This window comes from Chinchilla lanigera, unplaced genomic scaffold, assembly GCF_000276665.1.
Source record: "Chinchilla lanigera isolate Chin_1 unplaced genomic scaffold, ChiLan1.0 scaffold00004, whole genome shotgun sequence".
Lineage (NCBI taxonomy): Eukaryota > Metazoa > Chordata > Mammalia > Rodentia > Chinchillidae > Chinchilla > Chinchilla lanigera.
The window spans coordinates 12,745,326-12,889,504 of NW_004955405.1; positions in this window are offsets into that span (position 1 = coordinate 12,745,326).

Consider the following 144,179-nt stretch of genomic DNA (forward strand, 5'->3'; position numbering starts at 1 on the left):
TAGAGACAATTTACAAGTAATGTTTAAACTAGTCTGCCTCTGAACTTTCCTTGCAATTATTCTCCATCATCTCTGAGTCTATTTTTTTGCATTTATATTCTAACTCTATTTTCTAATAACAGTTTCTCCTGTTATTTTTCATTATACTTATGTTTATTAATATACATCAAATCTTTGAAATTTAAGAATAATATTTCAGTCATTCATTCATTCAACAAATATTCATGATAGATCTCCTTGTGTTTCTAGATGCATAGTGTTGAAATAAAAACAAAATCACACCTTTCTACAGCATATATTCCAGTAGGGATGCATAGACAATACATGGGGCAGTGCAAGAAAGTAATTTCATAGAAAAAACAGATCAGAAAGGACAAACATAGACTAAGCCTTCCTTGATTAGGTTGTGCTTAAGCAGAAATCTCACAGAGGTAGTGATAAAATCTGTAGGGTATCTGGGGAAGAGCTCTCAGGTAGAGGAAATAACAGACACCAAGGGCTATATTGTCAACAAAGAACATTTGTTGAAGGATTTGCCAGCTTCCGGCTGTACATTGAATTTGTTCAGGAGTCAGTAATTAATGACAGATGGAAAAGGTGAGAGGGTGGAGGACAAAAGGAAGGTTTTTGAATTATTCCCAGTATGGAGGATCTCACCTTTTCCTCATTGCATTGACCTAGAGCTTAGTGTACGACCATATCTAAATGCATGGAAGCTGATAGATATCATCTGGCTTGGTGCTCATGTGACAAAAGATTAATGACTTGAGAAGCAGGTGAGTAATTTATGTCTTAACATAATATATACTTAAATCTTCACATTACTTTTAGCATCTGATGCATAGAACCTTTATAATATTTTTGACTACACTATTAGAATATCACATTATTGTCATAAACAAAGAATGCTTTTTCATATAAGCAGTGAATTGATGGAATTATGATTTCCCTGGAGTGCAAACTGTCCAAATGGCAGCCAAGTTTCATGATACTTGGGGTGTTATTCACATGTCTACCTGGATTTTCTCTCAGTGGTAAAAGAAAGCCAACTCCATGCACTCCTTTGACTCCCATAAAAGGGAATGAGAATAATATCTTTCTCATAGGGCTGTTATAGATATAGAGTTAATATCTCCCAAGTACCTGGACCATCTGGAACACAGGAAGTGCTATGTTATGCCTTGTGTCTAGATGGCCCACCAAAGCTTCATGCAGTCATGGAGTAGGGTTCTTTTCAGAGATAGCTTCAGCTAGTGCTGAGTTCAAAGGTGTGTGATTACTGCATTGGTCCACTAATTCGTTGGCATAGTTCTGACTAGAATTAAAGGTGTGAGTGCTACACTTGCCCTATGGCAGGTAGTTGGCATAAAATATAAGGGACAGAAAGAGGGTGAGTGTGCTCTCGCCTGCCTGCTTGCCTTGGATTATTTCTCCACTGTGATGCACCTCTGCCATGCCGCCCTGCTTTGGAGACAGCTGACTATGGACTGAAACCTCTACAAACTGTGAGTCAAAGTAAACCTTTCCTCTTTTAACTATGAGTGTATGAAAAAGCTGACTAAGACACTCTATGCTTAAACTGTTCCTGTTAATGCTTAATTTTTCCAAACATTTCTGGTAATGAACCATAAAACTTCAAGGCAAAGATCATGCTTTATCCTTGTGTGAGTCAAGTCTTTTGTTAGTTTGTCATATAACTTATATTTAATAAGGAAGGCAAGGCGGTGTTTCAAAACATGACATAGGTATTAGTGTTCATGTGCTTCAATTATCTATCATTCATATTGTCAGGGGAAATATAACAGGAAAAATCTTAATGGGAGAAAATAACATTATGCTACACAACTTGCCATTACATACGTCCCAACAATTTGGCTGCTGGTTATATATCTAAGAAATAGACAAAAGCATTCATAATAACACCATATAAAAACAAACACCAAAACCATCTAAACATAAGGTGAAAGAAATGTGGATAAACTGAGTTGTATATGGAGCAAAGTAGAGGGGAATATAGATTGTAGTAATAATAGTCCCAAATATCCTGTCTTTAATCTGCACCCATAGTCAGAACATTTTCATCTGAACTGGAGCAGGACCATGTGGTTTGGCTAGTGGGATAATAGTAAGCTTTTAAAAAAGTGACTGTTGATCACGGGAGCTTTGAATCTGCCATTTTGGATAAACCCAGGTCAACCTGCTTGGAAACAAGTTCCTTTTAGCAGTATTATCCTGAGCTGACAACCTTCACATCCCAACAGACAGTGTATATCACTGAACATGTAAAGGACTATCATTGTTAAATAACGTACGCCACAAAAAATCTGTAAGCTGATAAGGGCTGCAAGCGTATGCAGTGAAACCAGCATAGGTGCTGCCCCTTAGGGTTTGGCCTAAATGTTTGACCCACAGAATTGTGACCTATTAAGTAGTCTTTTAAGCCACTAAACTTTAGGGTGGTTTGTTATGCCAAAAAAAGTACCCAATAAAATTAACTAAATTTTCAAAATATGAACATGACAATCTTGGACTTTTTTTCTTTTTGAGAGAGGGTCTTGCTTGGTAGATGAGGGTGGCCTTGAACTGACCATGTAGCCCAAGCTGAATTCAAACTCATTATGATCCTCCTGAATACTGGAATTACAGGAATGCACCACCTCGCCCACCCTGGAACATTTTCATATTTCCAACTATCTATTTCTTCTATACATGCAAATGTATATAACAGAAAACATAGTTGAATAATAAGTACACATTTGTATACCTAGATTTACTTATATTACATGTCATTAAATTCTCCAAAAATATACTTAAAGACTGATAACAATCCATAATATCAGATAATGTATTTCATTGGTCTCTTCTGTTTATATTTATGTATAGTTTTTATCACTGACAATTATAAATGAGCAAATTCCTATAAGGTTGTCTAAGCCCTTGAGTCACCTTACCCTTAAAATTTAATAAAAATATTGTAAATATATTTAAAAGTTGTAAACATCTTTTTATTAATTATATTTCAAATGAGACAAAAAATTAAATTAAACTAGAAATCTGTGCAAGTACTATTTTTGTTGAATATTTGCAAGCCCTCGGTATTAATGTATTCATAATTTTTGACAAGTTGATAGGTAAAAATAACATGTCACTCTTATTTTAATTGTTATGTTTCCTTCTGAACCTGTGACTTTATTCATTAATCATTTGTATTTTCATATCTTTGAATTATTTATTCATGTATTTTCCGCTAAGTACTTTCTTTCTCTTGACAGTTTATAATACAGTTGATTGGGTTCTACCTTACTTAATTACAATCATATTCTAGTACTGACTGAAGAGATTGTACTATCATCACCTTGATTGTACTTCAGTTTTTTGTAGCTCAGTCCTACAGCTAATAATGATATTTTACTGGTGGTTAACCTCTTTGGAGTATCTGAAAATTCATGTATTTGTATAGTGAATTTTAGTCCCTTACGTATTCAGGAACACCTTGAGATGATTCGTTCTGAGTTGACTCTTAATAATTATGTAGCATATTTATTCCCACAATTAAGGGTTATCTTACATTATTTCTTCCCATATTCCATTTTTATATCCTACTAAAGCATACAAATTTGATAAACTTTTTTAGAGAAAAGAGCTCCAAAATAAAATTGGTAATATTTTTTTCTTATATAAAGTCCATCATTTGACCTAAAAATTTGCTGATTATCAAATCTGATTAATCACAAAATATATGTGATTAATGAGAATATTAAATGAATTAAATGAATGTTATCACAAAATCAAGCTAAAACTGTATCTTTATAAACTACTATTGTCCAAACATGTATAAGATCTGTCATTTGCTTTGCAAGCTAAAGAAACTACTAAAGGTGAAATGCTAAATAGTGTAACTCAGAGCTCTTCTGTTGGGTTCTTTGCCTCTTGTTTTTTCACAAAGCCCTGTTAAATGATGCAATTATTTGCGGGAGGTGAGGAGGTAGTTTTCTAATGCCTGGGTAGGAAGAAATGAAAAATATATGGAATCAGGCATAAAAGATGGATTAAAGAAGAACTAATAAAAATGGAAATAACACCAAAAGGTGAGAATGTAAGGAAATTATACACTGAGTCTTTTGAAAAGTAAAGACATAGAATGCAATACATGCAAAAATATTTCTAGTGTGGCAGCAGTTTTCCGTGAGTTTATTCTGAAATTTAACTTTTAAAAATCATCTTTGCTGTTTCTTCTATGTAAAAACTTCTAGATACATTCATATTTTTCTCTGTTGACATTGCAAAGATGTAATCAAGGGGAAGGACGAGACACACATAGAAATGTTCGGGTGAGGGGCCTAGAGCTCCTCCCTATAGGTGGTCATTCATTCGGTTGAGGATGCCACAACCAGCACTCTTAAAACAGCACCTTTCTTTTTGAAACTCAGTCTAAACCTTTAGGCAACCAAGTGTTCACGAAAAGCAAAATATTTTCACCTTTTAGAAAGAGCAACAAATTAGTGCTAGGAAACCTCTGTCTTCATAGGGATACATGTTCCAAAACATTATCCCTAAAGATTTTATTTAGGACAATATTTTGACTTTCTAGACTATTATGCCATTATTCCCAGAGTACTGATATGTAGAAATGGTATTAAAATGGATGTAGATAATCAAGAAAAAGCCTCTACATATTAGAATAGTTCTTAAAGATATTAACGATATCAACTTGACATGTGAGAAACTGTTATAAGAGCTCTGCACAGTAGCATAATTAAATACAATTTAGACTTGTCCTGAATCTGTCTATCAAAACTATTTGTTTGAAAATCAGGCTCTTTATATCTCTCTGAATATGCAGCAAGTTCTTTTCAATCAGTAATACAATAGATGATTATTGTACTACTCAGAGAAACCTTTGGCATTCATTAGGATTTCATTATGGAGTTAAGGAGGAAATGGAGAAACGGAATTGCCTTCTGTCAAAAGAATTCACCGTGTACTTTGCTTCAACAGGCTGATTGCTATAGAGAAAAGGGGAAGATAATATGATTTGTTAATGATAACCAAACAATATTGTGGACAACCTCATCATCAGTGTCTTTCATTAAAGTGTCATTATTTAATGCTAAGAATACTTTGCATTTTCATTGTTATACTCTCAGAGTCTGACATACTTCATTCCTGCAACCCTTCTGTCTTTCATGTGAAACAACCACTTCTTGGGATTAAGCAGCTGCAATTAAAATAAAATGGGAAGAGTAAATATTTGTTTAAAAGCATGCATGCATAGCAAAATTTTTCTTCTGAAAACCTGTGCTGCTTGGGACAGCTGTGAGTAATTGTCAGTTTGATCTGGGAGATAAGATGCAAAAATCAGCGTGTCATCGTTTTCTATTTTGAAAGGTTTATAATTTTATGCTTTTGTTTTTATAGGCAAAGGTGTACTCATATATCTATGGATACAATTTGGATAGAAAATTGCATTAGCTCAAAGAAATGCTTCATAAAAATAAAATGTGGTCTTTTGAGTTTGTTGGAATTACAGCCCAGAACAGTATACTTCAAAGCTATATGATCTTAAGAATCTTCCAAATATTCATTAAAAACACAAATGTTAGATTGACATAGACTATATAACTGCCCTCTACCCTAGTCTTCAATAAGTTCTAGCTTCATTCATTCTTCCAGTCTCTGTATTTTGATTGATGAATTTAAGTCATTCACATTGAAATTAATTACTGATAAGAAGGGAGTTGTAATCATTTTGCTACTTGTTCTCAATGGCCTTAGATTTTATCATTCAAATACTACATTGATATTTTTATGTACTTAGGGCATTTTTATTAAAATATTTACATTTATTTCTCATTTACTTTTCTATATGTCTTCTAGGTATATTCTTTAAGATTTTTATGAAATTATACTCAACATTGTAAAGTTATAATAATGTTTTAAATTTATAGCAGACTAACTTCAATGACATATAATATTGCTCTTTTAGCAATTCTATCCCTATCTTTGTAATTGTATATGTCACAAAATTAGATTTTTAGACACTGTATGGCTTAAAGCATGAAAGTAAGAGTTAGATGTGTTAGTCTCTTAATTTGTACAGAAAACAAGTAGGTAGTCACAAACTAAAACCATAATCATACAACCCTCTAGTAATTTTTTTAAATGAGTAGTTTCATGTTGTATAGAAGGAAAAACAGGGAGTGGAGCTGCAAATATTGTTATAATTGCACTAGTCACTTGTGTGTTTACGTTTATTGGGATCTTTACTTCTTCCACTTACTGTCCAGTGCCTTTTCATTTCACCCGCAGGACTTCCTGGAACATTTTTCTCAGGGCATATCTAGCGATAAAGAAATGCTTCTAGTTTTGTATTTCCAGAAATTCCTTAATTGCTCCCTTGCTTTTGCAAGATGGTTTCTTCAGATGTTGAATTCTTATTTGGGATATGTGCTGGGAAAAGGGAATGGAGGTGTTAACAAATTGTTTATTATGAAACTTATAATTGGAACAAGCAGCGTGTTTTTCTATCTTGCTTCCACCTTTCATCATTTCATAGCTGTATTAATGTTCATTTTGAATGCTGGGCTAAGCTTTGTGTTCCAGTTCTAGAACATGGTGTTTTTGTACTGGTTAAACATTTCACTGAGTAGTGGAGGACTACATCATATTGGTTTTGGGTCATTATTCCACTTTTTGTTTGTTCCTAAAAGATCTGCTCTTTGAATATGCTTTAAGTACTGGGAAATATACTACCATAATGTAAACTATTGTGCTTTCTTTAAATTAAACCTCATTCAGATAACATCCTTAAATTATAAGGATAAATTCTTTGTACAGCTTTAATTAACATTGCATTACTAATACAGAATAAGGAATTTATATTGAATTTATTTGAAGAGAAAGAGTCTATTTTTTTATTTTATGAAACTCTTAGATATTACAAATGGTAGTTGTAGGAAGGAAGTCATTCAAATCTTTGCTCTTTTTTATTTTTACTTTTATTTATTTATTTTTTTTTGGTACTGGGAATTGAACTCAGGACCTTGTACTTGCTAGACAGGTGCTTGTGCCACTGAGCTATATTCCCAGGCCCTTATATTTTACTTGTAAGATGTTCTCTCTACAGAATCTAACCTAATTAATTCTTAAGTGTGGGCATGGCTCTTTTACCAAAATATAAATGTAAAAGTGTATTTTAAATATTTTGTGAGCCATTACTTCTATAACTCATGAGCCTTCACAAATTAACTGGTATAATTAATTAGTGCTACTAGAATAAAAAAAATTTTTTTTTGATTCTTTTTCTGGTACCAGGAATTGAATTCATAACCTTGAGCTTGCCGGGCAGGCGCTGTGCTGCTGAGCTAAATCCCCAGCCCCCTAGAATAAAATTCTAAAAATACATACTATCAATGTTACAAGCAAGATTTGAGTAAAATTTATTCAAATTTTGTGAAAATAAAAATATTATACGTAAAAAATACTTAGCCATGTAGCTTAAATATGGCTATCCCAATATTTTAAGAAAAATTGAGTAAAATAATTCTGAAAATAAATATGTATAATATATTTAAAAGTTTAATAAAAATTTAATGCATCTATCATTGGGTTTTGAAGTTGCTATTTCATAAAAGTAAAATGATCATAAAAAACAAATTTGAGAAATGATCAAAATACTAAATAACATTCATAACTGTGCAAATCTGCCATTCAGGTTTATTCTATATATAACCTAATAAATAATTCCAATTCTTACTTTGAAATTATACTGTATATTTAAAGTTTGATTTTTTAAAAATTTCATCAAATATGATGCTGTAAGTGTTTCTGTGACTTTGCAGAGTTGTCAGAAGGGAAGGAAAGTCTAAAATGCCAGTCTCAATTTCCATTCCATGAAACCCTGGTGAAAATTTTGTTCCATTAAGAATTAATATCTAGGAACAACAGAACTCAGGTTTACACAAATGAAAACCTGGATGTTTTCATTTGTGTAAACAGATCTAATGGTGAGAGGAGCCACTCCATCTTCCAATTTTTTGTTCCAAGATCTATATATTCTGCTTACGGGAGCAATTACATCACCTATTTGCTGATTAATCTCAACATGCATTGCATGCAATAGGGCAGAACTCCAATTTTGCAGAGTATTTCCTCCTAGGTGGCACTGTCACTGAGTTTTCCAAAATTTATTCCACTATATTGCAGGTCAATTATCTACACTGAGGTATTTGGTAAGATCAATAAATTTTATAGACATAAATCATTTTGCTGCATTTATTATGCAGACAAAATATTTGTGTAGTATGCTGGGATGGTAAGTGATGCATTCAGAAATCCAGGAGTGATGATAATGACTTACAAATAGAAGATAGCACAGACAAATCTGTACTCCAAATAAGTTCCAAGAAGGACTTGTTACTGCTCCCCACCATGAAACAGATTTCTGAGGTCGACAAGCTGCCGTCAGGAAGTCGGCCACTTCTCCAAGGAGATGATGTCTTTACGTTGTAGGTGTGTTGACCTCTGCTTTCTGCAGGCTGCACATTCAACAGCAGTGAAATATAAATTAACTTTGACTAGATGTACAAGTTATTGGATTCCTCATAGAATCTTTTTTGCTGCAGTGCCATTTTCTATATGGCCCATTGAGCAACCAGCAGGGTGACTGGAGAATAGGGCTGACTGATATTTATAGGATGTCTACTTATTAAGTGCCCCCCTCAGTAGTGGATATTGTGTAGTGAGCAAATGTCTATGAATAGGTATATCTAAATTTTGACATTTTTCTTTCCAGGCAAAAAAGACATACAAATTTACTGCTCAATAATCTGCCTATCAAGGGGTTTCTCTTCACTGTTATCTTTCTAGATTATCCCTGAATTGGGATACAAGTCAGCAGTGTGCCATTTTAGGTTAATGACACTTTATATTGCAAAGGCATTTGTAAACAGACATTTTTTCCTCTCACTGGTCACAGGGAACTCAGGAGATCACCTATGTGTGTTGGAGGGTGTCAGCACTGCGATAGGAGTACACATGACAGACGTCCAGGGCACCTACTCATGCCAACTGGTGGTACCTTTCAGGCCAGCACAGCGCCCATCCCATACATAGCATGTTCTATTTTGCTAGGTTGTGGCTACACAAGATTAGATGTACAGATAAATGAATTGAACAACTCCCAGTTCAATGTAGGCTGCAGGGTGTTCATGTCTTTTGCTGGTCTATGGACAAGCAGTCATTATCTGTAAGAAGCCAGTATCAATTCAGAACTATACTCAATGGAAAAGCTAGCAAAAGATGAGTGTAACTTTTGTTGAAACAGTAGTGATCTCCTGGGTTGGAAGGTGCTGTACTTGTGACAAAATTCTCTCTCGCCCTGGCCTCTAAGTTCAGCAAATTGGTACATCAGATATGACTGCAGGAAATGTTGTTTGCAAAATTGGAAGACTGACAATTATTGTGCTGTTTTTCATAGTATTAGGTATTTCCAAGTGTCACTTTTAATTCTTCAGACCGCTGGATCTTTTGACACTTTCCAGTGTGACGAGATCCTCAGTGATATTTGGGATTAATTTTTCTATGATTTTTGGCTGAATATAGAAAATTTGGCTCATAATTTCTAGTTAGTGTGTTTGTTATTTCCAGCCCTCTATGTCCAATCAATAAAGTGGATTCCACTGATATTCCATAGAGAAGCCAGGTATCTACTCCCTAAAGACACTATTAAGACAGAAAGGACAGTGTTTGACATACACCTAAAGTTATATTAAGAAATGTTTTGCTGTCCCTGACTGGTGAACGTAACCTGCTTCTATTTTTCCCTTAATGAGTATGGTTTAAAATTATCAATAACTAACTATGATAGCACCCCATCATCTAAAACAGATACTTTCCAAGTGGATGCATGAACCACAGCGGCCTGAATCCTATGTGTACTGCCTTTTCCTACTGTCTTTTCACATACTTGTGAAAAATTTAATGTATCAAATGGACATTGTAAGAAATTAACTATAAGATATAGTAGTAAAATATTACAAAATGTACTGTAATTCATGTTATTTAAAACATGCCAGTTGTTTGAGTTTGGAATTTTCCACTTAATATTTATGGATAACAGTTGACTTCAGGGGACTGCAACTGCAAAAAGTAAAGCCCTGGGTAAGGAGGTCCACTGAACCAGAACTCTCCTGGTTTACAAGTCAAGGAAACTTTGCTATGTAACAATCTTGCACCTTTGAAAGTGGTCCAGAATGATTATTATCTATTCACTCACATTTCTGAAAGTTAGTAATTGGGATGGACTGTACTATGAAATTTGGCTTAAAGAAGTAAACTAATGTTCTGTCTTCTCTGTCCTGAGACCTCATGTAAGAAGCCCAACTGCCCTGAGGCTTCCATGGTGTGAAGAAACTCTGGTTATCAGGGGAGACCCCCATGAAGTCTCTCATAACAAGTAGAAACTAAGATCTCAAGGAAGTGCCAGATATGCAAATGAAAGGGTATGGGTGATTCCAGTTCCTGAGCACCACAGTTAGCTGGTTATGCATGTCAGTGAGGTAACCAGAATGGGCGAGGTTGTTCTTTTTACTTTTGTGCTACATATTTGGTATGTATACATGACACACCTCAATTCTTTTTACCTCCCCTTCCCTTTCCCCATCCTCCCTCTCCCTCCCAACTTCTCTTGGTCCCCTTCCCATTTGCACAGATCTATCTTCCTGTTTCCTATTATTTACTTTTTATTTTGCTGTTTATTTATACTATACATTTCTCATATAAAGTAATCATATGATAGTTAAGCTTGTATGTCTGATTTATTTCATTTTATTTCATTGTGCATTCAAGTTGTACCCATTTTCCTACACATGATTCCAGAAGAAACCCATAATAGTAAAATCAGTTCTGTTTAACAAGAGCAAATCAGTAAGCAGAACAATCAAAAATTTCAAATTATATTACAAAGCTATAGTAATTAAAAACACCATGGCACTGACACAAAACATACATATAGACCAATGGATCAGGACACAAAAACAACCCCACACACATGCAGCCATCTCATCTTTAACAAAGGGGCCAAAACCAGGCTGCAGAAAAGATCATCTCTTTAGCAAATGATGCTGGGATAACCAGCCACTCACACATGAAAGATTGGAGCTAGACCCATATCTCTCATCATAATTAACTGAAATTAAAATGCCTCAAAGATCTAAATATTAAAACAGAAATACTTAATCTGCTGGAACATAAAGTAGGTAAAATTCTTGAAGCTATAGATGTAGGCAAAGATTTTCTGAACAGGACCAATAAAAAATTGTACAAGATCCAATAAAAACATGAGTTCTATGTCTAGGTGTGAAGGTAGTTTATTACGTAGAAGCAGAAGCTGGAATAATAGTTATATTTTAAATTCATAAATTCACTTTCTAATTGAACTTTGTGTGAAGTAATTATTACTTCTACGTCATACAATTATGTTACTGAAATATTTCTAATAATAAATTTTACTTTTACAATTTCTCCTAGACTAATACATCCTGTAAAAATCTATTACTATAGTTTGTATTGCTGTATTCATCATTTATCTGTCTGTTTGTGTCTCTATACATACAGTATCATACTCATTTTTTAATGTTTATAGGCCAAAGATGTTATCCTTACTATTTATTTATGTTTAGTTATTTTCTTTGGTAATCATACCTGTTCATTCTTCCCAGTAAGTATAATACCTTGTTTTTAACAAGACTTGGTCTCTATTACATCAGAATGTTAAAGGCATGATGAAGTTTAAAATAATTTTTGAATAAGTAATGTATTTAAGCATAATGTGACATATTCTACTGCCTTGGACAGCACAATATTTTGTCTAGTTTTTTCTGATTGTATTAAACTGGAAAGTTCCCATGGATTTGTAAAGTTTTTTTCAACTATAAAAGCCTTAGTGGATATATCGTGAATTTCCCTGTGACCAATAGCAAGTCCACACTGACATTTTAAAATGGGAATAAGGTCACTCTTTATTTGCAAATGAGTGAAAGATCCTCAACCTTGGGTTTTCTTCAAGTATTGGTTATTCTTTTATATTTATTTTTATGCTCATAATTTTCAAAATTTTGTGAAAACAAGGCTGAGAAAGACAATCAGCAGTTAATTCAGAGAGTGAAGGGTGATATTCAATGAAGTTCATTTCTTTTAGCTTTAATTTCCATAAAGACCTGAAAATTGCACTATTTTCTATCAATTAATTCATGATCTGATTATAGTATGCAATTACTGTTCTATATTTCTTGTAATTTGTGTGAAGTTTTCTCTCAACTTTGCAATCAAAAGCACCAATTCTAATGGGTTGCAAAGAACTCCTATATGACCCACAAATTCTTCACTCCTATTTGTGCAGCTAGTTAATTTATTTCATTCATGGAAATCATGGATTTTTCAGTTCACTGTTCCTTTGTACTTGGGGTAAATGTATAAAGGTCAGCAAGGAATGGTTAATGACCAGAAAATTTGCAGACTCAGGGAATTGAGGAAGTGTGAAATTATATATTTTTGTCTTTTGATCTTGCCTTGAAAGATTTATATCCTGTTAGGCCTGATATTTAAAAACAAATCACAGTTTAGCAAAATGCTCAAATTTCTTGATACATGAAATGTGACATGTTCTAAATTTGACTTTTGCCTGGCAGCCTTTTAGGTATAAAGAACATATAATTCACAGGAATAGGCCAAGACACTACAATGTTGGATGATAGAAAGCTTTTGAATATATAAAGTTCAGTATTTCCCCAATTGGTTTAAAGCGACTTCCCTTAGGAACAGTTTCTGTTATAGAGTATTTATTACCTTGAATAATGTGACAGAAAGGAAGGGAACAAAGGAAATGATTTTTACTAAATAAAAGCAGCCATCGATTCTCAAAAGATAAACTATCCATATTTTAGGATGAATACAGTTCAGTAGAAAATCCTGGTGTTTTAGTGACAATTTGGAGAAACGGTTTTTATTTGCAGTGCAAAGCAAGCGCATATATTCAATTTTACAGCTCAAATATCCACAGCAAGATATCTGAAAATTGTCAAAAATCTACAAAATGGTCTTCCTTTTGTTAGTTCTGCCCCAACAAGCAGGGAGGCCAAGCTCCCCAAGTGCAGTTTCTCAGTCCAGGAAGGAACAGTAAATAAGAGAGTGGCTCTTAGAGCAACCAAAGCAGAGATGAAAGCTCGAGGAGACCCAGGGGGCCAGGGGAAGCTGTCCTGATTCACTGTGCTCTTAGACAGCAGGAGAGATAAATCACTGCCATAGAACTTCCAGGAAGATCAGCTGCTGACTTTTTTCTTGGGAGGGGGTACTGCTTTCACCCCAGCCCCTAAATCTGTGAGTGGTTGAAGATTACTATTCCAGAAAGAAAATGCACATAACAAAGAAGAGCTATTTCATAAGAAGCAAAAGTAGAAAATTTCAAGACCTGCTGAAAATTGTTTTCCTTTCTGTGACCCAATTCTTCTTCTTCTAATAGAAATTAAAGGTCTCTTTTTTGACCTAAACTAAGTTTATTACATTTATTTCTCAAGGAAAATAAGCATGCTTATAAGTTGAGCTGGAGAACAAATATAGAGGTGAAATGAAATTAACGAAACTCAGAATGACAGTTAAGTGCCCTTTGCTTGTCTGTCTAAAATTTGAAATACCTCTTTTATCCCCTAAAGTCATATTTCAGACATTAAAATCTTTTGCAGTGAAAGACTAAATTACATCATCACTTGGAAAAATCGCATGGCTCACTTTCATTGCTAAGCTGCTCAAATTCACTAGGCATGGAGAGAACTGCGACTGGCTGGTTTTGCAGTCACATGATCTTGACTGTAGAGTTGGTCTCTGAACAGACACTCTCCATTGTGAGCTGTCACTCTTGTTATTGCCTCTGACACATTATATTGCTTGCAGAAATGCAATGTTCAGAGGCAACAAGAGATAGTATATTAGCAGTCATGTAAAGCAGTATTTGTGCATCAATTTCTGATGTGATTTCAGAGTACTGCTATGCAACTTTGCTCTCTATCTTACAATTGGTCCCTACAGAAATCTTCCCTTGTATAATAAGTAACTCAAGAATTCTAAAAATTATTATTCACTTAGATAAATAGCCAGTGAAATTGCTTACCTTAGAGAAGGCAGTAGTACTCATTGTCACTTATGACATCATTTCCCTCATGCAGATGTTCATGACTCCTCAGTTGATTGAAAAAACTCTGTGTGTCTAGCTTCATTGGCATAAGCTATTATAAGAGCACTTATCTCACCTTAAATTAGAAAAATGAAGCAGGTTAAAATATGTCATATTTAATAGGTGAAACTTCCACACAACCTACCTTAGATATTGAATTTAATTCATACATATAATATTTTTATGTATAGTAGGGCTTTCATCTGTCTTGAACACTTGAAAATAAATTATTTTATTTTTGTCCCTGCAATTTAAATTTAAATTTTATGTTTTCTTTTTTTATGTTAAAGAGAGTAGTAAATGAGAAACAAACAAAGAAATAGAATAGCAGCAGCATACCAGTATCAGAAACATAAACAAATCAAAGTAAGAACATTTAAAGTGATACAGAGTCTCAACACAAAATAATATGAATCAACAGTGACTGTTACATTATATATCACTATCCTCAACTACATTGCTCAGATTACCATATGTAAGAGTAAAAGATTGCTCAAACTATTACAGGGGATAAGAAAATAATTCTTCGATAAAACAGTAGAGATAATACAGAGTTTCACTAGACAAGATGGTAGGAGTTTACCATTGTAATTCCATTGCATATTGTTACCTTCAAATCAGTTGCTCAGACCACCTGACACAAGCATGCATAATCTATCAGAATATAAAAAATTATAAGCATTGGCTGTTCATTTCAATACACCATCAGACAGCAATACAGTTATCGCAGCTATTCATATGTATATATTTATATTTTGCATTCCTTCTTTCTTTTTTCTTCTTTCCCTCATCCCAGTCATTCCTTCCTTTATGTTTTCTAAGTTTCTTAGTAAAACACAATTTCATTTATTGGTTCAGAGGTTCATAGTGATGCTCCAACCAAAAAATTTTATTTTACTGAATAAGAATAATGCCACATAATGTCATAGTTTTTTTTTTTCACAAAATAAGGCTTATTTTTAAATGTCTACATATTTTGAAAAGCATGATTGTATTTCCATGGTGTGTGGTTCCAGCTTTTCTGTGTAGGTTAAGTCCTGAGCAAGAGTCATCTGCTGTCTTGTCAGAGATCTACACCTACTGAAACCCTCACATGTTAGCCATCTTGTAGATTACTTTTTTGATTCAGTTCCCATCATGCACTTTGCCAGTCAATACGAAGATGCTTTGATCCCAGAAAGCAGTGGACACTAAGGAAACTAATGCTAGAGAAGCCTTAGGGGTACCTCTTATTTTTCTGGAGCTATAGCAGAACCCTGAGCAAAATTTTTCTTAAGTCAGTGAATCTATGCACATCCTGTCCCATTCTCTTCAGGTATCTACACAGTTAAAATGAGTGGATGCTAAGACAAAAAAAAAAATGAGAGAAACATCTGAATCACAAAAAGCACTAATACTCCCCACACATTATCTTTCTGCATATAAGAGAATTGTAATGAGCGGTGCCCCTACCTGCACACTTAGGAGATAGATCTTGTGATAGCATGGTGCTGTCGTTTCAGTGGATACTTTTAGCTATCTCATGTTTTGTGAAAATGATTCAGTAAGAAAGATTAATGTATTTGTATAGCTCTATTGAAACATCCCTGTATTATTTGAGTTTTATATTGATCAGCTTGTTGCAATGATATAGAATATTAGTTGACAAGAAAATACTTTTCATTTTTTTAAAGAGTAAGATAATCATCTGAAGGGCTGGGGATATAGCTCAGTGGCACAGTGCCTGCTTGTCAAGGGCAAGGTCCTGAGTTTGATTCCTGGTACCAAAAAAAAAAAAAAAAAAAAAATCATCTGAAGAGGCCAAATCAACAAAAATGTCAAAATTAAGGCTAATAAGTGATATGATCCAATTATCCAGTGAATACAGATATATTGTGATTATTTATCCCCAAATACTTCTCCTCTCTTCAACCACATTGATCCCCTCATTCTTGCCACTTTCTGAAGAAGTTCTACAAATTTTCTTTAGTGTCTTCATTATATATGATAAAAAATATGGAGAATGCTGCTGCATGTGCCATCCAATGGAAAAGCAAGTATATAAAAACATTACTTGTGTCCTCATCCACTGGATGGGGCAGAGTGCAACTTCTGGCTCTTCCCCAAAGTCAAAGTGGCCATGAAAAGTAAACATTTTGAATAAATTCAGTGTATCTAGGTAGCCCTGATAGCACAACTAAACACTCAGGAGAGAAAACTTCCAGAATTACTTCAGAAAGTGGCAAGAATGATAAGATGTGTGTTTAAATGGGAGGGTGGTTTGAGGGAAGTTAATGGCAGCATCTCTTTTACTATTTTATATATATATAAAATTGGTTTTGCTCTCTCTCTCTCTCTCTCTGTATATATATATATATATATATATATTTTTTTTTTTTTTTTTGTCTTTTTGAGACAGGGTCTCCCTGTGCAAGTCAGGCTGGCCTTGAACTCACTTTGTATCCCAGGCTGGCCTCAAACTCGCAATGATCCTCCTGCCTCAGCCTCTTGAGTGCTGGGATTACAGGCATGTGCCACCACACCCTGCCCCTATACTATATTTTTAAATTTAAAATTCACAGTATTATATACCTTGTAAGAATATATACCTTGTAAGATTAGGTATTGTATACCTTGTAAGAATATTCATGAACAATGAGGCAATTTCTGCTTTTGTTCTCAATGTAAACTATTTGTGTTCATTAAAATCCTTGAGGTTCCAAGTGAAAATATGTCTGATCCACACAGGAGCTTAAAAATTTCTCAAACTCTTGCTTGGCCTCTACTTCCATACTTGGACCTCTGTCATGAGCACATACATTATCCACTCACCAAGATGAACCAGTAAATAGAGACAAGTGAACTGAATCCTTATTAATAAATTCACTGCTTGTTTTCTAGTGAAGCTATTAGTCAGGATTAAATATTTAGAGGTTTATCTTTCTAAGACTCTCAGTCTTTGTATAGGGACGTTGGTGATGGGCACAGGGTTCTCTTGGTAAGGAGGAACTCATAGAACCACTTGGGGTTCTTTGGAATGATAACGGAATATGGAGATGGTTAGTGAAAAACATTAGTTCTTTCATAGGGTGCAGGCTGGGAAGGAAAATGTTTGCCCTTTTAGGGAAAATATTGCAGCAAGTTTAAAAGTAGATAATGTATTGGGGTATATTATGTAAATGTGTTTATATATGGTTTTCAGAAATAAGTGGCTGTTGTGCAATGGAATACAAAAATTTCACTAGTTTGTAAATATCGATCACAATAAAATAAAACTCCACTATGGATTAAACTGTGGGTGTTTTAATTATAGTTATAGCAAGATTATGGGACATTGCAGATGACATCCTTTTCTATGAAGTACATTTCTGGAAAAAAACATTCATGCAAAATGCTAGCAACAATGAGTACAAAGTATGTTATGCTTGTAAAGAACTAGAGCAAAAATGTACGGTTCATATGGATATCATAATGGAGAGTCTGTCAAGTTATCTCCTGTCTGATCCATGTAAGCTCTTTTCTAATAGCAGAATCAAGATTTACAAGGATCTTTAGCTGTTTTGATTGGAGACAAAATGTTGTTTTGATTTTCCTTGCTATTCAAGAAAAGCAGAAAAACGTTTCATTTTTCTGCTAAATGACAAAATTGGGACTATATCACTTCTATTCTCTGAGAACTGAGAACATTTTCAAATGTTACAATTGCTTTCTTAAAGATTTGTCAAAACATTGACATAATAAACAATTTTAAAGCATTTCTTAATTCATTATCATAACTGTTTTGATTCATATTTATTGCTTACATAGAGTACGCTAATGATACAGGGTTATAGACAGTTGGTCTATGTAGGCTACTTCACTATTGTACATTTTACCCTGAAAAGGTTCAGGCAAAGTGGCTAATAATTCGTGGAAGTTTACATATGTTGTCTTTTTTTGGTTCTTTAAATAGATAATTGATAAACAATAAGAATAGTCAAAAGCACAACAGACGTAAACTTTATGAATTCAGATCATACTGGTGGGTTGGAGACCTTGAAGCTCTTTCACCCTAACTTATGGGCCCTTGAGAATAAAGTAATTGCTCATGGAATTTGAGAAGCTATTGATTGAAAGCTCTGTAATATCTCCCAGGTGCAGAGCGACCTAAAAGGCTAAAATGGGTTTATGCTCTGTTATTTGCTTTGCAAATTGGCTCAAAAGAGGGTTGGGGAGGAAGGGGTATTGCTTTTTTAATTTGGCTGGTAGAAATTTCTAATTTTTAGAACTTTTATTTTTATGTTTTCACTAAATGAAGATTTCAAATATCAACTTCTCCAAATGTGAACTGGGATTTTATTATTATGAGAATTAATCAGAAGCTCCCAAGTATGCACAATATTCTGAAACCTCAACAGAAAAATAATCTTCCTTACCCCCAAGCAAAGAGGTTGACTAGTCATTTGAGCTGGTTCTTTCACATTACAAAAAGGATTTCCCAAGGATGGTATAGAGTGAAAAACCAGTGAATAGCTATCAGTTTAAATATGAACCCTATAAGCAAAAGGAAACTCCATAGCTTTTCTTATAAATTGTATTTCCTTAGAAGTTTTCTTACAAGTTTCTTATAAGTTGTGCTATAAAACTGGCTTGTGATTTTTAAAACTAAATCTTAATACACATAATAAATAATTTCCTTTGATTAATTTAGATTAGCAAACTCAAATCTTTTTCATCTAGTTAGGAACCAGGCAAAAATAGCACCAATGAGTAGGAAAAGGGGAAAATTTATTAGTACATGTCCATTACAATAATAAATTTTCCATGTACCAATTCAGACATATAATTGAGCCACTTAAAAATTTTCTCTTACTTATCAATCCTTAAAATTCTGTGATTAAAGCATATATATGGGTGACTATGCCTTTGACATATAAAACTAGCATGTGTATAAAATTTTACTGTTAAAAGTGTAGATATTTGCTATGTAATGTGTTCCTCAAAAACTGATAACATAATTAGTATCTAGAATTGAGGCTCTCTGCATATGAGAGAACATTAAAGCACAATCTAATACCTTCAGAAAGTGAATGAAATCTTCAAAATTGATTTAAGTGACACATTTTTGTTGCTCTGCTGGCTAGAATATAATTAAAGAAACAACAGTACCCATCTCTTCAGCTCTTTTAGGGAAAAAGTCACTGTTATTTCATGTAGAAAGAAAATAGGTTGTTTACTTTCAACCTGTGAATTTCCAAAGCATCAGAAGTGCAAAGAGAGTATCTCAAGAAGGCATATCCTGCGGACTTCCCTCTTTGACACATAATTTGTAGGTCTGGATGTGGCTGTTTTGATAAAATGCTGGGTATGCAGTAAGTGAAAATGAAGGCTATCCCGCTGCCCAACTTTCAAGCCAGCTTAGCTTGTCTGTATGTTCACAAATTGATGCTCTCATTGAAAAATACTACATTTTCATAATTTCAGAAAAGATCGAAGTCACAAAGGTCACTATGGTGAGTTAAGGAAACCTATAGCAGTTGTCGGAACAACGATTATTCCTAGGCAAACTTCGTTTGTTAAGCGTAATGGTTTTGCTGGGTTTGAATTGCTTTTCTGTTTATGTTTACCAGTAATTAGAAAAAGTGTTGGAGGACATCAAGGCATGCGAGAGAATTTTCTGGTGCTGTCTTTATATGACAGCAAACCATCCAAGTAGAAAATCATCAGGCAGGTTTGTCTATATGGCTCAAATAAGCCATTTTTAATATACAATGCCCCAAACTGACTGATCTTGAATGCTTAATACGAACCCATCACATTCACAAGCCAGTTAGAGAAATAATCACTTAATAAAAAAATTAGGTGTCTCAGGAACCATAAAAATCTCTTTAAGCCTAGTGTGATGGTGCCTGCCTATAATCCCAGCCCTCAGGAGGCTCAGACAGGAGGATCGTTGCGAGTTCAAAGCCAGCATGGCCTACACAGCGAGTTTAAGGTCAGCCTGAATGAGATCTTGTCTCAGAAAAAATTTTAAAAACTCATGAAACGCAATCAATAAATTAGTCACTATTTGGGAGGCACGATTTCATTTTCTGTTTATGTATGCAGACATGGGAAAGCCCAGAGACAGCGCAACTCCTCATCGGTAGCTTGTCAAGAAAAATCACACAACAAAGCTTCAATTAATTGTTACGTCTCAGAAAAACTGTAGCCCTTCTTTCAAAACTGCTCAGGGGACATTTTAGTTTTTGCTTTTTAATACTAAATCATATTTCACAAATAAAATTATTTCACTTTGTGTTTTAGTCCCACTCTACCTGTCCTTTCAACCTATTATGAATCATATCGTTTCATCTCTCAACTTTTCTATTACCAGGCATATCTCGACCCAGCCATTCTTCAGCAGTACAGATGCCCCAACCTGCTCCACCACACCACACAGCCTGGCCTGCAATACCCCAAACCCTGCTGCTCTGATGTGCTTCGAACAGCAGTCACAGCAGGCCCCCAATGCAGGTGAGTCCAAACGTCGCCCACATACTCAGAAGATGGAGAACGTGCTGGCAGAAAACTTTGCAATTATATAGATAGTTGCTGTTATAACAATTGTGTGTTCTACAGCTGTGAACAGTTTCTCAGTTGAACACAGAAATTCACTTTCTTTTACTTCCCATTGTTTCTTCAATTCTCACTCAGATCTCTGTGTTCTATGTTTCTTATTCCTCTAACTTTCCAATAATCTTCTCAGGTGTTCTCAACTCTTACATGTTAGAGTCTTCAACCTCCTACGACGTCTTAGAACAAACCATGTCTGAATCTTATATTTACTTTCTCACAGAAGAGGTGTTTCAAGTGCTTATAACTGTCAAGCTACAGCAAAAAAACATATATATATATATATATATATATTACTCTCTCTGCTGAATATCTATTGTAAGAACACTAAAAAACCTTCAAATAAATGAATAAGCCACAAGTTAGTGTGCATATATTTTTAAAAACTACTCATTAACTTAATATAGTCCAATAGCTGTTGAATTTTTCCTCTTCCTTTCACAGAAAAACCTTTGACAATGACGTATAAATTTTTTCTTCTCCATTTTTTAACCTTCTGTCCATGTTCTCTAAACATATCTTGTGTCCTGTCAGTCCTACCCCTACTAATTTTGTCTTCACTATCCATGTCCATTGTTAATTTCAGTCTGGACAGAATTTTGTCTTCTACAAAAGCTCTCTCTGTTTCCAGTCTATTCTCTTATTAAAGTTTTATGCACATTACAATCATAATAATCTTTTTATGGTAAAAATATTATTTTGTTCATTACACCAGTAACAGGAACTATTCTCATGAACATAGAAGGATAATATAGATATCTATATCTATATCTATGTCTATCTATCTATAGATAGATAAAGAGAGAGATACAGAGAGAGAGAGACAGAGACAGAGACAGAGACAGAGAGAGATATTCAGGCTACAGATCCCTTCCTTGGGGAGCCTTTGCTTTTGGAGTTAATGCGTATCATTCAAGTACATGATCTCATAAATTAATGGGTAGTCGTACTTTAATTTTCTGTTATATCTTTTTTGTCCTCAGTTTTCTGAAACTTGGAGAAATGATTGATCATTTCCAAACTTTCAAAATTTTCTGGTCTGAAATCAGCATCTCGCTATAATGATACACATAGTACTAACTTCTTCCAATATTTCTCAAAACATATACTTAATCCTCTATGCCTTCTGTCACTTACGATTACCAAATTTAATAAATATTTTTCCAGAAGCAACCTATATGTCATCAATACATGCATGGATAAAAAAAAAGTACGGTATTTATCTGTAATGGAGTGCTACTCTCTCATGAAGAGGAAGAAGCTTAAGTAATTTGTAGAAAAGTGGATGTACCTTGAGACTCTAAAGTTAGGTGTAATAAATGAGACACATAAGCTTAAATACTTTATGATTTCGCTTATATGAAAAACCCAAAATGTAAATAAAGTACAAGGTAAAACATAATAGATAAAAGGGAGAGAGATCTTTCACAAAAGGGAAGGGGACAAAGAGATGCGGGGAGGAAAGAAGGGAATTTAAAGAAAAGAATTAAAATGTGCTATGTACATGTACTCACTCCTCATGTGGGGTGTAATCATTATGCGCTACAAAAATAAGCTAATAAAATAATATGGATAAATGTATAAATGGAAAATGGATAAATAAACATTTTATCTGGTGATTCAGGTGGTATTAATTTGCCCAACACCTTCTCAGATTCCTAGATTGCAAGCCAGATATGAAAGATGCATTGAGTCAATTCTTTGGTTTCTGTCTTTTATTTCACTTTTATTTTATTTATTTTATTTATTTATTTATCACTTTTATTTTATTTCACTTTTATTTTATTATATTTATTGTCTTATTTTATCAAAATCTCTTTCAAATGGCTTCAGTTTTTGCTTTCTCAGTTCCAACACTTTCAACCAAACTTTTTCTCTCTCACCTGGCCTGTTGTTACAAGCTCTGTGGGCTTTCTCTGTCCCCAGGCCACTCGCGTATTTCACTGTAGTGCAGTGATCAGCTTCTCTCTGAAGTTATAAAAACATAATCTAGTAGTTTTATTCACCTTACTGGACGAAGTCCAAACACTGTGGCACATAAATTACTCTCTGTCACAGCCTTATCGAGTCTTCTAGAATTTCTATCAGCTCTCTGGGGAAGGAGTTGGAATGAGTCTGTAGGAGAGGAGGGTGGTGCAGAAATATTTCAGATCAAAGGAACAGTACAAGTGTGTGGCATGTGGAGGCTATCACAGAATGGAAATATAAATGGAAAAAGAAGAGGGTGGACGGGTGTAAGTGGCCAAAGAACACAACCCTTCCTGTCTCCTCAGGAGCCTTGTCATTACCCTAGAAGAATAGGTTAGATGCCTTTCTCATGCTTTCCAAAGGCGCCTTGTGATTTTCCACTGCAGAACACACAAAATACTATCACAGCTCCCAGTTTGCTGTTCTGCTTCTCCCTTACTTATATGTTTCATGGAGTTCGTATCTCTCATTTATTTATCCTTCCCCCACTTGAGCATTGCCTTTATCCTGTAGGGTCATGAAAATATTTGTTAAATGGATGAAGGAATGCATTTTCCTATCAGGGAAATAATCCAATTCTGTCATTTTTCTGCACAAAATTTGTTATAACACGGGGTCTTGGAAAGCAAAACCTGAGGCAAGAAATAATCTGCTAAATCATATGAAGGAATGCAGGTATAGATCAGCTCAAAGGAAGGGAAAACAAAGTGAAGTGAGGTACAGACGGAGAATCAGTGTGACAGCGAAAGCTGGCGATCACTTGGTGCAGAGAGTAGCTGCCTATTAGCTTCGTGGATGAGAAAGGTTGTGTGAGATACAGGCACAGTGCCACTATTCCAGAGGGAGAAATTATCTTCCACCCTTTTCTATATCAATCAAAGCTTCCTTCAATAATGCTCTGGGGTGAAAGCACAGAGGCCATTCGACAATTTACAGGCTTCTATACCAACTTCTTCCTTCTCAGCTGTACCTTCACACACACGCGCGCACACACACACACACACACACACACACACACACACACACTGGAGGGTCCAAGGAACCTGGAAGAACAGCCCACCCTGAATGCTTGTCTATGCAGAATGCACGTCTGCCTTCTCCAGGATATGGGGAACCCTTCCATGCTCTGCACAAAGAGCTCAGAGAATTCCTCTAATTCTTGCACAGACCACTTTCTGTAGTCCTCTCTTTCATGACAGATCACAAGACTGGTGTCTGCACCTTCCCAGTTGAGAATTAGCTGAGAAGTAGCGTTGGTAGAATGGGTGAACCAATGTAGAATGTATGATTTGGGTGTTTGTAAAAGTACATAAGAAGCCATTCATGGTGTAGGGCTGAACCAACAGTAGAGAGAATCAATGGGCCCATTAGTCACCGGCAAAGTCTCCTGTGCTCTAATGGTTCAAATATTCAGAAATCCAGAAATTCTTTGACACTTCAACTTTCAAACAGTAGAGCTACTTTTCTTCTGTTTCAATGCAACCTGTATTTAGTGCCTCACTTCTCACAGAGTGTGCCGTAACTGGTGGTGACTTCTTGTGTTTTTTTTTTTTTTTTTTTTTTTTTCTCCGGTACCAGGAACCGAACTCACGACTTTGTGCTTGCCAGGCAGGCGCTTTGCCGCTGAGCTAAATCCCCAGCCCCGGTGGTGACTTCTAAGACTAATACGTAAAATGTACTGGATCTACTACAATGCCTTTGTCCTGAATCACTTGCTCTTAGTAAAGCCAATTGTCATAGAGACACATCTGCAAGGCAAGGACCTCAGTCCCCTCTCCAAAAATCAGGAAGGGATTGATCCGTTCTGTGATGAGGCCTAGGGGGAGGCATCTCAGAAGAGATCCTCTCATCTCAGTGAAGCTTTCAGATGATCATACCTGTGACAGACACCTTAATTGTGACCTCATGAGGGACCCTGAGCTACAGCTCCACAGCTGAACTGAGTTTGAATTTGTTACTTGTACAAGATAAATGCTGAATTTTTAAATTGTAGCATCTTGTGGATAATTTGACAGAATAGATAACTGACATGTACATGAAACTGCAATGTGTCTGAAATGCTTAATTTCCGATTGGACGTTCAAGATCTTTTCACAGTAGGATGATGAAATATTTTACTTAAGAAAATAGACAGTTTGAATTTTTAGTATTAACATATTTACATGTATGGAATGACACACCTGTTAGTACTCTTGTCCCTTAGGAGTGGACCTAAATGTGCTCGTATTCCTGGGCTGCATGGGGAAAGGAATGGGGAAAGAAGGTCCTGTAAATCTTCATTGCAATAGAAAAACCAACGTATATGAAGCTGGAAGCACTCTGGAGGGCTGGGCACTGGGTGTCTAAAACTGTTCTGAATCTATGCAGAGATGATCTCTGTAACAGAATTTACTATGGAAAAAAAGTGGTCAGAGTTTCAGTCCAAATGAACCCTTAATGGTGCATGGAGAGGTCACTTAGCCAAAGCCTTTCAGTCGTTCTCCCTTATTCCCAATGTAAAGTCCTGGTCTTTAAGATCTACTGCCTCTCTCACGTCAGTTTTCACATAATAAACCATCTACAACATGCTATATGCTTCTAAGAAGACTGAGATATTTTAGGCACACTTTTCCTCCCCTGGCCCTGTACCTTTGCATATGCACTTCCATATTTTAATAATATTTTTTCTGCCTCAGACTTAGTCAACTTCTTTCAGTGAACCCTTCCAGAAGCTTCCTGATAGATTCATAACTCTTTCTAGTGTTCCCATTCATTATACCAAAGTACATTACACTTATGTGTTACTGTTGCATTAAAGCTAACCACATGATAGCCTGTCTGCCTGTGCTTACCATCCAAGAGACTAGAATCTCGTTAAGGGCAAAGTAAACATCTTATTCTTTCCTGATCTCTTAAGGGCATATGCAGTACTTGACTTACACCAGGTTCAAACCATACTTGAGCTGTAATATTTTAGTGAGTCTTTGAAATGATTCAATAAAAGGATTTGGATTGTTAGAACTCAGGGGTAAAATATTTGCATTTTGTAAAAAAAAAAAAAAAGCACTCTGTAAAAGTAAAATACAGCTAAAACAGTAATGGCCCTATACCTTACTAATGTACAGTGGTGTTTTAGAAAGAACATCATTCAGAGGCACTAGAAATACTATAAACTGTGATGTAGCAATTACTATCTCAACTATAATACATGGTGTAAATCAAGGGTAACATTAAATCTTGTCTAAGTGACCAGAACATGAGGGAAAACTCCCTTAGTAGCACATAGGTACAATCGACTATGTTTTTTACTCCTTTGAGGTTTGTGGTTTGTGAACAGTCTTTTAATGACAAGAAAAAAAAATCTTATTTTTGTATTTTAAAAATAATCTTCCTAGGAAAGCACATCGTCCACAAGTAAATAACCAGTGGCATACATACAAATTTGCAATGGAACACAAGCGACTCTTGGAGTGATAATCCACTAGAGCAGAATTAATTTTTTTATCCTTAGTATAAACATTTTTAAGTATCTCAAAGTAATAAAATAGTGGATGCTAATCTTGGTTTTGTGATTCCTGAGATGTCTCAAAGACATCTAAATATTCAAAAAAGGACAATTCCTTGTGTATTTTAATAGACTTTTTAAATGGATGATTTAATAAACAAGCAATGATAGATTTCAACCTCAGACTTTTAGGGAACATTGATTAAAAAGTAATTGCTCTTCTCCAAGCCCCAAAATATGGAGTTTAAGTACTAAAATGCAAAAGAAATATGCTATTCAATTGTGTCTCTCTTCTTCTAACCAAACAATTACATGTTTAACCTTTATGAAGGAATTCCACACAAAATTGTTCAACTCCAAATTTATTGATACCATGAATTCTGCAATCCTGTGGCTCTGTCCCTTTTCTCTAGTGACTATTCCAGTGAATACCACATTCAGTCTATTCATTCTACAGGAGAAACAGAGGTGGCATCCCACACTCATTTTGATTGTGTCCCTTGTATTGTAACTGCTGTACTTCATACTGAAGACTATCCTCTTTAGTTCTAAAATTGTTGAATACAAGATTTAAACATATGTTTCTGAATTATCATCACATCATGTATCTAGTGTCCCTTTTCAATCAACTTTTATGCAACTCATTTTTACTGGATTCAGGCAAGTGGGCTTTGTTTAGGTCACTTTGTATCCTGGTCCCTCATATTTTCTCTGGCTACTCTTATACAAATGTCACTGACTCCCTAGTAATGTGATCTAGGCTTCATATGTCATTATTGTTTTTGTGTTTTTCTTCTCCTTTATTTATTGTTATAAATATACATGAAATGATTAAGATATTTACATTCTTTTTTTTACTTCCTCATTTTTGCAATAGTAGGGATTGAAACCAGGGTCTTCATACAGAGCTAAACCTTCAGCCCAGTTTATTTTGTATTGTTTTATTATGTTGATATGAAATGTTGCTAAATTCCCCAGGCTGAGTTTGAACTTGGAAACTTCTACCTTAGCCTCTGACAATATTGGGATTACAGGTGTGCACTACCAAGCCCAGCTAAATATATTTCATTGATATTACTCAATTATACCTGTTTTTGTTCTATTTATCTGAAACAGTTAGTAACCTATTTTTAAGGAAACTCAGTGGAAAATAGTTTTAACTTATTTGAATAACAAATACAGAAATGGAAAGTTCCAGATATGAAAGTATTTACACATATTCCATAGAAGGAAAAACATTAAAATAGTATATAAGAAACAAGTTGTCAGAAAAGCTTTCATTCTTATAAACTGCAGAAGTAGACAAAGCATTGGAATCCAGTGAAGTGGCTAATTTAGTTGCTGTGACTTCCATATGCTCATTTATTATATGAGTGTTTTAAATCCATTTTGATTATCCGAAGTGAGGAATCACTAAATGATGCTTTAATGATTCTTGCATCCTAGGGAGGGAAGGGAGGGAAATTTTCAAATACCAGCAGAAACAGGCATGAAAGATGTTATTCTTTGTACTAGTGTGAATCATATTCTTTTACGCTGTCAGCATTATTACAGTAAATAATCAATGTAAGTCATTCTCTCGCTGGGATATAACTAAAAGACTGCTACCAAAAGACAGTGTTGCTTTATGTACAGATACAGAAATACGTGATCTTCTTTCCCTAAGAGGGTCCTAATCTGATTTTAAATGCACAGATATACTTTCTGTAAGCAATGGCATTTTAATGTGTAATATACTAAATAATTTCCTATGTTGACTTGAAACAGGTGCAATTAATTTGTGATCACTTAAATTACCTTGCCCGAAATGTATGCATTTAACTAAAGTACCAGAGTAGTTCAGTGAAGGAAATGTGTACTTTCTTAAAATCTCTGAGGTTCTCAGAGGGCTGATGTGGATTCATTAGGAACAGTAAGGTGACCAGACAGCCAATTTCCAGAACATTTTCCACCTCTTTTGAGGCGAGTTGACTGACCTCCTTTTCTCTGACACTTCAGTGCACCACGGAGGGTGATTCTGTATGATGCAGCACAGTTGCTTTTAAAATGACAGGCTAGAAAATAGCTAGAGGACTTGGACTGCGAAAGCCCAGAAGACCTCTTCAACATGTCCAGTAAAAATACAGATCAATGATCCAAGGCATAATAGACAGGAGTCTCCAGCAAAGACCATCATGATTTCATGGTGGCGTCTGAAGAGGGCAGCAAGACTGTTGCAGCTAGTTCAAAAATTCACCTGCTTGTGTATATCAGAGGACGTGTAATTAAAAGGAAGGAACTGAAAACACATGATTTTTGAGCCAGCTAATTTTTAGAATACCCAGGCTTGGTTGAATTATTCTTTGATTGGAAACTACCACTTTTATTAATTATTTGTTTCTCGGGGAAATAACTCCAAGATTTAAAAACAAAAGCAAAATATTCATCGCTGTCAATGCACTGGGGATTCCTTTACCTGGGGGAAAGTTCAGGGCCAGATCATCTCCTGTTTTGTCCACCTCCTTAGCTTACTGTACATCAGTTATATACAGGGACTTCTGTTCATGTGTAGCTTGTATTTTGTTAATTCATGGAATAGTTGAATTTCTTCCTCAAAAGCTATTAATTTTTACCTCACTATTGCCTTGGGAACCCAGGACCCTTAAGAGGACATTCTAGATTATTTAGTCTAAATTCTTGTGGAAACAGACCCAAAGAGAAAGGATATTTCAAGATCACATCTCTAAGAGTGGAAAACAGGACTGTATTCCATGTTTCCTTGTTCCCAATGATAGGAGCAAAGGAGGAGGAATCTCCAGGAGCTAGGTTCAGGGTCCCATTTTATCTTATGGTCTTTCTATGTCTTAGTTTTGTGTTTATATAATGAAAGTGGAGCAGCTGTTTTGCCTACTCATACACCAATCTGTGGAAAGTGAAAGGAGATGATATACGAGATGGTGCTACATGAGGGTAAGTGGTGGTTAGGTAGATTTGCCAGCTTCAAATAGAAAAGGAGCTGTGTGCTGCTGCCAGAAGTGTCTCGAGGTTTCTCACCTGCCTCTCTAGCTGCCTCACTGAGTGGCATCACCCTGGGGAATCTTCTCTGGCAGAGTCTGGTGATCTAATTAGCAACTTTATTTTGTAAGTGAAATGAATGAAAGTAGAGCTAGTTCTCATGGGGGAAATTCACATTACTTAGGTTTATAATACTTAGCTTTATAATAACAAAGTTAAAAATTTGTCACCTTAGAAAGGAAATTCTCACTGTCATCTAATATCAGAACACCCACATTAGTCATGCTGCCAAATTCTCCCTGTAGGCAGAACTATAAAAGAAGAAGAATTTTTTTTTTTAAAAAGGAATTATAATCCAATGGTTTCCTTGCAGTCCAAGAGTCACAGTAAAAAGAGTCAGTTAAATTATTCAAATATCTGGCCATTTGGCTTCATTTCTATGAAATACTGTGCGACAATATACCATTTACTAAGCATTTATTATGTCCTTGGTGGATGTGCAGTAATTTTCTTGCAGTATATTCACAAATACCCTAGGCAGAGAGTATTCTTCTTATACGTACTTGAAGAAAAGGAATCAAAGCTTTAGAAGATGGGTTTCCTATTTCCTCTTCATCCAGACATGGCATTTTTGAGGATGGTTACTCAACTCCAGCCATTTTTTATTTCTATTGGTTCTTCCAGCACCTCACCATATTCCCAGCCCACACATTAGCGCCTTCCATTCTCTGCAGTGGGAATAGCTTCCCTTAGACACCATTGGAGCTGTATTCTGCTCTGCTTTACCATCTGACCAGCAAAACCACCATCAAATTAAGGTTTCCTCATTTTACATCTGAAATTTCTGGTTGACCCTACCCAACATTTTAATGCCCAAACACATTTTATTTTTTTCTTAAAGTACTTCTCTGTAGGGAATATGGTTTTTAATTAACTTATACATTATTTCATTGTGTGTTTCTCCTACTAAATCCAATGAAGATTTTTTATCTGTTTGGCACGATATTTTCTCTGTAATAGACCCTTATCTGACACTATGAAAAGTCAATAAATATCTACTCTATGATGGCATTAAACTACTGTCCAAAAGAATGGCCAGAATGGGAAGACCATCTAGGTCATTAAATATTATCAACCCTTTTCAAGCAATAGAAAGGACCATATTATTGACTGTGACCTTCCTTAGGCAATAGACCCTCCATTACTGATTAATTTGCCACCTAATTAACACATTTTTCTGTAATACTTTGAATCGTCCCTTGTAATCTGGAACTCAACCTCTAAGGTCATTGTTTTATAGGACATTCTTTTACGAGAAGATAATTTAATGAAGGTAAATGACAGAGTGAAATTATCTACAAGAGGAAGCAAATTTTCCTACAAAATTGTAGAAAACACCACATGCTTACATTTTGACATTAAGCTTATTAAATTTTATACTTAAAAAAATGTTTCAGTTGTCATTGTTTTGTCTTTGCAAAGAACAAATAAAAAAGAATCAAGTGATATTGTCTATAAAAATATGTGATCACCGTAAGATATAATTAAATCTTCTACTTAATTTGGCCTTTCTTATAATGACCATAGATAGATTTAATTTTATAAAATATTTTGTCTTTAATTGATTTTCCTAAAGTCTTATCTTAATCCTTCAATGTCTTAATACTTCCTTTTTGGAATGTTTTTATATTATCATTCTCATTGATTATTTTTTCCTTTTTAACTTTTAACTCATATATCTGCTGGGTATTTATCTCTGATATTCATTGCATGAAATGTTTTATTTTGTTTTCACTGAATTATTGTATATTAACAAATGTCAGTCAGATTGGCCAGACATTGGATGACAGAAAATTCTAGCAGAGTTGGGAGATACATGTCATTTTAACTGTATCAGTAAAAAGCTAAAATAAAACGAAAAAAGGTAAGATTTTAATTCCCTATGCAATTTAAAATCTGTGGATAATCAAATGATGAATGTCTTCAAAATACAGTCCCTGTTGTGATTTCTTGGGAAGTTTTTAAAGGGTAATTTATTGTTGCTCTCACATAGCCCAACAATGATCATCATGTACTGAGATGAGATCACACACCGGGCACAATGCTAGGAGTTGTGGATGTGTTTTATTCCCTGTAATAGCTTAGTAATGGGAAACTGCACTCAGCACTCAGCTATGCAACAATAAACATTCTCTCAACTCCTTACACGTTTTTATCTCTTCCAACACAAGCTTAAACTTTTGACTAAATGACCCTACTATTGACAAGATTTTAAAAAATTTTTGCTAGTGCATGTTTTAGATACAGCAAGGTGATCCTCCTTCTGGAGAATTGGTGCATGCATATAATATACCTGGATCATTTTCAGCTCTTTTCTCTCCTCACCCTTTCATCCGCCCTGCTCCCAAATATTTTTAAGGAACTCGCTACAGCTGCTTCACCAAGTTTTTCCGTTAGCCTCCCCAAATTCTCTTAGTAGGGTTTCATTTCCAGGAATTTAGCAATTTAAAATTTCAGCTGGTACAGTTTTATACAGAACACCAATTATTAACAATTGGATATAATGAAAGAGAAAAAGGTTGGCCCTTGAACATCTGCTTCAATCCCAATGATTTAACCTTTGAGTCTGTTTCCTTCTCCCTGACAGAGGATAATGATCTCAATTTAGGCGATGCTAGGAGAGATGTGTGTAAAAGTGAAGTTGCAAGCACACATAAATCTTTATGTGATAATTTCAGAAAAAATATCTTATGTTGCAAATGAGGATCTATTTGAGAATAATGTCCCCTAGCACATCACCTGGAAAAGATTACCTGTCCATTGTTTGGCAATTTGAAGAAGATTAAAAGAACATAAATAGTAACTTGAATTGTTTGGTATATGTTCTCTCCCAAGAAACAGCTACAAGCCCAAAGTGTCTTTCAAAATAGGCCTAAATTTTAATCCTACGTAAAAACAAAAAGAAGATAGAGAATGCTGGAGTTCTGCTTTTGTCACATGCTGATCTTGGGCCCTGACCACCTCTCTTCCAGGGTTCATCCTTTGCTGTGGGAACAGAAGAAGCACAGCAATTCTAGGAATCACTTTGACGTAAATCAAATATCAGTCTGGCATGTTGCTGCCTCAGATATGTGCATCTTCTATCTCTTCTGTCAGAATTACTCTCCATAATTGCTCTCCCTCCTGGCTTAGCTCTTTGGTCAAAATCCACACCAGTGAAAAAAGCATACATTTTATCTTGCATTCATCAATACTTATGGCACACCAAAGTATTCAGAGATTTATTTTAGTTTTAAATATTCAGTTGATTAAAGTTACTGCTTTCCTCAAATGACATTCTCAATAAGTTTGATATATTTATTACTACTGTCTTTGTAACACTAGTAATCTTAACGGCTACTTTTAAGGGAACTTTGATTAATATTTTTTCCATCTTATATTCTTAAAGGCCATTAAATACTTAAATTTTGTTTACAAATTTGATATTTTAAGTTTTGTTCTCAAAACTGTTTGTCTTAAGTAAAAAACACTACCGAAGTAGTAGTCATTCTTATTTCGATGTTTACATATTAAACAAGCTAATGTTGACTTCTCATTTTTTTGATTTCTCACTTTAATAAACCAAATTCTCAAAACAATTACTTGTCCTACAAAATACTTTATCAAGTATACATAGGTTTTGTAATATAAAATCTTGATAGAATAGGTTTTATTTTATTGTTGCATGTATTGCTAAAGTTACTTATAGATCTACCGACTCTTTAAGGATGACTATGGAATAAGAAACCATTTTATTGTACCATGCACTTATCAGAAATATCTTCCCAAGTAAGTTTTGAAGTTCTCTTAGCATGGATGCCAGAAATTTCATAAAAAGTGCCCTACAGTCTACAGGTCATGAGATTGAGGAAATTATGGTCATCTAGATGCATCCACTATTTTTAAGCAAATCAGCATTAATTTTTTAGTCTCTAACCCCATCCAAAGTGTTATAGTACATTAAAGAGCTTTCTTTTACTTTGTCACTTGAGATACGTAAATGCTTTCGCCACCTTGGTTTAAAGATCAGTGGACATGACAAAACCTTATGTTCTTTTCATATATTCTTATCTCTTAGGACAGCACAAAAATTATAGTGCTTTGAAACAGCATCTGCCTGAATTGCAGTTTTTTCTACTCTTGACTTTTTAGTCTCAATTTTTATGTCAATTGACGTGGAGGCCTTCGGTGGTCACATTTATGGTGTACAGTGTCCTTCACCCATTTGTATTACCTTTCCTAGCTTTATTTTTCTTCATAGCACTCTTCTCTCCCTGAAATATTATCTATCAATCTGTTTTCTTTCTTTCTTTCCTCCAAAATATTAGTTCTATGAAGTGCAGTGACTCTTATTTCCTCTTGTAACCCTGATGACTTGAAGCATGACTAGCACAGGGGAGGTACACAAAAATAATTGCTGAATGGAGGCATAAAAAATGAAGGCGATTGGATGAATACCATGCCCATTTGTACAGTCACATATTGGTAAAGGTATTCAGACTGTCATGACTGTCTTAGACTAACATTTCCCCAGAAGTGGAGCTGAGGTAATTTCCTTGTCATGGATGGTAGGATGAAGAGGGAAATACAGTCACCATTCTCAGTGCCAACAACAGAAAAAGGTTCACTTAAACAAGCCTAATGAACACATTTGGGAGAAGAAAAAAGTATACAGAGATTGCTTTAGGGTGATAAAATGCAACAAAATATTTGAGTTAGAGAGAAAGAATCTCAACTCCCCCATGAGGATTTTGGCACATTCCAGACAGCCCCACAAGAAACCACAGAATTATTTGATTTTATATTGTGCTCTGTAGTAGAGAATGTATTGAAAGCCTCTTAATCCGACCTTGTAGATCACAACAGAGAGATAAAAAAGATTAAAACCTTAATTATTTTTATTTGAGAAGTAGAAGAAAACTATTCTTATTTTATACAGTGGTTCATTCATTAGATTTTTTTCTTAGATAAACAATAATAAGGAATGTAATTTTCTATTGAGAATTCTTCTCTAATGGACTCTTTAATAGCCTAAATACTATAATGTATAAAGTACTCCATCTGAATTGCAAATATATCACTAACCCTATATTGAATATAATGTAGGTAAGTCGTGTTATTGATCTAGCTGGCTGATAGCATTAATTGCCTCAAACTTCCCCACTAAAATTAGAAACTACGTTATTTCACAAGAGTCACGCAGCACCAGGCTTTCGAGCAGTGGTTGGAAATGAGATCTCCAATGAGGAACAGAGTCTGGCTCAGGGAGTTCTACTTGATTCTCACCTTTATTGGCAGCACCCAAATGCATAAGACTCCTTGGTAGTTAGCAATCTCTAACTTCATTCAACACAATCACTAATTCTTAGGGTTCACGGCTTTTATGTAGCTAGTGTTCCATTATTACTCAATGACAGAGATGCCGTACAGTTCTGACAGGAAAGTGGCAGACGAGGGGAATTGCAGAAAAGGGTTTTGAACAGCTGAAAGACTTACCGCTGATAATACTTGGTGTACACAAAAACAAAATATATACTCGCCTACAGGTTATCGCCGTAAACAGATGTAAGTTAATAATGGGCTTCAAGCGTCAAGAATTGAAAAATACCATTTAAACTTTAGAAAGAAGCCATTTTAGATTCTACTCGGGGCAGTGGTGCACACCTGTAATCCCAGCACTCAGAGACAGGTGCTACAGCAAGTTCCAGCCTAGCTTGGTCAATTTAATGACTTTCTAAGACTCCGTCTCAGAACAAAAAATAAAACAGGCCGGGGATGTAGCTTACTAAAGCAGTGGTGAGTTCAGTTCCCAATACCTATTTAAAAAAAGCCTGAAGAATGAAGTAAGTGCTTTCTTTCTACAGATAATTCAGGAAACTGAATCTCAGACAACCTGAAAGATGTACACATAGGTACATATATAGGGGTCTGAACTGGAAAGATCCCGAATCCTGAACTAGTGCTCTTCCCTCCTTGGTATATTTTGTGAAAATCTATAGTGAAAGTGACATCTAACTGAAAAATAGGTGTACTATGTTGGGAGCTGTCTTTCCCAGAGAGGAGCCTTTATTCACTTTGGCTAAGTGTAAATTATACTAACATATTAAGTTCAATTAATTATTGAAGGACTGCTACATGTCCTCGGCACTGAAAATTAATTGTGAATGAAATAATCTCTCTTTCCTCTCTTTTCATTGTCCTTTTATTCTGTCTCCTCTTCTCTACTCCCTCATACAGATAGATAGACAGAATGATCTTTCTGAAAGAACACAGTGCATATCATTAAAAAAGGAAATTTACTTTAGTGTGACAACTGTATAACTATTAGCAAGGAACGTAGCAAATAGTATCAGTGAAACTATTACCAAGCCTCAATTAGATATTTGCTGTTTACATTGCTATAGAACCAACTACAAAAGTGTTTTATTCCTTGCTAGTAAGCGATGAGCTCTCTGGATTAAGCAGTCATTTTTGAATACATAAATAAAATTAAAGAAAAGAGGAATTTTATGACCTGTGCAGAGTAAAAGGACTACAGTGACGAAGAGATCTCATTTATTCAGCTTCACTGAGAAGTAGTAGCTTCCATAGATGTGAACATTCTAGATTAATAGATTCATTCATTCATTAATTTGACAAACATTAGTGCAGATTTTTCTATTTGCCAAGTCTTATACTAAGGACACAGATAAAAGAGATTACAAGATAATCTCACCTCGTGTTGTCAGGCAATTAACAGATAAATAAATACATACATGTGACCAGGATGAGCACCAGGAAAAAAGTGAATCAGGATACAAGTTTGGGGAGAGCCTGAACTTGGAGAGTTGTTACTTTAGTTTTGTCATATTACAATTCTCAGAATCATGGTAAATTTTTATGAATGTTTAAAAAATATATTACAAACATGTAGAAAAATTTTTGTAAGTATGTACCCAGGTAAATATTTTAAAAACCAAGGTGACATTCTGATACAAATCAGAAAAGAAACAATTTAATCATCATCATATAAATTAATATATGAGTAAAATAAAATGTATACATTGTGAATAATGCATTCCATCAGAAGGGAAATATGCCTATCTTCTCTATATCTCAAATATGTACTCCTAAAATCCTAACAATGCTGTCTGCTATTCCTAAATCTTGTATAGCCTGACATACTTCTCCTGGTCTAATCCTTGACAATCTTCCAATTGTCCTTTCACATTCTTTTTCACTATGTGCTGTCTATGTCTCCTAATTATTTGGAGTAGATGTTACCTATTATTAAACATGAGAGGAGCAAAACATACAGTTACATTCCCATGAAAATGATAGAAAATAAACGTCATCAGATTTATAAATAAGATTATGAGGGACAGTTGTGATGATGATATTATGGTGGTAAGTTGGTCAACTTAGGGGGTCATGAGCAGGGGTGCAGTGAGACGGAAAACCCAGGCAGGCAGGGAGGGGATGCATGGACATCTTTGGGGAAGATATCTACTAGTAAAGATATCCAGTAATTAAAGGAATAGAAGGTATCATTTGCAAAGACCCAGAAAGAAGTGTGTTCAAGTACAGAAAACACAGTACAAAGTCCCTGAGTCAGAAGAGTTGATTGTTTTACACAGAACTGAGACCTACACTTCTAGGTTTCAGTAGGCTCAATAGCTGATGTCATGAGGAGATCTGAGAGGTGCAAGTAGGACCCAGATCATGAAGCACCTGGTAGGCCTTAATAATGACTTTGGAATGTATTCAGGGCACAATGCGGAATTAGGGGAAGACCTTGAGCAGAAGAATGAGGTGATCAGCTTCATAGCTAAACAAGTTTTCACTGGCTGCTATATAGAATAGGATGAAGATGTGGTGTGGAAGAACAAGCTGGCAGCTGATTGTAAGAGACCAGCTGAGAGATAGTGCAGACTCGATATAAAGCATAGTTGCAGAATTTATGCCGGTATAAAAGCCTGTGGATGACCTGTTCGTGGAGTCCCTTTCTTCTGAGCCCTAAGCAGATATTGATTGAAAAAGGGAGCAACAAAAGAAAATCCTTTTCACCTGTGACAGCTGAAATGATATGAATTTTGTCTATTTACAACTGTGTGTTCTGTCAAAAATCTATCTTTAAACAACTCTAATAAGAAATCAATAATGCCAAGAACTGTTCCATCAATAAAAGACATACAAACATTTACAAATATTCAAGATGTGTTTGTGTTCACAGTCAATAATCTGAGTACGTCTGACTATACACACACATTAGTGTGTCAGATACTAGAGAATAGCAAATGATGGGTTCTCATTATAATAAATTGAATAACTTTAGATTCATATGAGAGAAAAAATAGACACTGTGGTGCATCACACAGATCTCCCTTGGACCAAGGCAGCTGCTGGGTGCTTTGTCTGCCAAAGACATAAATAACTGGGGTCTTTTCAAGGACTTGCCCAGGTCAAGGTCATGTGTCTTGTCCAAGGTTCTGCCCCTCCTTGATGTCATACACAATGACTTGTCAATACAGGAGCCCAGACCTTCAATTTAGAGCTCTGAAGGACATTCCTTGGTTGAAATCTCTGTCAGATTAGGAGAGTTCCAATTCAGTGCAGCCTTACCACCACCTCCTTTCTGATTAAGTCATGCTTTCCTCAGTCTCACACAGTACTCTTAAGAATACTCTCCAGGAAACCAATGCCAAGTGAATATTCACTCAGAGTCTGTTTCCCAGGAAGGAGACTTAAGATTAAAAAATAAGCATAACCCTGAATTTTGGTGTAGCTCAGTGATACCATACTTGTCTAGCATGAAAGTAGTTATGAAGATCAGAAATTTCTTCTAAGGCTTCAGGATTAACTAAGAGATTTGACAGGAAAATTCTTCACTTTTTAAATTTAAAACTCAAATTAGACTTTTGAAGTTACTAAAGCATTCTACATAAAATATGGGATTGATGTTATGCATGCTTAATACCAACAAGGAATATGACACTGATTTGTTTATTTGTTCTCCAAATTTTTTTTTACACTCACCAAATCATTTAATGAAAAGAGATGTTTGATGGTCCTTCATTATCTTAGTAAGGCATTTAAATTTTGAACCATAATGAGCTTTCTAAATTGCATCTGGTGTGGTGGTGCACACCTGTAATCCCAGCACTCAGGAGGCTGAGGCAGGAGGATCAGTGTGAGTTAGAGATCAGCCTGGGCTACAAAGTGAGCTCAAGTCCAGCCTGAACTGCATAATGGGACCCTGTCTCAAAAAAAAAAAAATTGAACCTGATATGAAATGTAACAATAGACATAAAAATCTTGTGGCTAGGAAATATTTCTAGGAGAAAAAGGATTAAGAGATTTGTTGCTGCACTTGATATGTCATATGATTTGTATTTGCAGGTCCTATAAACTTAAAGACCATGTACTCTGATTAGTTTGTAATTTTTTTGCAAAGGATTTTGGTCTAATTGTTGTGACTGGAACTAGCAGCAATTTGGGAGAAGACAACATCATTTGTTAGCTTTGTAAAAATCTTCTACCTAAATCCACCAGACCTTCTTCCACAATAGTACCGTGTACAGAAATTCTTGAATTATCACTAATCATCTCTACCCAGAAAGACATGAATCACATTTTTTTACAAGGTCCCACTTAATGAGATAACAGTATAAAAAACTGTGCTTACTAGATTTAGAAAATAAGTATCAGAACAATGTGATCAGTAGTATTAACTTTAAAATACTTATATTTTTCATTTTTAACATAGGGCCCATGTGATTGAAAAAAGAACAAACTTTTGTTATATCAGCAACTGTCACCAATCACAAGAATGTCCATCTACCTGGGCACCCTTTACTAGCTTTTAAGATCATTAGCAAGCACTTGTCAACCAGGAATTCTGGGTAAAAATTAGTAACAGAAGTGATTGAGATTCTACCAAGCCTGAAGGAAGAAAAGAAGAAAGTTGGACTCGTTTATAAACTTCAGTTTTGTTGGTTGGACTATTTGTTTCATTTTCTTTCTGGAAAGAAAGGTTTACTTTGTATATTAATTTTGTGTTGGAAAACTTCTTTGCTTTTGAATAACCACTGGCTTGCTGTGCACTTGGAACACATTACCATTATCCAAGTCTGCTGTACCATTCAATATTCTTACTAAAATTTTCTGTAATGCAGGCTCAGAACTAACAATTTAGTGAACAGAATTTGTGGAGGAACTGGATTATAGGCACAGTGTTCCAGCCATCAAAGAGTTCTTTGCAGGGAGCATAGTGCAAATATATTCACCTTAATCTAGTGTGATCAATGATTGGACTTCACATTTTATGGTTGTTTTGTGTCACTAACATGAAAAATAAACATTCACATTACTTCATAAAGGGCACAGAAAAGAACATATTTTCTTGCTAAGAGAGATTTTAGTAAGGATTTCTTTAAGCTTACTTATACTGGAAAATTTATGGTATAGAATTTTAAAGCAGTAACCTAACCAATAGAAAGTTCAATGATGCTTTATATTTAATCTGGATATTATTTTTTTCTTTTACTAGGCTTCGTGATTCTAATCTCCAAAGTTTAGAAAAGAGAAATTGTAACCAGACTCTCTGAATGCCATCATTGCAAATCATACACATAGCAGTAGAAAATACACTCTGGGAAATAATATTGCTGTGGCAGAGGCAGCACAGAATGCAGTAATTTAATTTATATATTTAAATCACAATTTTAATCCTTGTGAAAGAATGTATGTATTGCTCTATTTCTAATTTTGATTTTTAAGCTGGCTTGAGTTTTTGTCTCCCACCCAAATCAATATTCAACATCAACAAGGATTATAGTCTGAAAATTATTTGTTAAACAATTTAATAGAAGTTATTATTTTTGTTTTTCTGGTACCAGGAATTGAACTCATGACCTTGTGCTTGCCAGGCAGGCACTATGCCACTGAGCTAAATCCCCAGCCCCGAAGTTATTATTATTTTTATATACAAATATCAAGTCTTTTAGAAAATAATTAACATAATCTGGAAGACCACATTGTATTAGGTGGCAGCTCATGTTGTCTGAAATCCACCATTAGAAGCTTACATGTTTGTTTACTTGGGGTGAGTAATAAGCATCACTTCTCAAGTGAATGCACTGGAAAACATACGTAAAATCTGTGCGCTGTTTAACTTAAGAGATAAAACAGAGACAATAAAAGAACATGAGCGTCATAAAATGTTTACAAGTGTAAATGAAGAAGTAATGAGAGGAAGGATTTACAAATCAGAAAAGAAAAGGAACGTTAATTGTCCTACCCGTTCTGTGGTATTGCTCGAGAGATAAACACACAAAAACATTAAAGTTAAACAATGAAATTGGCTGCGTTCAATCTTTTTTTAATCTCCACGGATGAAAATTTAAAAAAATATTTAAATGCTTGTGGGAATATTAAGGACTTCATTTAAATTATTTTGAATTTAAATGTAATTTTTGCTAATACTGCCAAGCATTAGATATAATTAGAATGATTTTGGCAAAGTTGAATAGTTGAATAATTAAAGGCATAAAATTAATTTTAGAGGAAGCATTATCATCTAAAATCAAATAATAGAATCCTTGTGAAAGATTGGGGCAAGAATGAAGAAGATCTATAACAACATACAGTATTCCAGTTATTTAGTCTCATTAATATCATACATTTTCTTAAATAACTATAAGTTCATCTATATTGCATAGATTTCAAAGTTCTCTGATAAAATAACATTTATTTTTTAAAAAGTAATGATTGAATGATCTTCCTTATAGTTCTGCATACCAGTTCAACATTTTTTCCTCTGGATCACTTTTGAAGAGGAAGTATATGGAAATTATAAAATGCATCCATGCTGAAAATATTGCTGCCCACCTTTTTTTACTATACTACGTTCCCACGAACAACTATTTTTTGAAATACCTGCATATCTTTATACACTTTCTTCACTCTCTGACCAGCGTAGCTTTGCAGAAGTGCTAACTGGCCTGCTCTTTGTTTGTATCCCTCAATGCTACATCTTACTGATCATTCCGTGTTACTCCATGAAACTTTTAGTAACTGAGCAGGATTCCATAATTCATTTTTGAGTTCGAACTGATATTTGAGTTTGTTTCCCTTTTCCTTTTACCTTCCAAACAATGCTGAGATGAATGTTTATTTTACAGACATCTTTGAACACATCTCTGAAACAAACCTTACAAGTTCTGACAGAAAGACACACAGATTAAAAATGTAACAAATGACTAAAAATTACCATTCAGAGAAGCCTTGCTAATTTACATTTTCACAAGAAATATGTGAAAGCACCATGTTTAAAAATATGTCAAAACATGATGATATACAATTTATGATTTTAGCCAATGTGACTAATTTATAAACAGAATATAATTCTAATTTAATTTTGCGTTTATGTGTTTAGCGTGATAGATTATTTTATGACGTGTTTAAGTGAGCAGCAGTTTCTGTTCTGGAAGCTGTATGTTCAAATCCTGTACTGATTGTAAAAATTAGAAATTTAATGACATTTTAAATTTTTTCATGCAAGATGGATGAAACCACTAATTTCCCACTAGGTCTGCATTTCTATTGTTACTATATCTTGGTTAATTGATTAAGTATCCTTTTGAACCAAAGAATGTAATCAGTTTTTAGTTGAGAAAGATGATTATAGCTCAATCATAGCTCAATCTTACCTCAGGGGCTATGAGAAAGATATTTCAATATGAGAAATTATTTAATGAAATACAAATAATAAAGAAAAATGTGTGTAATAACAATTAAAGAATTAATAGTTCTAAAACAGAGCACCACAAATATGAGATTGTATTTTAGTTTTTGAATACACTGCATGCTATAGATAGCTGAATTTGATCATCACTGTATCTATTGTGTGTCATTGTTTAGAACTCACGGAGGCTATTAAGTGTAATTACTTTCCCTTGAGGCTTTCATGGTAAAGGTGCTTGCAGAGGTGAAGCTTCTGAATTAGAACAGCTTCTCATGAATAAGGATGCCACTTATTTATTACTATTTGGGAAAAGCAGCAGGTCTGAAAGCTGCCCACTTCAAGTTCTGGGCAAGAATAACAGTATGGGAGAGAAAGCATAGCTAATTGTGAATAATATGCCTGAGGAATTTTTCAGCAGGGTCTACTCACCACTTCTTTGATATACTATGGATTTTTTTTGGATAAGTTTCACAAAGAAAGATGAATAGAGGTTTTAAACCTCAACCCATCCGTGCTTCTTTGTTTGCAGTATATCAGACCTAGCATTTTAAAGTTAGTTTTGTACATCATAAAACATTGGAAATAAGATAATAAAATCATTATCATGTTATATTAGAATATTGATATTAAATATTACATGCTCACTTTATGTCTGTTTTAAATTCGTATATATTTATTCATTATAAATATCTTCTCATAACTATTCAACCAAACAAACTGAAATATATTCCAAACCATATTCCTTCTTCCTTCTAAATTTTTTTCCAAAATCGTTTTGTAAAATATTCTAATTCCCATACAGCTAGAAGAATTCCAGGCTAAAACAATGTCTTGGTTCATGAAATCAACTATGGTAACAACAAAAATGTACCATATATTTATTTGTATGATCTAGACACACTTATTTAAGAGTATCTATTTCTCAAATATGTTACAAAGATGCAGGAAAAGATAGAAAAATGTGAAATAGAGTGTGAATAAATAAATGGTTGTGTGTGAAAGTAATTATTAAGGCTGTCTCCTCATAGGGAAATATGCGATAAAGCATCGTTGATTATTTTGAATGTGTCTTAGGAAATCTTTAAAGATAACCTGTAAGAAGTTTACACTAGGGCTGGGGATATAGCTCAGTGGCATAAGCTCTTGCCTGGCAAGCGCAAGGTTGTGAGTTTGATCCCTGGTACCACAAAAAACCCACATTCTTTAATATTCTTTTAAACTTTAGGTATTAATTCAGAGTAGATATGTAAATTTTTGCTGTATAAATAAACACAAAATTACCTATAGATATTTTCTATATCACCAAAGACAACTAGATACTTAACCAAGTGGAAAAATAAAAGATCCCCTTAGATAATAACCTATGATATTAAACATCTATCATATTAAAACCTGAGCTGATTATAAGAATAGAGGGACCGATTGGAGGAGTGAGGGGTACTGAGTATTTAAGGAAGAGAAATGTAAGGCAATAAGATACCATGGTCTGTGGAAATCAATGGTTTTAAGTTTCAATGCTGGCATTGTCATTTAATAACTATGCAGCCTGAGACAAATTTCTTAACTCCCATTCCTATTCCTATATCTCTAAATTATTATGATATGTACATACTACATGAATGTGCACTTGACATTTATTGCTCAAATATCCACGTGCTCCTGTCTCAACATCTTGCAGCCCAGCGAGGCCATATGAGAAGACCTGGGGAAGGGTTAGGTCAAAAGCCATGAGTGTCACTTCCATGCAGAAAATATAGAAGCCAACGAGCAATTCTTCCTCTTTTGTCTGAAATCTTACAATGTAATCTCAGGTCTGGGAAAGTAGGAAATATTCATCTGCAAGAGAGGGAGGCAGAAATTACATCTTCCCTTTCTCATGATTCCCAATATTGTTTTTGAGCTGGATCCCTGATCTATCCAGACTGAAAGCAGGAGGCTAGAGGAAAAGAAAGTAAGTGTGAGGCCAATTTCACCTGATGGCACTGTTCTGCCTGTGAGAGAAGTTGAAGGTGAATTTTTCTTCAGATTGTATCAGCCACAGCTGGAATAGGGGGAGTATTCCTATGGGTAGTGATGGCTTCTTCCCTGTCCAATTGGTCCCTCATCTCATTCAAGTTGTTTCTGCGAAGACTTGATCTTCCTTCCAGGGAATATTGGGCAGAATCCTTAACCACTCCATGTGTTTCTTTCTCCATCCAATGTGATACCTACAGCTCATCAGGTTTCCCCACGTTCTTGGTATCTCTTTAAAGCATTTCTCACTACTTCTCATTTGCTTCAAGAAATCAGAGTATCCCTCATTCTCTATAACTCTTTCTAGTTGCCACCTCCAGGCTATTCCCACTTTCTAAGATTTGCAAAAGCTGTGCTAACCCGCCTCATTGTCTGTCCCACCTAGTGTGTCAACTATGAAACATGGGAGGAATGAGTGTCCATTCTCCTAGTGCATCCATGGACTTTTTAACAGTTTTATGTCAACACCTGGAAATATTCTATTTTTTCTTAAGACACTTGCTGCATAGTTGTGAATGAACAACTGATAGTCCAGAAATATGTGCAGGATGCTTAGGGATCAGAAGAGAGGTAGAAGTCAATAATGCCATTTCTTAACTGTACTGACGAATGTGTACTCAGGTCCTACTACTTGTATAAGGCTGGAAAACAAACTGAAATAAAATACTAGCGCTGTAAAAGTTCTATTTTCTTTTCATTGATATATCTTAGTGTTTTCCTGCTATTGTAAACAAAATTTTCTACCTTGGAGAGCAAGATCGATATTGACACAGAACAGGATTGCAGAATTCAAAAGTTGATACACCTTGGACCTCTGGAAGCTAGGGGTCACCTGCAGCTCTAAGCCACCCGAGAAAATTCGGTCAGGGGTCTTGCTATTGCCCAGTCTGGACAAACTGGTAGGATCTGATCTGGACACTGCCGGTGTTTCCATCAGTATGTGGAGGATATCAGTTTCACTAAGGTGGACTTAGCAATCTTCCTTCACTGGGAAACCCTCTCAGTGAAAGTGAGTTTAAGTCTTTGTAAGTCTTTGTACATGAAATAAAACATTTAAAAAGCTTTCAAAAATTGTGGTGACAAATCTTACACTTTCTTTGATTATTTCTTTATTCTACTGTCCATCCTTAGCTTTCTTAATTGCTCTTTCCATAACATGTGTAGAAGGTGCATGTTGTTACACTAATTGCATGTAAGTACACATACTGGGACTCTGTCTTAAAGAACAGTCTTGCTACTGTGCATGAGAAGCGCATATCCCTCATTTCTGAGAGTTTCTACACTGAGGGACCGTTACTGCCATCTTTGCATGGTATCTGTTTAGATCCAGTTCCTTATTCTTGGCTTCCTTGACTTTCATAATTAAATACACATCACTACCAAACACACAAGCATGGTGATCTTCAGGGCATAAAAACCTTTTAAATTGGATAGTTGGAATTCACAGGAGGTAAAGAAAATTCACAGGACGTTGGGAAGTAGAATATGATAAAGTGAAACTGAAGTGGTGGTTATCTGTCCTGAAAATATGCCACATCAGAGTGGGGATGGGGAAGGTAAAAATAGTCTTTGATATAATTGCATAACAAGTAGATTTATACAAACGTAGAGGTCTGTCAATAGCAAGAATAGCTGAGAATTGAAGGAAAAAGTGCCCTCTACTTCTAGTGGAAGTATAAGTTAGTAAATCCCTTTAGAGAACAATTTTGTAATTTTTAGTGAAGGTATAAAAGGGCAGAGCCAGTGTTTATGCAATTTCTCTTTTAGATGCATAGCATAGGGACATGCTCCTATGCGTGTACACGGGGATCTGTGAAATAATTCCAGGGTTGGTCATGACTGAAAACACAAGGAACAAAAATGAAACTTGAGACCAGTCTAATGTTCATAACAGAATGGATTATAAAATGTCATACACTTATATACTAGTATACTATACAGCAAACAAATAAACCAGATTTAACAATACAAATATCAATGAAATTTAATAATAAAATTTTAAATAAAACTGCAAATTGTAGACTATATAAAGTTGAAGATGAGAAAGGTATTACATATATATAATATTTTATTTTTAATATATATCTTAGACATATACATATAAAATGTCTAAATAATTGTATGACAATGAAACTCTGGAAACCACATATAAAACTATAACCGTAGAAAGGCACAGAGAGAGTGAATTGGAAGGTATGTGGAAAATAAAGAGGGGGTGGGGCAAGCTATAGCATTGTGCTATTTGTGTGTTAAACTGTGAACTATGTGACAGTATTACTATTAAAAAGAGCATGGAGATGATTAGAGCCTAAACCCAGAATAGTTTCCCAGAGAGGAAAGAGGATGTGATTAGTTAGAGGAAATATAAAGTAGGCCAAAATAATATTTATAACATTTTATTTATTATTGTGAAAGGCAAATACATTTTTATTACTCTATAGATCTTTGCACATTTGAAACATAATATTTTAAAATAAACTGAGCTTTCAAAAATATTGTTTCTGCAAAGGGTTTAACAACTCAAGTTTGAAAATCAACAACTGCATACTGACTTTGCCTTCTTTATAATTTTATTAGAATGAACTCAATTTATACCAGGAAAGTGTGGATGATCCTAGTTGTGGGAATAACTAAATAAGTAAATTACCAGGAAGCATGGAAATGTGGAAAAGAAAAATAGATCATATTTTGAGAAACCACATTCTTCAATACACTTAACATTCCTGACTTTGATATATTTTTAAATATATTTTCCCAGTACTAAACACATTTACTATATTACTTTGCAATGACAGTATTTTTAATTTCTGTATTAATCTATTTATCATAGCAATGAACTAATATTCTATTTATATAAATATAAACCCCATTTAAAAATAAACTGAGCAAAAATAATATATTTACCTGAAGACAATAAACCTAAAGTAATAAAAATAAGGATTAGTTTTTATTTCTCCTTTTAGACTTTGATTTAGACCGGCCAGTTTTCTTCCTCAACTGCTGATTTCCTTTTCTTTAGAAGGAATATATGCCAGTGCAAAAACTGTTATGAGAAGTACATCGAATTAAAATAATAATAGTAAGTTAAACAGGTCAATGCACATACAAACAATGTAGTATTAGTGTCTGGAACAAAATGAATGTCCAAAAATCAACCACTCCACCTTATGAATAAAAATAAAATTGTATACTCCTACAGTTGCTCCCATTCTGGAAGTTTTATAAAGTCACTGGATTATATTAACTCTCTTCCATACCTAGATATATGATTTACGACTGACAGATTAGAAGATATTTGCATAAGTATGTGTATATCCTAGGTGTATTTAAATGTTTTAGCAGTAAAATATTTAACATGAGCTAATGTTTTAAAACTTTTGTCAATGTCTTACAAAATAAATATTTTTAAAAGGAAATTCCAAAACAAAATAAAAGCCAACTTGAGTTTCATAAATTTGTATTATAGTATGCTAATTTTCATTGATCTGTAATTAATATGAGTTTTATAAAACACAAAAATTAATTCTCCTATGTATATGAAGGATTAAGTTCAGCATAGAAACGCCTCCTTGGTTCATAACATAGTGCCTGGGCCTTCTTTGGAAGATTGTGTGTTGAGATACCTGCAGCAGAACACCCTGCCCGAACTGGAAACTCCTTGTGAGCTTGGCCTGCTTTTAGGATCTCTTTCTCCGCTATTTAGCAGACAGATGTTTCTTCCCTCAGGCACTTGGCCAGCTCTGGGGAGCACAAACTCCTTGTCTCCAGTCCCACACACAATTGGGACACTGCCACTTTTCTATCACTGCTACTTAGGGGGCCTCAGATGTAAGAGGACCTTAGGATCTCATCAGTGGAGGACATGCTCTGCCTGGATTCTTCCGGGTTGAAACCCTGAAATCCAGGTAACAGAATTCCCCACATTGCAATTGGAATTTCAGGTGCTGAAGCTCTTCCAATCAGGTGAGGTAACTTCCTTCAGTACTTGTCTTTGTTGTGTGTAGTCGTGCCTGGGTCAATTAACCGTTTATTAAACTTTGCTTTATTGCTTGTACCTTGGTGTTCTATGGTTTTTGAATTTGAAGCTCCAAAGTAAACCGCGGAGACAGACGGCAGCCTCTTAAGGCCTCACAGTATAAGCATAAATGTTTGTATACATTAAATATGATATACATAGAGTAAGCATATTTATACAAACAGGTTCATGTAGATATACACACACATATATGAAAGCCTAAATATTAAAACAAAAATACAAATTATGGACAGAGCCTTTGTTTTACAAGAAAGTTCAAAATGATATTTCTTTAAACAATATTTACCTTTACAATTATTTTGTAAGCCACTTCTAAGGTCAAGTGATATAGAACATGGCTTAAACACTAATAATGTTTCTCAGGGGCTGTAGTTAATAAGAGGAGTTTCATTTATGGTTAAAAAATAGGCCTACACAGTAAGCTTTCCTTTAAGAAGTATTTGATAGGAACTCCTGAAAAAATTAAAAATGAGAAATTATTTTCTCTTGAATTGTATTTTTATTGAGTAAGCAATTCTTATGTATTCACTTACAGTTTGTATGTTAAATAAGTCAAACTGAATACTCCAGGATGAAATAAAGTCTTTCAATGGTTTCCATTATGACACTATAAGGAGAAAAAAAAAAACAGCCAACAAAAAACCCAAAAAACTTAACTTGTAACCTGCTAAGAGTACATTTTAACCCTGGCTTAGGATGCTTTTCCCCTGTCCAGGAAAGCAGGTCCATTTCTATTCTTATTTTCAGCATATAGGCAGCTTGTTTTGTTGAAGTGCAGTCATATATTGGATGTTCTGACCCCCTGCCATAGAGAATTCCACAGGCAAGCGCTCCATGCTATGAAAAGTGGTATTCACCTGGAGGGGTTCATGAAGAAAGGGAAAGTTTCTCAAATTACCTTTTCCAAAAGCCCTCAGCCCTAGCCAGCTCCCCTCAATTGTTCTTTGCAGCTGCCTAACACCTCTGGACTCATTGAGCCTGGCTGACTTGGTTGCCTCCCCCTATGGCAATATTTCTCTTTCAAAGGACAGTTGCCATGGTTGTATAATTTTGTGCAAGGAGTGGGAGGATTTGTGGTGGACCAAGCTGTGATGGAAGATAACAAGCACAAAAACTAAAGTTTAAGTGGAGAAAACTTTGACAAACTCTCAGTGGATTTAGAAGAAAATATTCTTTCCACATTGAGGATGTTTCGTATTTTTAAAAATGGTCAAATGTAGTCTGTACACTTAATCTTTTCTATGAAATTTGATTTGGTTTCTCAGTGTCTCAGTGAGCATGTGCAGGACAGCAATATGTGGACAGATAGAATTGGTACAAAGTCGAGAAGCACAGTGGGTGCTGTATGTAGTTTTTTGTTGTTGTTGTTTTGTTTTGGTACTGGGAATCAAGCTCATGACCTCAGGCTTGCCAGGCAAGTGCTTATGCCACTGAGCTATATTCCCAGCCCTGGTTCTGTGTATAGTTGGTAGTCTCTTTTTTGCTCTGACACACCATTGTCCATTTAGGGAATCTCATTAGTATTTGCTATGTCTTGTGAAATAGTATTTCCTTCACATAGTATTTCAAGAGAGGCAATCTGAAGTGTGAGGAAAGGTTTGGACCTAAATGTCTAAAACTATTGATAATACAGTAGCGAAATTCTAACTGGCTAAGGTATTCTTGGATCAGTTTAAAGATAGTGAAATAATCATGTTCAAAGAATTATTCCTCAGCAACAAAACTTGTTGCTAAATGAGTCACCCATGCCCTGTCAAGAACTTTGGTGGTTACTTTTGCTTACATTATTTCATGTGTGCTAGTTGACTAAAACTTACCTGCTTTTTCTTACTGAAGTATTTCTAATTTAGTTCAAATTCTTGCTAATTCCATTTAAATTCCAGGTTCTGCTCCCTGTACTCATAGCCACAGGATACAATTCTGGCCAGTGACACCAAGCAGAGAGTCTGAGGGGGAACATTTATTTCAGATATTTACCTTTCAAAACAAAAATGGAAATTTTCTAGACCAGATTTTATCAACATTGTTTTTGTCCCTTATGTGTAGCTGTTTCCTTATCTCCTATTCCCACCTAATATAAAAGTATAACAGTGATGTAAGGAATAGGACTGGCCATTTTTGACTGAACCACAGAATAAGGTGTTTAGAATTAAAATATAAACTAAAATTGAATATTGGATAGCATTTTGGGACCATTAAAATAGCTCCAAACTCTCTACCTCCAGTATGTATTTAAATGAAAAAATCTAAGTTCACTTTCTAAGTAACTTCTTGCAAGTGTTCTACTACTCTCAGTTTAATGCAATGATTCCTTATGCGCACATCAGAATAGCTTTCCCAGCTGTGTGGTAATGCACTGCAGCTTAAACACAGAAAGAGAAGTTAGGATTTGTCCTCTCTTTGTAACTTCAATTTCATTCTTTTTTAGTTATTTGTTAATCATCTTAAAAAGCTAACAGTTTTGCTAATAACTTAAGTGCAGCAGAAGCAGCCATTAGATTTTTAGTTTCCCAAAGCTTAAATAGTAGCTAATATTGTGCAATCTGAGACTCCAACGCTCGACCTAGTGGACTCTCTGTAGCACACTTTTCTCCATTGGTTGAATTTGTATTCAGTTAATTTATAGTTTGATAAATCTATTAGAACCCCAGGCAGAGGTACTGAGCAGGGGGTTGGGCATAGTAACCTGGAATTCAGAAGACACATCTGTGCTACATGTAGCCTTTATTTGTCAGTGGCGCCGATAGTAGTTTGGATCGCAAGACTGAATGGTAGTACTGCAGAGCAAAAGAGAGTCGATAGAAAAGAGAATAGATTTAGTGACTGAGTCTGGTTTATTGGTTGCAACAGGTACTGTTGAGAAAAGGAATGGTGAGTACTGAGTATCCAGCAAAAAAAATATGAACCTATATGATCCATGGTAATAAATACTGATAATTTGTCAAGTTGGCTAAAAAGTTGACTTGACCATTGATTTTAAACACATGAAGAGTTCTGGTAGGGTGACCATCCAGCCTAACGTATATGTGGTCTTCTTGGTTTGTACCTCTTGTCTTGGTTTAACTAGCAGTAATGTCGTCTTTCATCCTTGCATGTTGTAGTTTAGACAATAAATGGTATGTTCATCTTACTAATTGGTCCTATTTACAAGAGAAGTTTCAGTGGAATTTTGTGATTAATCATCTGACTACAGAGGAGGAAAGAATAGAAGATGGAAAAGAAACCAAAAAAATCTTTTGCTACTAATGTAGATGGAGAACTGAATGAAAGCTGAAATGAAAATAAAGCAATACAACCGTGTAGTGAAGGAATTGTGTATGGTGAAAAATAATTGACATAAAAGACAGAAGGAAAAAGTTCTGAAGTAATTGGGAAAGAATTGATCTTGTATATGGTGCAGGGATTGGTTTCAAATAAATAAAAACTGGGACACCATCCTTTGAAGGTCTCTTCCTTTTTAGATGTTTTTTGAGTAAGGTACTGCTTTGCTCTGTGTTCTTCCCTGTGCACTTTTCAAGAATATTTGCACACTCGCCAGGCGTGGTGGCACATACCTGTAATCCCAGCCCTCAGGAGGCTGAGACAGGAGGATCACTATGAGTTTGATCCAGCCTGGGCTACAAAGTGAGTTCAAGGCCAGCCTGAACTGCAAAGCAAGAACCTGTCTCAGAAAGATAAAAAAAAAAAAAAAAAAGAATATTTGCACACTCAATAACCACTGAAAAGAGAGGAATTCTCTTCATAGCAAAGTACATGTTTCCTGATGGCTCAGCAAAAGGGAGGTAGTGCCTTCCTGTGAAGCAAAAGGCTGGCAGATTTACTGCCCTTTATACAAATTTGAATTTCCTGAGCTCATCGTTGCCCTCCTGTACTGTAGCCCACTGTATGTTCAGCTGTCATATGCCTGCTTCATGTTGCCTTGGGAATTAGATCTTAGAAAATGAAACCAGAAATTCAGATATTCTGGCCCTTGGTATTACTGTAGGTAATAAACTGTTTTACATTTTTTCTTGTATCTTCTCCCATACCAACAATCTTATAGGACAATTGACTTGCAGGAAAGTAGGGCAAAAGATCAGACTTTTGTGGGTTTGACAATAAATCTTTAGATAATCTAAAGTCATAAGTAATACAAATGTAATCTCGCATTTTTATTATTTTTCAGTGTATATAATATTTCAGTTTTTAGGTCATCAAATATGTCAATATAGTATTTTACACCTTTTAAGTTTCACAGCTTGCTTAGGAAAATTTTACTTAACTTCTTATAGATAAAGATTATCCTCAAATTTTTTCTATTTCTCTTTTATAGTTCACTTTAAAGATTAAATATTGAGTAGACATAAAATGTGTAATTATTTTGTGTAAGGTTTTATTCTCCCATGTAGATAGCTAATTGTCTCAAAACTATTTAAAACCATCCGTACCTGATTATTTAAAATGTCTTTTTGTATACTGTATTAAATGCTTATATTCATGCATATATTTGTGTGTACTGACTATTTGAGTATATTTAATGTTTTATTTCAGCATTTAGTTAGAACCTCCTATGTACTCTACTGTAAATGCACTATTAAAGAGGGATTAAAAATGGCTTTTTCATGTAAATTAGAGTTTAAATGAGAAGACAAATACAGAAAATGTCCTCAAATAAATTTATAGTTTGAACCAATGGTAAGTGCCAAGAAGGGAATAAAAACTACATTGATAGGAAATTGAGGAAGGATAGAGACCTCCTCTTTGCTGCAGATATCATTATAGTGGACAACAAGCTACACCACTGAACATTTTAAAGAATGAGGGAAGAGTCCTCCAAATTCATGGAACAGTGCACTCACAGACACTGTTCAGAAAAGTCATGCGGTAATTGCAATAATTTTTGCTTACCAGTCAATGAAGTCTGCTACATAGCGCTTAATCATCTGATTCAATGGACTCCAGGCAATTTGTTATACTGTATATCTATAGTATTAATATATTTTCAAGAAGTAAATATTTACTTCAATTTAGAGGTAAGGAAAAATCTTTTATTTATAGCGCTGGTTATTGTGAAAAACTCTCCAGGATCTATTCTGTTTGAAATAACCTAATCCACTCTTATCTCTAAGAATTGAAGACTGGACTTAAATCTAGAAAACAAGATGAAAAATGAAATATACTAGGTAGCTTCTGTAAAACAAAACAAAAGAAACAAAACAAAACAAAACAAAATCCTTACTCCCAAGAGATAGAGATAAAACCAGAAAGAGCCTTTGGTTTAAGAGTAGGATTGTAACTTTACCGGGAGTCAAACTCAAGCCCTTACACTTACCAGGCAGGTGATTGTGCAACTGAGCCACATCCTGGCTCCTGAATGTGAATTTGAGCTCTTCAAAATGCTTACTGTCAGCTTGAAGATAAGTCAATATATACACTTAGAATAATGAGAATTGAACGTTGATATGTTTTACCTGCAACCTGCCTAACTTCTGGGATTATTTTTTAATTTTTTAAACTTTATTTTTTATTATTAATATATGTATCTGATTTATTTCAGACAGATATGTGTAAATATCACATTGTTTCTCTTGTATGAGAAACCAAAAGCATAAATAAGGACCGAAATGGATGAGAGATACTGGGATTACTTTTAAGTATAACAGTACTGTAGTATATATAAGTATAACAATACTTTTAAGTATAACAATACTGTGTTTCTTTCTAGTTAAATCATTTTTAATGGAGATTTTCTGGTTTTACAGCTAAAAATATTGAATACATAGTATATCACTTTAAACCCAAATCTAAACCCTAAAAAGTGGGAGAGGATGGTCAGAGAAAAAATGGCTGATGGCTTCGAAATTTGTATCCCTCTTGGCCTCAAACAAGCATAGATATATGAAATTTCATGGCATTATTTGGCAACAATTATGGACTTTCAAAGACGTTTCTTTGCCTTCTGTTATTAGTTCTGACTGTTATATAATTGCATTGTATGCTTTATTTCTCTTTTTAAAAACAGTGATGCTGAGGTGGTATTGGGCATCACACTACAAGTCACATCATTTCACTCTTCCACAGTTAAGTCCTAAGTGTAAAGTTGATATAAAGAAATAGAATGGGGACTCCCAGCTGAGGATACGATCAAACTGAGCCACACTATTGATGACTTCCTGTGCTCCAGAGTTCTGTCTTTCTCTTGTGCTTGCAGGTGGATGAAAATCTTTGATCACAGTCATTAACTGCTTGGTCACACATGCATTCTGCTATTACTTTTTATGTAATTTTTATTAGACTCCATACTGATCTTTTGTTTCCAGTGTTACTGTTTAGCAAGAGAATAGATGTCTCTTTTTCATGTTTCCCCTCTTTTAGGGTTGTTTTTCTACTCTGCATAGTGATAGGGATATAACAAGAATGCTTAGTGGTAAAATCCATATTTTACTCTAGTTTTACATTTTCATACTCACAAAACACACCACTGAAGTAGTTTTTATCCACAACTGGCCTTAAAAATAGTTTACAACCATGCTGAAGATTTTAATATGAAAGTCAGTATAACAATTGGCCTTGAATTGCACCCAAATATATTAATTCAGTTCATAAATCAGTTTAATTCATTTCTATACTTTCCAGGAAGAGAAATTAAAAGTCTTCCTCTGGCTATTTTCTAACTTTTCCATTACCAGATAAAAAAGCTGCTAGGTCAAATAGATTATTTTCTAGAAATAAGTTATTGATGATCATTTAAAAATCACTAGCACATGTGGATTATGCCTTAACATCTTACTTCTGGAAATATAGATACAAAATGAGGTGGTTATGAAATGACCTGAAGGAAAAAGTTTTGTGTGCTATGTGATGAAAATTCTTAGAGACAAAGAGACAGGATGAACAGGAAAATAAGAAATGTAATTTTTTAAACATGTAGCACTTAAACCATTAATTTATGAGTAGTTTATTAATTACCATTAATTTATTTTGGCATTCCTAGCAGAAAAATATTAAAAAGCAGCTCAAATATCATCTCCAAAAATTGAGCAGGAGGTCTGATTTGTGTTTTTCTTTTGTGTATTACATGTTTCTCTTATGCATCTCTTTCACAGAATTTATTGTACTCATTTAATTTTCTCTGCTTTTCTTTTTATGTTTATTAATTATTTGTTTGTTCATTTGAACTTACCATTCATACCCTTTGCTGATTTCAGTGGAGTATTGATCTCATCCTTCTTTTTATTAAAACATCCACTAGTAATTATTTCATTTTTACACATCTATATGAATATTAAAATCTTTCTTTCTAGGGTTAAGAAAAAAATGCGCTTTCTAGGTAAATGGAAGGCTAGATCACTTGGAGGAATCAGAGTGTTAAAATAACAAAAGATTTAGATTTATTTAAAAAATCATTTAAAACCATAAGAGAGTGATCAAAGAAGTCAACAGATTTGATGACCTTAGGAAACCAGAGACAAAGATGGAACCCTGAATCCACTGTGCCCCGAAGACATGTCCCAAACCACGACAGGTGAAACTTATATTTTGATGACCTGTACTGACCTGAGGAATAGAGGTTGAATATTTGCATTTTCCAAAGAGAGGACCCATTAGAACACATGCTATCTTAGTTTGGAATTTCCAAAAGATATTCATTCAGAATATAGGAGGCAGAACCACTGCCACCAGGAATTATCATGGAAATTTGCTCCTAATGTGGCAGAGTAAAAGACTTCCTAAGCAACGAAAGGGAAAACTGTCCCACTGTATATTTGCCATTGTAACCAAAATTGCAGATCAGTGGGGGAAATATGCAGTTTAAATTGGAGTGCACTGAAAGAGGCATTTTATGTAAAATGTAGAGTTCCAAGACAAAGTCTGGTGTTAATGTTAGTGCATTGATCCCCGTCAGACAGAATCTTGCTTTTCTCTCTGATACCTGAGATTGAAAGGGGGGAGGGGATGACGGAGACAGTCACTTAGCTGCTCAGCTAATGCATTTCCAGCAGCCCAGTCAGCAGGCACTGGAACAGAGGCAGGATTTATAAGACTTTGCCTGGCACTGGTTTTATTCATGTGTGTGTGGCTGGCCTGGTACTGGGTTTCAAATCTAAGACCTCGACTTAACTCCTGCTCCTTCTCCATCTAGATGTATCTCTCTCCATGCTGCTTGGTGTAGGGCTAAGAGTGACACAAGCAACTTGCTATTGTTTATTTACTTAAAGTGTTATGCTAAAACTAGATCCTATGTTCTCTTACCTGGCTTCCTTAGCTCTTGTGAAAGTAGTTTGGTGCCGAATAGCTGTTCAGCTCAGTGCACCTGTGGGGAGATGATTATTGGAAAAGCGTAGCTGCTATCTGACCCCTTTTCTCATTAAAAATCCATAAAAAGTTATGTTTTTTAACCTGTGCACAGTAGGATAGTGTGGCCTAACTCCGTGGCTATCTGGGGCTCTGAACTACAGGAGCACAGGATTGCCGGACTGAACAGAAAATCCTAGTAATTCTGATTTCTATATTTGATTGGAGGGAAAAGGTGTAAGTGATCACTGATCACACCTTGTCAAATGAAATGGAATATAATTATAAGTAAATGAGGTAGAACTTCTTGGGTCGAGGGACCTGGGGCCGTGGCAAGCGGCGGCACGGTGAAGAAAGAGACACCGGAGACCAGGCTGACGGCACAGATCCACTTTATTGCGGAAGTACCAGGCGTTTTATTGAGCAGGCTAGAGGCGTGGCAATGGAGGCGGGCTAGGGGCGTGGTTTGGAGGTGGTACTATTGGCGGGGGTGGGGTGGGGGTGCGGAAGTAGGAGGGCAGAGCAGGACAGCCTAGGCAGGGCAACTCACTCGGTTTGCCGAGGAACTGACAAGTCTGAGTTTGCTCAGACTCGCTCCTCCGCCACCGCTGTCAACCAGACCTCTGGACCCCTTTTTCCCACAAGTAAATACAGGAAAAAAGAAGAAAATGAAACATGTGCTGCCAGATTGATTTAAATATTATAAGCAGAATGTTATATAAGTATATTTATAGAAATAATATAATAACATAGTTTTTTGCTTCATAACAGTCCCAGGCACAATGTTAAAAAGTTATAAGGAGGGAAAATAAATTTTGCCTTCCATATCAGGAACTAAATATTATTAATAAGTTTTAATTTTGAGCCTGATCAAATATGGTTGGAATGCAGTTTCTCCTGACTCTAATGCACTAAATTTTGTGGAAATATATGTGATAAACTTTAAAACTATTCAGTGAAGGATTGCAAAGATATATTATCCATTTTATAAAAGTTTAATGAATATATATGAAAGCCACTTTATATCGTTATCTTAAATATTTTAGAGTCCACCTTTTAACAACTCCATTATGCAGCCTTGGAGAAGTCATCATTATAAACATTTCTGTCCCTTTTTATTTATATTTTTTATATTTTTCTTTGTAAGGATGTAATAACAATTTGGAGAATATATTTATGCAACAGTTAAAATATGCACAACAAATAAAAGTTGCTTCACTTTTGTCATTACCATTTTAAATTTATTTTTATATCATTAATAATTTTCATTTCTTTTTCATCTAACAAATATTTGAAGTTTTAGCCTTTCTATTTAACAATGATTTAAATGATATTTAAGGAATGTATATTGTAACTTCTGTTTCAAGATAGTAAGTTGACTTCAGTTTTAGCTTCCTGTTTCAAATATATAGAAACAGTATGAAATTTAAAAAACAAGGAAACAAACAAACCAACAAAACTAGGCTCTCTCACTGGACCAGAAGTAATGAGGTTCTGAAAGTTAGAAAACAAATAAAATTGAAGAGATAAGTCTCAGCCAAGAACACATACAAGAAATTGCCTTTGTGGTCATTGCTGAAAGCTAGCCCAGCCAAGAAGAGACACTCTGCACTGGTTTGGGCCCATCTTTTCTAAATCCTCATATATTCAGTTTCATTATATGGGCTTGGTATTAAGCAATAAGGTGCTTACCTCAACAGTGACCCCACCTACATGCGCACACACACACACAAACACAAACACACATAAATTGCAAATTTCATTTAGCCACATGACATATATTCGTAAGTGCTAGCTGCATTTACAAAATGACTCAAAAATATATTCAAAATTTCATAATGTTCAAATCATGTATAATGACTACAGCAGTAACTTTAAACTTGACAAAATATTCCTCCATTAAAAGCACCCCACCTACTTACTACTTCTATATAACTCTTCATTTTATAGCTGAGGTGGAGATCACTATTTAGACCTATGTGACAATGTTTTTTGTTGTTGTTGTTGTTGGTTTTTCTCCGGTACCGGGAACTGAACTCACGACCTTGCGCTTGCCAGGCAGGCGCTTTGCCGCTGAGCTAAATCCCCAGCCTCTATGTGACAATATTGACATTACAAATATTATCTGCTATTTATTTTATACTTATGATGTGGAATCACCATCTAATTTTAACTTATACTCACATGTTTAATTCTCACAAAATCGTATGTAATCAGTACTATAATTAGTCTGAGTTAAAGATACAGGGAACTTAACTAGTGTGCCAATTTCATATAACTATTAGATGACAGAGCTAGGACTTGAATTCAAGCAGTCACTGTCAGAAGCCCAAAGTCTGACTTGCTTCACTTCCTGGACCCCTCAAAGGAGATGCTACACATAAAACTGAAATGATGTATGATCAAACTGACAGAAAAAAATCCATAGATATGCATTTAATTATAAAAAGCAACAAGAATATAAATAAATGAATTAAACCTGCAATTTAATAAAATAGTAAAGGAACAATGAAATTAACCTCATTCCAGTAATACGAAGAAATTAATGCACATACAATGAGAATTTAATGAAATAGCACACAAATAAAACAGTAGAATTGACCAATAAAAAGAAAAGCCAGTTCTTTGTAAAGATCAATAAGATGAACAAGCCTTTGGCAAATATGATCAAGAGCTAAATAAAGAGAGAAGGCACAAAGGAGAGAGAAAGAGGAAGAAGCACACAGTCAAAATGGCAAAAGGAGGTCATGACTCAGGTCTAGAGAAGATTAAAATACTCTCCTCAAAGAACACAATCGCAGCTTTATATTGAAGAAATTTAAACTTAGACAATTCTGAAAAGAAGTATAAAATGCCAGAATTGAACCTGGAAAATAGCAAATCTGACTGAAACTGTAACCTAGAAAAACTTAAAAAAATGATTGCTAAAGATTTGCCCTTAGGAAAGGCATGTATATGCTCCAGGGCATTCTATAGGAAATTTTAAATAAATTTCAAGTGATGGCTAATTCCAACATTATAGAATTTTAAATCATGAAAAAATAGGAAGTTACATGTGGTATAATGTTCTTATATGTGTCCTGACAAAATCTGATGAAAACATCATAAAGGGAAAACGAACAACCAATATAAAACTGAGGAAAATTTTAAGTTATTAGTAAGTCAAAGTGTGCCTCTTTTGATTCTATGTGTGTGTGTGTGTGTGTGTGTGTGTACGCACAATGCCACAACAGGACAGAAACATACCCCTTAATGTGTTTCTAAGTACCTATTTCCTATGATAAATGTCACTGAATACTCATATGGAAAATGCTATCCAAAATCATGGGTCAGGCAAAATCAGAAACATATTCTCAACTATATATTTGATGGCTTACTTTGAGCTCTAAAAACACTAACTGTCTTTAGTTAGATTACTATTTTTCTGCCTTGAGTATTGATGACACTTTTTATGTCTTATTTGTGTTCTAGGGGAAGTTATCTTCATTCTTTCATGATACTGATTAAATTTTTTCTAGATTTTATTACATTTACTGCTTTTATAGCACATATTTCTTTATAATATTTTTTACTTGTTTTTAAATTATACACACTTTAAAAAGAAAAAAAACTCCTATCTTAGAAACCTGTCTTTCATTTTATTTTATTTTTTATTGTTTTGGTACCTGGAATCAAAGTCAAGATCTTGTACTTGCCAAGCAGGCATTGTGCCGCTGAGCTCTCTCCCTGGCCCTGTCTTTTCATTTTTATGTATTTCTTTATGATCCCAACTTTAAAGTAACCACTTGTTATATCTTTGCTTCTTTTAAATCTATAAGGAGCAAAATCAGATACTTTGTATTTATGTCTTTTATTTAATAGATGGTATTTTTAATTTAAAAGGGCAGAATATTTTATTAAATCTTATATGTACAATAAATTTAACTTAGACCTAAAGTGTCCAAGTTTATAAGGTATATTTATATCTATATGTATATTTATATCTATATCTATATTTATTAACAAGGAACCACAAGGTAGTTATTAAAATATTTGCAAGACAATATTTATTGTTGTCTTTATTGTAATTATTGTAAATATTTTAAAAAAATAACAGCTACAGGGATAGATGTGTAGTCAGCTTTAGATTGGAAGGCACTGGATTCAATACATAGCTCCAAAATAAATACAGAATAAAAATAGAAAGATATATAATATGATTATACATTTATGTGATAATATATGATACATGTTTATATAAATCAGATATTATAATACATGTAAGTTGTAAAATATTTGCCTGAAAAATGTTTCATATAGATTATAATTTCATATAACTCATTTGTAAAGCTACACTGAAACAAAATAACAAACAATAACATGCCTCCCATGTCAATATGCCCTCCTGGATTATATTCTCTGGATGACTACTTGTATGTAAAATGTATAGAATACACTGTTTCTTCACTTGTGAAAATACGTATACCTACATTTTCAGAAAAGATGTATTTGATTTTGTCTTGTTTCATTTTGCTTTTAAGACATGGCTAGCCTTGAACTCACTATGTAGCCCAGGCCATCCTCAATCTCATAGCAATCCTCCTGCCTCAACCTGCAGAGTGCTGAGATTACAGACATACACCTCCATGCCTGGCTTGATTTTGACTATTAGAGATTCCAATATGGAATTATAATTTATGAGCAAGTGGATAAATTCATTTACTATCATTTAAGCATGGCTTCCACACATATATGCACATAGCTAAATTAATTCAATTATGAGCATTAAAAATAGAGCTAATTTCATATTCACATGGACTTTAGAAGAGAACAGCATTCATAAACTGAAAGACAAAGAGAAATGAAACTATAAAATAAATAAGGATCAAGAATCCTTTAGGATCCTTGTAAATGATCATTTAGGATCAAGTAAATGAACACTTAGGAAATACTCATCAATTGTCATTAGTCTGTCATAGGCTGGCTTGTGCTTCGGAGCTTTCCCCAGTGAGCCAATGAATCAACAGTTGTTCTAGTGTTCAGCTGGTAAAGCCTTATTCACTGTGTGGGATTAACTTTCTGTGTCATCAACATCTGCTAGTAAAACGTCTTTCTGTTTGAACAGCACCCTTCAATCTGAGCCCATGCTCCAGAGAAGCCGTATTGTTTTTGAACATGGCCATCTTTAAATACAAGGCTTTGTTTTCATGACTTTACTTCTCAGCTAAAAATTAAGAGTGCTTTTCTGAATCCTAAAGCTGTCTCATAAACAAGATGCTGTCTCATTTATAAGAGTAATTTACAGCACAACTCTTTGCACTATATTTTTAAATTAGGAATTGGGATGCTCTAGGTCTTTCCTTAATCAGAATAATGACCTGAGATTTTCTGTTCTGCATGCGAAACTTTCACGACAGTTTGTAGCAGTCTCTTCTTAGCTGCTGGGAATGGATTCCCAGACACCAGAGTAGATACCTGATACCACTGAACTTTATATATACTAAGGTTTTTCTCATACACATCCTTATGATAATCTAATTTATAAATTAGGTATATTTTATATTAACAATAAAGAATAATAAAAGAGAACAATTATAACAATATACTAAAATAAGTGTTATGTGAACTTGGCTTCTGGTTTGAAAGAATCAAAATAAATGATATCTACAGATCATGGTTGACTATGGGTAAGAGTCTAGGAAAAAAAGAAACACTGATGAAGAGGTGACTGTTGTATTTCAATTTTTAATGAAAAGACTCATCAACTTCTTTATTATTATGTGTATTTTTTTGTTTAACAAATAGCTGGAAATTCTTCATTTTTTTTTGCATGTTTAAATAGTCACATTACTGTTTTGGAAACTCTGGAAATCTAGAAAACCTTCTGTTCAATCCTCTGCAGCAACTCCCTTCATTCTCTAAATGTATTTTTGTATGAGATTTGAGAAGTTATCTAGTGCAGTTCATATCTATTGTCTATAAGACATGTCTTATACAAAATTTAGTAGTGGAGTAATGATTTGCATGATGATTGAGTCATTTCTTTTTTAAAAAATCCTGTTTTTCTCATTGACTTTCTGGTATACTACAGAACATTTTCAAAATTTTTCCTTTGCCTGCGTCATTTATCTCGAGGATATGACTACTCATGTTAGCCAATTTTTGTTAGTTTTTCAGCAGTTCTTTCATTTTCTTCCAGTCAATATTGTGAAAAGCACTTATTCCACACTGAGACACTGAATAGATATCATCAGCACAAGCAGTACTTTTCTCTGCTCTTTGGTGAGTCAAAAAATGCACCTGAATTGCATCGCACGCAGTTGCATGCAGCACATTCTGACTCCCTGTCGTGCTAAATATCCAGCCTAAATAAATTTTCTCCTGTTGTATCCAGAAGTGCTGACTACCCACTCCACAGTATGTGTGTGAGCTTCCTAAGGCCTTTTCTTTTCATTACTAACAAAAGATATTTCCATACACATGGACAGGTAGACAGTATAGTACAGACAAGAAAATATGTCAGGGATTCATTTAAAAATCCAGAATTATAATAAAATCACTCCAAATCTTTCATAACCCTCTAATTTGAATGTGGCCATTAGCCATACCACCTTACGAATTTCTTGTTTTTGTTTGTTTGGTTTTTGTTGTTGTTTTTTTTTTCGGTACCAGGAATCGAACTCACAACCTCGCTCTTGCCACGCAGGTGCTGTGCCGCTGAGTTAAATCCCCAGCCCTCCACCTTATGAATTTCTAAACTTTCTCTTGTCTTCTTTTAGGAAGCACCTGGGTATTATTACCACATTAGAAAAAAAGTATATCATCCTGGGAATCGGGTAAGCTTGAAGACAATTCTGTAAACACGTAAATGGCTTACCATTAAGAAGTGCAGGCTTTTGCTTTCTCTTTCCCTGAGATGATCTCAGTCTCAAATGTTGCAGTCCCAGCTTCAGAATTATTACCAAACAAATGCTCCCTCTGCCTTCGCCCGGAACCAAGAACCGCGTCTTACCTCACGCAAGGTGGCAGGGAGCGCTACCTCAACACCGTCAATAGTGATACCTCTTTGTTTCCTTGCTTCATGCTCTAGGGTAGAAGCTCAGACCTGAAGCAACCAGACCAGATGCTGTCCACTGAATTTGGAGACCCTGTGCATTCAGGGGAGCTGGACGTCACAATATAGTATATTATGGGCCACTCTACCAGCTAAAACTACCAATCTTTTTCTTGTCTTTTACCTGGGTCTGAAAATTATTTCCTCTTTGGTCTGGTTTCTTTACCTGCCTGTCTGGAGATCGTCATCTAGGAAATCCTGCTGTAAGTACACTGTGCCATTTCCCCTTAATATTTTTAAAGCAGTCTCTTTATGCAGGATTTAAATTCTGTCCTTTTCCTTTTGCTTAAATCCTCTAAAAATTCTTGTGTTTTATTCTACTAGATGTGTTGGTAGCCAATAAAGAGGATCAATAGATTCTCAGTGACCCCTCTCATCGATTCCAGAGATACCATTAGCATCTTCTCAAAATTTATCAGAGATAATAATCTTTAGTAAAAGATTATGATCTATAATAATATTACTATTATTAATTAGTCTATTACTATAATTACTATAATAGAGTCTTTTACTATAATAGACTGGTAAGCAAATTTCTATGTCTGTGTCATTTATCTGGATGTCTCTTGTTGGACAGAAAAGAAAACTTTAATTCTAAGAAACTATTCGTCCAGCAGTGTGACAGAAAGGAACCTTTATATAATTTGGAGTAGTTTGGAGTGCTTGTAACAACAGACTGGGCGCAGGTGCCTATAACTTCTATTGTTCCCTTGGCTTTATATTTCTGACCTTTCCATTGCTGAACTCATGGCTGAGATTATAATGGACATTGGTTGCTAATTTCTGCCTTTGACCACATTGTGGTAATACTGAGAAGTGTACCCAAAGTAATATAGAGGAATACTTAGGAAAAAAACCAATGACTTTGTGCAATACGTTTAACACAGCTACCTAGGTGCCATTGTTAAGAGTTTGAAGAAATTTCCAAGTGAAATCTAAGCTTTTAAGGTAGCAAAATTTAGTGAGGGGTCAGTACAATAACATCGCAAGTCTTACCGTACTACTGTTTCATTATACTCCATAGCTTATTTTTGCAACTGAAAATCTCTCCAGGGTTTTGGGGAATTTGAAAAATACTGAAGTTTCAAATTCTGACAACACTTGAGATATTTTATGAAAATCTTCTCCCTTTGAAACTTACCAAATTTGTTTCTCTTTGTGCTTTTGTAATAGATCTGAAAGCACCCGTGTAGCACTTACCAAACAGTACTGTGTTTTTGAACATTTAAAGTGAGAAAATGTCTATGCGGCAGTGGTTGTTTCTTTCAGAGGTATATGGATTTGCTGATCCTGATTATACATCTATAAGAGCTGGGGTTGTGCACCTTATGACTACCTCATCATGTTTTCTTAACACTATTTATTGCTCTGACTTGGCATCAATTGACCCAGCATGTCATCATAATCAACATCAGTGTCTTTTCCATTCATTAGACAAGTGTAGATACAAGACTTGGTCATTACTGTGGAGGATTTAATTACAATAATATTATCACAAGACAGGAAGTTATAAGTATATATACTTTGAGGTATGTCTTATTCATCGAATAGTTTTGAAACGCCTTGATGCTCTGAATCTTTTACTTATTCACCTTATTAACAGGCTACGCTATATAATGTGGCCCAGGGAAAGTAATATTTAATCAGTGACTAAAGAGAAATTGAAATGTTAAGTATAAATATTTTGGCAAAAAATAGAGTTCCACACCAAGGAATGCACCTGAATGATTGTACACTTCTCTTTAATAATAAAAGTATTTATTTTAAAAAGTTTGGTGCCTATTATACACTGCACAAGAGATTTAAAAAAAAAAAAACTTTCACGTTCAGTGGTTGAAAAAATGGATAGCAACTTGAATGCTACTAAGCAAAATGCTTTGCAAATATGGGCATCTTCAAAAGGTTTTAGGGGTAAACTAAACCATTTATCTAGGCATCCCTAGAGTTGTATACTTCTCCTGGTCAAGGAAAGCAAATGAAGTTTGCCTCTGTTCACTGGTTCTGATGTTTGGCTGACATTTGGCTGAACTTAGGCTACTTTGTAATCCATTGCAACCCAAACGTTTGAAAAATTTGCTCAGGTAAATAAATTTAGGTCCCTTTTCCTGAACTCCACTTCAGATGTTTCATTACTTTACCAACACATTTTCTTTTATCTTTTTTTGCCATTATTTTTTACCTCAGTCAGGTTGGCCCTCAACAGATTGCCTAGGCCTGGGTAGTCAAGGTCAGTTTTAAACTGCTCATGTTACTCCACATGTAATTGAGGAGAAATCTTCCAGTGCAGTGTGAGTGAGGTCTATGCACTTAGTCCTTGAAGTGGAAGAGTTTAACTGTGGAATGAGAGAAACTACAACCTCTAGCTTCTAATTATAATCTCAGCCGACTCAAAAAGAAGGATGTCAAGATGCAGGGTGAATTTTAATTGGAAGTATGACTTCAAAAGTAGGTTAAATTATCTATCTCAGAAATGGAGGTAAAGAAAGAAATATTTTAATTTTAATAATAACATTAGTTATAGACCAAAGGCAAAAATACAACTCCCTCTAAATTCTTTATGGGTTGTTATTTATTGCTGAAATATTATGGCAATAAATTCATTCATACATTCAGTTTCCTTTTTGATGAAACCAGCTTTTCATAGAGAAATGCATCACATGAAAAATATGTATTGACAGATGCGTTTCAATTCTATATTTGGAGCTCTTAAATCTATTATGTCAACAAGGAAGCATTTCAATACATACAGTTCATAAGACTGTCAAATATGTTCCCCACTTTGGAGAAATCCGCCTGCATTTTCATAGAAAGTTAATATATTAAGACATTCCAATTTGTTCTTTCCAGGCAGTTGGATTAAAAGAAGAAAGGAATACATTATTTTTAATATATCAGGTAACTCAGAAATTAAGCCTTTGATGTTACAGGAAAATGTTCTAAAGTTTTCTACCAAGAAGACTATCAGAATATAAAAATTATAATATTTCAGAATTTATTTCACCAATGAATTCAATGTGCAGAGTATCTGCATATTGGTTTATGTATTATGTATAATGCATAATACTTTGATATTTAAAGTAGCTAATACGGAATGAAAAACTATAAAATTTTGTCTGCAGCTATATTAGACTTTCATTGATATGTGGTAATAGAGTTCTAATTTTTTCTTTACATTTTTAAAATAAGTGTAGTGGAAAATACATTTAAAGGTATGTTTTTGGAGTAGCCAACCTATGTGTTGCTCAGAAATGTTTCAACTAAACAAAATTTTAGTGAACATTTTATAAACACTTCCTGAATCAGATTTTGAGTAACGTAAGATTTCAATGTCCTGCTCTATGTAGCTAAGTTGGCATTAAATATGTTTGGCTGTTTCAGAGAATCAGTGCATTGTTCTGAAACTCATGGTCTGATGGCACACAAAATAATGCACTACAAATTCTCAAACAGTTCCAGAAACATACAGCAAACACATTGTAAGAATTTCTGTTCTGATTTAACAATTTGTGAGACTAATTTGTGATTGTTTTGGGTTTATTTGCCAGAATATCATTCCTGTTACTTTACAGTCACATCACATGGGTTTGCTTTCCGCTGTTGTTTAGGGACTTTTATTGATGAACGTCGGATGATTGTTTCTGGCCATCTTTCAGACGCAGGTGACACAGGCAATATGAGTTACCTAAGTCTCAGCTCCTCTGCCCACGTTCCTTCATCTCAGTCTATTCTCATCCCATGATCAGTCAGGCATCTGTTCTTTTTCTTCTACTGTGTCATATCTGATGGATTATATCAGTACAAATAATAAATTCCAAAGACAACATTGCAAGTGTACATTCCTTTCTACCTGAGAAACAGAACATCAGTTCTTCATTAAGGGAAACAAAATACATGCAAAATACCTCACAGCTTGTGGACCTACGTAGGCTCATGGTTGAGAACAATTTAATTAGGGACTAGTGGCTCATGATAGGAACATATTTCAGACAAACTAAATGTCAGTAACATCTATTGTATGCCCACATGCAGAGATGCGGAAGCTGTCTAGTTAAAGCTCTAGAACATCAACAGCCCATGCGTGTATCCCCACAGTGTTATTAACACACAGCTTGGCCCTCATTCATCTACATTACAAACTGTCTTTAAAAATCATGGTTTATGACATAGCATAAGAACAATACAAACATTACAGAGTTATGGACAGATTGGTAGGAAATTATCACTGGATGCTATAATACATGTTGGTATCTTCAAAGTGGTTTCTCAGGAAAACAGAGATATGCAAGAAAGATCTGACAAGTAGTTACAGCCTAGTGGTTGTGAAAAATAGCATATTGCCTCCTCACCAGTGACTCCTTTCACTGAGGTGTGATGGCTGGAAGGGCGGCCAGGATTGAAAAGAAGGACTGAGAGACTAGCACCATGTTTATTACTATGTGTTTCCAACAACAACCATTGAGAATAGTCAATGATTATTTAATTGATCACTTATGTATAGCTCTATTTGTTTTCTCTAGAAACCACTTTGAAGATGCCAAAGTATAGTACAACAACCATTGATGATTTCCTACCACTTTTGGCTGTATCTCACTATTATTTGTCTATTTGTTTTCCTGAGAAACTATCTTGAAGATACCAACAGGTAAAATAACATCCACTGATAATTTCCTACCACTTTGTCTATAATTCGGTAAGTCCCCGTATTACTGTGTTATCCTTCTTTTACTCTTTAAAATAAAAAAAAATCATGTTTTATTAGGGACTAATAATGGAGAGATTTACCTCTAGATAGTATCTTTAGACCTCTCGAAACCCTTCATTCTTGTAAATCCTCATTCCTGTTCAATATATTGAAATAGGGAATGATTCCCAATCAAAAACTGTAAGAGACCAAGATGTTTTTTTAAATTTGAGATGCCCGGCTTGAGATTTGGGGCATACTAAAATGAGAGTAATGCTGAGATAATCTGTAGGCGGTCCAACAAAACAAAATGTAACTAAGCCTTTTAATAAACTGACAATTATTATTTCTAAGTAAGTAATGGTGTAAGAGATGATGCTCAAGAGAAACTTTAGTTAAGGATGTCTGAGCTATAATTGAAGCACTAAAATGAAATTATTCCAAAAAAATCTATTAGTATGCTTCCAGATTTGACATCAGTGTATAGTCTTGATTTATAATTTTATACTATAAAGTGTTAGCATGTAATGAGTTTAGGAAGGATTTTATAGAAAACTGTGTGACTGGTGCTCATCTATTCCTGCTTCAATATTATTGTCATAACTTTACTAAAGGCATCATTATTTTTACTTATGCTTTCTAATGAAAGAATTGACCTACTTCAATGAACATTAAGTGAACATTAAAATCTTTTAAAAACAGATTATATGGTCTAAAAACTCTTTGCTTTCAAATTCACAAAGTGGGAAAACATTTTAGCCAACTGTGCCTCAGACAAAGGACTTATATCTAGAATGTATAAATAATTGAAAAAAACTCAGTTCCCCCATCTAAAAATGGGCATCTGAGATGAATACACACTTTTCAAATGAAGAAATACAAATGGCAAATAAATACATGAAAAAATGTTCAACATCATTGGTCATTTGAGAGACGCAAAAAAACACAACACTGAAATTCTGTCTCACCCCATTAAGAATGGCTATTATCAAGAAATCAACCAGCAACAAATGCTGGAGGGGCTGTGGGGAAAAAGGAACCCAACTCCACTGCTGGTGGGAGTGTAGATAGTGCATCTACTTTGTACATCAGTCTGGAGATTCCTCAAAAAATTAGGATTAGAGGTCCCATTCAACCCAGCCATTCTCCTTCTGAGTATTTTCCCTGAAGAACTAAAAACATCATACCACAGCGATATATGTTTACCCATGTTCATAGCAGCACAATTTGTCATAGCAAAATTTTGGGAGTAACCCAAATGCCCATCTTCTGAGGACTGGGTAAGAAAAATGTGGTATTTTTATACAATGGACTATTACTCAGCTATAGAGAAGATAAACTCAAGGTATTGGTAAATGGATGAAACTAGAAACTATACTCATAAGTGAAATAAATCAGACCTGCATGTGTAAACATCATGTAGTCTCCCTAGTGTAAGAACCTGAAAAAGTAAATAAAATTGAAAGGTACAGTAGATATTGTGAAAAGTAAAGAAACTGCTCAATAGGAAAGAACAAATGAGATGAGGGAAAGAAGAAAGAAAGAATGAAGGAATATATATATATATATATACACACATATATATGTATATACACATATATATACAAACATGATAGCTAAGATAATTGTACTAATTTCTATTAGTTTATTGAAAGGAACAGTTAATGTTTAATTGTTTGATCAGTCTTGCATACTTATATCTGGTCATCTGAGCAAATACTTTAAAGATAACAATAAGTAATATAACAACCATGCTTAATTTCTGTCATCTTGTTTTGAAATTCTGTATAGTTTTTATAGTTTTTATATTGTTTTGTTTTTGTCTTATCTTATCTTTGTTCTTTTCTCTTTAAAATTAGAAAACAAGAAAACATTTTTCCCCGTTAATCAGGTTGGGAAAAAAATCATCCAAAACCTTTTTAAAATGAATAAACTTTTGGTTTTCTCAGAAAAAAAAAAAAAATTTCTTTGGTTTTGGAATGTAAATACAGATACACTCAGGGTAACTAGTCACTGATTCATCATACCAGAAAAGTGAAAGTCTACTTTTCAGTGCTCACTGATTACCATATTGTAGAAATACATAGCTAATTTAAGCTTCCTGTGTGAGACAGCTGAGTGCAGTCTGGAAAGAGCATGAGCGGGTCTTTTGTGCTGCTTCAAGCTACTGAATATCTTCATGCATCTGTTGTTGCATGAAGCAATCTGTTGTTGCACTAGCAATCTGTTGTTGAATACCTTTATTCTAGAAGGGATTTCAAGTGGCTTATATGATAGTCAATAAAATGAGAGAAAAGAAACTAAACAGCAATAAGATAGTATATAATATGTAAGTAAGGACATTCTGATAAACTTGTAAGTGAGGTTAATATGATGTTCATAACTTGAAAGACATGAAACTCTACTTTGATACTAGAACTGGTTTTAGATTTTCAAATAACAGTGTAGTCATATTTAGCTTTATGAGTCAAAGGTTCCTTCTAATAAAAATTAACCTGTTTCTCATGATCCTCTCATCAGAGAGAAACCTTTTTATCAAAGCTCTAATAAGAGAGGAATTTGCATAGCATTCCCAGCTATATTCCAGACCATAATGCAGTATATGCAACAGTGTACTTTGTTAGAGATGCCACTGGTAATTGACACAACTGCAAATGTGCATGTGTGTGTGTGTGTGTGTGTGTATGTATTGTACATCCAGTTACAACATTTTATAGGAGTCTATTCAATTTTATATTCTTTAAATTTTTTTTTGCTAGTTTATCACCTACTATTTTTTTTTTTTTTGGTACCGGAAATCAAACTCAGGACCTTGCACTTGCCAAGCAAGGTGCTTTGCCCCTCAGCTATATCTCCGGATCCTCAATTTTATGTTCTTGTCTGTGATTAAAAGGACATATTTTCTAGGACTAAGAATTGCCCTGAGTGAGAAATGCCTGAAGATAATACAGCTTAAAATAGTGTTATATTCTTTAATAATTAGCTGAACTTGGAGATAAGATTGTCATGTTCATATGAAAACAGAGATTCCAAAGAGGATCCATTGTCTGAATTAAAGGCCTTCACTTCTAATTAGAGATATAATAAATGTATGCATAGGACCAAGAATCAAATTTCCTAGTAAGAATAATATTTATACCGATTTTAAATGCAGACAACCGCTGTAGTAATCAGTCTGGAGATTCCTCAGTAAACTAGGATTAGAGGTCCCATTCAACCCAGCTACCTCCCTTCTAAGTATTTTCCCAGAAGAATTGAAAAAATCATACCACAGCGATATATATGCACCTATGTTTATAGAATGGATATATTTGTCTTAGCTAAATCTTGGAAACAACCCAAATGCCCATCAACTGAGAAATGGATAAAGATGTGATATTTTTATACGATGGAGTATTAGCTATAAAGAAAGATAAACTCAAGGCTTTTATAGGTAAATGGATGCATCTAGAGACTATACTCATAAATGGAATAAATCAGATCCACATGTGTAAACATTGTATTGTCTCCCTAGTGTAAGAAACTGAAAGAGTAAATAAAATCCGAAAGGTACAATAGACCTTGTGAAAAGGAAAGAAACTGCTAGGGAAAGGATTAGAAAAAAAAAGGAAGGGAAAAACAACACGTATTATTTATCTATTTATTATATATATTATATATTTATTATATAATGCATTATTATATATTATATGTTATTATATATAATATATTGTTATATATTATATATTACCTTGCTTGTCATATATATACAAGATAACTAAGATAGGTGTACTACTTTCTATTGGTTTATTAAAAGGAACTGTGATTGCTTAATTTTTAACCAATTTTACATGCTTAAATCTAGTAATCTGAACTACTTTGAAGATAGCAATGTGCAATATAGCAACCACTGTTGATTTCCTATCATCTTGTTTCCAAATTATGTGTTGTTTTTAATGATTTTTCTTCGGTTTTATTCCCCTTAAAATAGAAAAAATAAATTCAGATGGTTCTCACTCTTTAACTTTTTTGACATTCTCATTCTGTTGTAGAATTTTTGCCGCACTTCGATGGAGCAAGCTTTCTGTCAGCTATTCAGTCATTCTAGACTGTGTTTTCATCACCATTTGCAGCCAGTTTGGAAGTTGCTGCCCTCTGCATCTGTGGTTTAAATTCAATTTAGATTCAAACAAGTTAATGAGTAAATGGTGCATATTGCCATAGTTTTGGAGTGCAAGATTTCTTACTGAATTACTTCATAAGTATATATGTTCGTATCAGAGATTTCTTCTCCATTAAAATTAACCTAGACTGCTACATTTATTTCCTGTGTTTCTAAAATACCCTTTGGGAATACTTGTTAGCATTTAAGTTAATAAACATGTTAGATTTTTAGAGTTATTTAGACATGTGTAAAATAAAAATTTTCAAAATTAGTTTTTAAGAAGTCTAAAAACATGTTATACCTCCTCCAGCTCATTTTTTATGTGTTAAACTCATCTTCAAAACTATCTGAATATCTTCAGAAAGGCTTTCACATAATGCATAAAATTTGGTCTATCATTTGTTTTATGTGTCTGCTCTTATGACTCCTTTTTCTTTGTTTTATTTAGTTATCATTAATAGGAAGCAATTTTTTTTTCATTTTCATTAATTCTGTAACTGGTTACCTCACATATCCAGTAATATTTCAGTATACAGGGTATTTTAGATAAGTAGTTAAATAATGATGTTTTTACATCCTTTTGTTCTAGTATGTGTAGTCTATTTTATTTTCTTAAATATTTCAGTTAGCTTCTAATTGTTGAAGATAGTAACACTATATAATAGTAGCAAATGTTTAATAATAATGGATAAATAAGCATCCTTATCTGATATCTGATTGAATCAAATAATTTTAAAATATTCTTATATAATAAAGCATAAAATTTTAAAGCTTTCTTTAGTTAGAATACACAATTCTGTTTCCTAACTCTCAATATAATATCAAAATGTAGATCCACAGTAACCTATAGGTATGCACAGTTTTAGCAAGATACAGAAGTTGTTAAATTCTACATAGTCCAGGACATACAAATTTTAAGAATGTTAATAGATGAAGAAGGGAATCTAAGAAAATATTTCATTTTGGCAGTTACAATAGAGATATAGATAACAATTCTCACTGCATCATTTTCTCAATTCACCGATATCACCTGGCCAATGAGAAAGGAGCAACCAGTTCAACAAGTGCTCAGTGAAGTTGCTGAAAGGGAGAAAACTTTGGAAGGAGAGACATATTTTTAAAAATTCGTTCTGCAGTTTTAGAGACTGGCAGGTTCAAAATCTACGTAGCTGGCCTGCAGGCTGGAGACCTAGGAAAGGGCCAACATTACAATTTAAATCTCCAGGACGATTAGAATCAGAATTCTTCTTTTGTCAGGTGACCCCAGCCTTTTTGCTTTGTGGCTTTCTGTTGATGGGATGGAGTCTGCCCATATTATGGAGAACTAATCAGCTTTCACAAAGACAATTAATTTAAATGTAAATCTCATCTTAACAATATCTTCCAAGAAATATCTACATTAGCATTGGACCAAATAATTGGGTGATATGTTTTAAAGAAATTAACACTTAAAATTAACCTGTACTAGGCCATATGGAGAATAAACCTAGTAAAAATAGTTGTAGTGACTTCAAAGAACATTGAGCTCTAAAAGCAAGTGTAATCTAAATAACCTTTGCAGACACTGTTAATACAAGATAAGACTTAGGATCTTGGCTCCCTGAAGATTCCTGGATGGTAGGCTGTTTTCTTCTCACAAGGTCAAACACAGATCTTGGTTTGTCTGAACTTGCTGACAAAACCAGACACAGAGCCTACAATTTCTCCTTCTTTGTTTCATGAATAATTAGCTGAGATTAGAACTGTTTGTCCCCTTGAAGTTAACTAGATAAACATTCCCTGTTGAGTTGACCACCTGAGAATCTCACAGTTTTAAAAGAATCCCAAGTGTTAGCCTTCCTTCCTATGAAAGTCTGTAACCAAACATATGCAAAGACAGTCAGAGCTGCACAGTAGCTGAGTAAAATAAGTTTTTCAATTGTCATTTTGTTTTCTTTGACAATGTTCCAAGATGTCTTGGAATCACAGAAATCATAAACAAAATGTAAAACCTGTTTATCAATACAATGATGTTTAAGAAATTATTGCTAACAATTTGTAATTACTAAATTGTGGAAGCAATGCAAATGTCCATCCACTGAGGATTGGATGAGACAATTGTGGTATTTTATACAGTAGAATGTTACTCAGCTATAAAGAAAGATATACTCAAGGCCTTTATAGGTAAATGGTCACAGCTAGCAACCATACTCATAAGTGAAATAAATCAGACCTGCATGTGCAAACACCACATTGTTTCACTAGTGTAAAACCTGAAAGAATTAATTTAAACTTGGAGGTATGATAGACATTGTGAAATGATAGGAAAACACTCAAGAATAAAGGGTAACTGGGATGTGGGAAAAGAGAAGGGAAAGGAGAAATTTTGTATGTGTGTAAATACAGGATAGTTAACATAGTTGATCTACTGTCTTCTATTTCTTTGCTGAAAGAAACTGTTAATGATTGATCAGTATTGCATGTCTCTATCTGTTCTCATGAGAAACCACTTTGAAGATATCAATATGTAATACAAGAAGCATTGTTAATTTCCTACCACTTTGTTTGTAACTCTGTATTGTCTGTACTGTTCTTTTGCTATTTTATAAAAGGTTGTCTGTCTGTTAATGCTTTTCCTTCTTTTATTTTTAAAATAAAAAAAAAGAAATTATTGCTAATACTTTTTTTTGAAATATGTGTTTGCCAGGGACATTTTACATTGTAAGAAGTAAATGTTGAGCTTTCTGTTTTCAACTAAGCACATGGAAATTTACAGCATCAATTTTATCCCTAAAATAAAAAAAGTAGTTGTTCAAACTGCAAGCTCACACCCTTTGGAAACTATCACAGCTGAAGTTTCAAGGCAACCACTTTATAGGAAATAAAGACAAAGCTCTTTCGAAGAGAGTGTTTAAATCCTCACAATGAAGTATGTAGAGTTGAAAAATTGACATCCTTTAAAAATTTTCAAGGGCAAGTGTAGGGGAATGAAATAATATAGACCTATGGAGGGTAAAGATATAATGGGAAATTACTTACTCTGGTATCTCTCCCTAGACCTCAGTGGACAGTTAAGAGTTTATCAAGAATTCTAACAAATGCCCTTCATGATACATGCTGAGAAAGAACAGACATTGCAAAAAGCTTCCACCTGAGAAATACTCACAGGAACTGAGGTCAAAGCTTACATGGAGAGTCTCCCCCAGAACAACATTAACGGGGTAGGGCTGTCCAAGACCACAGAAATGTAGATCTATTCTTCTGCAATATGAGCCCAGAAGAACTATGAACATGAGGTGTTCACTTGTAAAAACTGCTGTATGGATTAAATCTAGAAAATCCACGAAGATGAAGATGTCTAAGATGTTGGGACCTGATGCAAACTCCAGTTTGTAGAATATTTGGAACACAGAGTCAAAGGAAATCATTCTGGAGCCTTAAGATTTAATGTTTTACCCTAAAGTGTTTTGTACTTAATTGGAATATTTGACTTCTTTTCTTGCCTTTTTTTTCCCCCAATGGGAATATCTATCCTATATCTGTCACATTACTGCATTTTTGAAGGATATAACTCACAGATGGAAATAAATTTGCCTCATGATAAATCCTGCCTTAAGTTTTACCCATACCTGATTTAGATGAGACTGTGAGCTTTGGACATTTGAGTTGGTGCTCGAAAGAGGAAAGAAACCACAGAGATGGAATGAATGTATTTGATATGCAAGAAGGACATTACTTTTGGGGGATCAAGAGAGAATTTATGATTTGGATGTTTATCCCTTTACAAACTCGTGTTGAAATATAATTAGTACTGTAACAGTATTAACAAGTGGGGCCTTTACAGAGTGATAAGGCCATAAGAACTCTGCCTTCATAAATGGAGTAGGGCAATTATCATCAGAGTAGGCTCCTGCCAAAAAGTCAAATTTGTCCCTCTCCTGTTCTTTCTTGCCCTCTCTTTGTTCCTCTACAATGGAATGAGGCAGCAAGATGGCCCCTGTCAGATGCCAGACCCTTGATCTTGGATTTCCCATCCTCTAGAATCAGGAGTCATTAAATTTTTGTTTAATATGAACTAAATTGCTCAGGATATTGTATTGCATTATGGCAACATAAGACAAAGTAAGACACTATACAGGTCATCTTGTGTCATAGATAATTTTATTTCAAAATAGTACCAAAACTTGGGTATTTTAAAAAGCTACTTTTTAGACTATCAGTAAAAAAACAAATGAAATATTTAGATAAAAAATTTTATCGATCAATATAGTTAAGGTAAAGAAAAGCTCTGTAACAATCCCTCCAAATTCCTTTATGCTTTGTACTCCTACACCAAATAAAATTGCAAAATTTTTGCAGGATCTGCATACTGAAAACTATGAAACATTGATGGAAGAAGACAAAGAGTTTCTAAATAAAGAAATGTAACATTCTCATAGATTACAGACTCAATATCGTTATAATGTCAATGACATTATAATCAAAATCTCTGCATGATGTTATTGTAAATATTGACAGAATGATTCTAAAATCCATATTGCAAAGCAAAGGAAATAGAATAGCAAAAACAATTTGACAAATAGGGACACAGTTCAATGACTGACGCTTTTTGATTTAAAGATTATAACGCTTCAGTAATCAGGACATTGTGCTATTAATGAAGTGATGAGACTCAGATTAGTGAAACAAAATGGAGTTATCGGAATTTGACTCAAGTGGATATACTTAAACTTTTAAAAATGATAAAAAGGTAAACTGATGGAGGAAATACATGGTAAATGGGGCAAAAATGCATATCCATACACAAAATTTAAACTTAACTCATAATTAGGACCTTATACAAAAATGAACATAGACCTAAACATTAAATGTGAAAGTGTGAAATTTCCATAATGAAAGATCGGCTAAAATCTTTGTTATACTGTGTTAGGTAAAAACAGTTCTTAGATAAGATACAAATATATCTGTACATTATATTTTTGTCAAGTACATATATCAGAATATATAAAGAAATTTAATGACAACAATGAGAAATCAAAAAACTAGTAGAAGTGGGCTATAAATTTGAGTGGGCAATTCATTAAGAAGGTATATGAATGTTAAGAAAGCATATAAAAAGGTACACATTTTTAATTATTAGAAAAATTCAAATTAAAATCTACAATGAGATACTATTGCCCAATATTAGAACAACAACAAACAAAATAAACACAAAAACAGTAACATGTTTGTTATGGCTTGTATTTGATGTCCTTCCCAGAGCCTTGTGTGCTCACAGGTGGGAATTTTGGAGGTGGTGGATGACCTAAAATGTGTAGTCCTGGGATTAAGAGTGTGTGTTCTCTGGGTTAGTTCCTTACTGAGATTAGTATTTTTCTGGGTGTGGCAAAATGGATTTACTGAAGAGAGAAGCCCTACTTTGGGTGCAGGTGGTACCAAGCAATAGGCTTGTAGCCTTGGTGGAATATGAAAGGACACGGAGAAGGCAGACTTGCTGCTGCTGCCACCTCCTACCTATCCTGCCATGGACTGTTTCTCTTCTGCCATGCCTCTCTACCATGCTACCCTGCTTTGGACCCAGCTGACTATGGGCTGAAACCTCTGCAAATTGTGAGCCAAAATAAAACTTTTTTCCTTTAATTTGTGTGTATGTGGTATTTTGTCCCAGCAATAGATAGCGATTAAGACAATGGTGAAAAAAAAAAAAAAAGAAGACAATGGTGAAGTATTGATAAGGACGTAGAACATAAGAACACTCATACTTTGTTATGAGAATGAGAGGTAGTACGACCAGTTTTTAAAACAATTTTGAAGCTTCCAACATATTTACATACTTAAATTAAACATATTTGCCTTATAATTCAGCAGTTCCACTACCAGGTATTCATCCAGGAGACTGAAAACTTATGTTTGGTCCAAAACTCATAGATGAATATTTATAGCATATTTGCTCATAATCACTGAAAAATGAAAATAGTTTTAATTGATGAATCAATAGGCAAATAATCCTTAGCAATGTAAAGGAATAAATTATTTACAGGTACAAAATTATTAATGAACTTCAAATATATCTTTCTTAGTGAAAGAAGCTAAAACTAACAGAATATATATTGTTTCATTCTATTTGGCTAAAATATAGATAACAACAAAAAAAATCCAAACCAGATCAACAGAGAACAGATCAGTTGTGGATTGTCAGTAGCTAATGGTTGGTGTAGGGGTATAAAGCATGAAGGAATTTGGAGGGATTGTTATAGAGCTTTTCCTTACCTTAACTATAGTGACTGATAAAATGATTCTACTTTTGTCAAAACTCACAAAATTGTATACAATCAAGAGTAAATTTTATAATGTAAAACTTTAAAAATAGTTCCTTATAATGTTTCTAGAAAGAAGTAATATGGTGACATCATTTTCACAAAACATGCAAAAATGTCAGCCTTAGTTACTCTAGTGTATCCAGTTACTAAATGTGTCATCTTATTACCAAAATATACTAACAAATGAAATGTTTAGTATTATCATTCAGTGTGTAAGACACAACACTGCAATATGACTCATGAGCAGTTTATATTTCCCTTATGCCTCAAAGAGTTTTAGAGACTTCTTTTTTTTAACACCATTAGCATTTAGTATTTCTATCAAGCACATGCATTACATAGCAGATTTTATAATTGGTTCTTAAAAGGCTCAGACTTTTCAGCAATATAAATTAATATAAATTAAACAATCAGGTTTTCTTTTAGTTTATTGATAACTGTATGAGTATAATCATTAAAGTATATGAATGATAAAATTGGACCACATTTCTCCAGTTATATTTCTGAATTTCTTGTTTTGACAGTCCTCTAGAAAGCCAGTACATTTTCTGTAGCTGCTCCTAATTTCAAAAGTAAGAACAATTTCTCAAATGTAATGTTAAAAATTTATTGTCTTTTAAATCTAAGATTGAAAGAAATAAATAAATCTAAGATTGATTCACATTTTTAGTATGCTATTAATTTGATTATAAGAATGGTTTAAATGCATACATCATCTGATGACAATAATTCTATGGAATTACAGGAATAGTCTGTATAAATTGAAAATATCCCTAGAAGTTAATGGACATAAGAGATTCAATATGTACAGTGTTAGTTAGACTTTCTTAGCCACTTGCATGTTTGAAATTCTTTTTTAAAAATTCCTGAAAATGAAAGCACAGTTTGGGGAAAGCTATTAAGAGAACACTAGAATCAGATGATTGAAAACATTAAATTCAAGTAATGAACAGTGAAATATTGAAAATGTATGAGCATATTCTAGATAAAAACTTCAGATAATCCAGGAGGACCTTGAGTAGGCACTCGGGCAGTGTCCATACATGAATGTGTAGAGAAAGGTGCCTTTCTAGGCATCTATTTTGAAGTTTTTATATTATGATCATGTAAATAAGCTACACTGAATTTAAAATTATTTTCATCTGACTGTACTTCCCCTACCTTCCCCTTATCCCACCAAGTAGCTAATTATGAGAGCGTATCAGTGTGGTTATTGGTGTTAGTCAGTTTTCTGGTACTGTAACAAAGTCTAAGATAATCAACTTAGAACAAAAAAGACTTATTTGGACTCACTGTTTGGAGGTTACAGTTGATGAGTAATTGTCCCTGTTGCTTGTGTTGGGGCACATCATGGTAGAATGTTTACCTCATGGCTGGAAAAGAAAGACAGATGAAGAAGGTGATGTTGGGTCCTTTTGTTCTCTTGAAAGGTTTCCCCCAATGACCTAAGACCTTCCACTAAGTCCCACCTCTTAAAGATTCCATTGTCCAGTAGTACCATGGCTGGGCAACAAGCCTTTACCACATAGGCTTTCGGGATCACTTATCCAAAAATAATATTATTCTAAAAACAGGTTGAATCAAAACTACTTACATTCCTAAAAACTTCTTCTGTGATGAAAGTAATCTCAGAGAGCATCTGAGATACCTCTTCCACTATGCCCTTACAAAACTATCAGCCTTTCAAGAACTTTGAAGTATTTGAATTTTACCCTACTTCCAAGTAAAATCAACATGCCATACTTTCATAATTTTTGGTAGAAGAGGGACACTTCTAGGTCAGAAATAAAACTCTTTGTGAGTCTCAGCACAGCAGGCAACATGAACTGCATGTTTACTTCATTTTCTTTGGTCCTCTGAACCCGCTGGGAGGAATCTGAAGTCACCAGCTAACAGCTGTGCATGTCTGTGTGTGCACCATAACCAGGAAATCCTGAACTAAATAATGCCAATCTTTCAAAGGGAGTGCAGGTGATGTGTTCAATATTTTCTTTGTAGAGAGACATTTTCATTACTCTACTGGACAACAAATATATTTGTTTGAAGCAGTAGACACTACCTCTCTTTCAAGGCTCTTAGTTATGTAAATATCCTTGAAAAAGTGTTGATGACCCTATTGAGAAAACACACAGGAACATGACAGGCCAGTGAAGAACTGTCTCCTCAAATACTCAATAGGTAAAAGTAGTTAAAAATCTACCTTCCCTAAGCATTTGTCAAGTAAACGTATTCTAAGCCAACGAGGCCTTTACTATACCTTTCCCAATCACTATTAAAATCCAAAGCAGTGTAATGACTATCATAACAAATGGCCAAAACATTTTGAGTACTTCTAAGACTTTTTAAGAACAATTTGTTACCTCATTGAATTGTGTCAAAGAGTTATTGTCATTCCTTTGATCTTATATATAGACCTATCCTAGTCTCTTCAAAAAGTCCTACAAAAGGGTGATCCTGAAAATATATGTATTTAACAGCTTTCATGTAGTGGACTGGTACAGAATTTGAGGTCTATAGTAGCTATTTCCTGAATTTTCCAGATATTCTACATAACTTATACCAAGTCTTTTAGACAAATGATAGGCAAGGCTTTTCTTTAATCTTCTATTTCTTCAACTCTTGTAAATAGTTTACTAATCTTTGTTTCTATATAGTTCATTTTTGATGCCTTTATATTTATGCTTCCAGTATTATGATGAAGGTCATCCTATAGTGAAAGGTTCAGATATTTAGAGGGGCTTTTTTTTCTTTTTTTCCAGCATGTCCTTTTTTCATTTATTGCATGAAGGAGTTTCACAAGCTGTGAGAAGGGAATTCTACTCATTGCAAGGAAATCCTCACTTAACCGTTTGTGAACCACAAGCACTTAAAACCCATACACCTCCAGCAAATCGCCCATGGCCAGTCCAGTCTGCCAGGAACGGGTGCGTGTCCATGCGTTAGTCATCCTGGAGCTGGGCCACTTCTCCCGGTTCTGGATGCTCAAGTGCAGTCCCACTGCAGGCAAATTTCTTAAATGTCTCCACCAGTTTCTGTCATAATCATCAGTGATCCTTGGACAGTAGTAGGGTCACCCTGCTCTTTTCTGTTGAATTCTTAGGGGTCAGCAGAAGGCTGCAGGTCACCACCCTCATTGCATCAGCAAGGGGCTGAAAGAGTGGAGGGTTCCTGGCTCTTTGAGATTATAGAGAAGGGTGGGGCTCGAAGGGGAGGCGGCTCAATCCCAGCAGCACTCAGTGACCCGGTGATTTCTTTTTAGCACATTCACAAGGGGCCTAATACCTATGTCTCCCTCCCTGCTGGGTATTTGAACCACCGGTGGTGCCTACATGAATGTCCTCTGTGTGACTCTACCACTCGCACCATCATGGTTCAGGCTGGCTGAAACGTGTTACAGATTGCCTTAGTGCTCTGTGTTCTAGAAAGCTAGTCTCTGTGCGCAAGTCTTTTATTACAATAGTTAATTTTTCCATGCTGGTCCATGTGAACACTGCTTGTAATTACTACAGTTTTTGACTAAGTTGCGGTATCTTGGAGAGCAAATGAATGTCTCTCCTTCCTTCTCCTTTTTCTTTTACACAGTTTAGTAATTTTTTTCTGTTAAAGTTTTACACAATTTTCAATAGATTTATTTACAGTTATCTTTGTTGCTTGAGACTTTTTCAAATACAATATTTTTTAAAAGCTTGTTCACTTGTATCATCATGTATTAAAACAGAACCATTCAGTTATGTATGTACTGCTTTTGGAATCTTGCTGGACTTTTAATGTTAATGGTAAATGTATCTGAATAAGATTTTTTTTCTGGTCAGTCAAGCACAAAATGCAGTTAAATTTCTAAGCTTTGTTGTTTGCTTGGTGTGTTACTGAGTTTGAACCTTAGCACCTTTGCACTGACCTACACCCCAGCCATTTTTATTTTGAGACAGAGTCCTGTCCAGACTGAGCCTCCAACTTGCGCTTCTCCTCCCAAGTATCTGGGATGACAAGCATGTGCTACCATGTCCAGCTGCCTTTTAAACTGTTAATAAGTGCACAGATTATATGGACAGCTCTTAAGGTTGACATTTTTATTTCAACTTTATTTTCAAATCTGTTTTCATGCCCATTTTGTCTTCCAGATACTAAGTATACAGATTTCCTTTGGCACTGACCTTCTGCACTCCTGGTTTGAAAGTTAAAGAACAACACACCTTTGGTAAATTTCTATAAAACTGAAAACTCTATAATCCTCTAATGACTCAAATACAATGCTAGTTCTAGGCACATGTATTTATCTTTTTATTTTAGTTTATTTGTCTTTTTGAGACAGAGTCTCTCTGTGCAGTTCAGGCTCGCCTTGAGCTCACTTTGTAGCCCCAGCTGGCCTCGAATTCACAGTAATCCTTCTGCCTCAGCCTCCTGAGTCCTGGGATTGCAGGCATGTGCCACCACGCCCAGTCTATAGTGCTTTGGTATTGAAAATTATTTCTCTAGAAAAATTTTCCCACCTGGTCATATATCCTGTTAACAAACAGAAAATGCTGATGATACAGAACCCTTTTGAGGAAAGGATATATAATTTAACTTGTCCTATAATCCAACTATAGGATAATCATAGTTTAAAACTGACTGAGACAGACGAGTGAGGCCCATGAATAGTAATTTTGACTTGTCCTTCAGCCTGTTCATCTGAATATTTAGAACTAGTTGAGACATAACTTGACAAATTCTGAAGAATTTGCAATTTTGTATACTCTGTGATCAACCATTTCTAACTATGATGACCTAAGACTGCCAAGAGTGATTAACTAAATTGAAAGTCACAGGGTGAGGCTAATAGGAAACATAATGAAAGAATAGATATAATCTTCTGGCAATGAGGTCTTCATCCTGATTACTATTGGTTGTTTAATGGTCTTCTTGAACACCACTTTAACTGACTCAGAATACCAACAGAATCTAACACTGTACTTAACTGCTTTATAACAGTGATGGCAAAACTTTTAGAACTTTCAGTGATACAAATGTCCTGCTGTGACACGTGTGCCATAGGTTCACCACCAATGCTCTATGACAACCATACTGACTTTGTGATGACTTGAGTGGAATGTCCAGAAAAAGGTGTTGAAATTTAACTGCTAGTATAACAGTGCTGGGAGGTGGCATCTTGTGAGATGTCCTTAATGTTATTAGTGTGGTAGTGAGTTAGTTATTGCAGAAATAGATCCCCATAGGAAAAGTTCAGTCTTCTTATCTCTCCCCTCTCCTCTTATACCCTGTCTTTGCCATGGGATGGCATAGCAAGAAGGTGCTTGTGAGATTCTAGCTCCTTGACCTGGGCTCTCTTAAGTTCCAGAACTGTGAGAAAATTCCACGCATTGTCTGTTACACAGTTGGTTGCAATCTGTTATAGCAGTATAATATAGACTAAGAAGCACCCCATATTCTCCTATTTAGGAAATCTGCAACCAGGGTTAGGACAGGTTTGTTGAATATACCATTGAATATACTGCTATGACCATCATAATGTTTTTATTTCCAATCTTACATTTTTTGAGACAGAGATATTATAGGTATACTAAAAACACACCAAAACATTTTGATCTCCACATAGTTTCCATGCTTTGAAATCTACTTATTTGGTATTTACTGAGAATTCTGCCTTTGCATATTCCCTTAGGCCTTGTTCCACAGTTTTTGAGCTTCAGCTACCATGACAATGGAGATTAATTTTTCACCCATTCCATTTCTAAACTACCAAGTTCCTACCAGCTCAGAGGACTTATACCTAGATGGATTATCTCAAATATATCCTTTAGTGATATTACTAGATAAACTTTTGCCCCGGGTTAAATCATCTACTCGTGAAGTTTCTATGGGGCATTTTTGCATAATTTCATTGTCTGTTGATGAATCTGCTTCCTCAGCACATTTCCCTGCTTGATATTACCTAGAGATCCTAGAACCATCATTTACCTTACATCCCATTGAAAAAAAACAAACCTAAGGGAATAGGAAGGTTTGGAAATATTTGGACAATATTTGGATGCTCAAGGAATAGTATGAAACTATACCAACCAATGTTTGAAAGCATATCCACAGAGGAGATATTTGTCAATTCTTCTGAAAAGAAAAAATAGATGTTATAACCAGAAATTATAAAAGTAGAATCTTGTTGTCTATTTTGCTCCCTAGACTTCCATTCCACCTCTTTAACAAGTCCATCAAAAAATTCTTGCTCACCAACATGAGCAGAGCTAGCTGAGAATAGGCAAGCTTTTCATCTTTTCTACTTAACATTAATTAATAGATTCTAATTTCACTTCCCTTTATCTATTTTTGCCTCTGGATATATATATTATTTATACATTGGAACACACAAATTCAAATAATGTTTCTCCCTGCCTTAAAACCTTTCATTATGTACCTTCATATATGCTGTTACTTTCTCATATCACTCTTTTTCTTCCAAACTCACTTGCAAGTCCCAAGTAGGACCATTTCAAGCATCCATGCTTTGCACATGTAATTTTCTTTCACATGCAAATCAATCTGTTCTCAGCACTTCAAGCTTAGTGAAGGACAGATCATGCAATCGCAATAACCGAGAGAGTATTGAATATGTACTATTTGCTGTTAGTGTGTATTGTCTAGAAAATTAAGGGTAATCATGTCACTAAATGAGTTGTAAACATTGGTTTGTCAACTTTTATATGTTCATAGGGCAAGCTGTCGTACTTCAGAAATATACTTCAAGCCACCTGTTAAAGTTGATGACATTATGGGAAAAACTTCAATGCAAAGTTTCAATAGAGGGTTGATTTTTAGGTTACAATTAACATTCTAGTGCACAGACGTAGAGGCTTATAATTCTTTATCCTTCTACAGCCGGAAGAGTTAATTCAGATTCGAGACTAGAGATCTTTCTGTTGATAGATGCAATGAAAGTGTCAGAACACTTCAATGAAACTTTATCAAACTGGGTGACAGATTGGTTTATCTAAATTGAGGGTTTTTTCTCCCTCTACCTTTTAATTGTGGATCATTCTTAAGGTGTTTTATTATAATTATTCACAGCTTGTGCTGCTTTATTGATTAAACTGCTGTGAAGATCTTGGTGGAAATACAGCATAAACTATGTAATGTAAGCATTTTAAGGTTATTGTTATGCTTGTAGTCAGATGGCTGTGGTTGTGATGGCTGTGATTGAAAAACAAATGAAATGTTTTTAGGCATCTGTAATCACATTTGACATTTCACTACTTCCCCCAGGGTAACTAATAGACTCTTTCCATTACTAAAAGGAAACTTCTAATTAAATATTATTTCCTTTCTATTTTTTTTCCTTAGGGAAAAAATCTAATTCTGCAAAGACCTCAGACAGTGGGTTAAGTTTCACTTCTTTCTGTATATTTGAGTTTCTGCTGTGCAGCCTATTGAGTATATATGTATTCTAGGTTTAGGTCCATGCAATCATTAATTGCGATAGGTCAACTTGTCATGAGTAAAAATCTCCTGGTAGATTAGTACACTTCTGGGTGTATTTGTGGCTGATGATATGTAGGTCAGAAAACTGAGGGGGGAGATGTGTGTAGCACCAGTGAAGAGTTTATAACCTGGACTGCATGCAAGGAAAATGAAGTATTCCCTTTTGGGAGGAGCTCTGGTCTTGACCATTGTCTATGGACCTAGGTCCCCAGTTTCTGCAGACTTCCAGCCCAGACACTGGGTCCTTCTGACACAGACTCACATTAGTGAGCACAGTAAGCTTTCAGACGTACAACCGTACAACCGTACACTGCTGTTGAATCCTTCAGCTCTCCAGGGCACAGGCCGCCATTTTGGATTCCTTCTTCAATTCTGTATGCCTACCTAAGGAATCCCTTTTCTAATTATACCTGTGTTTTATATTGATTCTGTTCCTTTAGAGAACCCTTATACAGCGTTTACTCACCATGAGGCAAGAAGAATATGTCCTTGTATATTAATTAGCTTTTCTTCAAAAATATACAGAAAACTAAAAAAATGTGATTCAGAATGGATTTATTAAAGGTGATCATCATGAAATTGCCAACTTCACTGGGTATAAATGAGATACTAACAAAAAATATGCTAGGAGTTTCTTAGTTTTCAAAGCATAGCAGGGTATTATATAGTACAGCAAAACCTTTAACCATTTTAAGAGTCTGATTGCCAGGTATGAATTCAAGGTTTATCTTATACTACTTCTGTGATCTTGGGCAAATTATTTATCTTCTTAAATATGTTTCTTCATCTATAAAATAGGATTGTAGTAGTGCCTAATGAACATGATTAATCATTCTCTAAGTGTTAGCTCAACTAATCCTGTATCATATAGATCAAACAACTAGTGGTATAAGGCATGGAGGAAAAGATAGGAAACTTCTATCCATGTGGTTATTAGGTAGCCATTGTATGCATGACACTGTTCTGAATGCAAACTTGTTAGAATTAAAATATTGGTATCTTTTCCCCTGGGCAGAAGAAAAAAAATTGTCACTGGAAGCATCACTAAGTCAATGAATGGTAAATATGTTGCATATGAATGATGTCTGTGTACAAAGAAAGCATTCAGACTGAGTCACTGCTAAGTTAAGGCTGTAGACTGTCAGTATTTTCTTGAGAACTGATGTCACCAGTTGTTTTGTATTCAGAGATTATGTAAGTGGTATTACACTACTTTCTGAAACTCATTACATGTGCAAGAGCATACGCATAATCAACAAAAGAAGAAATACTTAATTTTCTCTGGTAGGCAAAGTCACTAGCTATACCCATTATGGATAAATCTGACTGGCATTAATTATTTGGGCTTTGTAACATCAATATTCAACTCACTAATGTTAGGACCCTTCTCAGGATTGAAATAGCCATGATTTATCTCTCTAAATTAAAAAGGTTGAATGGTATTATCTCATATACATAATTCATTTTAATTAAATGCATATTCTTGAATAGCTTCTTAATGGCTATCCAGTGCCTCATTAATCTTAAATGTAACAAATTGTGATCCTTTGAGAAGTCATATGATAACTCAAATTAACAAACATCACTTGTAAAGCCCAAGTAAAATGTGTATTAGGCAATCTATGCATGTTGAATATATGCCCGGTATGATATTAGTAATGATAGAATTAGCCCAAATATATATCAAAGATACACAAGAAATGTATTTGTAAGACACTACCACTACCACCTAAATTGTTTTTGCAAATAACACTGAAGTACTCATCATATTTTAATTTATCTTCAATGAACAGAGCTTATAGATGTTGAGGTTCATTTTGTACAGAAACATCCTATGCACATGAAACTAGGAGTTTACCAAAAGCAGAAATTTCTGTCCATTTGGTTTACCTTTGTGCCATCAAAATCTCAAAAATCCCCTCATGTATAGTAATTCAGTAAAAATTCCATGCGTGAATGAATGCTTTTTGAATATACTGGAATCTCTTGTGAATGTCCAAGTCACAGCGCCAATCTCCTCATTCTTTTTTGCATTTGTTGAGACAGTGATGCTCTGAGGGAAAAAATTTTGCATAGCTTTTTTCCAGTTTACAGTTATGTCTTCCATCACAATCCCTAGTGGAATCCTTGACAGTTGTGGGGCATCAAGATAAAAAAATATGATGAATGACTCTGTACAGATCCACCACTCTTACCATGAGAAAATAAATGTGAACCACTAACACAAAACAAAACAAAAAATTCGTACCCTGATAAATTCTCAACAATAGATAAATTAAAAATTAGATATCAAGACATATATTTTGCATGTTTTCTCTACTTTTTAGATATTTTCCTGTATGATATAAATCACAATAGACTGTTTCTGAATATTTTGGTATAGTTTAATTTTAAAACCAAGTATTTTTATAGAGACAATAATTCTAAAGGAAGAAAAACAGATCTCTGCAGTTGTTAGGGTACAGAAATTAATTTGAAGATCAGAATGGGAGTGAAGTGGTTCTCTGTATTCAAAAATGAATGCCTTACAGAGGCACTGATGACAGCCACATGCAAACATATTTTTTTCTGACTTTTCAACAATATTTGTGTAAACTTAGGACAGTCATGAGGCATTCTATTGCCAGAAGTACTTTTACTTCATTACTTAAGGAGTGTTCACAACAACCTGATGAGTTGACTTGAAAAAATGTTTCCCATTTTACAGAATTTGTGGCACAATGACGCAGCAAGAATTTGTTCAAGGCAATGTGAATAAAAACCGCAGAGGTGAGATGAAAATGGACCTCTCAATATGTACACTGGTATGGTTATGAGTGATATAGAGAAGACTGTTATGATATAAAATGAATACAAATAGACAGAAAGTATGGATTGACACAGAAATCTTATGATGTTTCACCAAGCCATTGTAAGTCTTGGGCAAGATTCCAAAGAGAAGCTGATGCTGAATCTTGTAGTTCATCATACATGAAAAACCCCATATAGGTATTCAGGCGATGTTATCATAAATGAAGCAAATTATGATTCTATTCATCAAATTTTCTTTCAGTTTATTCAGATGTAATAAAAATAACCAATATTTTTATTGGTTAAAGTAGTCCCTTTGGCACATCAGGTGACTTCTTTTTCTTTGTATGTGTTCATTCATTTAATTATCTCACCAGTATAGTGGTGCTACTATCCCTATTTTGTAGATTAATTGATTGAGACAAAAGAGGTAACATTTCTTAAGGTTACTGTGCCCATTGATCCTCATATGTCAACTTCAGTGGGTTAAGAAAGACCTAGCAGAGTAACAAGCATATTCCCGGATGTGTCTGAGCAGATCACGGAAGCTCGTTCTTCTCTAATACTGTTCTTCTCTGCTTCCCAACAGCCCTGAACTAACAAGTTCTGCCACACCCTGCCTTTCCACCCGAATCTCTTAAAACTGTGAGCTAAATGAAACCTTTCATCTCTTACCTTGTGGGTGTTGAGTTTTGTGACTCAGCCACAGAAATCCAATACAATCACTTGAGCCCAAGCACTGTGGCTCCAGAGACTATGCTTTTACTACTGCCCTACTCTGCCTCTAAACGACTGAGATGCTTTCTTTTTTTATCCTCTTGGATTAAGAATTTAATTAAATTGGGGCAATATTATAGCAAAGGAATTATAGTTAAGGGAGCTATAGCTTGGGAGCAAACCCTTCTGTTATGGTATTAGATGGAGAATGTCCCCCAAAAGTCTCATAAGTGTAGAGATTGGGTTTTGGAAAGGAATTGGATTGTGGGAGCATGATACTCACCAGTGCACAAGACCATTGAGAAGTTCACTGGTAAATGAGCTGTTAGGAGGTGGGGCATCGTGGGAAGAGTATGTCAGTGGGGGAGCATGCCTTTGGGGGGATGTCTTCTTCCAGAGCTCTTCTCTTTCTGCTTCCTGGTTGACATGGGGGCAGCTTTCTTCTACCATCCTCTTCTGCCATGTTGTTTCTGCCCTACAACCAACCAACCATGGACTGAATCCACTGAAAAGCATGAGCTAGAATAAACTTCTCTTCCTCTATTCTGTAGGTTCTGAGTATTTTGTCTCAGCAATGGGAAACTGACCAGTATACCTCCTGAGTTCTACATGTACAGCCCTGTAACTTATTAGCTCTATGTTTTTGGAAGAAATAAAATTTTCTGAGAAAGTTTTACTTTTTGTTGAATAGGAGTAAAAAAAAAATGTGTTGATGTTCTAGAATGATTAAATGAAATGATTAAACAAAAGTGTTTGATAAGTTACAAAGAGCCAGTTAGTATTAAAGTTGTCCTATTTACTGAATCGGTTATATTAATGCCACAAACTTTTAGCCATGTAGAGAAGAAAAGTGTCAATAGGAAAAATTTAGAGAAGTAGATTTTGTAGTCAATTGATGGGTATTGGTAGCATGTCCTGAGCACTGCTCAATGATTTTGAAAAGACAGTTTAAGGTGTTTGTGTAGAAGGTGGTTCATGTATAAATTGTCAGATCAATAAGAACCAGGGGTAGAGAAGATACTGATGTAGACATAGAATGCAATTAAGATGTTTGAAAAGTATATTTACTGAGGTTAAAAATATCAAGCTTAATTTAAAAATTAATGCTGCAAAAGACTTTTTTTACATGTCCATGATATATCCTTTTTGTTGGTATATTTTAGATGTAGATAATGGCAGCATTTGTCATAGGGACATTGTACCTGTACATTGTATACATGATATATCACGATGCTTCTCTTTTCCCCCTTCCCATCCTCTCCTTTCAACTCCTCTCTTGCTTCTTATGTAGAAAAGCTTTCTTTCCATTTTTTCTTCTGTTCTCTTTTTCTCTCATCCTTTCCTTCATCTCCCACTGCTCACTCCAAAAATGGGGCCATTGCAGAAGAGTGAGATTTTGCAAAAGGCAGTGAAATTTTGCTTAAACATTTTAGATTAGATCTCTATAAAAAAGAAATGGTGACTTTGGAGCTAAATTTCACATAATAAGCATATTTTAATTGTACAGTTTGAAGAGCTTGACAACTTTACATGCTGGGTGAGCACCATGCAGATCAAGAAGTGATGAGGAGGTGCCCGGGGGCCTCTTGCCATGCACCTTCAACCTCTCTAAACTTCCCAGCGGGTTCTGATTTCTATGAACACCATAACTTCCAAATGTAGTGATAGTTGTGATGTTTTCTTATAGATTTCTACTTTAATTAAAAATTTGATATGATTATAGTCAGAGAGCAAAACTGTATGCTTCAAGCCTTTATGCTGTTTGACCTACCACACGATGTATCTGCACCAAAAAATAATGTGTATTTTGATGGCAATGGATGTAACTTTCCATAAATATTAATTAACTGAGGATGTTGACACTGTTGCAAGTGTATTTTTAGCATTTGCTTTATTGCTTTCTCCCTCTTCCTCCCTTCCCCCTCTCCTTCTCATTCTCCTGCCGCTAACACCAGCATGGGCATCACACCCTAGTCTTAAATCTTCCTAGAAGTCTCACTTCCGACTACTGCCAACATATACATTTGGGAATTAAGATCCAACACGTAAAGTTTTGGAGAATACACTCAAACTGCATCACGAGCTATACTATTTTGTTTTGTATTTTAGTGATTCTTACAAAGTTAATGCTGCCCATTTGACTCCACAATCTAACTTTAAATAATACTGCATAACTTCATGACAAACTTATAAGCATTATAATCACATTATTTCTCTCATCCTTTCCTCCACATTTGCTCCTGTTATGTAATATACAACTCCATATGAAAGGAAAAAGTAAATAAGTAATTATTGTTATCATTTTGTTTTGAGTGCACAATAGCATTATATATGTATTTATGTATGTGCAGTCCTAGCCTTCTCTGGGTGTTGCCACACCCTCTTTTCTCTTAGGAATTTCTCTCATCTCTTTTGCTGAGACTCCACTCCTCAGTCAGGAATTGCTGTGTCTAGAGGAAGTCCCCACTTACCTCACAAAGAGCCTCTCAGTTTCTCATCCAGTGTTTCACCTACTCTTCCCAACATGGTTGTGTGTTTTTGAAAAGAATTGGCACGTAGGGGAATGTCATTTGGTCTGTGATGGGAGGCCTTCTCAGATTCTAATTCATCATGTTAGCCCATATGTGGCAATGAAAAGTTTAATATGAATTTATCTGGGGTCTTCATGGAAACAGTGATGGTATCTTCTCTCATAGAAGACACATGTCTTGCCTGGATATTAGTTTATGTAGATTTATTTACATTCTCAACTTAATATATGTGTGTGTGTGTGTGTACATATATATCATAAATCATTATATAGTTGGTTTATTTCTAGTTTTGTCATTGATCCAATATTATTACTTTTGAAATTCTAGATGGGAGGAGAAGGTCCTCTTGTTTAAGGTCCTCTTGTTGTTTAAAACATCCTTTGACTATTTGTCAGGTGATATTAGCCATTTCGTAGAGAGTCTACTACATATGCAAATAAAAACATTTCTACAGCTCATCTTTTCACATGCATTTACATAAAATAACATGTTTAAAACATGAATAAAGAATGCAGGGCAATAGAAAAATCTTAACAATCTAGCTCAGAGCTACTGCTGTGTTAGTATCTGGAGTTCATCATGGGTCATGAGATCTGTTGAGCTTGACTAGTCAAGCATACTGCTTTTTTTTCCAACTAGGTCAATCCTGGATCCAAAGGTTTCTGGTGTCATTGAACTTAAAGAGAACTATATGAACATGGAGTATGAGCAGAGAGGGAAAAGGGAAAACATTAGTTTCTGCAGGGATGTGAACAAGAATAAAGGTTACAACAATACCTACTTAGCAGTCTGCTTAGAATTTCTAAATGTCTTACTCCTTCTGTGGTGTCCACCACCCAGGGAGAGGTAGTAGGAAATGACAGCCCCTAATAATAAACAGTATCTAGTCTTAAAAATGCACGGCATGACTGTGACCATTCACCTCAGCCGTGGAGCTATTAATTGGATAATTATCTTTTATATGAATGCTGCTTTTATATCCTTTATATCCTTACCCTTTAAGTACATCTATTTCTTAGTTCTTAGGAGGTCTTCCTATCCTCTCATTCCTCCCATGCACACAAATAAGAGTGGGAGTATATGTGGGGTTTTCTTCTTATATTTTATTAAAGTAAACTTTATTTTAAAGGTTGTTTTAACTTTCTGTAGAAATTTTGACTATAGTTTGAAATGTATTTATATACCCCAAACAAAGTTATATCTATTATTAGCTTTAATTTAGTGTAATATATTTGCTAGAGTAAGAAGAGTTTTATTAACTTTGTACTTTATTTATATTTTCTCAATTTTTATTCATTGTTAAAATACTGTTTAAATATCTCCATCCTCGAATTCAGATTATAGTTAACTATCATATCCCTTTAGGATTCATCTTGCTTGTGACAGTCTCTCAGATTCTTCCTTGTTTTTGATCTTCTTGAAAATTCTGAGGAATACTCATCAGACGTGTTGCAGAATGTTCTAGTGGGATTTGTCTGATTTTTGTCTCATGAGAGTGTGAACACCTGGGAGGAACATCATAGATGGAGAATAACCCTCTTGTAACAAGGGTAAGCAGGTCAGTTTGACTTTTTACTATTGATGCTGACCTTGGTTCCCTAGTGGAGATAGCATTTGTCAGGTGTTCCTACAATAAAGTTACTCTTGTCCTACATGCTTCAGAAACAAGTCACTACATGTAGCTCATACTTAAGGAGTCAGGAGTATTTTCTCAGAAGTTTCCCTTTCCCCATCTACTTATTCATTTAGTTATGTATTTCTGTCACTATGAGGTCATGAATATTTATTTAAACCTTGAGCTGAAATTCAATACTATTTCAAATATTTTGTTGCTCAAGTTGCCACAGTTTTGTTTAAGTTCTTTCTCTTGGCTTCTGCGGCCCTGTGACTTATTCTCATCACTGTGTGAGACTTTGGGCTTTGCAGGGTAGTACAGCTTCATTTTCAGAATTCCCCCCCACTTTCCTCAAGTCAGCTATTTATCTAATGAGCTTTTGTTCTTTTTAATGAGCGTATTGAAAACCAATATACTTGGGTGCTAGATGAATTGTTCATTCCAGATGGGATTTGTCTTTGTTCTTAGGCCCTTTCAGTTGACAAAGCAAGTTAAAAACATGAAGCATGAATTATATATAACTCATGTATGTAAATTGTATGTATAACTATCTCACCCATATATGTAAACATACCCTTATGTATTTCTCAATGTAACTATTTATGTCTTTATTAAGTCAAATGTAACTACATGTTGATGTCTCCAACTCTTAACCCAACACTAAATGGATCATTCTACCCAATAACATTGCCTCTGTGTAAGCTCACACTCCAACAATGAGAAATCTGGGTCCGACCATACACATATTTTAATTGCTCAATACCCATACATGTATGTGTGGATAGCTGTATTAGAGTTGTAAACTCATACCTATTCTTATATATTCTCCACTGAGCCATAAAATGCACCTCTATACAACTCAAAGGACTAAAGCATGGAAAGTGTTATCTTTTGTCTTCAATAATGCCAAATTTGAAACCAATAAAATAGCAAATCAATACAAAAGTATTTGGGAAATTACCCAGCAACTCTGGGTAACTTACAGGTCAAAGTCACAACACACAAAATGAGAAAATATTCCTCAGTGAATAATAATGAAATACCACATAACAAAAATCAAGCAGACCAGAAAACCAAATTTTTTCCCATTCTTTGCAGGTTAGCACTGAGTGCAGAACTATTTAATGTTCAGTCAGGCACGCCATCTGCAGCTCATTTTACCCTTCATATCCTGCTTACTCTGAGACTACAGATCAGCCAGCAGTGAAAATATAAGGTATGTTCTGAGTATGTATCTCATTTTGTAAATGTGTAGATCACAACTTTCCAAATCACTCTGCCTTTATGAATGCCCCAATTTCCAACAACACTCTCCCTAATTTTCTTCCCTTGACACATTTTTGTTTTCCTCAACTTTAAATTTTTCTCCCATCTGGCAGCGAGTCATTCAGTTGCTTTACAATGTTTTAGAGGAATTACACAAGAATCCGTTTTGAGTAAATCCCAAATTAGGAAAAACCAAGACAAGTGCCCTATGTCAGGCCTTCAGGAAGCTTCCAGGCAGTCAAAGAAGAGAAAGCAGCTTGTTGAGCATGGTCTCTGCTCGACTCTCTTTAGAACCAGGGAATTGGATACCACACTTGTGACATGGGCAGGCATATCCAAGATCGCCTCTGAACTGGAGTGAGAGGTATATAAAGGGAAGAAAATACCACAGTGCTTGCTTACTACTTATCTGCTTTCAGCATTCACCTGATTGCTCTAAGTGTTTGACTACTTTCTAGAGCTCTGATGATATTAATTCTGACTGATTTTTGTTTGCAGTGGAAGGATAGTTCCATTGAGTTATTACAACTATTTTGGCTTTATGCAATATTAGAGATTGGATGGAAAGATCCACTACATCTGAGTTATATCCCCAGCCCTTTTGATATTTTACTTTGATACAGTGTTGCATTAAGTCTCCCAAACTGGCCTCCAATTTACAATCCAACTGCCTTAACCTGCCAGTAATGAGTAGTTGAGATTAGAGATGGATGCTATGTTTTTACCACTACCATTCTAAATACCTTTTCTGAGGAGGTGGTTGTGTAAGAACTGTATCTACTTTTCAGTTGGGTTGCTTGCTATCTATTGTAGAGTGGCAAAAGTCATTTATTTATTTTGAATGCAAATCCTTTATGCCTTTGCCTCTATTTACACCTAAATTTGACTTGTCTTTTGATTCCTTGAGCTTATCTTCCTTGAATTTTTCTTATATTCTTAAAGACTACATTATCTTTTGTTCTCTATGAATGATACTTTCAAGGTTGTATTTAAAATTTCATTGCCTAACTCAGCCTGTCCATCAAACTTTTCTCTTATGTTGTCTGCTGAAAGACTTACACTTTCTCATTTAGGGGCAAGGTGCAGTTTGAGTTAATTTTTGTGAAAGGTGTAAGTCTTGGCTAGGCTGTTTTTTTTTTTTTTTCTTTTTGAATATGGAGGTTCAGTTGCCCATGTTGACAAGGCTGCCCTTTCTCCATCAACTTGCCTTTTTCTCCTAAGGCCAGCTGACTATATTTGTAGGGGTCTCTGGGATCTCTATTTTGTTCTTTCATCAATACCACATTCTCTTGTATATTGTAGATTTATAGCCAGTTATAAAATCAGGAAATATTTTTCACTTTTGCTCTCATTATTGTACTAGATCTTCTAGATCTTTTGCCTCTTCCATCATTATTACAATGATTTTCTAAAATCTACAAATTACTCGTTGAGCATTTGATTGTATTAAATCTGTAGTTAGAGCTTTTGCAAGTGAAAATGGAACCAAGAGTTGCAAGGAGTTGGGATGGGGGATAGAGTTAGGGGCTGTAACAGAAAAGCATTTAGATGCATTATTTTATTATGTACACATACCAAGGCCCCACAATGACCCTAATCCTTATATAGTATAAACATGTTCCGAGGCAAAAAAAAATGAGAAAATCATTTCAGTAAAAAAATGAAACTATACCTCGGTTCATACCTATAATCCCAGCACTCTGAGAGCCAAGAGGTTTGCAAGTTTGCGCTCAGCCTGGGAAACTTAGCATCATTTTGTTTCAAAACAAAAATATAAAAAGGGCCGGGGATGTAGTTCAGTAGGAAACCCTGAGTTCAGTGTCTATTATTGCAAATTTTAAAAAAGTAAAAGAATAATTGACATAATTCCATTGTTAAGACTTTCAATACATAAAGATGATATAATTCTGAATTTATTTAGATTTTTAATTTCTTAAATCAATTTTATAATTTCACATGCATAGATATTATACACATGTTGGTGTGCCTATGTGTATTTTATTTTTTGGAATGCTATTTTAAGTAGAGTAGTGTCCTTTCAAAACTCAATTCTAAATGTTCATAGTTGGTATAGAAGAAAAACAACTGAATTTTAATACTGAACTTTATACTGTGACCATATTACCCATGAGTACATTATTTTCAAGACTTTTTGGAGTGGGGTGGTCCTAGAGAGTAAAATCAAGGCCTTCACACTGAGTGAACCACTAACATTTTTCTATTTTTATTTTTGTGACTGGGTCACTAAGTTTTATTTTTTGCTAAGTCACTAGGTTGCCCAGGCTGTGCTGGAACTTGCGATCTGCCTCAGGCTCCTAGAAGACAGAAATTATCTGAATGGAGTACCAAGTCTGACAGGATATTTTTGGAAGATTTTCTTCATTTACAAATATTTTATCCTCTATGTAAAACAGGGTTTATTTCCTCTACTTAATAAAGTTGCTTTAGTTTCCTTTTATTAACTTATTGTACTACTTCTTAATATAATGATAAACAGGCTGGGGATATAGCTTAGTGGCACAAGTGCTGGCCTGGCAAACTCAAGGTCCTGAGTTCGATTCCTGGTACAAAAAAAATAATAATGATAAATGAAAGTGGTTTAAAAGGATATATTTATAATAGTTATGGTCCTAGGGAAAGGTATTAGATTTTTACCATTAAATATGACATTTTCAGGCTATTTTATAGATATTTATCAAATTTATTATTATTTAGCAAGCTACTTATCATTAAAAGATATTATTTATTAGTTTACAGATATTATTTATCAGTTTTATAGCTAGCATTTATCCTCTGTATTTACAATTTATTAAACATTCTTATGGTGAATGAATGTTGGGTTTTGTCAAATACTTTCCTTGTATCAGTTGACGTTTTCCTTCTTTTAGCTTCTAAGTATGGTTGATTGCAGTGATTTTTGAATTTGAAGTAGTCATGTAAACCTGAAATAAACCTCATTTGATTATAAGGTACAATTTTTTGCATAGATTTTTGGATGGATATTCTAATATTTGTTTGAGGGTTTTGCGTCTATAAGTAGGAGGTATTGGTATGTAATTTTTCTCTGTTAACTCTTTCTCTACTCTTGTTAATATGGTGATGCTGCTTCAAAGAATTAGTGAGGAAGTGTTTTCTCTGATTTTCTGGAAAGAATTAAATTGTGTCCTCTACTGATTCTCATCCACAGACTAGTTCATAAGCAGTTTGTGACATTTAGTCAAGACTGCTGGTTACGTCTTCCTACCAGTGTATGTTTTTAGCCATTTCTAATTCAAATGAACAGATTTTAGCCATGAATCTCTGTGTTTGTCTGTATCTCAAGAGTGTAGGGTGGTAATTTTCTCTGTGACTTTGCTTCTCTCATTGGTCTGTGACAAGGGTTTGATTTTTAGTTTGTTCAGCTTTTTTCTTGTCAGGATAAGAGATATTCTTTTCAAAATTTTTTACAGATTAGAGCTGAACCTGAAAGTGTATGTGTGTGTGTGTGTGTGTGTGTGTGTGTGTGTGTGTGTGTGTTTTAGGTAGATGAAGATTTGACTACTTTTTAAATTTTCTGTGCTACCAAATGATTCCAAATAGTACAATATAGCCAAAGATTGCAAGCACTGGAAGAGTACAGTACATGACAAAGAATTTACAGAGTATGAAGGAAGGCTCCTGGGATTATTTCAACAGAAGTTCCTAGATACTGGCTTGCTCTCGATAGTTCTATGTCTACACTGAATTTTTATGCAAAGACATTACTGAAAAATTTCCCAAAAATATCAAGCCCAGAGTCAAGTCAATTAAAATCAAGAGGTGTAATGTTGCTTTTCTCGATATCAATATATATTTCTAAAACATATACCTTACAAAAATAAACAGCCTCACTTATTGTACTGTCATGATTTTTGAGTACCTAAACATAGAATAAAATTTTTATTATTACATGTAGTATACTAGTGAACATAATGGGCAGTGTGTGAGCTTACTGGTTCTCAATGTGGCCTACTTTTTCTCTTGCTCTAAGCAGTCTCTGCTCCAATAACATCTAATACTATGAAGGGACTCATAACGCAAAAGGTTTGGCCTTTCTGCATATCCCATTGTGTAATGATGAACCCTTTGTTTTCACAGATGAGAAACACTTTGCAGACTTTCACAGCACTGTTTCACAGATGCAAAAGCAGTCTGGGGATTTCATAACAGTGTTGTAAAGATATTAAAAATCTGAATATGCAGTTTAAATGATGTATAGTTCTATGGGAGCAACAGTAAAGTGATATTGTGTCTAAATTTAAATATTTTCTAGCAATGTGAATGTTATGTGTGGGTGTGTATGTGGGGTCAAGATCTTCAAGAAGATGTTTATATGCTAAAAATAAGTCAAGCAGGGTATTAACAAATTTTTTAGTAAAGATTTGTACACTTAAACTCAGGATTCATCTTGAAAGCACAAATTTAGTTCTGTGTTGAACTATTTGCATAGATCAAATCTGAAAAAAAAATGTTCACATAGATTTCCAGTTTAAAAAAAATATAGATTTCTAGTTTAGTTTTCCAGAAATCAAACTTTAAAATATTTATAGGCATATTCTAAAGAGAAGTTGAAATGTACTAAATACTCAAATACATAGTGTGAGAGTGAATGCATTGTGTGTAGTTTTGTGGATATGTTTGTTTAATGGTACTTCAGTAATTGAAATTTTCATTCTCATATTTATGAGTCCTATTATATGAACAAGCCTTAATATGCTTAATGTAAATTAGCTTGGGTGTTCAAAGAGTGAGAAGAAATATCAGGCACAAGTAAGAGGGTTTGAGTAACCTAAATGGATGATATTTTCAGTAAATGTGAAAATGTCTGCATTATGGGCAAGTTATCAAGTTATTAACTCTAATCAAATTATCTCTTGAAGTTAGTTTCACTTATCTAAAAGCATCAGCGGAAATAAAAAGAAACATGACTGTAAAGGTTGAAATAAGAATTGGGTGAAAATTTTATAGGGTACATAATTAAAAGTTTAGAGAGTTCTGAAAATAGTTTTTAATCTGAGTGTGAAAGCTGAGGTGACATTTTTTCAAAAGTACTGAGAAGTACTGATAGCTAAAGCACACAGGGAATAAAAATAGAGGGTAAACATGACTTCAAAAATAATTATTTTTAACATCCTAAATATGTGAAAGAGTTCTAGAACTTAGAAAAGAATTTTGATGAGTCAGTGGATGTTCTTTAAAATTTTAAACAAGAACTTTCCCTTCTTATCTTGGGTATTAGTCCTAAGTCACCTTAAATGTTTTTGTTGGGAAAATATGTTTTAAATAGACTTTTTCCTGCATGCCATATTGTCTATCCTATTCTCACATTATTGAACTGTATTTAAGCACAGCAACAACTGTTGCCTTCCCGCTCCTATTTTTGCATCATTGGTTAAGCCTGAGTTTCTCGGGAAGGTAAAATAAAATGTACTTTGGTGTCATTTATCAAGCACATAGATTCTAAAAGATAAAGTTATTCAATGAAAGTAACTTCACTTTGCTCAAATTCAACCAAAATGCCACAGGGATAATCTTCTGCAGAAGACATAAAGCTACTTAGAAACAAGAATATATTTTCTGATTTTCACTTGCTGATGGGGAAACATGAGCTATTTATTTTCAGCATTATTTGCTGGGTAGAATAATGAGTGATTTGGGGGATGTTGCTGAGGGGAGATGAAATACTATGAATGGAGTAAAGAGGATATCTGTGAAAAATGACTATATGAAATCTGTGATTTCCCACAGATAATCACTGCATACATATACCTTTACTTTTCTGCCATCCGTGAATGCAGTACTCTGATTAATTCCATGTTATTTTACATGTTGAAATATTAAAGGGAGAAGAATACAAAAAATTGTTCATTGAAAGCACAAGAATAAAATTTTCATCTTAATTCTTCTGCGGAACTTAAAAAGTGGATAAAGACCAGCTGATAGGTATCTAATGGTATTGATCGGTTCTAACCTTTTCTCAATGTTCTGACACAATACAGGGTTCTTTCAGCAAATATTAGAGATGATTCTTTATAAAGTCTGCAAAATTGAATTCTATATATTGTCCTTTCAATGCTAAAAAAAGAAAAATTATGAATTAATTATATCTAATCTTTCAAACTCTTTAAATCCTCAAGTTTATTTACTATCAACAGAAAGACTTGGTTGGTATCACCTATTTTTGTGGATTCTTATACTCTCATAAAATAAAATAGTTCATTCTTCTGGGGCTAACAAGATGAATTTGATTTTTTAAGAAGTACTGTAATGTTGATGGCTTGTTTTTGATATGGTTTCTATGAGAGTAATTTTTAAGTCAAAGATTTGTTCATAGTTGGTTATTGAACAATGTTCCAGGGCAAACAGGATGAATTTCTCACTGATTGTCTTACTTCCAATGCAGTGATGATCGTTTTCTCTCTGAGCCTTTCCTGTTCTGGCTGGCCTGAGGCATCAATTTTGAAATTCCAAAAATTTTTGCAGGCTATAACAGTTCTATCACAGAATTTAGAACTGCTTTTGCCAGCTTTATCAGTTCCTTTAGCATCCTTAAATTTTATATCAGCGAACATTTATTGAGCTATACTTGTGCAGTCATCGTTTTCTATAGCTTGGGATTTTGATAAAGAAGAGCATTACTTGATTTGTGCCCCCAAGGATTTTGGAATTCACTGAGCAAAACTGACTACAGTATTATCAGACCATGAGTATTGTAAGGATTTATGTACAGGTTATATTTCTAAATATGGAGGGCAGCATAAAAGTAGCTTATGTGTTCATTGTTAACATTTCATTTACTCTTGTTTAGAATAAATTTCCCAAATCCTGAAGTCACAAGAATTGTTTTATAAACATACATACTTACCCAAATAACATCTAATGTAAAATTTTGCCCCTTTTGCTTTATGCCTTCTTTGCCCATTGGTATTTTCAAAATCATTTAAGAAATGTTGCAGAAATACAAAATAATTCACATAATTTTTAGGATATAGCACCTAAAAATTTGAACATTCTCTTTACATATTCAATATAACTATGCAGTATAGAAATTTAGCATTGTTATTGACTGTATAGAACATATTCAAATATCTGAATGTTTCCTTTCAAACTACTTTTAAAAAATTCCAGGTACTCTTAGTGATTCCATATTGCCTTTCATTGCCATCTCTTTAATCTCTGTCAATCCAGAATAGTACATCATCTTTCTACTTTGTTACATTGCATCAGTATGGCATTCACAATGTCTGTAGAGCACAAAGGAGTTGCTATGCTGAATGATTTTCAATTTGGATTTGGCCGATTGTTCCATCATGACTAAATTCGGTTAAACATTTGGCAAAGAAATATTTCTCAGGTGCTGTTATCTTCTCCATGTGTCACTGAAGGTATAGGAGGCACTGTTGAAATACCAAGGCAAGTGTGCACTGCACAGTGGAAGTGCATCTTGGAGCCTCCGGAAGCTGGAGAGTAGGTAGATAGAAGAGTCATGTTTAATTCAAGACACAGCATGGTCCTCATTACTGGGTTACTCAGGCACATGAGTCTTTGGACATGTAAAGGATAGATTAATGAAGAATCAACATTTAAGCCAGCCCTGAGATTGCTAAATAGTGGAAATGGACAGAGCAAAGTGTTAAATGCAGTATAATCTGTATACTCTCTTGAGTTGGCTTTTCTGTAGCTGAATCAATGCAGATGATCCCAGCTCTGACCACCATTCACATCTTTATTTTTGTGTATTGATAATTACAGATACAGGAACAAGTCAAGATTATGAAAACAAATGCATGCTACTTATTCATGCCCAACCTCTAGACATTATGGGAAATATTTACATATTTAAGAGGCTCAAAGTGATAATAGCTTGGGAAACAAAAGGTTAAGAGTATGTGAATAAGTGGAAAACTGTCAGAATGTTCATTTCCTGAGTAGAAATTACAAATAATGCTAGAAAATGAAAGCTGATGCCCTAGTATTTCCAAGATTAAAAGTAACAATAGTGTGAATACAACCAGAAACAAGACCAAAACTCTCTGATCCTAGGCCCCCATGGGTTTAATCGTGATATGTCTCACAGCACTTCTCAGAATAATTGTCTGTAGTTATTTTCACTGCGTTGCTTCCCATTATTACATTATTAAGTCTTTTATCTACAACATTCCTCTAAAATCATTTCACTCAAAGTTTTCATTGACCATCTTCAAGTGTTAAATGGTCACTTCCCTGTCCTTCTTTTACCTTATTTCCCAGCAAGATTTGAGAGAGCTGAATTTTCCTCCTTTTCTGTAGTGCTTTCTTTTGTTGACTATTGGGACCCAGTTTTTTTATTATTTGAAAGAGGAAAAAAAGCAATAAAAATGATACAGAATTTCAAAGCAAGATTATAGGAAGTTAACACTGGTTATTATATTGCATATTTTTATTTGCAAAGTAATTTCTCAGATGACAAGATATAAACATGCAGCATTGATCAAACAATATACCCACTAACTGTCCCTTTCAGTGAACTAATAGAAATTAATAACCTGCCTATTTTCTTTCACCACTATAGTTATGATTTCACTTCAAATTATTATCAACTCATGATCAGATACTATAATGGTTTCTTATGCCCAAAGGGTTTTACTCTACAAACTATAACTCTATGAAGACAACTCACCAAACTTGCAATATATCTAAGATCCATCCAAGATTACAAGCTCTAGCATCCTTCCACTCACCCTCTCCCCTACCATGCTATAAAATATAACATCCCTTTTCTTTTGATTCTCAGAGCTACTTCCTTTCTGTCATCTAGCTTTTGCTTTAACTATCAATTTTTTGGAAATGCTTGTAAAGACAATCTCATCCAAAGTATTGTCTGAATATCTCATATATGACATTTCATTTAATCATCTCAATAATTCTTTGAAATAATTACCATTCTTGCTCCCATTGTATAGGCAGGGAAACAAAAATTAAGGACGTTAAATAAAATTTTCAAAGTGGTCATTTTTGTCAGCAATTGAAATGGAGTTCTTCGAGTCATATTCCTAATTGTTAGCTCCTAACCATTGTTAAACTGCCAGCTGTAACTGAATTAGGTCACCTTGCTTTACTTTCAATACTTTTAAGCTATTAGATATCTCCTTTTTATTTATATATTGGTCTTTGCTTACTATGTATTGAATATAAAATCTAAGACAAATTTTTCATCTTATTCAATTCTCTACCTATTCAAATAATGCCTAGAATTTAAAAAGTGATTGATAATACAGCAGTAAATCTTATTGTCAAGGAATAATCTCCAGTCAAAGCATAAAGGAGATGAAGATGGGAAATTAGGAATAGTTTCAGATTCACTGAATAGAAAACAAGAAAAGTTATTGTGAGATATTTGGGTTTATGGATAAAAATAGGATAATGATTGTGTTCTGTGGGGCTGCCCTCTCTTCACTTTTTTCCTTCCTTTTTGACACAAGCAATGGTCAGCCAGTGCTTCTGCCTTCCAGTGCAGGTAACCATGAGTACTTGGGCTGGGAATACTGGGTTAAACCAGTTTAATATGAAACTTTAAAAAATGACTCCTAATAATTGCACATTTTATTTCTATAACATTTTATACATATCTTAATGTTTTACAGACAATTATATTTAGTACTAATAAATATAAGAGATAAATGCTATTATCATTTTACAGATACAAAATTGAGAATGACAGAAATTAAGTGACTATAAATTTGTTGCTAAGTGGGATACCTGAGACTTGAATTTAGAATGTGTATTGTCAAATTCTTTTTTTATTTCAAAGAGAAAAGTACAAAAAAGTAAGAAAAACAAAGACAAAAACAAAATAACACAAAAACAATAAAAATGATACAGAATTTCAATAACAGATGATAGGAAATTAACAATGTTTGTTATATTACATACTACTGTCTTCAAAGCAGTTGCTCAGATTACCAGATATAGGCATGCAAGAGTGATCAAACAATTAAACACTAGCTGTTCCTTTCAATAAACCATTAGAAATTAGTAGTGTGATTGCCTTAGCTATCTTGTGTATGTGTGAATATATACATATTTTTCACTTCCTTCTTTCTTTGTTTTCTCCTTTCCCTCATCCAAGGTGTTCTTTCCTTTGGAGCAGTTTCTTTCCCTTTCACAATATCAATTGTAACTTTTGGATTTTATTTACTCTTTGAAGTTCTTACACTAGGAAGACAATATGATGTTTACACAGGAGGGTCTGACTTATTTCGCTTATGAGTATGATCTGTAATTGCATCCATTTACCTATAAAAGCCTTGAGTTTATCTTTCTTTAGAGCTGAATAACACTCCACTGTGTAGAAATACTACATTTTTCTTATCCACTTTTCAGTTAATGGGCACTTGGATTATTTCCAAGATTTAGGTATTACAAATTGCACTGTGATAAACATGGGTTCATATGTAGCACTGTGGTATGAAGCTTTCAGATCTTCTGGAAAAATACCCAAAAGGGGAATAACTGCTTTGAATGGGACCTCTAATCCTAGTTTTTTGAGGATTATTCATACTGATTTCTACAGTGATTATACCAGTCTACACTCCTACCAACACTGGAGAATGTTTCCTTTTTCCCTGCAGTTCTTCCAGCATTTGTAATTGGTGGATGTTTTGATGATAGTCATTCTTTCTAGAGTGAGATGGAATCTCAGTGTTGTTTTAATTTGCATTTCTCAAAAGACTAATGATGTTAAACATTTTTTCATATATTTATTTGCCATTTGTATTTCTTCATCTGAGAAGTATGTATTCATCTCAGATGCCCATTTCTGGATTGAGTCTCAGAATTTTGGGGTCCTGATTTTTTTTTTTAATTTTTTTGCGTATTCTAGATAGGAGTCCTTTGTCTGAGGAACAGTTGGCTAAAATTTTTTCCAATTTGTGGGTTTTCTTTCCACCCTGTTGGTGATTTCTTTTGATATGCAAAAACTTTTCTATAAGATGAGATCTTAGTTGTTGATCCTTTGAAGTATTTCCTGTGCAGTTTATTTTGTGCATGCACTGTCAGCCTACCCTTATGTCTTCAAAATTTCTATCTAGTTTCTCTTCATTTAAGAGTCTGAGAAGAATTTGCATTAAATATTTTCTAAATTTCTTGTAGAATTCAACTGTGAACCCATCCAGACCTGGGCCTTTCTTTGTTGGTAAGTTTCTTATGTTTGTAATTTCACTGATTGACAGTGGGCTATTCAGGATTTTTATATCTTCTTGATTCACTTTTGGTAATTCACATGCGTCTAGGAATCCATTCCTTTCGTCTTCAGTGCTTTCCACCCTCTGTGAGTAAAGGTTTTCAAAGTAAGTATTGATTATCTTCTAAATTTCTACAGGCTTTATAGTGATTCCATCCTTTTCATTCCTTATTCTGTGAATTGGAGTTTTTTCTTTCTTTTTTTGATAGGATAAAATTTTATAAAATTTTATTTATTTCTTCAAAGAACCAATTCTTTGATTCATTAATTCTTTGTATTGTTTTCTTACTCTTAATTGCATTAATTTCTACTCGATCTTTATAATTTACTCCCTTCTTTGGGTTTTGGGCTTGACTTTCTCTTCTTTGTCTAAAAGCTTGAGGTACAGTGTAAGGTTGTTTAATTGTGCTCATTCTGTTTTCCTGATGTGAGAACTCACCTCTATAAATTTCCTTCTGAGGACTGCTTTCCTTGTATCCCACAGGTTCTGGAAAATTTTGGTTTGATTGTCAATATGGTTTCGTTTCTTCTTTTATTTCATCTGTGACCCATTGGTTGTTCAGGAGGATGTTATTTAATTTCCATGTGTTTATGAAGCTTTTGCAATTTCTTTAGTCAACTATTTCAAATTTCTTTGCACTATGGTCTGATAATATGCATAAGATTAGTTCAGTTCCTTTGCATTTATGTAAGCCTGTTCTATGTGTATGGTCTATTTAAGAAAACATTCATGTGCAGCTGAGAAGAATGTGTATGCTGATCTTAGGTGGAACACTCTGTAAAGGTCTACTAAGTCTATTTGTTCACAAGTTTGGTTTAGTTTCGTTATTTCTTTGCTGATTTTTTTGTCCAGTTATCTATCTCTTTGTGTCAATGGGGTGTTGAATTCCCTCATTACAATTGTGTTATTTCTTATTTGACTTTTTATGTCTTTTGAAATTTGTCTTATACTGTTGGGTGTTCCTACATTTGGTGCATATATATTTATGATTGTTATCTCTTCTTATAGTTCCCCCTAACAAGTATTTAGTGATCTTGTCTCTTTTGATCATTCTTAGCTTGATGTTCACATTGTCTGCAACCAGAATAGCTACTCTTGCTTTTTTTGTGGGTTCCTATCACATGGAATATTGTTTTCTATTCTTTGACTTTCGGACTATGAATTTCCTTTTGAGTTAAATGTATTTCTTATATACAGGATATTGTTGGATTTTGTTTCTTGATACACTCTGCCAGTGTGTTTCTTTTGATTGGTGAGTTGAGGCCATTTACATTAATGGTCATTACTGATATGTACTGGCTTATCTTTGTCATGTTATTTTCCCACTGTTCATTCCCTACTTTCCCTCTCTGTTTAATTGCTTGCCCAGCTTGATGGTACCTTTCTATTGTTGTTCTTGGGACTGGGATGTAGCTCAGTGGCACAAACACCTGCCTGGCAAGCGCAAGGTCCTAAGTTCAATTCCCAGTACAAACAAACAAACAAAAATCTACTGTTGTTCTTGGAATCGTGGTCATTTTTATCTCTTTCTAGAATATATTTCATTACTCTTTATAGTGTTGGTTTGGTGGTTATGAATTTCTTCAATTGTTCGTTGTCCTGGAAGTATTTTATTTCTTCATTAGTTTTGAAAGATAGTTTTGCAGGGTACACCAATCTGGGTTGGAAGCTGTTTTCTTTCAGGACCTGAAATACTTCACTTTAGGCTCTTCTTGACTTGATAGTTTTTGCTGAGAAATCTGTTGTGATTCTAATGGGTGAATCACCTTCATAGGTGATTTGTTTCTTTTCTCTGACAACTTTTAATAGTATGTTCTTTTGCTGAAGTTCTGGGATCTTGATTATTATGTGTCTGGGTGTAAACTTATTTTGGTTATATCTCATTGGAGTCCTACATGCCTCACTTTTCTGTATGTCCGATTCTTTTCCCATGCTTGGGAAATTTTTTGCTGTTACTTCTGCAAATAGTCTTTTTATGACATGCATGTTGCCTCTTGCTTTTTCATTGACACCTGTCAGTCTTATGTTGATTTTCTTTGCCCCATCTTGAAGCTGTTGAATTTTTATTTCCTCTTCCACAGTATTTTAAGAAAGCCTTTCCTTCACAGTTGCAAGCTGCAATGCTCTCTTCAAGGTCTGAAAATCTGTCTTCAGTTTTGTTCATGCAGTTTTGTGAGCTTTCAATGAAATTTTTATTTATTTGTTTTTATTTATTTATTTATTTATTTTTGTTTTTTTCCAGTACCAGAAATCAAACTCACAACCTTGAGCTTGCCAAGCAGGCTCTGTGCCACTGAGCTAAATCCCCAGCCCTCAATGAAATTTTTAATTTCCTGAATATCTCTTTGAATCTGTTTCATGCATTCTAATTATTTCTTATGTTGTTCGTTCAATGTTTCCATCACTTTTCTGTGCTCCTGTATTTTTTTATAACTGTGTCTTTTGATATACTGAGTAATTCTTTCATTATGGTAGTCTTTTCTTTTTTTTTTTTTTTACCTGAGAGATTATTTCTGATATGATTTTTTCTATAGCCTGATGTAACTATTTTTTTTTTTTTTACTTCAGTTGCTATCATTTTGGAAATTCCAGGTTTGTGACTTCCAAGTTCTCCTATGTCATTGTCTCCTGGACTTGCTCTGTTTGGGGTGGAGGTCTGAGATTGGTTTTTGCTTCTTCATTTTGTCATTGTTGAAACAGGAGGTAGAGTGCTGAGCCTTGCCCCTCCCAGGCAGCCCACCAAAGGTCCCTGAGTTCTTCAGGAGTCAGAGTTGCTCCTGATAGCAGCGGGAGGCAAAGTGCCAAGTCCAACCCTCCTGGGCAGCTCACTGAAGGTCCTTGGTTTCTCTGGGCTCAGACTCATTCTGAGATGGCAGAGGGAGGCCTTTCTTGTCAAATTCTGTTTTCAGTTTTTCAATTAAAATGCAGTTGCCCTTTTCATGACTATTTTTTTATTAGCTGCTTTCACCTAGGATGATTCTTCATAATGTTACTAGTTACAGCATGGAGCCAATTTCAGATTAGATTTTCTTTTTTTGTTAATTTTACTTGTCTTGGTCACTTTCCTTCTCACTGGGACACAATACCTGACATCCACAACTTAAAGGAGGAGAGGTTTACTTTGTCTCACAGTTTCAGAAGTTGCCATCCATGATTGGAAGGCTCAAGTGTAGAAGCAGCATAGTGGGAAGGACTGTCACAGAGGAAAGCAGCTTGGCTCATGGAAGCCGACAGGCAGCAAGACAAGGGAGGAGCTGAGAGGAAGGCTTTCAGGTCATGTTCCCTTCTAGGTCCCATCCCAGTGAACCACCTCTAACCTGACCCCAACTCCTTTTAACAGAAAATCTGCTTGGCTCTCTCCTACTTCAATCACCTTCTGCAACCCCCACCTCCATCACATGAGTGTCTCAGGGGACCTTCTAGATCTGAACTGTCCCATGTTCCTGGTGAACTCTGGCTAATTCTTCAGCCACAATATCTTTTGAAATGGGATTAATCCTATTATGGAAGAAATGTACTTGATTTACGTTAATGAACTCTCATTTTAGAGAGTGGATTTGGAAAATTAATATACTTCTTGAATAACAAACTGAGATATAAATGTAAGCAAGTAAAACTCTCATTTTTTGTTTAAAAGAAATAGCATTATATAATGGACTGCTTTGCAAAAATTTTATTGAAATATGCATATTTGAAGAATAAAATTATGAATATTAATTTTCAGTGTTTCTCATATTCCCCAAACATGCATAATTTGAAACACAGTGCAGAACATATTTAATATTATACCTTTTGTTATAAAAGCTATGATTAAAAATTCAATTTAAAGTTAAGAAATGAGACAAGAACTTTTAAAGTAGAGGCATACATAGTAGAATTTTATAGGATTTAAGATTTAAATATTTTCATTCCTAAATTTAAATGCAAGAACACCTTTGTTTGCATCATGGAAGCTGCAATAGAAGATGGAATTTTGATGTTTTTCTACATGTTATTCTTTATTTGTTTTGTCTTTTTGAAACAGGGTTTCACTGTGCAGTTCAGGCTGGCCTTGAACTCACTTTGTAGCCCAGGCTGGCCTCAAACTCACGATGATCCTCCTGCCTCAATCTGGGATAACAGGCATATACCACCACACCCAGCCTTCTGCATGTTATTCCAAAGTGAATGAATAAGGTGTTATTCTAAAGTCTACACTATGCATTAGTCAATACCATGTTATAGGCAACAGGAAACTTAAGAATAGGCAAAGTATGGACCTTTTAATTCAACCATATCTGACTTTATTTGAAAACGACTTCTATCTTTGAAAATTGCTGACTTTGACTTTGGGATAGTTTATCAACTTTGTTGAACCTGTTTCCATTTGTAAAATAGGACTGTAATCCATCTCAAATTCTTTCTGTTGAATTAAATATTGAGAATAATATGCATTATGCTTCAAATATAAAAAGTTTTCTGAAGAAAATCAGATCAGCCTTTCTTTCTATGTACAACACACTATCATAAACTAATGTATATTTGCTGGTCAGGAAAACATTTAAATTAAAGGTTGAAACAGTTGCTTTCAGGTATATTATCAAGCTCTGTCTCTTTTTCTCCTTCATTATTTCTGTATCTATTATTTATCTAAATAAATTTTTGTAAGGAAACTTCCCTCAAGTTAAATTTTTGACTGGAATGCTCTCTATATATAAAAAAATCCATAAGTGCTCTGTTTGATGACTACAAAAACAGACCTGCCAAGCATGTCGGAAGAGTTTGAAAACCACTGGACTATAGGTTTTGTGTCCAACTCTGTACACCAAAGTTGCACAACTATATTTTTTCAGATCACATTTGCTTGCAGACACACTTTACACCACATTTTCATACTGACCCTAGGTCAGTTTTCCTATTTTACTAGTTCAGTTATCATACTTCTAAATCTTGGTACCCTATCCAAATGAATTTCTATTAATCTCCAAGAATAATTTACATTTAATAATGATGTAAAGATCATAATTTATTGCTTAAAAATACTGAAGCAATAAGTTTCATTCCAAATAATATCCTTAGGCTTCTTAGCTACCTGGTACCTTGCATCTGTTTGAACAGAAAAATTTAGGAATTCATGAAGAGGGAAGAATACTTTCCCCCAAAATGCCATTTGTTTGATGAGATACAATTTTTTTACATCTTTTGGTTAGTATAAAAAGGTAGAAACAGGTTAAGCCTAGTATCATTTCTGTGACTGTATCCATAAGTTTCTCAAACCTCCTATGGAAAACTTGTATGTATTAAGGCTGCATGTCCCCATAGCATGGATACAGTACACCAACAGTTTCTATGAGTGATTCTAGACAAGGTCTGCTGGGGAAATTTGCAGTTCCTGAAACCTTTGTTATGAGGCAATTAAAATAATCCAGAGTTCCTGTGTCTTGCTGGTGTTTCAAAAGTGGACTTTTGTACATGACTCAATCCATTTTGAATTACTATAATGAGGTACATGAGGCTGGGTAACTCTATAAAGAAAATAGTGTTTTGTGGCTCACCATTCTGGAGGTATAAATTAAAGACATGGTGCTGACATCCACTGAGCTCTGATGAGGAACTCATGGCAGATGGGGGTCATAGTGTGAACATGTACAAAAGGGAGAGATCACAACAAAGGGTCAGCCACCAAAAGCAGTGCAAGAGTCTGGCTCAGACTTTAACAAAATGCCCTTTTGACTACTTACTCCAGAGACCAGTTTGCTCTTTTGAGGGCAGGATCCTCAGTGACCTAAGCACCTCCTACTAGGCACTACTTCATAATACCTCTTCCTGTGTCATCATACTGGAGGTCAAGCTTTCAAGATATGGATCTTTGTGAAGAAACCACATCCAATGCACTGACCAGGATGTCCTAGAGTGAGGCTACTACTAATTGGATAAGAAACCAAAGCTCCAGGTTTTGAAAATAAGTGCAGCATGCACACAGAACATCAAGTGAGTCAAGCTAATATTGAAGTACAGAGCCCAAACATATATTCACCCACACCGAAGGCCAGAATGAAGTAGCTCACCTGGAGGCCATCACGGAAACTACATCCTAATTTTGAAATTCTCAATATCCTGCAGAGAACAGTAACACTGAAGGGTGAAAGTATGTAGTTGAAAAGCCTGCGAATAGCTATTTTTCTCACAAATAATTGAGAATTGTACTGGACAGTGATTTGAACTGTAGCAGGAAATCTTTTAGCCATAACTGAGTATCACAGAGTAGAATATGTTAAATTCTAAGATAGAGAAAAAGTGAAGTTGATAGGAAATAGGAAGCAGGGAGGTAGATCTTCCTCAAGGGAGAAAGGGACAGGAGCTGGAATGGGAAGAGAGGGAAGGAGGTGATGAGAAGAAGAATTAAGATGTGTTCTGTACATGCACCAAGTCACCCACACATTATGTAAGAAGATGGATGGAGAGAGAAGGGAGGGATGGTGTTATGGTTTGTGTCTGAATGTCCCCTTAAATCCTCATGCGGTCATGGCATGGGCTTTTAGAGTTTATGATTGATCCATGATCCAGTGCTGGAATTATGGGTGTGGGGTGCATAGTTTTGCATATGTAAGGGAGAGGAAGAGGCTGCTTGCACCTCCTCCATTTTGCTCTTGCTGCTTTTGCTGTTTTCTGCCTCCATGAACTGTTGCCCTCTGCCATGTGCCACTCTGCCTTGAAGCCCCCTGAGTATGGACTGAAACCTCCACCAGCTGTGAGCTAAGAAAACCTTTCCTTCCTTAATTTTGGGCATCAGGTATTTTGTCTCAGCAACAAGAGAAAAGTAATCAAGACAGATGGGAAAGAGAATAGGTGGTGCACACATACTAACTCCCACAGTAGTATAAATATTATGTACTACAAAGGTGTACTAGGAAAAAATGTTCTGAAAACAAAGAAATAGAAAAAGTACTTCAGAATATACATAAATAACTGTTACACTGTCATCATGATCAATAGATGATGATGATGATAAGGATTTTACAGTATGCAGAGCCTTTGTACAAAGATGTATCCCCAGCCTTTCAAAAAACTTTTTGGAGACAAGATCTCAGTGACTGAAATTTAGCTCAAACTTACCTTCTTCCTGCCTTAGCCTCACACAGTGCTGAAATTATAAACGCATATCTCACACCTGTCTTGTGTGAATCTTTTTATTGTATTTATTTACTAACAGAATTTCTCCTCTGAACATCATCACTGTCCAACAAGTAATCAGTCTCTCACCAGTCACCTCCACAGAGCCAGCGTCTCCACAGTCTCCCACTAGTTGAGAGTCAGTGCAAGATAGAGCTGTTGGAAACCTGTTTTGCACTGTGAAGTGAGGGAACATACCTATGTCTTTCAGTTAATGGATATCTTGTGGAAAGATTGACCCTAAAATGTTTATAGTATGTATTAAAAATATTCTTTTCAATTTATTAACTACAGTTGTCTCATTTTCTCTCAAGACTAAGGCATGAAAGCATGCACACACAAGACAGAATAGATTTAAGTGATTACTCTGTTATTAAAAATTATTATTTATCTATAATAGCTGAAAACTGTGGAGGAATGAAATTTATGCCTGCCTTCTTCTCCCAGCATGGCTCTTCTAACTTCATGTTGCAAGTTTGCTAGATTTGGAGTCTATTTAGCTTGAAGGACCACAGTTACATCTCTATTCCATTTTGCTGTCTTGTGTTATCTAACAGTATCGTTCTTCACTCTCTATCTGGAAAAGATCTCTTAGTGCACAGAGAACAATACTGGATGAGGAATTAGAGAACTCACATTTCTTCTATGTTCTTTTCACACGAACAGTATAACATTAGAACAGTTACTCATCTCCTGGAACTTCGGGGTTTTCATATAAAATAGGATAAGTATAATGTCTTATTTTCCTATGGGTCAGATCAGAATAACCTGATAAAATTTGTGTGCACACTTCATGAAGTGATATACACATGCAATGTTTTTCTGTTTCTTACCTGAGCTCACATCATCTCTCATAAAATAAACACTATTCATGTGCCAGTGTAGACAGGCATTTCCCAGAGGATTGAAAAAGTCTATCATATTTAAGCCTAGAAAAATGTGTTACCTTTAATGTAAATCATATATAATTCACTTTCATTACTAAAATAACATGATATTTTTCTTCTATCTCCTAAATTTTGATACTTTCACTTAAACCTCTGTACACATTTCCACAGTAGGCAAGAACAAAATAAAATATCTTTGTTGTGGCTTAAAACATATAGTTATTCTAAATATGTTTTCCCTGCAATTTGAGCATTCATGAGCAGCAAAACTACTGAAATCCAGCTATGCATTATGACAGCTTTTTAGAAGTAATATTACTAGGCAGTATTGTAGTGAGACTTAGTTCTGCTCAGAATAGTACATTTGTGTGGGGTTTTTCTATTGAAATGGAATATGAGCACATTACAATTTTCCCCACATTAACGAACAGAACATTCTGCCTCATTTTCTTCACCTCCAAATGTCATCTATGTGAAGAGACCCTACTGACTTAAAAAATAGTGTGCTACTTTAGATGAATTTCATCAAAATAAGCCTAAATTTAGAATGCACTATCCCAAAGTTTCTGTTATGGTCTCTCTTCTGTCATATTAGTTAGCAGAGTTGTAGAATAAATCACTAAGTTTGTAACCCTTTCTAAAAACAGACCCATCTTTCACAGTGCATTTATAAACTAGTCAGTTTAATCAACTTTAGAGTGAGTTTTGATGTTGCTAGAGAGGACTGATCTATTCTGACTATATGTGTACAACCTAGTTCTATATACAGGTGTTGCTTTTGCTTGCATTCAGAGATTACAAACAAGGACACAGCTATTTCCTCCTGAATGTTTCTTTCTTTCAATATTCCTTCTTTTTACTTACATTGTAGACTTTATCATAGTTTGTTTTGTTTTGTTTGTGGTTTTTTTTTGTGTGTGACAGGAATTGAGCTCAGGATCTTGCTCTTACCAGGCAGGCGCTTGTGCCCCTGAGCTATATTTCCAGCCCTTAGACGTTATCATAAATGGGTAGAATTTATTCCCGTTCACCTTAAACCTAGACTGGCCTTGTGATTTGTTTAGGTCAATAGGATACAGCTGAAGCGATATGCTATACCAAGCTTACTTCACAAAATGCCGTGAACTTTTGTTTTCATGCGTATCCTTTGTGAACATTTGTTCACAAAGGAACACTGCTTGTCTGCCGTATGAACAAGCTGTGTCGGCATGCTGAAGAATTTGGGATTATATGGAGGAAAGCTGCATTTTCTTAGCCTATACTTTGATAGTCCAACCAGGTCCCAGTTAACCTCTGACCAGGTTGTAGATCTGTGAGCGAGCAAAACCAAGATAAGGCAGCTACCAAGCCAACCCATACACCCACGAAGCACATAAATGGCTGGTAGTAGCTATACTATAATATTATATAGTATATAGTATAGCTATATAGTATAGCTATACTATAATATTATTATGTGGTATTTTATTCTATAGCAATAGATATTTATTACAGAAATGTTTGTTCTTAATCTGTTATTTCTAATGACTATGATACTAAGAATAAAATATCATTTATTCAGGAAAGGTATAAATCAAGGAAAGCTTGAAGATTTGAAAGTTTCAAGTGTGAAAAAATATATAGAGTCCACTCCGGCCTTGTTGCATCCAGAGGAGTTCACATTTGTAATCCCAGGGATAAGTTATTGGAATTCCAATAAGTAATTCCAATCTACCACTTCCACTGCAGCCCATGGTGAGAACAAAGAGACAAACACATATCTGTAGTTGTGGGAGACAAGGGGTCCTAAGTCCAGTTGGAACAACGACTAACCAAAACAAAGACCATGACCTAGGGCTAAACCCAGGTTTGATTAATTCCTGAAGAAGGGAGTGTCAGTGTCTGTGAGAATGGCGGGAAGCACATGAGTGCCGTGAGCTTGGTGGGGTAGGAAGCACAACAGCACCTCTGCAATATGCAGAAAGAAGTATTCAGGAAGAGTAGGGATTCTGGTAGCAGTAACCTAGAAGTTTGGAGGAATCTGCATAACACAGTGTGAGGAAGTACTTTGTGTTTTGGTTCGGGGGCCTCAGCTTTGATGTCTTTGCTCCTCTGCACCAAGAGTCACAGGCTCTTTCTCCAGCCTCAGTCCTAACTAACAGCATGGAGTCTCTTGGCGTAACTCATGCTTAGTAGTTGGGAGCTTTAGGCTGGACATTATTGCTCTGTTGCATTATCTCAAAGGTTACACATTGGTGCCCCATTTGCATTGCTTAAAGCCAACTGAGGAGGTAAAGTATGTCCTAGCCAGTTCTGTACATATCAATACATGAAGTAGAGCAAGCATTAGCTAACATGGAGACAATCGGTTCTTTCAAGGAGAGCTGTCCAAGTGGTCCTCCACAAAAAAAAAAAAAAAATAGTGATACAAATGTTAATTTAGATATTCCTTTGATGCTATTCAGTAGCACAGTGATGATCAAATTGATTTCTTCTAGTTGTTGAAATCATAATCAAATCATAGGAGAAAAAAGAGCACTGTAAAACAGTTGAGTTTATTTTACTTTGGGCAATAAACTGGTGAGATATAAAGATAATGATAGCCTAACATTTCTACCTGCAATGTGAACTGTCCACTGGGGAATTTGGGCTTGCTAGTTCTGGTTAAATGTAAAATATCACATGTTCCTTCCAACATATTCACCTGCACCCCTCAGTCATGTTTTTCATGCCATCCGGGCAGGTTACTAGTCAGGTTACAGGTGATGTTCATTGCATTGTGTTTCTTCCTACAACTGACTAAACATGAAGCTTTCATTCCCAATCTTAGAAGTTTATAAAAGGGCCTGAATTTTGGAATGATTAAGTTAAAAAAAAACCTGAGGAATTCTCCACTGAGTCTGCACTTACACATTCCACTTACCCTTGTGTGACCATCTGTGAGCAGATGATGTTGTAGAATGGTGATAACATTAGTCAGTTGTGAAAATAATGTTATATTCTTATGAAAGAAAGAAGTGAAAATGGATTGCAAAAAGAAATGAAATTGGATTGGGAGTTTGACTATAATGAAACTGTAGCATTGATGGTTATAAGATCTTACATTGCCTTGAAACTGTTTTTCAGTGCTGGCAATTGAAACCAGGGCTTCGTGTCTGTTAGGCAAAGGCTCTACCACTAAGCTGCATCTCCAGCCATGAACTCTTTTAGCATAACTCACGGCAGTATAAAAGTGACTGTCAGTAGTGATGATGAAGAGTAATTGTATTTGGACATAGCCTCATGGCTTGGAACCAGAAATTCAAATTTTAAAATGTCATTATTAGCAAATAATGGCATAATAATAAGTGCTTCCTTATGGCTTGTACATACATACTGGCTGATCTGCAAAGCTTCAGGAGAAGAGAGTCTTTTTGAAATTTTTTTTATCATAAGCTATTTTTGTCCGCTGTGGCTTGTGTTCTCCCTTGATAGACAGATATTATAAGAGAGTGATTGAAGGGATTATCGTACAACAGCTTCTAAAAATAGCTTTGTGAAAACAAGATTGTGCATTCCCAGAATAAAATGAGCTTAATTTAAATTATATCTTGATGAATCAAAATCATTCAGCCTTATTATATTATGAAAATGTTTCAAAGACTAATGAGAACTTAAATAAATTCTAGTTTTAATTAAAAATTATGATAGTGGTTCTCAAAAGGGAGTAATTTTACTCTATCAGGCCATGTTTGGACTTATTTGGAGATATTTTCGAAATTCATGGGTTGGGAGTGCTACTAGAATTTAGTAAGTACAGGTCTGGGATGGTACTAAGCACATTACAATGAAAAAGACAGCCCCCTACAACAAGATAATGCACTCCAGTATGCCAATAATGCTAAGTAAAAGAAACCAAACTTACAGCAATAATTCTTGCTCAGAGCAAGATTTTTTCTAGCATCTGATAATCATTTGGATTATATATTACTTAAAAGGATGAAGAAATCCAACTTTCTATTTTAAATTCTGCATGTAAAATGTATGGCATTGGAAAGATATTTTACTTTTATCACTCAGTTACTTAATCTTCAACATCAGAAAGAAAGCAATGACTGGTTCATAGAAATAATTAGAAAGGGCTGGGGATTTAGCTCAGCGGCAAAAGCGCCTGCCTGGCAAGTGCAAGGTTGTTAGTTCGGTTCCCGGAACCGGAGAAAAACCAAAAAAAAAAAAGAAGAAATAATTAGAAAGATAAAAAGAAAAGAAAAATGTATAAAAGCGTGGCATGTGTAAGTAAATAATGATTTCTCTCTTTATTATGTTAGAATAATAAAAGTGTTGTAAACTATGGAAAACTCTGGTGAATGTTTGGATCATATTGGAATTTGCTTTTCTAGAAAGGTTCAAGGGGAAATTAATAAATCTACAGTAGTAAAAACTGTCTATTTCAAATATACAATAATAATTATCACATGAGCTCACTTTTTAAAATGGACTATTTTTCATAGCCAGATTTAGGTGCAGAGCAAAATTGAGCTGAAGATGCCGAGATTTCTGATATACTCCCTACTCTCAAAATATGTGGCTTCCTCCACTAGCAACATCTCCCATCCTTGTGGTACATTTGTTGCAGTGCATAGTTTACATTCTTGTTAACTCTTGATGCCCAGTCTCTGTGTTTGGCCAAATGCATAATGACATCCATCCATCATCATAGTATTAGTTTAACTCCTGCAAAAGGCACTATGTTTCAACATGTCCCACCCCCACATTCTGGCAATCACGACTATCTCTGTAATTTATGGTATCCACAATTCATCCCCTCTAAAATATCATACAGTTAAAAATCATAGAGTGCATTTGCTTTTCACATTGGTCTTTTTCACTTCATATGTTTTTACTTTCTCCATTACTTTCGTGTTCATAACTTCTTTAATTTTAGTGCCAAATACTGTTCTGCTGTGTGGATGTACTAAAAATTACTCTGCACCTACGAAGGAAACCTTGGTTCCTTCCAAGTTTTTTTGTGATTATGAATAAAGCTGGTATACATATAAAGTAATATGCAATAAAGAATATATTAGTTTTGTCTGAACAAAAATATATTGAGTACTTTCTACTTACATGGCTGGAGATTAAGATACATTTAAAGGTTTTTGAATGGGCATCAGTTTTCTGCTAGTTTGATTAGTGTAGAGTTTGATTGCTGGATTGCATGGCAAAAGTAAGCACTTTGTCAATGCATTTTACAAATTTTCATGTGTTTTTATTTAGATATAGCTAAAAGCATTTTATCTTAAATTTATCTTAGAAGTCTTTTGTACCCATATATGGTGGAGACATATGTAATCGAATATATTTTTTATATTATGATTTTGAACACACTGGTATCTATTAGATTGATTCATGTTTTGCTGTTATTCCAAAGGTTTTATATATTCTCTTTTGTATTTTTCCTGCTGTCTTCTCTTTATTTTTTGTTTGTTTATTTTAAATGCTTCTTCTACTGAGATATTTTCAGGTTTTTTTTTTTTTTTTCTGGTTTCAGGAATTGAACTCATGACCTTGCCCTTGCCCGGGTGCTAAATCCCCAGCCCCCACTGAGATATTCTCAAACTCATAGACTCTTGCTCAACTATGTCCAGTCTAGTAAGCCCATCAAATCCCATGTTCATTTAGTAGTGTTTTTTTTTTTACCTCCAGTATTTTTTTCTTTGTTTTGAATTTCATGTCTGTGCTTATATTGTCGTTTAATTCTTTTGTAACCTACTTTATCCAATAAATTCCTTAGCAATATAGTAATACTTACTTTTAATTCCCAGCTTGATGATTCCAGCATTTTCAACATATATCAATCTTGTTTTGATGCTTGCCTTGCCTCTTCAGTTTTTTTTTCTTTTAGTGTGCCTTGTAATGTTTTCTTAGTAACCTAACATGATGTAGCATAAAAAATATCTATTTCTAAATAGACACATAAGAAAGTAATGGGGAAGTGTGTGGGGTAGTAGAAGCATTCTATAATCTTATAAATAGGACTCAGTCCTTTGTGAACCTCTGCCTCGAGATTGTACACTCCAGAGTGATTCTTGAGTCAGTTGTGGTGGCCAGCCTATAATCTGAGTTATTCAGGAGGTTGAGGCAAAAAGAGTAGTTGAGCTCAGGAGTTCAAGACTATTATTTATTATGATGATTGGTTATACACATGAAGTTCAGCATGAATATGATGATCTCCTGGGAGCAAGGGACCCCCAAGTTTGTACATCCAAATCAGTGGTGGGTGGTACAAACACTTACAGCACTATAGTTTAGGTAACATAGTGAAACCTCAGGTCTTTAACAAAAAATGTGTTTTCAGCACATCCCTTTTAGGTGATCCAGCGTAGTTAAAATTGGCTGGAGTTGAGTGTTCTCCCATGTGGAAAGCTGGGAGCTAATGCGGATTAGAGTTGCTATTTCTTTTCTTCTAGACAGAGAAATACTGCCAGCTAGAGTGGATATTTTCCTCTATTCAGGTTAATAATACTACAGTATGTTAAGGTCTTTCATTCTCTTGAGGGCAGGACTCATAAAGTACAAAATACTCTGATGTATTTAAAAATGACTAAAATCCTGAGAGTGCCTTTTCTCAATATTCACTCTGAGAACCTAATTAAGCTTTTGGAGGTAAAACATTCCAAAAGGAGGAAACAGCCTACTACTAGGTCTCACTACAGTTTTTGACTTTCAGATTTGTCATTTGTGAGCCTTCACAAATTCATCCATTGTTTTGTTTTTTTTTTTCCAGCCTTGGTTTTCTTAAAGTTTCTACTTATGGTTTTCTTTTTTGAAAATTTTGATTCTGTATAACAGTTTCTCTCTTTCTACAATTTGGGTCAGTGCTGCCCTATGACCTCAATATTTTTATGTGTCTAAGAAGATTTGTTCGGTTTTCTAGTTGTTCAGCTTTTTACTTGTTATTGGGATGAAGTTGTGGCTTCAAAGACATGTACATGCTGACTCAGAAACTGGAAGTACATGTTCACTTTTTAAAACTAAAAAATTTTAAAATATTTCACTGTTGAACAGTGGTATGACACACGCAGAGCTGTTAACATAACATAAACATTCCCTATTGGGGGCTAAGAGTATAAAATAGTATGTAATAAAGAATATATTGGTTTTAGTTCAACAAAATGTATTGTGGCTGGATGCTCTGTGGAATGAAGGGAAGTTTACTGAGAAGCTCTTCTCTTGTTATTGGTTGAGAAAGCTTTAGAAAGGCACTTGAAGATTCTCAGAAACTCTGCCTTTGAAACTGAAAGGAATTTGAGCAATATCAGGGCTGGAAACACTTACAGGCTGTATGGATGACTTCTGAAGAGAAACTGGTACTAGGACTTCTTGTTACTCCAGTAAAATATATGCACTATGTGATATTGGCTTTGAATCAGGAATGTGGGTGGCAACAGAACCATTAGAGAAGCCTGGAAAAATGGTAATTCACATGTGGCAAATCCCTTAATAAAACTCTCTTTTGATAATTTGGAGGCAGACTGTGTAGCTAATAAATATGAACTTCAAGTGAAGAAACTTTAAAATAATTCATTCTACCTAGATTATCTTAATTGCAGTTGGCTACATTTGAAAGAATCTCAATAAACACCTGTTAAATAAATGGATAAATCTCCAATTTTACTTGCTACTTTGAATTTTTCATCACTTTTATTTGAAGTACTGCCATGTCCTCTTATCTAGCTATCTTACTAATAACTTTATTTTCATTACCCAATGCCTGTTTTATACCCTGCAATTTTAATTTATCAAAATGCCAATTACTGTCTTGCATCAAATAGCTCACCACTGATTATTTACTATGCTTCTGCGCAGGCCAATGATTAGACCTGTGCTGATTGTTCTGTTTTCTGCTGTTTTCCATATATAACTTACTCTTCACATGGAACTGTCCATTTTTACAAGCCTATGGTGATAAATGAGAAATTTTTACTTTTTACACTGGTCCTCCTTAATCTTACTTGAACCTAGTAGTTACTTCATAAATCCTTGTACTCATGAGAAATGATGAATTAATCTCTGGTTCAGAATATGTAATATGAAACTATTACAATCATTGAAAATATCACTTAACAGTGACAAAATTTAAAATGATGCTACTATAGTGTGCATATGCAATACCTAGAATCTTGTTATGGTGAAATTTATAATTCAACAGATCTGGTATTAGAATGAGATGACCTTCTAACCTCTTCTCAAGGGATGGTCCATGCACCATATCTAACAAAGCCTTAAGAGTGGAATTTTCTTGAAGACCAGGAAAAGAACAAAAAGGAAAAGCATTAGCAAAGTCACTCAGAAATAAAATTATTGTCAGTTTTAGCAACAGTGCATTATTTCATTTTAGTGCTAATGGAGAATTTCTAGAAGAAAAATTACTGGTAAGGTAAGTTAAGGCTACATCATATAAATTGTGGAAAGCTACAAGGAAAACTGTATACCTAATAAAGCTGACAGTAATAAATGTTTTTTGTAGTACATAAATGGGAGCTACAAAGTGTGTGTGTGTGTGTGTTTGTTAGACAGAGAGAGAGAGAGAGAGAGAGAGAGAGAGAGAGAGAGAGAGAGGGAGAAAGAATTAATTTTGGCTCTCTGAATTGTGAAAAGTAATTTTGGCAAAAAATATCCAAAGGAAGTCAGACAAAAAGAACTGGAGAGATGTGTTGTTGGAATTCATTATTGATATTTAGTATCAAGAGAATATTTGCAAGTCACTGCAGGGTAATATGTATAGCTAGTACTGTCCTACACTCTACCTATCTTAAGTTTGGATTATATGAAATAGTAGGTTGTCCTAAATTTGGCTCACAAAAGTATTTTGTATTGTTTTTATACTTGCTAAGTTGTTTCTTCCTGCTTGACTTAGCAGAATCAGAATCATACTACTGAGCAAACCAGCACAAAACTTATTTCACTTAATTGCCCAGTTAACAGTGTTATATTTGCTTTGGTTAAGTGTAAAGAGCTGAACAAATACATTGAGTTTATTTTAGTTTTTGACACATGTTTTGGTTGAATAATTGAATAAAAATGTTTGTTGGAGCAGCCACAATGTATTTGGAAGCGTTCAAGGGCACATAAGGCTAAAACCCCAAATTTCTGCACTGAGACTGGTGAACTTGTGGAGACTGATCTAGTGGCTGAAGTTCGGCAGGAAAATCCTAGTCTTGTGTTTTGCAATGTGTGTGTGCGCCTAAAATCAAGCATTCTCAGTTGAGTTTGCTTAACACTCAGGCTGGTGAGTAAAAGGGACCAAAGTGATTGAGTTCATGTAACAACCCACACCCCTAACTTTGGGCAGTTTATTTGTAAAATAAAGTACTTTTTTACATAGCTAAAGAAAAACTCATCCAATTGATGGTTCTTTGGGAATATATCATCAGGAAAAACAGTTCGTGGGAATGACATTAGCAGGATTGTTTGCTATGTCACAGGAAGACAAAAAAATTTTTGTGCGCTTTGTGCCTACTAGTTGTACCTGATACTGAAGAAAGAAAATGATAATATATGCATACATTTAGTTGATCAATGGATCAAAACTCAGAATTCATATAGACAGATTTGTACAGTTTTAGACTATAAGCATCTTCAACTCACTGTGAAGTTTTAATTATTTTTTAATACACTATATAATTGTATAGCACAGGGCTCAAATATATCCACTTAAAATACATTTGTGGAATTGTTCAATATTTTTACCCTTCTGGGAATTAAAATAAAAATGATTTTCATCATTTTCTAGATTTCTACGACATAATTACAGGAGAAAAATGACAGAACAAAGATTTTAAAAACAGACCGGCTGCATTTAAAGCCCAGTTTCCCATTCATTGTCTGTATAATCTTGATAAAATTATTTAAATTTTTGGCGCCTGGTTTCCTGAGTTATGGAAATAAAAATATACTTGCCAAATTTGCAATGAATTTATTTTTAAAATATATTGTAAAATGTATTTTGTTTACTGTTTGTATATTTTTATGGAAAAAGTATTATAGTTTGGAGCACTTACGTGATGTGTAATGACCAAATCAAAGCAATTAACATTTCTCTGTCATCAGAAATTTTCTGTGCTTGGAACCCTCAAACTTCTCTGCTATTTATTTTGAAATGTGTAATCAGCTACTGCAGATTGTAGTTGCTCTGTTGTGCCACAAACACCAGAACTACTTCCCCTACTTTACATGCATTTTTTTGTCCACTGTCTCTGCTTTTCACTTTTGCCCCTCAGCCTCTTTCCTGGCCACTGTTGACCTCTGTTCTACTTTCTATTTCTGTGCAACCAACATTTTTACCTTCTCCAAAAGAGTGGGAGCATACGGCTTTTGCTTCATGTTTCTGATTTACTGGTTTTCACATAATAATCTCCAGCTTTTCCTATGTTGTCTCAGATAGCAGTATTTTAGCATTTTTGTGACTAGATAGATAGATAGATAGATAGATATAGATATATATCCATTCATCTTTGGTTGAATGTCTTGATCAAGGTCTATATCTTAGCTACTGCAAATAGTGCCACAGTAAGCGTAGGCATGAAGGTAGCTCTTAGAATGATCTCATTTCCTTTGGATTTTCACCCAGCATTGAGATTTATAAGATCAGGATATAGTTGTACTTTGAGCTTTGTAAGAAACCTCTACAGTCTTTTCCATAATGTATATATTAATTTACATCCTGACTAACCATGTATGACTTTTCCTTTCTTTGGATCCTTGCCACCATTTGCCATTTATCTTTTTTTTATAATAGCCATTCTAATGGTGATATAATATTTCATTGTGGTTTGATTTGTGTTTCCCTGATGATTAGTGATGCTGAATCTTTTTTCATATACTGATGAATATTTATGTATCTTCTTGTGAGAAATATCTTTTCAAATCATTTGCAAAATTTTAAATTATTATTATTAGTAGTAGTACTGGGAATTGAACTAGGACCTTCACACTGAGCTACATCCTCAGTCTGTTTATCTATCTATCATCTATCTACCTATCTATCTATCTATCTATCTATCTATCATCTATCTATCTATCTATCTATCTATCTATCTATCATCTATCTATCTATCTATCTGTCATCTATCTGGCATCTATCTATCTATCATCTATCATCTATCTATCTACCTATCTAATCAGGCTTCTATTTATTATCCATTTATTTATTCATTTATTTTTAAATTTTGAGGCAAGACCTCAGTAAGTAGGTAAATTGTGCTCCTATTTCCTCAGCTTTCTAATATGCTGAGATTACAGGTGTGTGCCACTGTATCTGGTAATTTTCCCACTTTAAATGGTTTAGGATCACTTATTCTTTTATATATATATATATTCTGGATACTAACTGCCTGTCAAATCAATAGTTTGCAAAGTTTTTCTCCCAGTCTTTACATTATTTCTTGACTGTTCTTTCTTTTGCTTTGCAGAAAACTGATTTGCTTGACAGAATCTCATTTGTCTAGATTTGCTTTTATTTCTTGTGCATTCAAGAATTCTTTATTCCAATGCCTTTACTGCTTTCTTACAGTGGTTCCCTAGTTTCAGGTCTTAGAATTAAATTCTTGACTCCCTTTGATTTGGCTTTTGTATATTGTCCTTTCTCCAGTAAGTGTTTTTACTAAATTGGAATTTGTTATTTTCACAGTTCTTTTTGGTAGATTGTTTTAGATTTTTCTACATGTAAGATCATTTCATATGCAAATATATATAACTGGACTTCTTCATTTCTAATTTGTATGCCCTTTTGTCTTGCCAAGTTGCTCTAAGACTTCTAGTACTATGTTGAATAATAGATATGACAATAAATATTTTTGTTTCATATTTTAAATGTTTTTAGCTATACACATACTTCTTAGAATTACTTTTACTTTATCATATGGGTTTATTACATTGCATTATGTTCTTATTTTTTGAAAAATTTTTAAATTTCCCTTCTACTTTTTCAATGGATCTAATAGTAATGAATAATATGCTGTTAAGTTTCCATATATCCACACAATTTCTAAAGTTCTCCATGTTGGTAATTTCTAGTATTATGTAATTGTAGTCAGAAAAGATAAATTGTATGGTGTGCTTTCTTTTTTAATCCCTTGATACTTATTTTGTGGCCTAATAGATGGTTTACTGTGGAGAATGTTTTTTTTTTTTTTTGGTTTTTTTTTGGTTTTTCTCCGGTACCGGGAACCGAACTCACGACCTTGCGCTTGCCAGGCAGGCGCTTTGCCGCTGAGCTAAATCCCCAGCCCAAGAATGTTTTATGTGTTGTTGAGAGGAATGAAAATTCTGCATCTACTGGATGAAATATTCTGTATCTGTTAAATCTGCTTGGTCTACAGTATAGTTTAATTCCAAAATTTTTAGTTGGTTTCCACCTGAATGATCTACCTATTGGTGAAAGTAATCTATTAATCTCCTATTATTACACTATTCTATCCCTTTGTAAGACTTAATATTTGCTTTACACAAGTGGGTGCTACAACATTGGGTGTATGTATAGTTTTAATTGGTATTGCTCTTGTTCAATTCTTACCTTCCATTTTCATGTATTTTATGCACTTATTTTGATATTTGCTCATCTCATAGAGAAGTTGTCTCTATTATTTTATAGTATAGCTTTTGTAGTGAATGTCCTTTTTCTGGAAGAGGTGTCTTGGGGAATTGGTTTTGTAAGCTACATTGCCTATAGCCCTGTATCTCCAGACCCTTAATTTTTTGGGGCACACTTACTGTGTTGATCCATCTTTCACTTTAGGATAAGACACTAAGTGAACTTGGATGCTAGCAGTGCAGTTCCACTCTGCGTTCCTGTCGAGTTCATGAGGCTTCAATCTTTTCTACTGCTGCAGTAGAATTTGGGACTCCAGGGATGGGAAAATGCAGAAGCTTCTGCTCTTTGTGGCAGTATGCATTCCGGAAGTGCTTCCTTTCTCAAGATGGTACGGCACTGCACGGCCCGTGCTCTGGGAATGGCACGATGCAATATGATCTTCTATGAAGCAGAAGTATTGTGATTACTCCAGGTAGCTTCTTTGATTGGGTTTCAATTTATTTTGGCTGTGGAACTCTTATGCAACTAGAATTGCTGGTATCTGGTGTCCACAGGGAAGGGGTCCACTGAGACTCTCCTTTCCCTTTCTCCTAAAATGAGAAGAATCCTGACCAGCTTAGTTCCTGGTACATGTTGTATCCTTTTTTCTGTGCCATCATCCCAGGTCTGTGTATCTCATAGAGTTTCTGTGATTGCCTTATTCAGTTTATGGTTTAGATTTAAAGTATTCCCCAAGTCTCATGTGTTTTGAAGGAGATTGGATCATGGAAGCACTATACTCTTCAGTGGATTGATCCATCAGTGAGTGTTGCAGTTCATGTGCTCTTAAGAGAGAGGACTTTCAGGTTGAGGTGGTAGACACCTCTAATCCTAGCATTTGGGAGGCTGAAGCAGGAGGAGTGCTGCTAGTTTGACGCCAGCCTGGGCTACATATGAGTTTCAGGACAGTCTGCTCTATGTAGCAAAACCGTGTCTCAAAAGGAAAAGAGAGAGAGAGGGTGAGAGAGAGAGACAGGCCTGATCAGAAAACACGGGTCACTGGGGCATAAACTGTAAAGGTATAACTTTATCTAAGCTCCTTTCTTGTCACTCTGCTTCCTAGCTGCCAAGGGATGAGCAGCTGTACTTCACATGTCCTTCTAGCACGCTGTTTCTGCCTTTCATTTGAGAGGTTGAGAGAAAAGTTATGTGTTGCAATTGGCCCAAGCGCTTTGTTGTTCATTCACATTTCATCACGATTTCCCCAGGAGGTGAACATGGTGGTACAATATCTCACATTTATCCTGGTAGTTTTCAGTCTGGCTCTGCTCCTGTTCCTTTCTTCCCCGCAAGTCCGTCCTTGGGGAATGGGAATGTTTACCATGTGCCACTGTGTTTTGGAAATATTTAGTTTTTTTTTTTTTTTTTTTTTCTATATTTACAGAGGATTGCAGCTAAGAGTTTGCCTTGAGCCTCAGAGGTGATTTTGGACTTAGATGCTTCACCAACGCTAAAACTATTAAGAATTTTGTGACTCCTAGAAATGGACATAATATTGTGGTACCTCAGCTCAGGAGTTCAATTCTTTTCACATTTCTTGTTGCAAACTAAACTGAGTGAGAACCAAATCAAATTTCCTATCAGGTCAATGTTGAACCTAACCATTGAATTTGGTTTGGTTCTTGTCCAACTTGGTTTGCAGTCATGGAAAGAATCACATTGTGAACCAAGCTATCATCATATACTTAGTTCTAGGGTTCTCTCCAAGTTACTTACCTTGAAATACTGCTATTCTTTTTTATTTGTTTGGTTTTTTATGGATACCAAGGGAAGTGCTGAACTTCTCTGTTCAGCCACTTGATATCTCCTGTATCACATAGTAATGTAATATATCACATAGTAATGTAATAAAGTCTGTAAAGTACCTACCACAGTTCCTGATGTATAGCAAGTGTTCAGTAAGTGCTAGCTGTTATGAAAATGTAATAATCACACCTTTCAACATAACCAAGTTAATAATTAGTATACAGCAAGTTATTGTTCTTTTTTGAATAGTCATTTTAACCTTTCCTTTGTTTTTTAGTTTATTCAACTTTATGTAGAACTAACCAGGGGCAGGAAGATTATTAGAAGGTGAAAACGTGAATTTTTACTATTTTTGATTCTGTACCTTTACATATGCTTTTATTTTATTTTATTTTTTTTTTTGGTTTTTTTTTGGTTTTTCTCTGGTACCAGGAACTGAACTCACGACCTTGCGCTTGCCAGGCAGGCGCTTTTGCCGCTGAGCTAAATCCCCAGCCCCTACATATGCTTTTAATTTGATGTAATCTGATCTTTTATCGATGAAAACACTTTGTTATCAAACCTGAATTCTGATCTCTCCACATAATCACATTCTAAACACTCAATATAATGTTCTGAAATTACTTTCACTATAAATATGTGGTCATGCTTTTTTCAAACCTACATATAACACTGGTCATATCTTGTTTTGGGGCAGGAAATTTTTATACTGGACAAAAGATATTGGGAACCCAATAGATTTGAACTCTCTTATATGGAAAACAAATTAGATATACTTTTGTAAAACATGAAAAGATAAAATTACAGTTCAAAACATTTGAAGCTGATATTCCCTTTGTGCATAACATCCTATTTTGTGAGATGAACAGTTGTAAATTATATAGACTTTACTGTCGAGTTACTATGAGAAAGAACAATAGAACAGATATTTTGGTAAACAGAGGTAGCAAGTCTTTCTAAAAGCGCTAAGAATGTTTTTCAATATGATTTGGATTTTTTTAGGGTTTAATTAGATGAATTCTAAATTCTCTTTGCTATAGCATGTAAAAAATGTTCAAATTAGTGAAAAAAATTAAAATCAAAATATTGACCACTTCTCTTCAAATCACAAATGTCTGCAATATTGTCTAAATTATCTTTCATCACAACAATCTGTATAGCAATGCTTCTTCAATTAAATTGCTCTCAGAAAAGCAGTTTGTCCAAATAAATCTTGATTTTATTTTGGCTGGATTTTACTCTAAAAAGCCTAAAGCAAATTCAATTATTTTATAATTCCCATTATAACATAAATTCTCACATCTCAACAACTGTCAATTTAAGGATTTTCCTGGTTTTTAATCAAATTTGCAATTTGAAAAAAGCATAACCACAGATTTAAAGTGAAAACAATTTCATGACGTTCATATTGAGTGTTTAGAATGTGATTATGTGGAGAGATTGGAATTCAAGTTTGATAACAAAGTGTTCTCATCGATAAAAGATCTGATTACATCAAATTAATAGCAATCAAAAATAGTACAAATTCACATTTTCACCTTCTAATAATGTTAGAAAATTCACATAGTAAATTTTATTTTAAATATGAATAGAAAAACCAATCCTATAAAAAGAAAAAAGAAAAAACTAATAGCAAAAATATTTAATTTCCAAAAATTAAAATATGAGTGAAAGTAAAATCACAGGGGATGGGTAAAGATTAGCTACTCTATATTTTAAAGAGGAAGAAACTATAATCACAACATTCTACTCAAGAAAAAAAAGGTTTATGAAGGAAAAATAAATTTTTTTTATTGGAGATCACCAAAAGGCAAATTATATCCTTGACAAACTACCAGAATTTCATTAATCCAAGTTGATATGAATATTTAAGTGAAACTTTCAGTTCCTGTTTTGAGAATTTTTCCTTGTATAAATTAATTTTTGCCAGAGGACATAGTAAAGTTTTTGGAAGAGATTTAGTGTAGCTTGAGTGAGTAGAGAGTCCATAGAGCATTATAAATTGATAGTTATTCCTGTCACTCTCAATGATAGATGCTTGCAAAGGCTTGTGATTTGAGTTGGCAATCATAGAGCTGTTAAAACAGAAGACGATGAAAGCAATGGTGAATATAGTCTTTAGGAAACGTGTTCACTGAACACATTTAAGATTCGCCTGGTTCTTGGAAGCACGACCCAGCAATTATAAGCCAAACCCACATAATTCAGTTCAGTGATTCTCAGTTGTGACTACATACCTCAACTCTTTAACAATAATGCCTAGATTATACTCCCATAAGCTTTGGGAAGGTATTAGAACATCCAATGTTATAACATGACTTCCAAAAGAGTTTAAAAAACAGTAAATCCCCAATTTAGGAATGAGTTCTGTTCCAGAAGAACTGTTTGTAAGTTGAATTTGCTGGTAAATCTGACAAAGTGGATCTTAAAAACCTTTGGGATGCATACACAATGTAAAACATAAATTGCATGTAGATAATGCTCCATGATCCTGTCCTTGTTCTTTAGAACTGCACCAATGGTGGAACGATTTATGCTATAAGAATGAATGACATCTACCATTTTTCCACCTTGTTCCAGCCTCTCCATTATTTTCACTTTGTTTCTAATGCTTCTTATTTTTGTGCTTCCTGGTGTCCCCTCCACAGCACCAGTGCGTCTCTTTCTGCCCCTGGATATCCTGGGCTCTGATTGAGCACTGTGCTACTGTACACTGCGGCACTGTACAGTAAGCAGCACAACTGTACAACACTGTAGTGTACAGCAGCACAACCGTGACGATGTGCATGAGACACACAAGCTACTTCCACGAATGTTCATCATGTGAGGTCTATTCGTATCGGTGACAGTTCACAACTCGATTGTTTGTAAGTCAGGGATTGACTATACATCTTTTTCTGAGAATCATTGCTTTTATCTCAGGAGCTTCTCGTGTTCGTAATGCTCTCCAGTGGTAGGCAGAATTCATGATATGTAAGCTGTGTGCTCTTTTACTTGAGATAGATGTAGGTATATAGAGGTGTTCATATATAATTCTGGGTAATTCCATAGAATATTTTGGATCTTTGTAAATAAAATATATTCTCAGTGTTTAGAATCAGTCCTATAAAATTCCTGTATCCTTTCGACAATCTTAAAAAAAAAAAAAAAACCAGTATTTAAAAATCTCTTTTTTGATGAATACTCTAATGTAAGGTTTGGAAAAGCAGAAAGAATGTTTCAAACTTCAATTATTACATTAAAATAGAATTTTCAGTCAAAGATTTGACATGACAACATGAGAGAGTGCTCTGTAATATTCCATCTTTATTATCATAGCTCCTCTCCAGGAAAAGGGTTCAACAGTTGCAAGTGATTAGCTAGTGAAGTGTACATCATGTCAGAATGCAGTGAGGTCAGGCTTGAGACTTTAAGAGCTTCATGCACCAAGAGCCATGCTATCAAAATTTAGCATGATTAAACTACAGTTCTTAAAATATCTCTGGTGAGATATGGGTTCCAGATCCATATTCAAAATGGAGTCAATGTCTAATATGCCAATATTACTCATTTTTCTCTGGTTATAAGATAATGAAGAGGCATCACACATGGTTAATCACATCTGAACTCTAGCAATAACACCTCAGCAAGTAGAACAATATTTATCTATTGGACTAAGGCCTGGGGTATACTAAGCATGTCATTTGTGAATCTTGTAAACACTGTATTTACTCCAACAAAATCATATCTCATTTCACCTCTTTTTTTTTTTTTTTTTTAGTTTTCCTCCGGTACCGGTGATCAAACTCACAACCTTGAGCTTGCCGGGCAGGCTCTGTGCCGCTGAACTAGATCCCCAGCCCCTTCACCTCATTTTTAATTATAGTTCACAAAAATTTCTTATTTGACTATTTTGTGAGCACTGCATCATATAAATCTTTGGATTGCTAAGAAGTCACTGAAAAAATTAGAAATCAGTGCTTATAGTCTAGAAACAAAATGTTTAACTGGTTTTACCCATGTCATCTGTAAGGATACTTATTCAGTCAGTAGTATCTCATTTATCTCAAGTTACCTGTGCATTTATGCTATTGCATGAACTCAGATCTTGACCCCTACTCATTGTCATCTCTGTCACCTTTAGCAAGTAATTTATATGCTACACATGTAAAACAAAAAACAATAATTTGTGTAATTCTGAAAACTGTTTAACTTAAATTGTCAATAAATAATAATCTATTTTATTATAATTTAAATATTATACCCATTCTATTTGAGGGTAGTTTCTTTCTATCCCTTAGGCTGAGATGAAACCATAAATGTGACTTCAGTGCTTTACCTAGCTACAAAATCAATTGGCTGTACTCTCCCATAACTCTCCAGGTGAACGTTATTTTAACACTAACGTATATGACGGTCCTTACATCCCTGTTAGTGCCATCTTGGATTTCAAGAAACCTTTAAGCTCCTCTAATTACTTCTTGTTGGAGAAGAGTGAAGCAAAATAAGAATTAACATTTCTACACCTTCAATTTCAATCTCTGCCTTATTTGACATTGTACTGGGATTTTTAAAATTTACTTTTGTGACTATGATGGCCAATTTTTAAAAATATTCTTTTATTGGGTACATAAAAAAACCACTTGTTTTGAAGATGACCAGATTCAGGGCTAGGGATTTAGCTCAGCGGCACAGCACCTACCTGGCAAGTGCGAGGTCGTGAGTTTGATTCCTGGTACGGGCAAAAAAAAAAAAAAAAAAAAAAAGAAAACCAAAAAAAAAAAAAAAAAAAAAAAAAAAATAAAAAAAAAACCTAAAAAAAAACTAAAAAAAAAAAAAATCTAAAAAAAAAAAAAGATGACCAGAATCAGTTCATGTATTCTTTTGTCTTAAACTCTTTTAATATGCTTGAATTTAACTATGTAAAAAGTGATAGATTAGATTTGTGTATAAAATAAGATCTGTGGGATAAGTATGATTTTCACAACTTTATAAATGAAAATTCTCAATTTGTCCTGCTATTAATCAATAGAAAGAATTATTTCTTGTTACTCTTTGCCCAGGAATTAAGGAAAAAATAGCATATAAACATGCATTTTTAAACTTGAAAAAAGTGAAAAATCTTGTAACTATTCTCTCTGTTTTCCCAGAAATGCCCTTACGAACAGATAGGGAAGCAGTCCATTCAAGCAGAAAGGCAAAATGAAAAGGACCTATTTAAATATAACAGCTATACATTTTTAACTCTCCAGTGAGCAGTGGGGGATTTTGGAGGGCTCATCCACTCCTTTTATTTATAAGTGACATAAAAATGGAGTCATTTTGTGATAAATTACGGTATTCTGTGACAAAATAAAATTGCCTTCACTTGAATTTCATCTTGGCCTATTTAGCCCCTATCCATAAACATTTTGGTTTCCAAGTGCAATAAATGAATAAAGGAGATTAATCAGCTCAAAACTCATTCTGATTCTTTTTTTCTGAAATGTAGAGGGGTGAGATATAAAGTTTACAATTATTCTTTTGTTAGCTAAGAGTTACAGATTGACTTAACTTTGACAAAGGGGATAATATCACTAAAACTTTGATTTAGATTTGAGTAATGAGAGAACACGCTTGGGGCATAGAATTTTGTAGATATGGGTAATGAACATGTCCTCTTTGAAGCACTGTGTCTCCATGGTATTACCGGCCTTTTTGAAACCTAGCAAGACCGTATTTTTTCTCACCTCCTAAGAAATGTACAAGTTATATTGATAAACTCTAGTATCCTTTTATATCCTTCTAAGTATGGAATCTCTTGTTCACAATTCCTATAACCAAGCATACAACAGCAACCCTGAATAGAGCAAGATCTATACAGTGAGACAGATACACAGACAATCCATAATTTAAGCATAAAATTAAATGTAGTAATACTTTAATTCAAGGGCACATTAAATTAGATTATGGATGACCTAGATATTTGTATTTAATCATATAAAATGGCTAATACTTCATTTAATCAAATGAGCTATCTTATTATAAACACCATATGTGGAAATTAATTAGAAGAATTATTTCCATATTTATCTTACTTCAGAAATGGAGATGAAGGCTAGTTTCACTAATGACACCAATTCTGACAAATAAAAACATTTTAATGTGTTGCTAGACCTGGAAATTTCTCACTGATAAGTGATGACTTTTGCTTGTTAATGTAAAAGGCTAACACAGTATATTGATTTACATTGCCTGTTGTAATAGTTCCTTTTTAAATTTTTCATTAGTATGTGTTTCAGTGCATAATATTCACGCTTTGTGTGGAGTTAGAGCGTATACACACAAAATTTAAGTGCACTTTTTCATCCCTTTCCCCTTCTTTTCTTCCTCCTTCCATCTCTTGATCCCCTTCCCACTTGAAGGTATAACTCCCTATTACCTAGTATCTATTTGTATTTTACCTTTATAATTTAGTTTTCCCATATAAGACAAACCATGTGGTACTGTTGTAAGAATACTGTAACTAAGAATGTTCAACTTTTAGTTGTCTTTGAAGGCCCAATACACTTTCTTGTTTGACAAATATGGGATATTTTTAAAAAGAAAAGGAAAAATATAGTATTAATACATATTCTCGATGCACTGTGTTTAATGTGCATGCTCATTTTGTGAATAATTACAAGTTTTCTTCATGATGGTTGTATGAGTTGCATGTGTTTGTACATTATTTTTCTTGTAAGTCATCCTAATGTCAATTGCTTGTTGTTACTTTCACATAAGGAAGGATATGTTCACAAAAGAAGTATTAAAACAATTGGGATGAAAAATCTATTCTTACTGATGCAAAGAAACAGAACAGAAGATAAATTAGGTTCAATAGAATGATGACCATTATCCAAGGATCAGCAAGTTCTTCTTTCATATTATGAAGTCCAAGCAAATGCATGATGTCTGTGCAGCTTTATTGATATGTGAGGTCATATATATCTCTGAATTTCAAATGTTAGTTTGATTACCATCCAAAACTTAATGTATGTGATTGGTGTTTGTATACTGCACTTATTTAAACAATTATGATTTTAAAGTATACAAACATAGAAGGAAAACAATAAGGACCTATTTTGCAATCAAAACAAAAGAGGAATTTTATAATTCCTATGTCTGCTTTTCCAGAAATGCCCTTACAAACTGATGTGGGTGTTTAGAAGTGGTCCATTCAGGCAGAAAGGGAAAATATAAAGGAAAATCACTTAACAACCTATTTTAGAAATAACAAAAGCCCAGGGTTTGAATGTGTCTCTAAAAGTGGAACACGATCAGCAAGGTTTCTCATTTTATCTAAAATAGTTTCCTTACAACTGTAGTATTTCAAACATGTCAGAGATTCCATCCCTTTCAAAGTTTCTTATTTAATCAATGTCTAAAAGCCCAGCCATGCTAGAAGATGGTAGTACAAAGTTCTTTCTGGATGCCTTTAATTAAGTATTTGTTCTATGATTTATATTAATGAATACTTATAAATTCTCTCTTTGTCAAAGAACATTGATCTCAGAAAAAAATATTTTCTAAAATTTTGTAACTTTTCCCTCCCTTACAGGGATCAGTAGAGAGTTAAAAAATAAAATGGACTAAGTTTAATAAAAACTCCAAATTGGATGTTTGAGTGAGAGTGATATAGGGGAAAGAAACTCTAAGCCTAAAGATATCTGGGATGGTATCCATCCAATTAAAGCTAGAACTCAATTCAGTGTTCCTCCCTATTTCCTAGGAAAGAGCTTAGTGATTTAAAACCATTAGCTGTGTGTGACATCAGCGGAACTACAGAAATGATCATTGACACCATTGCTTTCCTATGATTGAAAGGCACTACTGGAAAAGACAGAATAAGAGAAAGGAAGAAAATGTGTGATATGAGAAGAAGTTGTTAGCAAGGAGAGTGTGAAAGGTTAAAGACATGTGGAGTTGCAATAATTGACTCTGGGACACTTTGGTTCTCCAGGGTTAGTATTTAAAATTCATAAAACATTTCTTCTGTTGAGTAATCATTATTTTTGAGTGTATAATGTGGTGGTAAAAGACCATCAGTACAGAAACAGATGAGAATGTAGAAGCACACGCTTCCCTTCCTGCAAATTACATTTAGTTAAAATTTTTGTTACGACTTGAATGTGCCCTCTTAAAAATTCAGGAGTTGAAATGTAATGGCCTATGTGATATTATTAAGATGTAAAGTCTTAAGGGTGACTCAGTTATGTGAGCTCCTTCTTCCTGAATGAGATCAAGCTTTTTAAAGGAATGGCTTCACCAGCGCTCAGTTCTCTTGTCCACCTGTCTTCTAATTTAGAAGCACAAAGCCCTTCTTTCCTCTGAAACCTTCAGCTGCAAGTGCCATTAGAACACAATGTGTCCCTCACCAAAGCTGAACCTTCTGGCACCCTGTTCTTGAACTTCCGAAATTCCAGAATTGTGAAAAGATACCTTTTTGTTTTTTATCAACTACCATTTTGTGTTATTCTGTTATAGCAATGCAGAAGGAATAGAGAATGTCATTCTAGCTTATGAAATAACAGATTTCAAAATAATATCGGGTAAATTAATAACAAATTTGGTTAGTTTGTATAAATACATTCAGAAGCGTTTTAAAATATGCAGCTAATATATTTGTGATCATAGTTTTTTTCTTCCAGGATCAATCCTGATGCACAAAACCACACATTATCTGAACAAAGTGATACCTACTTCACTGAAGATTATTTTGGATCAAAATAAGAAATGAAGTGCAAATTGGGCCATGGTTTCCCCACACGTTGATGACTGGTTAACTCTCGTTCTCTGACTTTAAAGGCAATGTTTGAGCATTTTTAAAAGGGAAGTTAAGATACTGATTTTAATGCAGGCATTATGAAGGAATTGGTTGGGAGTAATAAACCTCTTAGAATGGAGACATTTTAAGTTTCCTGAATGATTTTATATTTTGTGTGTCATCCTCTGCGTTCACATTATCAGATCAGAATTCCACAGTGAGGGAATAATGGGCAGTATCTCACAGGTTTGATTTGGAGTGTTTGTGTACAGGGAACCTAACTGTGGCAGCTATGAAACATCCCAGTTGCTATCAGCGCATTTTGGCAGTCTCTTTAGTAATGCTGGTTCCAGGCTTAACTCTGTTGATAATTTAAAGGACAATGGGAAATGGGATGATTGGTCTTATCACAAACAACAGAAGGACAGAGACAGCCAAGCTGAGCGTACAATGACATATTGTATTAGGGATATGTCATATTGATTTAATTCTGCTGATCAGGATACTGGGTCCTACTGGTTCACATTTCTGCTGTTTTTTTTTCACTCTGATAATCACTTGCTGTTGTTTTTTAACATAAGGCTTTTCCTTTTGTTCTGCTATAGTACTCCCAGTTTATTTTTCCAAAGTAGAATAGCATGCTTATTATGAAATTTTATCCATTCTACCTACTTTTAGGTTCCAATCCATTATTTGTCCCTTATCTATGTTCTTTGTAGGGAATTATAATATCCCCAATTTCCTTAATAAGGCTTTTCTAATTCCTGTGAATGCTTCTGCTATGCTGGAGCTAAACTCCACATGTATTCATTTGAAAGAAGGGAGTAGAACAATGTTACCTTAAAATTCATTTATCTACAGTGCTTTTGAATTTATCACCTGAGATCTACAAGCTCAAAAGCCTGGCAACAGTTCTCTCCCTGAGCATGTAAATAAATCCAAAGATTATCATCAGCCAAAGCCCCCTGGCTTCTTTCACTGTGCATGTTTTAATGCGCTGTCACTTTCTTGGGGAAGGGATCTCTTCACTCTGAAATGCCTGTTCAGCACCGATTTGTAGACAGATCTCCACCACAACATGCGCTACTTTGTGGTTGCTTCTCCATCACAGTGAATGCAGGTGCAAGAAACTTAATAGTGGCTACAACTTCAGTGCTCCTGTAATCCGCTCACAGTGATAAGGGTGACCTTACACAGTCTTCTACTGCATTACTTATTCATACCCCAATTCCTGATCATGTGCCATCTTCATGTTCTTCATTTTTGTATCCACAAATTCCCAAAAGGTGCCTAGAATATCTCCTCCTAATTTGATAACTGATTTCTTTGTGTGAAAAAGTTTTGACAAATTAGGTTTTAAGATCAGAGAAGTTGCCATTCATGTGTAACAGTCTGTCTCTCACCCTGGCATTAACCTACACTTGGAAAATTCATCTCCATGTATGTGCTAATACTTCATCTTATTTTGAGGTTGGCTTGAGCAATAATCAGACATTTCTCAAACCTCAGAGGGAAAATGAAAATGAGCTAGTGTTTATCGAGCGCTTATTTGGGGGCAGGTGTTTTTACATCTATTACTTCATTTAATTTATAAAACAACATATGAGGCAGGTATTATTGTCAGATTTATATATTGAAAAGTTAGTTATAGGATCATAATTAAAAATCTGACTATAAAACTCTATATTTTCATTAAAACTTGCTTTCTCTCTCTTTCACCAAGAGGTAGCAAAAAGTTTTTGCAGCATGAGTCTGAGAAAGAGCAGTGCATATGCTTCCCTTAGAGGACAATGGCCTTGGTGACCTTGTCACACCAGGTAGGTATTCTAGTAAGGCCATTCATTTTGAGTTGCCCAAACATGTATCTAGCGCAGATACTACCCCCCTACTTTTATTCCAGTCTTATTAAAACAACTTTTAATTTCTTAAGCAATGAGTGATTTATTTTCATGTTTGTTCTACAAACATTAGAAAATTTTATTCCATCTAATTGGATTATGTGTAATTTAAGCCAAAAAGATCATGTTGGGCTATCTACTTTGTGTTAAAAACTATTAAAAGTAATATTTCTGGAAATTATTGAAATTGTGTTATTTAAAAATGTGTTATAATTTCTACATTAGTCCACTCAATTATGTCTTATTTATTTTAGTCTTTCTGTATGTGGTTTATTTCTGTTAGAATAAAATTGTCAAGGTTGATCCACATTATATCATCTTTCTCTTTAATTGTTTGATCAATCTGGCACCCTTACATCTGGTAATCTGAGCACCTCCGTTCAAGTTAACAATATGCAATATAACAACCACTGTTAATTCCTATCATCTTGTTTTGAAATCCTGTATCATTTTTACTGTTTTTGTGTTGTTTTACTTTTGTCTTTGTTGTTGTTATTGTGTTACTTTTTTTCTCTTTAAAATGAAAGATTAAATATATAAAAGGTGTAGAAAAGTCTCATTTATTTTAAATTCACACATGCTTGGAGGATTGACCGAAAGCAATCATCAGTAGGGTAAGCAGCTGTCCTTGTGATTTGACAAAGATTCAAAATACCTTCAGAACTGTTCCAAATGGGATTATCTTCAGTATTTAAAACTATTGTTTGTCATTGCGTGCCTAAGTACATGCCAGGTTCTGTCCTCAACCATGAGCGTCTTATCTCTAATCTTCAAAACAACATGCTAGAAGGATGTAAATTGCCTCATTTTCTAAAAGTAGAAACTCAGGCTGAGACTATTATAAATACTTCGTGTGAGATCACAAAGCAAGCTAGTGGCAGACTTAGAAGTCAAACGTCCTATTGGTTATGCAACCCGATGTAGTAAGTTAGCCAAGCAGGTCTTTTTAATGGTTCGTCTTTTTCGTCTTGTGCCTCAGTGAGAGTCAAGGATAATTCAGTCTCAGGCCTCAAGTCAGAGGTAGAAATTCAAGACATTTTAATTGTTCAGTTATCTGTTTCTGTATAATAAACCACGCATAAAACTTTATGACTTAAAATACAACAGCACTATGTTTTTAGCATTTATGTTTGCAATTTAAACAGATTTGGTTGCAGAGCATTCATCTTTTCTCTACTTAGAATTGGATTGGACTGCTCGAAAGCTGGCTCCTATAAAGATCTGCCATGCACAGACAAACTTCTCTGTTTGTTGGAACTTGAGCTGAGCCTGTTAAGCAGAACATATATATATATATATGCTTCTTCATATGAGTTTCACATGTGCTTGTTTGTTTTTTTTTTTTTTTTCAAATGTGAGCATGTCAAGTGAGAAAAGCCAGCTGGACGGTCCGGTATCTTTTGTAGTTATTTCTAAAATAGTCTCTCTCACTTAGAAACAGCTCCTGTTGTTGTTAGTGGTGGACTGGGGTGGAGATAATGTCAGAGAATTGCTATTTGATGGATTTAATTGTTCATTTACACAAGATGAATACTTTTCAGATGTCTGCTCTACAGTATTGTGCTTATATTGCAGTTATGTATCCCACATTGTGTTACTTGTCCCAAAGTGATTAATATAGTAGCTTTGATGATGAATGCTCTTGCTGCATAAAAACATATTTAAAAGTTAAATAAAAAAACTGGCACTGCAGTCTCCCAATAATTGCAGAGGTTGACATAATGTTAATAAGCACAATTAGCAAACACAGGTGGCCTAATTACAATGTCCAGCTTCTTCATAATGTCTTCCAGCAGTTTTTCACTATCTCACCCCATTGTTTAAAAACCCTCTGAGTTTTTGTTTCTGTGCAGTTGAGTTCCATCTCTTTCCCCTAATCCAATATCCTTTAGTAAAGTCTTTTTTTATCCCTGTCCAGTGCAAATTTTTGAGATTAATCCTAATTATTACATCCTCTATGTAAGGGACTATTCCTTTCACTATATCTCAGGGTATTCTCTTATTATTCCCACATTAACAGATCAAGTGAGAGATTTAATCATTCTGAGAAGAAATAAAAGTATTAATGTGGAGAAATGTTTTGGGAATAAACAGTTAAATTAAAAAGACAGAGTTCAAATTAGTGCAAAATAAGGGATAAACTGGGAGAAGTAAAAGGAAAAGAAAAAACAAGCAACATATTACAGTAGTCTAATCACAAAAAAATTTAATCCCTTCATATCTATTTCTAGAAATGTCTGCAAATAGAAAATTTGGAAATACATACTTTGATTTCAGATCATCAGAATATTTCATATTATTCTCAGAACAAAAGAGGTAATATACAGCTACATTTCTATGTTGAAATAAAACGTAAATATTACAAGATATTATTGGCATCAATATATTTTTAGTAACCTGAGGCAGTAAAATAAATGTGAATATTGCTTAAAGCTCCTGTCTCTGTCAAGCTTATATTGGTGTATGCTATTTATGGTGGTTGTATTCATTACCATTACTACAATGTTACTTAATTATGATTGTTATTATGTAAATTTTATGTAAATCACAGTGATTATTATGGAAATTGAAGGTAAATTTCATTTGTATTCTATTAGTTTTGCTTTGGATGAGGATGTAGGTTAATTGAGAGAGACTTATTTGAGTTGAGCTTTAAAGAATAAAAGGAGAGCTTCTGGTGGAATCTCAGAAGGTATGTATACAAATAGTACATGCATACTCTTCAGACATTTTATTATCTCAGTGAAATAGTGGATTGTTCACTATATGTTGTATTTCCTGTGACTAGAACTTAAGTCTTTAAAAATATAGAAATTTAAAATTTAGTAAATGGAAATTAATGCCTTTTAAAAAATCTCTTATAGTATTGTACCACCTGATTGTGCACAAGAATGCCATGAATTAATTTTAAATTTATTGTTAAAATATGTGCAAATATACCCACATATACACATTTACATATATATATATATATAAATGTAGTATATTACTATGTAGTACTTTTATATAATACTATAATATATAATGGTATAGATGTGATAATTTATATAATGGTATAGATGTGATAATTTATATATTACCCAAATGAAAGGCATACTACACTTTCTTTTGAAAAGATTCTATCATCTATCTTTTCCCCTAGGAAAATTACATTCACATAGTGAAAACTACAGCATCATATGGGAAAACAGATGGTTAGTAATAAAACCTTATTTTTATATATCACAGCAATTTAAATGCACTTGCATTTACATTATTTCAGTTAAATTTGATGAGATGATTAATGTTGACTTTTGTTTCCAGTAGTCTTTTCAACATTAAAACAGGAAGGAGATCAATTTCAATGTCACTTTAATTTTCAGTGGAAAGTTCTTGTTCTTATTTTTCCTTTTACAAATGTTAGCTACAGAAATATCGTTTGAATGTCAAAAAAATTAGGACTTTAATCCTGAAGCTTTCTTCACACAACTAATTAATTAATTAATTGGTCCACAGTTTTTGAGTATTGCTCTTCTCCAGAGAAAGGATTAAGGAATTGGATAGTTTAATGGAGAATTTACACATATCAAAAGTATTTAATTACTTACATAGACAATTATCAGCTCTGTTGTGAATGAGGACAAAGAATGGTAATGGAATACTACAAATATCTGAATGAAATTGAAGAGCTAATTTTACTAATAAGAGGAGGAAGAGAAGAGTATGGCTTTACATTGAGGAGCATACATTTTCATTTCAATTTATGCATGTATTCGTAAGCATTTTACATAAGACAAAATGTAATATTTCTGAATATTTCATCAATTCTTAGATTATCAGAATAACCAAGTCAACATCTAAAGGATCATCAAGATAAGATCTGGGTCCTTTTTAAAGGTGTTGCTTGGCTCCTATAGCAGTGTCTAGCTCATAGCCTAGGAGTACACCGGAAACTTGGGCAGACAATGTCTTAGCAAAGTGAAACCATTGATAAAACAAAAATTGTCCTTGAGAATATAATTTCCTTGCTTTAAAAATATTTTCTTATACAGTTCTCAGCAATAATTATAAGGATTTCTATTTTTAAAATACTATTACTAGCAGTAATAATAATCTGACTAGCAGTAATTGTATTAACCATAATATCTACATTTTCTAAGTGCTTGCTCTGTCTCAGGAATATTTATGTGCCCATTATGATTCTAATGCATTGAGTTAAGTATTACTGTAATCCAAATTTTACAGAGAAAAGAATTTAAATAACTTGCTAACAATATCATATTGTTAGATTAAGAAAGACTCTACAGTCTCAGCAGGCCTAACTATACAGCTTTTCCTCTTAGCCAGTAATTTATTTTGTCACTTAGTATCTTTTGAAAGACAGATTACCCAGAGAAGCCTTTGATATGTACACTGCCACTGGAAAGGAGCTTCACCTTTGTGATGAGGCAGAGAGAGCACTGGCTTCTGGACAGATCCTGTTGCAAAGATGGAATAGTGGCCATTGGTTCATTTTACCTAAAAGCATCTGAACACATTTCTTGTTATTTGGGGGAGGCTGGAGCGCTGAGTGAATCCAGGAAATAGATAGTAACACATCCTCTAGTAAACTCAAGGCATTCTGTGATATAGATTAAACCAATCAGTATCTTTCAATCCTAGCTTTAAATTTGAGGGAATAATTTAAAAATCAGATAGTCCAGGAAGAGCTGACATGTTACTCTCCATGGTACTGAGGGATGGTAGGTTGATAGTGACACCAAACAGTCAATGACAGCACATCCTCAATAGCAACACTCACTACACTGTTCCCACTGTAACCGTTTAAGTAAATAATTCCTGTTCCTCCTGTTCGGTGCCTCTTACTTCACGCCTGATTTTGAGGCTTTTTCAGCTTTTGTTGGTTGTGCCTGGAGCCTGGAAATCCCCGTGCTTTATTAGCACCTGGAACTGCAGGATTACTTGCTTTGTTTCTTGAAACTA